Source organism: Ranitomeya variabilis, chromosome 2 (assembly GCF_051348905.1).
Source record: "Ranitomeya variabilis isolate aRanVar5 chromosome 2, aRanVar5.hap1, whole genome shotgun sequence".
In the NCBI taxonomy this organism is placed as follows: Eukaryota; Metazoa; Chordata; class Amphibia; order Anura; family Dendrobatidae; genus Ranitomeya; species Ranitomeya variabilis.
In genome coordinates, this window is record NC_135233.1 from 754026145 (window position 1) to 754149896 (window position 123752).

At 44.1% G+C, this 123752-nt stretch overlaps 1 protein-coding gene across 1 annotated transcript; it reads left to right on the forward strand.

Moving 5' to 3' along the window:
- Positions 1-36428: 36428 nt before the first annotated feature.
- Positions 36429-120559, forward strand: CCNC (cyclin C). Its single transcript, XM_077289667.1, has 12 exons — positions 36429-36681; positions 57608-57714; positions 62525-62609; positions 64116-64185; positions 64600-64651; positions 90800-90855; positions 97515-97550; positions 98975-99066; positions 116818-116885; positions 117473-117552; positions 117647-117765; positions 120186-120559. The coding sequence occupies exons 1-12, from the start codon at positions 36650-36652 to the stop codon at positions 120238-120240; spliced, it is 852 nt and encodes a 283-aa protein (XP_077145782.1). The 5' UTR covers positions 36429-36649; the 3' UTR covers positions 120241-120559.
- Positions 120560-123752: the final 3193 nt, after the last annotated feature.

The window sequence follows — 123752 nt, forward strand, 5'->3', positions numbered from 1 at the left end:
TGAAACACCTGAAGGGTTAATAAACTTCTTGAATGTGGTTTTGAGCACCTTGAGGGGTGCAGGTTTTAGAATGGTGTCACACTTGGGTATTTTCTATCATATAGACCCCTCAAAATGACTTCAAATGAGATGTGGTCCCTAAAAAAAAACGGTGTTGTAAAAATGAGAAATTGCTGGTCAACTTATAACCCTTATAACTCCCTAACAAAAAAAAATGTTGGTTCCAAAATCATGCTGATGTAAAGTAGACATGTGGGAAATGTTACTTATTAAGTATTTTGCGTGACATATTTCTGTGATTTAAGGGCATAAAAATTCAAAGTTGGAAAATTGCAAAAAAATTCTAAATTTTCGTCAAATTTCCGTTTTTTTCTCAAATAAACGCAAGTTATATCAAATAAATTTTACCACTATCATGAAGTACAATATGTCACGAGAAAACAGTGTCAGAATCGCCAAGATCCGTTGAAGCGTTCCAGAGTTATAACCTCATAAAGGGACAGTGGTCAGAATTGTAAAAATTGGCCTCGTCATTAACGTGCAAACCACCCTTGGGGGTTGTAGAGATTAGACTGAAAGAATCCATTGTATCTTTCTCCTGAAACATCTGGCTCATATCAAGAAACTTGAGCAAGTTGACATTTCCTTTTTATGCACGCATTCCTTCTGTTATTATAGCCTTTTACCTACATACTAGAGGTTGTAAATTTCACAGTATAGATAAGCTTTGTAAGAGAATGTGAAATAATAAGCGCTTGTACGCATGTCTGTAAATGTATGTTTTTTTCTTTATAAAGGAGGGGTAAAGCCCAGAGAGTCAGACGCGCTCCTGAGCTTCCCCTGTATATGATCACACAATACTTTGTTTGCGTGTCATTTACCTGGAAGCTTACCTCCAGTAAGCCAGGGACTGAGAAGGACTTAACATTTCTTTGGCGCATCGAACAGGGACCTGAGATAAGAGTATTTGCTCGAGATTTACCTGCGGATACGGACAACGGAGATCTGGGATAATGGACGGCAAATGAACTGAAAAACCTGGCCAGGTAAGAGACATTATTAGTTCTCTTTTATCTGCCCTGTATTATCCGAAAGATCTCTATGAGCCGTGTCACGCTGGGTTAGTCTAGTAGTGAGTAGATACCTATAAAACTCGGGTTACCATATTGTATAGACTTATGAGTTCTGTCCCTGGCAGTGTGTGAACAGTGTGAAGGTTGTGGTATGTTGTGAAAGAAGAGCAAAAGTGCATAGAAAAATAAGCCGAAATAGTTGGGGTATAAGCCTTATACACGGAAGTCAGCCTAACTGGGTCATGTGGTTGCGTCCTTCTGGGAGACCTCCGCCCATGCTTGACTATTCATTAAGTGCTTAACCTCCTTCATTTCTGGATAAGGTTTGATAGAATGAGCCCAGGACGCGGGTTTTCATGAGCCTGGGACAAGTATGCTAACTGACACAGAAAGTTTTGTGATCTGTATGGTGTTGCTGGGTCTGTTTGTGTGCATAATAGCACTTAAGTACGTCCTGCATATTAGAAGAAACGGAGCAGACGAGCCCTTCAATATTTTAGCTCCCTAGGAGAGAAGGCAACGAGACGCCACCAACAGAGGAAGTGGTTGTCCAAACGTCACCTAGGGTAGTCATAGCTAATATTGAAAAGAAAAATGGGAAATAAACAGACCAAAACTGTCTTAGGACAAGTGGAAGCAGCAGATATCATACAGGAAAGATGTGGAAAGACAGTCAGAAGGCAGATTAGAAGGGTAAGAGGAAAATTGGGAATTTCAGAAGCACTTATGTTCAGTACAGAATGGGAAAGACTGAGTAAAGAACGAGGTGGAATTATCAAAGACAATGGGTGGGAGGAAATCATACATTGTATGATAGAGGTCTCAAAAACAGCTAAAGAGGAGAATTGGAAGTACGATCCAGATACTTCCAAATGGATCATGGGGAAGGGAAAAATGAAAATGTCCCCCGGACTTTTTCAGGAATTATTGACACACCTACAGCCCAATAGACCAGTGGCAGAAGGGGGTGCCTTACAGACAGAAGCATCAGGTACCCAGTTCACAGAGGCATTAATAATTTTCATGAGAGGAAAACAGAGGGAAAGGGGGTCTACAGGTGTGATTATGCAGAAATTTGGGCAAAGTATTGAAGAATATAGTCAAGAACTAGAAAATAGCTTTAGGGATGAAGGATTGGATTTGACTGATGCTTCAGTAAGGAGACTTTTTACAAAACAATTAATAGAGGGGCTAGATCCGAAAATCAGAGAAAAATTTAAATCCTCTACTCCAGATTGGAGAACGATTGAACAACCAAATATTGTGAAACAACGATGTTTAGGAATAGCCATGGATATGAGAGAGAATCATAAGCCTGTTAGAATAGCACAAGCTAATACAGGAGGAAGAGTGAGACACAATTTTCTTTGCCACTACTGTAAAAAGCCAGGTCATTTCCAAAGAGAGTGCAGGAAGAAGTTGGCAGATATAAAGTCAGGCAAATTTGTTCCCAGAAATAACCCTCCCCAAACGGACAACCAGCAGAAATCTACCATCATAGATGGTCCCATACCAGATTCAGATTGACTCGATGTGTTACAAACTTCCCTACCAGCTAGAAGACCTATGATACAGGTGAATGTGGGGGGGAGAGAGATTCCATTTTTGATAGATACAGGTGCAACTTCCTCAATTTTGAATCAAAATTTTCTTCCGAATCCGGAAGATATTTCAGGACAAACAACTTTTGCTGAGGGTTATGATGGGGTAATTCGAACACTGCCATATACTGTGCCCCTAGAGGTCTCATTAGGACCTAAATGTTTTGCATCCAGATTTTTGTATGCCAGAGGTGCCCCAACATGTCTGTTAGGAACTGATGTACTAAAGAAATTAGAAGCTAACATCAAATTTAGGGACGATGGCACAGTTATGCTGACTATCCCTGATGATGCAGAAACATTAGAACAATATGTTAGAATTCAGGCTTTTGAGGATTATACTGAAGAAAAAGAGTGCACCACAGATCTAGACCTCTCAACGGTCCCAGAAACACTGTGGGCACAGGGTGACACTGATGTGGGATTATTGCATATTTCTCCTGTAAAATTATCTGTGCAACCAGGAACTGTTCTCCCACAGCTCAGACAATACCCTGTGAGTGCCCAGCAGGAATTAGCAATTACAAAACAGATAGAGGGATATAGAGAGAAAGGAGTTTTGGTAGAGATACAATCACCTGCTAACACTCCTCTGTATCCAGTCAAGAAGAGAACTCTTGATAAGGGTTCCATGCCCAAATATCGTATGGTACATGATCTAAGAGAAATAAACAAAGTTCTAGATCCAATCACCCCAGTTGTACCCAATCCTCATACGTTACTATCACAGATACCAGCCAGTTCTCAAGTGTTTACTGTAATAAATCTTTCAAATCCTTTACACCAAGATAGTTGGCATTTGTTTGCATTCACATTTAAGGGCAAACAGTTGGCGTGGACACGCCTTCCACAGGGAATGATACACTCCCCTACTCTTTATTCAAATGCCCTACAAACAGTTCTTCAAAGGTTTGAACCCGAACCACAGGTAGTAATTTTGCAGTATGTGGATGACCTACTACTTTGCTGCCCAGATCTAGAAACTGCAGAAAGGTCCACTGTGAGTTTATTATGTTTTCTAGAAAAAGAAGGGTGTAAAGTGAATAGACAAAAGCTACAAGTTTGTCAGATCAAAGTGGTCTTTCTAGGTCATTGCATTTCTCAAGGTAAAAAGCATCTTACACCTCAAAGAACTGAAGCAATAAGACAGATGAATGAGCCTAGAAATCATAAACAGCTACGAGCATTTTTAGGAATAGTGTCTCATTGTAGACAATGGATTATACATGCCAGTCAACTAATGCAACCACTGTATGACTGTGTAAAAAGTGAACCTTATTTGTTGACAAAAGAAGGTCAGATTTCGTTCCAACAATTAAAAGATGCCCTTGTTTCAGCTCCAGCGTTAGGGCTACCAGACTACACAAAACCATTTCAGCTTATGGCTGCAGAAGTTGATTCCCATGCTACAGGAGTTCTTACCCAGAAGCATGCAGGGAAACAAAGACCAATTGCATATCTTTCAGCAAGGTTAGATCCAGCCGCTAGGGCAGCGCCAACCTGTGTACGTGTAGTTGTTGCTGTCTCACTATTGTTGGACAAAGCATCAGAAATTGTCCTAGAGTATCCACTCACAGTTCAAACTACACATGATGTTTATGGGATATTAAACCAGGTCCAACCAAAACACATTTCCATGGCCAGACATTTGCGGCTACAGTGTTCTTTGCTGCTTCCCTCTACTATCACATTTGTAAGGCTTCAGACTCTCAATTTAGCTACACTGCTACCTCTCGAGTCTGAAGGGGGGAATAAGGACACTGATCCACACGCAAATTTTTTCCCTACAGACACACATGATTGTACAGAGCTCATTTTACAAGAAACGGTAGGCTTACCCAATGTATCCGAAACACCACTTCAAAATCCAGATTTAGAGCTGTTTATAGACGGTAGTAGGTTTGCAGATGACACAGGTAACTTCCATACAGGGTATGCAGTTGTGTCAGAATCTGAAACTCTCAAAGCAGAACCTCTTCCACCGAAACAGTCTGCACAAGAAGCAGAACTAACAGCATTGATTGAAGCGCTAAAAATAGCTGAGAATCAGACAGCTAATATATACACTGATTCTAGGTATGCACATGGTATTGTGTTTGACTTTGGAGTAATCTGGAGAGCTAGAGGTTACATGACAGCGTCAGGCCAACCTGTAAAACATGCTTCTCTGATCAAACAGATCTTAGAGGCTGCACAAGAAACAAAAGAAGTAGCAGTAATTAAGGTAGCTGCACATGTGAGACTCGACACTAGGGAATCTAGGGGAAATGATAGGGCTGATAAAGCAGCCAAGGCAGCAGCGGTCAAACCCTTACAGCAGGTTCATACTGTAAACCCCACAGAAAATACTGAAGATAGACTGAGACAAGCACAGGAAGATGCAGGAGAAGAGGAGAGGGACAGGTGGAAAAAGGAAGGGGCAGAAGAACAAGCAGGAATTTGGAAGAAAGATGGACTAATATGTCTACCTAGAGCCTGGTACCCGATTGTAGTTGGTGGACTACACCACCCTACTCATGTGTCTGCAAATGCAATGACACTACTGGCAAAGCAAGTCTGGTTGGCTCCAGGTTTTGGCAACTACGCAAGAGACTATTGTGCTGCATGCGTTATATGCCTGGCACATAATCCCGGACAGACGACAAAGACCCCTATGAAGCACCACGTCCGACCTCTCTATCCGTTTCAGCGATTACAAATAGACTTTATCCAGCTGCCAAAAAGTAATGGGTATGAGTATGTGTTGGTGTGTGTGGACATGTTCTCGGGGTGGCCAGAGGCCTATCCAGTTCGGAAGGCTTCAGCTAAAAACACTGCTGTAAAGCTAGTTGCCGAACTGATACCCCGTTACGGTCTCCCTGAAGTGATCGAGTCAGATAGGGGTACTCATTTCACTGGAGAAATATTTCAAAATGTACTGAAAATGTTGGGTGTTGAAAGTCAGTTACACACTCCATACCATCCTCAAAGTTCCGGTAAGGTGGAACGCATGAATGGAACTTTAAAATTAAAAATACAGAAAGCCATGGCTGAAACAGGAAAGCCTTGGACAGAATGCCTTCCACTGGCCCTTTACTCAATACGCAATACCCCAAGGGGTAAGACTAAACTGTCTCCATATGAAATTTTGTTTGGCAGGACTGCCAATTTAGGATGTTATTTTCCACAACAACTTGTGTTAAATATTGAGTCATTGACTTCTTATGTGCAAAACCTCCAGAAACAATTAACTAAGGTGCATGCACAAGTTTTTGCTTCCCTTCCAGATCCTGACAACATTGAAGGAAGTCACAAGTTGGAACCAGGTGATGAAGTCTATGTAAAAAGACACACCAGAAAGGCTCTTGAACCAAGATTTGACGGACCCTTCCAAGTCCTGTTGACAACACCTACATCAGTCAAGCTTGAAGGAAAGGCATCATGGATACATGCAAGCCACTGCAAAAAAGCAGTACAAAACTCATGATATTGATGTTAATAATGTTAACACAGATGTGGGATAAACTGGTTAGGGCCACAGACTATCTAGATGATCAAATTTGGGATATATTGGATATACTAAACACTAGTATAGCTGTACAGAATCAGCTTATAATAGTCATATACGTACTATTCCAGATTGTGCTCAAGGGTATCTCAGTATGCACAGATAAACTTTGTGTAATCGATGCAAGAGTATAAAGTTTTTTTTTTTTCTTCCTTCTTATGTTATCCTCTAGTGATTCTAATTAATATTACTGTACTAATTTTTGTTTTTATATTTTAGTATACTGCTAAAGAAGAAAATAATTTGCGATAGAAGAATTAATACTAGATTTGATTCTCTTATTAATAATATAAGTGTGTGCATGTGTAATACCAAAAATAAAGGCTTTGTCTTTGGCCCTATGGTAATAAATAAAAGGAATATGTCAAAGGGGGGAATTGTAGAGATTAGACTGAAAGAATCCATTGTATCTTTCTCCTGAAACATCTGGCTCATATCAAGAAACTTGAGCAAGTTGACATTTCCTTTTTATGCACGCATTCCTTCTGTTATTACCTACATACTAGAGGTTGTAAATTTCACAGTATAGATAAGCTTTGTAAGAGAATGTGAAATAATAAGCGCTTGTACGCATGTCTGTAAATGTATGTTTTTTTCTTTATAAAGGAGGGGTAAAGCCCAGAGAGTCAGACGCGCTCCTGAGCTTCCCCTGTATATGATCACACAATACTTTGTTTGCGTGTCATTTACCTGGAAGCTTACCTCCAGTAAGCCAGGGACTGAGAAGGACTTAACATTGTGAAGGGGTTAAGAAGCAAACCACTAACCAAACAACATCATGAAGACCAAGCAAGTCAGGGACAAACTTGTTGAGAAGTACAAGTCAGGGTTGGGTTATAAAAAAATACCCCAATTTCTGATGATTCCCCAGACCACCATCAAATACATTATCATAAAATAGAAAGAACATGGTAGCATAACAAACCTGCCAAGAGAGGGCCACCTATCAAAACTCTCAACCAGGGCAAAGACAGCATTAATCAGACAGACAGAACAGAGACCAAAGGTAACACTGAAGGAGCTGCAGAGTTCCTAAGCAGAGACTGGAATATTTGTCCATACAACCACAATAAGATGTACACTCCATAAAAATGACCTTTATGGAAGAGAGGGCAGAAAAAAGCCTTTACTTACACTCAAAAATTGTAAACCTTGTTTTGAGTTTGCCAAAAGACATGTGGGAGACTCCCCAAATGTATGGAGTAAGATGAGATCAAAATTGAACTTTTTGGCAACTAAGGTAATGTCATGTCGGACGCTGTTCAGACCAGGTCGTTCGACAGACAGCGGTAATTCCGCTTTTGACCATTATGTGCTCATTGGCATCGGCTAGATTTTATCTAGCTGGTCCGGGGTTAATTTACCTGATGCTCGGATTGCAAGCTGGGCCATGCCCATTGCCTTTAAATAGTTCTCCTGAACATTGGGCGTCGCTGATTATAGCTTCTGTCTTGTGCGTTATCTCGGTCTGGAGTGGTGAGCTAGTAGTTGGAGTATCGTTGCTGGTGGTGTATTTCCCTTTGTCTTATTTACTCCTTCCTATATTTGTATTTATTTTGCCCTGCGCATTTATAGTGTATTCCTGAGTGACTGCGGCGTGGTGTATATTTTCCGTTATCCTTGTCTGTTCTAACTGTGGGTATTGGTGTATGATCTTTTCACTGGGTGGTGGGCGGTGGTTTCAGCCTAGGGTTGAAACAGGAGACAGGGCGAGGGTCGAGGCCTAGACATGCACACCATCAGTGTAAACTCTAGGTAGAGGGTCAGTCAGGATTTCCCTAGTCTGAGGGAAATTGCAGGGGCCCGGGTTATTAGCTCTTACCCACCTAGTCTCCCCGTGACATTATAATCGGCCTTTAAAACAAAAAAAAGGGGTTTCCTTTTTTTTTGTTTTGTCATGGATCCCATGACTTCCATAACCTGCCAGTTGGAGGCGCTGTCCCTACAGGTCACTGAGTTGAGGGGGGCAGTGCAGCAACAGGGACTAGCAGTATCTAATGTGCAAGCTGGAGCGACAGGTAGAGTTGCTGAGCCTAAGTTTCCTTTGCCTGAAAAATTTGCTGGGGAACGCAGTAAATTTGTTTCTTTTCGTGAAGCTTGCAAACTATATTTCCGTATGCGCCCGATCTCCTCAGGTAATGAGGCTCAGCGTGTGGGCCTGGTGTTGTCATTGTTAAGCGGGGATCCCCAAGCATGGGCGTTTTCTTTGCCATCTGATTCTGCTGCATTTGACTCTGTGGAGAGTTTTTTTTCCTTTCTTGGAAATATTTACAATGAGCCTGACAGAATGGCTCTAGCAGAATCTAAGATACGCACTATTCGCCAGGGGGAGCGAGTAGCAGAGGATTACTGTTCTGAATTTCGTCGCTGGGCAATCGATACACAGTGGAATGATCCAGCGCTGCGGAGTCAACTTATTCATGGGGTTTCTGGAAGGGTTAAAAAAGCCCTTCTGATGTACGAGACTCCTACTTCTCTAGATTCCGCTATGAGTCTGGTTGTCCGCATTGATCGCCTTTTGCGTCAGGGGGAGCATGAGACACTGCCTATGGGAGAGGGTTTAGGTTCACGTGTGGTTGCTGCAGGTGAGCCCACGGAGCCTATGCAAATCGCAGGGGTGTCACATGTGAAGCGTCGAGCCCCTGAGCTCAGGAAGCAGGGAGCCTGTTTTTACTGCGGTCATTTTATTAACATCTGTCCTCTACTGTCTAAGAAAAACACAACGGCGGAAAACTTCTAAGCTCAGAGGGTGTGGAGGAGACCAATCTGAGCTTATGTATATCCTCCATGGTGGTTTCTCAATGCATGCTTCCTGCTAAGGTTATTATCGCTGGCAGTGAGCTGCCATTTACTGTGTTTGTGGATAGTGGTTCAGCCACAAATCTCATTGATGAGGAGTTTGCGCGCACAGCAGGTTTTAGGATTGAAAACTGCCTCATCCTATCCGCGTGGTCACCATCAATGCTGTTCCTCTCTCACAGGGGGAGATTACTGAATTTGTGGCTGAGGTGAAACTCCACATTGGGGTTCTACATTCCGAGCAGGTTACATGTAAGGTGCTCAGGAATCTTCCTGCTCAGGTGGTTTTGGGTTTTCCATGGTTGTCTATGCACAACCCGGTAATTGACTGGAAAACTCATAATTGACATAATTCAGTGGAGCGAATTCTGCCAGGAGAATTGCCTGGCCACATGTGTGTTTGCTGTGACTTCAAGCGTTCCGGAGTCACTTCTGGATTTTGTGGATGTGTTCTCTGAGAAGGGTTGTTCAGAGTTGCCGCCACTTCGCCCTTATGACTGTACTATCAGATTTAAACCAGGGGCCAAATTGCCTAAAGCAAGGATGTTTAACATCTCTGGTCCGGAGAGACAAGCTTTAAAGTCAAGCTGATGAGTGGAAGACGGCTTTTAATACCCCTGAGGGTCATTTTGAAAATTTGGTGATGCCATTTGGGTTGACTAATGCACCTGCAGTGTTCCAACATTTCATTAATGATGTGTTTTCGCATGTTTTGGGGAAATTCGTTATCGTGTACCTAGATGACATTCTCATATATTCTTGCGACCGTGATACTCATTGAGATCATGTCAGGCAGGTGTTACAGCTTCTCAGAGAGAATAAGCTGTATGCTAAACTTGAGAAATGTGTATTTTCTGTTCAAGAGTTGCCTTTCTTGGGTTATATTGTGTCTGCTTCTGGTTTTAAAGTGGACGCCGCTAAGGTGCAAGCGGTGCTGCATTAGGAACGGCCTGATAACCTGAAAGCACTTCAGCGGTTCCTTGGGTTTTCTAACTACTATAGGAAATTTATCAAGGATTTTTCCATCATTGCTAAACCGCTAACTGACATGACTAAAAAGGGTACCAATTTCTCTGTTTGGCCTGAGGCTGCTGTGCGCGCATTTGAATTTCTTAAGAACAGTTTTGTTTCAGCCCCCATTCTTGTGCAGCCAGACGTATCAAAACTTTTTGTTGTGGAAGTCGATGCGTCTGAGGTTGGTGTGGGGGCGGTACTATCACAAGGCTCATCTTTGAGTGATTTGCGTCCATGCGCCTATTTCTCCAAGAAACTGTCGTCCGCCGAACGTAACTACGATATCGGCAACAGGGAGTTGTTGGCAATCAAGTTGGCCTTTGAGGAATGGCGACACTTCTTGGAGGGGTCGGTACATCAGGTTACTGTTATTACCGATCATAAGAATCTGCTGTATTTGGAGTCAGCCAAGCATCTGTCCCCCAGGCAGGCTCGCTGGACATTGTTTTTCACGCGGTTCAATTTTGTTGTCACTTACAGACCGGGGTCTAAAAACACTAAGGCGGATGCTCTGTCCAGGTGTTTTCCAGGGGGAGAACCTCGGGAGGATCCAGTACCCATCCTCCAAAAGGGTGTTGTGGTTTCGGCTCTCACTACCGAGATTGAGGCTGAGATTGCCGAGGCTCAGGAGGAGGTACCATCTGAGCTTCCCATCAACAAATCTTTTGTACCGCTTCATCTCCGCTTAAAGGTTTTGGCGGAACATCATGATGCTGTCCTGGCTGGCCACCCAGGGGTTAGAGGTACCTTGGAGTTGGTGTCACGTCGGTTTTGGTGGCCCAAGATCCGACAGGACGTGGTCTCATACGTGTCAGCTTGTACCACGTGCGCTAGGGCTAAGACACCCCGCTCCCGTCCTGTTGGCACACTACTTCCTCTTGAGGTACCTAGTAAGCCATGGACGGAAATCTCCATGGATTTCATCACTGATTTGCCCTCCTCAGCTGGGAACACGGTCATCTTGGTGATTGTTGATCGGTTTTCAAAAATGTCGCACTTTGTGTCCTTGCCTTCGTTGCCTAGCGCTAAGACTCTGGCTCAGGTTTTTGTGCAGGAGGTTGTCAGACTTCATGGGGTTCCGTCTGACATCGTGTCAGATAGGGGTACTCAGTTTGTGGCAAAATTTTGGAAAGCATTTTGCTCACGGCTGGGGATCAAGTTGTCTCATTCTTCGGCGTTTCATCCTCAGTCAAATGGTCAGACTGAGCATATGAACCAAAATTTGGAACAGTACTTACGCTGCTTTGTCTCTGATAACCAGGAGGAGTGGTCTACGTTCCTTCCTTTGGCTGAGTTTGCCATCAATAATCACCGCCAGGAGTCGTCTGGGGAGTCTCCGTTTTTTTGTGTTTACGGGCTACATCCTCAATTTTGTACCTTGAGTCAGAGGGGCTCTTCCGGCGTTCCGGAGGAGGACCAGTTAGGAGCACAATTGTCATCAGTCTGGAGGAGAGTTAAACAGCGCCTGTTGAGTGTGGGTGCTAGGTACAAACGTGTGGCTGACAGTAGGCGTGTGCCAGGTCCGGACCTGAGTGTGGATGACTGGGTGTGGTTATCCACAAAAAACATAAGACTCAAAATACCATCCCTTAAATTGGGTCCACGGTTTATTGGTCCATTTAGGGTCACCGCCGTCATTAACCCAGTAGCGTACCGATTGGAGCTTCCTACGTTGTATAAGATACACAACGTGTTCCACAGGTCTCTTTTAAAGAAGGTGGTGGGTTCTGTGGACGCGGCACCTATGTCACCTCCAGTCTTGGTGGATGGTAATTTGGAATTTGAAGTCTCCAAGGTGGTTGACTCTCGTGTAGTGCGCCGCACTTTACAGTACTTGGTACACTGGAAGGGTTATGGGCCTGAGGAGAGGTCCTGGGTACCAGCCTCGGACATTCATGTGGATCGGCTGGTCAGGTTTTTTCACCGTCGCCATCCGGACAAGCCAGGTCCTATAAGCCGTGAGGGCCCTGGGGTCCCTCGTAGAAGGCGGGGTACTGTCATGTCGGACGCTGTTCAGACCAGGTCGTTCGACAGACAGCGGTAATTCCGCTTTTGACCACTATGTGCTCATTGGCGTCGGCTAGATTTTATCTAGCTGGTCCGGGGTTAATTTACCTGATGCTCGGATTGGAAGCTGGGCCATGCCCATTGCCTTAAAATAGTTCTCCTGAACATTGGGCGTTGCCGATTATAGCTTCTGTCTTGTGTGTTGTTATCTCGGTCTGGAGTGGTGAGTTAGTAGTTGGAGTATCGTTGCTGGTGGTGTATTTCCCTTTGTCTTATTTACTCCTTCCTATATTTGTATTTATTTTGCCCTGCGCATTTATAGTGTATTCCTGAGTGACTGCGGCGTGGTGTATATTTTCCGTTATCCTTGTCTGTTCTAACTGTGGGTATTGGTGTATTATCTTTTCACTGGGTGGTGGGCGATGGTTTCAGCCTAGGGTTGAAACAGGAGACAGGGCGAGGGTCGAGGCCTAGACATGCACACCATCAGTGTAAACTCTAGGTAGAGGGTCAGTCAGGATTTCCCTAGTCTGAGGGAAATTGCAGGGGCCCGGGTTATTAGCTCTTACCCACCTAGTCTCCCCGTGACAGGTAAACGCTATGTCTGGTGCAAAACTAACACAGCTCCTCACCCCAAGAACGCCATCCCCACAGTGAAATTTGGTGGCAGCATCATGCTGTGGGGCTGTTTTATGGCAGTAGAAACAGGGAAAATGGTCTAAATCAAATGGAAGATGGATGCATGAAGATGCAATGAAGAGCTTAACAGCACATTTTGGTCAACTGGGATATAAGATGATATACATGCAACATGTAAGACCATGTTCACACAGGCCATTAAACAGAACAGACAAAACCTAAGATAGAAACAAAATGAAAATTTACCCTGCTGTAATTAAAAAAACAATATTGCATATAAATAACAAAGGGTACTTAGGAAACACTGTTTTAATTTAAAAAAAGCCATCCCACCAGCGCTAAGGAGAACCCAACTGGGACTGTCCCAGCCTCTAGTACTAAAACTTTACCATGTGACATAAATGATCTCAATGTGAATCAGAGCCGAACAGGACCAAGGAGTAGGCAGGGAAGGCACCTGCCTTGGGCGCTACCTTCTGTCTACCTGAGGAAGGCGCATTTTGGAGAAAAATCCCCTGACATTGCTAAATGCCTGTGGTTGTCCGTCACCCTCATCCAGCAGCAAATATTCAGTGCAGTGATGGCCGGGATGCAGGCACACAGGTCAGCAGTGTCAATTGTTACAATAGGGGCTGGCTATGGGGACATTACAAGAAGGGCTGGTTATGGGATATAAGGATCTGGTTATGGGGAAATTACAAGAGGGGCTGGCTATAGGGACATAAGGGGCTGGACATGGGAACATTACAAGAGGCGCTGGCTGTGGGGACATTACAAGAGGGGATGGCTGTGGGTATATTACAAGAAAGAGATGGTTATGGGGACATTACAAGAAGGACGGTGGGAACATAACAAGAGAGTGACCATACTGTATTGGGTGCTGTTAGGGACTTTATATTTGGGGCTGTGGTGAACATACTGTATAGAGGGCTGTGCGGGACATTACACTGTATATTGGGGGTTGTGATGAATATCTTACTGTGTGTGGTGCTGTTGGGGACATTATACTGTATATAAGGGCCTGTGGGGCCATTATATTGAATTGGTGATTGGGAAGCCATAATACTATGGAGGGTGCTGTGGGGCCATCATACTATAAAACGGAGGCTGTGGTGGACCTCCTATTGCATGGGAGGCTGTGATTGACATCATAGTGTATTTTGGGGCTGTTGTGGTCAGCTCATCACCCCATGAACACCATCACCACAGTGAAACGTGGTGGCAGCATCATGCTGTGGGGGTGTTTTTCAGCAGTAGCAACAGGGAAAATGGTCTGTGTCAAATGGAAGATGAATAGTGTGAAATACAGGAATATTCTTGAGCAAAACCTGTTTCAGTCTGTCAGTGATTTGAGACTGGGACAGAGGTTCACCTTCCAACAAGACAATGACCCAAAGCATACTGCTAAAGCAATGCTCGAGTGATTTAAGGGGAAACGTGTAAATGTTTTGGAGTGGCCTAGTCAAAGCACAGACCTTAATACAAATGAGAATCTGAGGTCAGACTTGAAGATTACCGTTCACCAAAGGAAATTATCTAACTTGAAGGAGCTGGAGCAGTTTTGCCTTGAAGAATGAGCAAAAATCCCAATGGCAAAATGTGGAAAGCTCATAGAGACTTATTCAAACCAACTTGTAGCTGTAATTGCCGCTGAAGGAGGCTCTACAAAGTACTGACTTTAGGTAAATAGTTATGCACACTGAAGGTTTGAGTTATTTTGTCCTATATGTTGTTTGCTTCACAATAAAAATAAAATGAAATGTTCACAGTTGTATGTATGTTCTTTACATGAACTGATGCAAACCCTAAAAAACAGTGAAATTTCAGGTTGAAAGGTATTAAAACATGAAAAATGACAAGTGGGGGGAGGGGTGTGAGTGAATACTTTTGCAAGCCACTATATATTGGGGGCCGTGGTGGATATCATATACTATATAATATCCGACACCATATAACGGGCTGTGGAGTTATAAAACTGTATCGGTGACTGGGAGGCCATAATACTGTACGAGGTGCTGTGGGGATAATCTAATATATAAAGCTGAATGTGTGTGTGTGTGTATGTATGTATGTATGTATGTATGTCCGGGATTGGCATCTGAACCGTAGCAGCTACAGCCACAAAATTTTGCACAGTCACACGTCTGGACCCCGAGAGCGTCATAGGCTATGTTGTGAGGTGAAATTTTAACCCCGCGCTTTCCAATTCACCAAACAATTTTGCCCCTATCTACATAATGGGGAAAAAGTGAAAGGAAAAGTGTTGGAGGCGTCGCAGCTACAGGCACAAAATTTTGCACAGTCACACGTCTGGACCCTGAGAGCGTCAAAGCTATATTGTGAGGTGAAATTTTAACCCCGCGCTTTCCAATTCACCAAACAATTTTGCCCCTATCTACATAATGGGGAAAAAATGAAAGGAAAAGTGTTGGAGGCAAATTAACAGCTGCCAGATGTGAACAAGGGGGACTTAAAGAATGACAGCGATGGCACCAAAGAGTATATACTGTACAGTTGCTAAGGTGGGGCCCCAACATGGGATAATCACACCACCACGGGGATATGAACACACACACAAAATGCGCCACACACTACCACGTGCTCGAACACATATACCACTCTCAGTGCACATTTCACCACACATACACCAACCTCGCCACATAAAAGTAGAAACACAAAAGTCGCCGCTCAAAACTCGCCACGCGCAAAACTCTCCACATGCAAAACTCGCCACACGTGCAAAACTCGCCACACGCAAAACTTGCACACGCAGAAAAATTGCCACACGCAGAAAAATTGCCACATGCACAAAAGTTGCAACACATGCAAAAGTTGCCTCACACAAAACTTGCACATACTCAAAAGGCACCACACATAAAACTCGCCACGCGCAAAACTCGCCATGCGCAAAACTTGCTGCACACAACTTGCTACACTAACCTGTCACATGCAACTCGACACACAAAAAGTTGCTACACGCATGTCGCCACACAAAACTCATCTCACAAAAGTCCCTACATGCATGTCGCCACACGCAACTCAACACACACAACTTGACACACGAAACTCGCCCTAAAACACACACAAGTCTGGTATCCTTCAAAAATAAAAATCTGATTAATAAGCAGACAAACTACAAGAGCAACAAATGTACCATATAGGAATCCGGCAGCTGTCAGTCACATGACCAGTCTATTATGTGTATGTGTGAGCTAATATATACTGCCAGGGGGTGGGCTTACTGTTGGCTGGGGATTTATCAGGCTGCCATTTTAGCTTACAAATACTGAGGTAAAAATACTGACCAAATAACGTGTGAACGAGGGCTAATACAGGAGGAGATGACATACAGCTATATACTATATACAGGAGATGACACACAGGTATATACTATTTACAGGGGAGATGACACACAGGTATATACTATATACAGGAGGAGATGACACACAGATATATACTATATACAGGAGAGATGACACACAGGTATATACTATATAGAGGAGGAGATGACATACAGGTACATACTACATACAGGAGGAGATGACATACAGGTATATACTATATACAGGAGGAGATGACACACAGGTATATACTATATACAGGAGCAGATTACCTACAGGTATATAGTATATACAGGAGGAGATGACACAGGTATATGCTATGTATAGGAGGAGATGACATACAGGTATATACTATATACAGGAGATGACACACAGATATATACTATATATAGGTGAGATGACACACAGGTATATACTATATACAGGAGATTACATACAGGTATATCTAATATATAAAGCTGAATGTGTGTATGTATGTATGTGTGTATGTCCGGGATTGGCATCTGTACCGTCGCAGCTACAGCCACAAAATTTTGCACAGTCACACGTCTGGACCCCGAGAGCGTCATAGGCTATGTTGTGAGGTGAAATTTTAACCCCGCGCGTTCCAATTCACCAAACAATTTTGCTCCTATCTACATAATGGGGAAAAAGTGAAGGGAAAAGTGTTGGAGGAAAATTGACAGCTGCCAGATGTGAACAATGAGGACTTAAAGAATGAGAGCGATGGCGACAAAGAGTATATACCGTACAGTTGCTAAGGTGGGGCCCCGACATGGGATACTCACCACACACGGGGATATGAACACAAACACAAAATGCGCCACACACTACCACGTGCTTGAACACATATACCACCCTCAGCACACATTTCACCACACACACACACCAACCTCGCCACATAAAAGTCGAAACACAAAAGTCACCACTCAAAACTCGCTACATGCAAAACTCGCCATATGCAAAACTAGGCTCACGCAAAACTCGCCACACGTGCAAAACTCACCTCATGGAAAACTCACCTCATGCAAAACTTGCACACACAGAAAAATTGCCACATGTACAAAAGTTGCACCACATGCAAAAGTTGCCTCACACAAAACTTGCACATACTCAAAATGCACCACACATAAAACTCGCCACGCGCAAAACTCGCCATGCACAAATCTTGCTGCACACAACTTGCTACACTAACCTGTCACATGCAACTCAACACACAAAATGTTGCTACACGCATGTCGCCACACAAAACTCATCTCACAAAAGTCGCTACATGCATGTCGCCACACGCAACTCAACACACACAACTTGACACATAAAACTCGCCCTAAAACACACACAAGTCTGGTATTGTCCTTCAAAAATAAAAATCTGATTAATAAGCAAACTACAAGAGCAACAAATGTACCATATAGGAAATACGGCAGCTGTCAGTCACATGACCTGTCTATTATGTGTATGTGTGAGCTAATATATACTGCCAGGGGGGAGGGCTTCCTGTTGGCTGGGGATTTATCAGGCTGCCAATAGCAACCAATCACAGCTCAGCTTCTATTTTGCTACAGTTAATTAACCTGAGCTCTGATTGGTTAATATAGGCAACAAAGACATTCTCAGTATAACAAAGCTAATATATGTTGTGAAATGCTTCTATTTGCTTAGTTTTTGCCTTTTAATAATTACATTTCTATCTATTTGTTTTGTGGTTTTTGTGTGCAGAATAAATTTTTGTTAACACATTCTATTTTGCTAACAGCAGTCATTAACCCGGGCGAAGCCGGGTAGTACAGCTAGTTATATTATATAATGGGGGCTGTGGTGCACATCATACTGCATGGGGAGCTGTGATGGACATCATAGTGTATATAGGGCTGTTGTGAATATTATACTGTATGGACGGCTGTGCTAATCAGCATGCTGTGTAGGAGAACAGGACCAGAACAATCACCACTGAATGAAAATGTCACCACAACCACCATCAGTTCATGAATATATTATCAAAACCAATATCCATACAGGAATATGGCACCAGAACCATCATCAGTTTTGTTGCAAACTGTAGTTGTTGCATGTTGGATATAAAACCCATCATATGTAACCCTTTATAATGGGGTCTGTTTATCTCCCATTGGGGTATTCGGCCAAATGCTGCACACTTTAATTAAAACCAAAAGGTCCTCATTATAGTTAAGTAATATTAGTATCCATGACTGTCCTTGGGTCTTACATATAAAATATAGGCTGTCAGGGATGAATATTGCTAATTGACCCTGGTGTTGTGTAAATGGTCTGCAAGCAACGGATGATTCAACATGTAACTATGAAACACACTCCCTGTTGAGCCTATCCTCCAAAGTTCACATTTTGCTGGTATTTTTTGGTGAAACAGGTAACAATTCTAGTGGAAGTGTTCGTCAGAGCTTGTTAACTGACCCATGTGTTGGGGGTCCTGTTACCTTAATCTCTGATGTATTCCTTTACATGGGGGATGAGGGTTCACGTGGAGGGTGGTGGGGACTCCATCAGCTTCATCTGCCTAGGGAACCAAAATACCTTGCCCTGGGCATGGCCGGGATGCTGATGGAGTAGGCAGCAGAAGCCCAAGCTCCAGAGCTTCATTTTGAAAAGAGACGGATAACTCAACCTACAGAAGAGGGACAGCTTCCTGACCACTACCGAAAGACTCAGGAATACCTCCTGAACATGTTGTTACCTCATGTGTTAAGGTAGAGGAGGAAGGAAGCAATTTACAAAGGGTGTAAACCTGATAGAGCTTGGCAAACTCACATTTACCCTGAAGATTTAATCTGAGGTAAAGATTGCGTTTTCTCTCAGGGTATGTGCACACGTTGCGGATTTCTTGCAGAAATTTCCTGAAGAAAACCGGAAATTTTCTGCAAGAAATCCGCATTTTTTTTTTTGCGTTTTTTTTGCGTTTTTTTTCGCGTTTTTTTAGCATTCTGCAAGCGTAATTAGCTTGCAGAATGCTAAAGTTTTCCAAGCGATCTGTAGCATCGCTTGGAAAACTGACTGACAGGTTGGTCACACTTGTCAAACATACTGTTTGACAAGTGTGACCAACTTTTTACTATAGATGCAGCTTATGCAGCATCTATAGTAAAAGATAGAATGTTTAAAAATAATAAAAAAAATAAAAAAATGGTTATACTCACCCAGACATCTCCTCAGCGGCGTCCGTTCCTCTTCCTATAGCTGGTCTGTGCGCACAGGACCTTCCGTGACGTCACGGTCACATGACCGCTCACGACCAATCACAGGACAGTGACGTCATTGGCGAGGTCCTTCGCCGCACATTAGCTACAGGAACCGAAGCGACAGCATGCAGTGGAGGCGGGAAGACATCGAGGGTGAGTATAGGACTATTTTTTATTTTAATTCTTATTTTTTGACCACTTATATGGTGCCCAGTGCGTGGAGGAGAGTCTCCTCTCCTCCACCCTGGGTACCAACCGCACATAATCTGCTTACTTCCCGCATCGTGGGCACAGCCCCGTGCAGGAAGTAAGCAGATCAATGGACCCCTAGGTGTGCGGAATCCCCTGCAATTCCGCATTTTAATGAACATGTTGCTTTTTTTTCCGCTATGCGATTTTTTCGCGGAAAAAAAGGCTACATTTGCACAAAAAATGCGGAATACACTTAAAATAATGGGAGGCATATGTAAGCATTTTTTTCGCGTTTTTATCACGTTTTTATAGCGAAAAAACGCGAAAAATACTTAACGTGTGCACATGGCCTCACTGTTTGGGGAGTGACAACATCACAGACAAAGGGAAAGTGTTATCTTCGTGATGGCAATATACTCAGACTTTATTCCTTAAAACCCACTATTCCTGGTGTGATGCAGTGACCCATGTTACAGCAAGGGGGCACTGTATGTGCTCCTCAGGATATGCATGGAGGCATAACTGTATGAAACAGTGTCCGGAATGATTGTAAATTTCCGGTATGTGTTGCAGAGGTAGTCTGCGCTGTAAGCCTGTAGTATTGGTGTTCTGGGACCTGTAGTCCCACAAGTATTTGTATAGTTTGTAAAGGGAGGCTTGCAGGGTTAGCTGGAGAGCTGGGCGGGTCTGGCTAACCACGCACAGCACCCATCTATGGGGGTGGTTAAAGCTGCATAATGTGACCAGGGTTTGGTCATATGGTTCAGAGTGTATGGATCGGAATGGTCAGAGTGTGAGGTCCTGTATGGCCTGTGTGTTGGAATGTCCTGGAGTGGACTGGATTCCTGGAAGCACATGGTGAGGCTATGGACTGAGGGCCTGTGTGTTGGAAGTGAGTGGGACTGTACTTCCTAAATAGCGCATGGAAAGGCCATTTCTGCAGAGCCTGCGATGGCTTCGGTGTTGGGGAAGCTACAGTTCAGTCTGCGGGTCTGGACTATCTGAAGTGCCCTGGTCACAAGGATGGTGACTCTAGCTCGACAGCTTCCCTGGGAACCAGGACTGACAGGAGTCAGTGTGTGGAGCAGGAGCTCCTGTAAGATAACTCCAGATAAAGGGGGTTACGGACAGAGCAGTATCTGCCATTGGAACAGACTGTCATTGCATATGATGTTCTGTTGATGCAAATAATTAACTGATTATGGTGTGGTTTATGATGTTTAACACCTTAATGACCCCAGCTTTTTCGGTTTTGCGGTTTCGTTTTTTACTTCCCTTCTTCCCAGAGCCATAACTTTTTTTTCCGTGAATATGGCCATGTGAGGGCTTATTTTTTGTGGGACAAGTTGTACTTTTGAACGACATCATTGGTTTTAGCATGTCATGTACTAGAAAACGGGAAAAAAATTCCAAGTGCGGTGAAATTGCAAAAAAAAGTGCAATCCTACACTTGTTTTTTGTTTGGTTTTTTTGCTAGGTTCACTAAATGCTGAAACTGACCTGCCATTTTGATTCTCCAGTTCATTACGAGTTCATAGACACCAAAAATGTCTAGGTTCTTTTTTTATCTAAGTGGTAAAAAAAATTACGGTACAAACTTTGCTAAAAAAAAAAATTGCCCCATTTTCTGATACCCGTAGCGACTACATTTTTCGTAACCTGGGGTTGGGTGAGTGCTTATTTTTTGTGTGCCGAGCTGGCGTTTTTAGTGATACCATTTTGGTGCAGAAATGTTCTTTTGATCGCCCGTTACTGCATTTAAAAAAAACTAATTCTGGCGTTTCTAATTTTTTTTTGATAGATTGTGTGATTCTGAGCGTGGCGATACCAAATATGTGTAGGGTTTTTTTTTATTGTTCTATTTTGAATGGGGCGAAAGGGGGGTTGATTTAAACTTTTATTTTTTTTATTTTTTTCATATTTTTTAAAACATTTTTTTTTTTACTTTTGCCATGCTTCATTAGCCTCCATGGGAGGCTAGAAGCTGACACAACTCGATCGGCTCTGCTACATAGGAGCGATGCATAGATCGCTCCTATGTAGTAGATTTACTGCATTTCTATGAGCGCCGACCACAGGGTGGCGTTCACAGCAATCCGGCATCAACAACCATAGAGGTCTTCGATAGACCTCTGGTTGTCATGCCGACGCATCGCTAACCCCCGATCACGTGACGGGGGTCAGCGATGCGCTCATTTCCGGCCCGATGGCCGGAAGCGCTAGTTAATAGCGGCAGGTGGATTGCGAGTCCACCCACCGCTATTGCGGGCACATGTCAGCTGTTCAAAACAGCTGACATGTCCCAGCTTTGATGCAGGCTCACCGCACTCAGGTAGCTCTATCTCACACTGGGTATTATCTTTGTGAAGGAAACACCAAAATGCTTATTTTCACTGCGCCTTGTCACGGCGAGAGACGCGATGCTACGTATAGGGGAAATCCCCCAAATAGTCATAAGCAAAGACCTGACTTCAACCACGCGACAGGCTTCCACAGGTTGACGATAAATGAGGAGAAATATATTTCCTTACAAGTAATATATCCTGATCTACCTTCATAAATCCACAAAACTTCCGTGTTTACTCTGTTGGTAGAAAGTGACCTGCAGTACTGCTTAGGTTCTTGGGAAGACACGCAGCTCTGCCACTCAGGAGAATCCCCTTCCCCTTCACAGCTGTAATAAACAGAGTGTAGAGCTTTCCTAAAGGATCTGGGTCACTAAAAGGAGAAAGGCAAAACAAGAGACTACCTGTATTAATACTAATATCACATAGATTCTGTATATTATTCACCTGACTATCAATTTACCTGATTAGAAGTGCTGATTCAATAACTAAGATTATTAAGGTCCTGATTTCTGGTACAATTGTCATAATACAGGAATAGAAGGGCTGAGAGCTTGCTCTATAAATACTAAAACTTCAGCTTTTACTTGTCTTTCTGATCCTTCATTAAACATACAGCTATGGCATATAACACACAGTATAACAAGTGTGCTTCAACAGCAGATAATCAAAATATCTTTCAGAGAATCCTCCAGGTCTCATTTCCAATCTATCATAAGGACCTTGCAAAGCACTGGCGGCACCGTATACAAATAAATTTAAAGGCAAGTATTTTCAAATCCCTAATTAAGTCTTGAGAGGGGACTGCTATATCAGATTACAGTTTATAGTAAATATGGAAAAAAAATCAATCCAAAACTAAAGTTGGGACATCCTCCTCCAGCAAACTCCCAATGCCGAATACCACTGCAAAGAGAAAAATATTCTCATGTAACAACTAATAATCAAGAGGATTGTACCAAAGGTGCAAGTCCAACTAGAAATAAACCCTCAAGTTTAAAAGATGACAAGAAGACAGAAGATACAAAGCTAAAAAGCTTTATTCCTTATAGATCCATAGTTAAAGAAAATACTTTTGATAAAGAGTTCAAATTTGGATGCGATATGGACCCCTCTCTGATCATATCATTCGCAAAAAATACCAGTTCATCTAATCCGCTTAGATTCTTTCCACAACAAAGGGAATAGTTATCCTCTGAGGATATGGATACTTCCATCAAAATAAAACGCAAAAACACGGGCACATGGGGATTCAGAGATACAACTACACAACAAATTTACTTAAGTCCACTATCCCATCTGTAAGGGCTGTCCCACACGTCCAGATAATTCCGGTACCGGAAAAATTCGGTACCGGAGTTATCCGTGTCCGTGTGCTCACGTAGGCCATACGTGCGGCACACGTGTGCCGCCCATGTGCCGAATGGGTACCACACGGACCGTGCAGGAGACAGCGCTAAAGTTCAGCGCTGTCCCCTGCATCGTGCTGAAGCCGCGATTCATATCTTCTGTGCAGCAGCGTTTGCTGCATAGAAGATATGAATAATAGTGTTTAAAAGAAAGATCTATCTGTCCGCCGCCCCCCCACCCCCTGTGCGCCCCCCCGCTGTTCTGAAAATACTCACCCGCTCCCCTCGTTGGCTGTCGCTGCTTCATGGTCTGGCCCCATCTTCTCCTGTATGCGGTCACGTGGGGCCGCTCATTTACAGTCATGAATAGGTGGCTCCACCCCTATGGGAGGTGGAGCCACATATTCATGACTCTAATCGGCGGCCCCACGTGACCGCATACAGTAGAAGGGGCGGACAGACCAGGAAACATCGACAGCCAACGAGGGAAGCGGGTGAGTATTTTCAGAACAGCGGGGGGGGGGGCACACAGGGGGTGGGAGGGCGGCGGACAGATAGATCTTTCTTTTAAACACTATTATTCATATCTTCTATGCAGCAAACGCTGCTGCAGGGAAGATATGAATCGCGGCTTCAGCACCATGTGGGGGGACAGCGCTTACTGTAGCGCTGTCTCCTGCACGCCACACGGACTGCACACGGAGAAGGTCCGTGTGTGGTCCATATTTTACACGGACCCATTGACTTTAATGGGTCCGTGTAATACGTGCGCTCCCACGAACACTGACATGTCTCCGTGTTTGGCACACGGAGACACGGTCCGCAAAAAATCAATGACATCTGCACAGATGCATTGATTTTTATGGGTCTACGTGTGTCAGTGGCTCCGGTACGTGAGGAAACTGTCACCTCACGTACCGGAGCCACTGACGTGTGAAACCGGCCTAACACAGCTAGAGATGACAATTGACAGGATACACCTTCTTCCCCGTCCTACCACAATCTCACCAGATTTCCTGAGAGACACTATTCTCTTTCTGCATTTCTACAATACTAAAGAAAAATTGATAATTTTGATAAAAAAATAAATAAAAAGCAGCTACCAGACCCCTACAATCAGATTAATATATTTGCAGACTTACCAAAATATATATTAGCGAGAAATTATTTCCATGAAATAATTACTACCCTATGCCAAATGGGTATTACATACAGATGGGGTTTCCAACCAAACTGTTGATCGCATACATCCTCAGTCCCCAGGACAGGATCAGATCAGGACTCAAATGTGAAAAAATGAACCTGGAACTTTCCCTAAAGCTCCCTTTTGAATGAAGAACTGCCCTGTGGGTTATAAAACTTCACAAATATTGAAGTAACTTTATAAGGTCTGGTTCATCAAAGTACTGGTCCATTGTTGGAAACCTGTTGAATGGATACAAAACTATTTTTCCCTTTACTTAGTACAGAACTGTTCTTACTCTATAACAAGATGGCCTACTGGATCTTATCACAAACTTTCCCCCCAAAAGGAAGTGAACCCACCAGAAGTGGGCTCCTTCAGGAGAACTTTATTAGTATAAGTATTAGTACCTACTGTAATTAAGATTTCCTGCACAACCTGCTTACTAGGGGAAAAAAAATCAAGAATTGTTACTAAACAAACACCCCTTATCAGAAGTAATTGGCCAGCTCCTGGGTAACTTAAACAATAAATTTCTTTGGAAACTAGCAATATTTACTATACAAAGATATAACTATTACTCCTCAAATGGCACGTCTACCACTTGATATGGATACTCTTATCCCCATTCATAAACATATTTTAACTCACCTTTTCCTGGTGAACAAAAACTCCACTAGAAAACCAACAATAAATCCGAACAAAGGTCTATCAAAGCGGCAAAACCAAAGGAGCAAAAAAAAAAAAAAAAACCCTTATAAAAATAAACTTATATTTGTTTTTATTAACACAAATAAATCAATGGAAGAAAACAGAGAAACAAAAAGCTCAGGCCATAAAAAAATGTGTATTGTCAGGTTGGTATGAAAATACCTATGTACGGTATATACAAATAGGAAAAAAAGCTAGGGGAAAAGAAATGTCTTACCAACAGCTATCCCTGCCTGACAGCGGAGGTTGGCACCCTGGGATACGATATGACGCCCCCACTCCACATAGGCTATCCCTACTTGACCCTAAAAGGAGTCACTAAAAAAATGCAAAGCTACATTTTAAGCTCTCCATTTCCCCATTACATTACCTCACTTTTTTCCTAATCTACAGTACTTCATTTTTTTTCCTCTCACTACTATCTTTCCCACCCCTTTATCTATATTTGTAAGTAGTTAAAAATTAAATTAAAATTATTGAAACACAAAATACCTTGTCCTGGTCCTACCCAGTAATGGGAAACCATGCTTTTGCCTGCACTGAGCACAAGAACCTAAAGCAAAACCAGAAGGAAATGAACTAGAGTATAAGTTGGTATACATGCAACGTGTAGGAGCATGTCCACACTGGCTATTAAACACACAAAATGTAAGATAGAAACAAAATGAACATATACCCTGCTGTAAGGCCGGTTTCACAAGTCAGTGGCTCCGGTACGTGTGGTGACAGTTTCCTCACGTACCGGAGACACTGACTCACTTAGACACATTAAAATCAATGTGTCTCTGCACATGTCAGTGTGTTTTCACGGACCGTGTGTCCATTTGAAAAACACGGAGACATGTCAGTGTTCGTGGGAGCGCACGGATCACACGGACCCATTAAAGTCAATGAACATGCAAGAACAGTATACGGGCCCTGTAAAGGAACAGTATACAGGCCCCGTGCAAGAACAGTATACGGGCCCTGTACAGGAACAGTATACGGGCCTTGTAAAGGAACAGTATACAGGCCCCGTGCAAGAACAGTATATGGGCCTCGTGCAAGAACAGTATACGGACCCTGTACAGGAACAGTATACGGGCCCTGTACAGGAACAGTATACAGGCCCCGTGCAAGAACAGTATATGGGCCTCGTGCAAGAACAGTATACGGACCCTGTACAGGAACAGTATACGGGCCCTGTACAGGAACAGTATACAGGCCCCGTGCAAGAACAGTATATGGGCCTCGTGCAAGAACAGTATACGGGCCGTGTACAGGAACAGTATATGGGCCCTGTGCAGGAACAGTATATGGGCCCTGTGCAGGAACAGTATACGGGCCCTGTACAGGAACACCAAAGCAAGAGAAGTCTTCCAAGAAGATCATACAAAAATATAATTTTATTAAACCATGTTTAAAACACGTTGTGAAATTTATGCACGACGTGGGCAGCGGATGCAGTTTTTCAACGCATCCGCTGCCCAGTCTAAAGTCCGGGGATGAGGTGGCGGAGTTTCGACCGCGCATGCGTGGTAGAAAATGGCGGACGCGACGGACAAAAAAAGTTCACTTGAACGTCTTTTCGTGCCGACGGTCCGCCAAAACACGACGCATCCAGTGCACGACGGACGCGAAAGATGGCCATCCGTCGCGATCCGTCCCTAATACAAGTCTATGGGAAAAAAACGCATCCTGGGGGCACATTTGCAGGATCCATTTTTTCCCAAAACAACAGATTGCGATGGATTGCAAAAAACGCAAGTGTGAAAGTAGCCTAAGGTTCTCTAGCAACTTTGTTCATTATGTATTGCATCATCTCATGGAATTAGTTTACTCAGTCCTGTAGAATGTTTTGGGTCCATATGCACATGTATTTCTGCATGTTATTCACTATAAACATTGTGCTTTTTATTTAATCCACCTATAGTGGTGTATTATTGATATTATTTGCATATTTATTACTATTGCTGGACCTGTTTCACACTGCTGCCCGAGGTTTGCGTGTTCTTTCATTCTTTTTTGTATGATATCATCCCTTTTTTAATTATGTTTTAAACATGCTTTAATAAAATTATATTTTTATATGATCTAATTGGAGGACTTCTCCTGCTTTGGTTTTCCTGATTTTCAAGGTCCTCCGTGTTTATATTGTGCGGAATTCTTTTGTGCTTTCCTGTACAGGAACAGTATACGGGCCCCGTGTAAGGACGGTATATGGGCCCCGTGTAATAACGGTATACGGGCCCCGTGTAAGAACGGTATACGGGCCCCGTGTAAGAAAGGTATACGGGCCCCGTGTAAGAACGGTATACGGGCCCCGTGTAAGAACGGTATACGGGCCCCGTGTAAGAACGGTATACGGGCCCCGTGTAAGAACGGTATATGGCCCCGTGTAAGAACGGTATACGGGCTCCGTGTAAGAACGGTATACGGGCCCCGTGTAAGAACGGTATACGGGCCCCGTGTAAGAACGGTATACGCGCCCCGTGTAAGGACGGTATATGGGCCCCGTGTAATAACGGTATACGGGCCCCGTGTAAGAACGGTATACGGGCCCCGTGTAAGAAAGGTATACGGGCCCCGTGTAAGAACGGTATACGGGCCCCGTGTAAGAACGGTATACGGGCCCCGTGTAAGAACGGTATACGGGCCCCGTGTAAGAACGGTATACGGGCCCCGTGTAAGAACGGTATATGGGCCCCGTGTAAGAACGGTATATGGCCCCGTGTAAGAACGGTATACGGGCTCCGTGTAAGAACGGTATACGGGCCCCGTGTAAGAACGGTATACGGGCCCCGTGTAAGAACGGTATAAGGGCCCCGTGCAGGAACGGTATACGGGCCCCGTGTAAGAACGGTATACGGGCCCCGTGTAAGAACGGTATACGGGCCCCGTGTAAGAACGGTATACGGGCCCCGTGCAGAAATGGTATACAGGCCCCATGTAAGAACGGTATACGGGCCCTGTGTAAGAACGGTATACGGGCTCCGTGTAAGAACGGTATACGGGCCCCGTACAGGAACGGTATACGGGCCCTGTGTGAGAACGGTATACGGGCCCTGTGTAAGAACGGTATACGGCCCCGTGTAAGAACGGTATACGGGCCCCGTGTAAGAACGGTATACGGGCCCCGTGTAAGAACGGTATACGGGCCCCGTGCAGGAGCGGTATACGGCCCCGAGTAAGAACGGTATATGGCCCCGTGTAAGAACGGTATACGGCCCCGTGTAAGAACGGCATAGGCCCCGTGTAAGAAAGGTATACGGCCCTGTGTAAGAGCGGTATACGGCCCCGTGTAAGAACGGTATACGGCCCCGTGTAAGAACGGTATACGGCCCCGTGTAAGAACGGTATACGGGCCCCGTGCAGGAGCGGTATACGGTCCCGTGTAAGAACGGTATACGGCCCCGTGTAATAACGGTATACGGCCCCGTGTAAGAACGGTATAGGCCCCGTGTAAGAACGGTATACGGCTGTTGTGACCTGGTGGTTAAGAGGCCACACTGATATGACCTGGTGGCTAAAACGCAACATGGGACGAGCTCAGAGGAGGTGGTATCTCTACTGACCGCAATCCCTAATCCTAACAACAACACTAGTAATAGCCGTGGGATGTTCCTGACTCTCCCTAGACACCTCTTCACAGCCTAAGAATTAACTACCCCTAAAGAAGGAAATAGAAAGCTATCTTGCCTCAGAGAAAACCCCCAAAGGAAAGATAGCCCCCCACAAATATTGACTGTGAGTGAAGAGGGAAATGACATACACAGAAATGAAATCAGTTTTCAGCAAAGGAGGCCAATACTAAACTTGATAGACAGAGAGAAAAGGATACTATGCGGTCAGTATTAAAAACTACAAAAATCCACGCAGAGTTTACAAAAATGAACTCCACACCGACTCACGGCGTGGAGGGGCAAATCTGCTTCCCAGAGCTTCCAGCTAGCCTGAATATGACATAGTGACAAGCTGGACAAAATGAGACATATTTGCAAAGCAATAAGTCCAAAGCAAATGGACAAACAAGAACTAGCAGAAACTTATCTTTTGCTGACAAGGACAGGCCATATGAGAAATCCAAGGAGAGAACAAAATCCAACCTAAGACATTGACAGCTGGCATGAACTAAAGCCCAGAGCAGGTTTAAATAACAAACCCAGGCAAGGCGATCAGTGATGGCAGCTGCTACAGCTACCTAAAGGAGCAGCAGTTCCACTCGAAACCACCAGAGGGAGCCCAAGGGCAGAACTCACAAAAATACCATTAGCAACCACAGGAGGGAGCTCCAGAATGGAATTCACAACAGTACCCCCCCCTTGAGGAGGGGTCACCGAACCCTCACCAGAGCTCCCAGGCCGAGCCAAATGGAAAGCACGAACCAAATCGGCAGCATGAACATCGGAGGCAACAACCCAAGAATTATCCTCCTGGCCATAACCCTTCCACTTGACCAGATACTGAAGCTTCCGTCTCGAAAAACGAGAATCCAAAATCTTCTCCACCACATATTCCAATTCCCCCTCAACCAACACCGGAGCAGGAGGATCAACGGAGGAACCATAGGTACCACATATCTCCGCAACAAGGATCTATGGAACACATTATGAATGGAAAAAGAAGCTGGAAGGGCCAAACGAAAAGACACCGGATTGATAATTTCAGAAATCTTATAAGGCCCAATAAAGCGAGGCTTGAACTTAGGGGAAGAAACCTTCATAGGAACATGACGAGAAGACAACCAGACCAAATCCCCCACACGAAGCCGGGGACCAACACACCGACGACGGTTAGCAAAACGTTGAGCCTTTTCCTGAGACAACGTCAAATTGTCCACCACATGAGTCCAAATTTGCTGCAACCTGTCCACCACAGAATCCACACCAGGACAGTCAGAAGGCTCAAGCTGCCCTGAAGAAAAACGAGGATGAAAACCAAAGTTACAAAAGAAAGGCGAAACCAAGGTAGCAGAACTAGCCCGGCCCGATTATTAAGGGCAAACTCGGCCAACGGCAAAAAGGTCACCCAATCATCCTGATCAGCAGACACGAAGCATCTCAAATAGGTTTCCAAGGTCTGATTGGTTCGCTCCGTTTGGCCATTTGTCTGAGGATGGAATGCTGAAGAAAAAGACAAATCAATGCCCATTCTAGCACAAAAGGACCGCCAAAACCTAGAAACGAACTGGGAACCTCTGTCAGACACAATATTCTCCGGAATACCATGCAAACGAACCACATGCTGAAAAAATAATGGAACCAAATCAGAGGAGGAAGGCAACTTTGGCAACGGTACCAAATGGACCATCTTAGAAAACCGGTCACAAACCACCCAGATGACAGACATCTTCTGAGAAACAGGAAGATCAGAAATAAAATCCATGGAAATATGCGTCCAGGGCCTCTCAGGAATAGGCAAAGGCAAAAGCAACCCACTGGCACGGGAACAGCAAGGCTTAGCCCGAGCACAGGTCCCACAGGACTGCACAAACGAACGCACATCCCGCGACAAGGAAGGCCACCAAAAGGACCTAGCCACCAAATCTCTGGTACCGAAAATCCCAGGGTGACCAGCCAACACCGAACAATGAACCTCAGAAATTACCCTGCTAGTCCATCTATCAGGAACAAACAGTTTCCCCACTGGACAGCGGTCAGGTTTATCAGCCTGAAACTCCTGAAGTACCCGCCGCAAATCAGGGGAGATGGCAGAAAGAATCACCCCCTCCTTGAGAATCCCAGCCGGCTCAAGAACTCCCGGAGAATCAGGCAAAAAACTCCTAGAAAGGGCATCAGCCTTCACATTCTTAGATCCCGGAATATACGAGACCACAAAATCAAAACGGGAGAAAAATAGAGACCACCGAGCTTGTCTAGGATTCAACCGCTTAGCAGACTCGAGGTAAATCAAATTTTTATGATCAGTCAAGCCCACCACGCGATGCTTGGCTCCCTCAAGCCAATGTCGCCACTCCTCAAATGCCCACTTCATAGCCAACAACTCCCGATTGCCGACATCATAATTACGCTCAGCAGGCGAAAACTTTCTGGAGAAGAAAGCACATGGTTTCATCAAAGAGCCATCAGAATTTCTCTGAGACAAAACGGCCCCTGCCCCAATCTCAGAAGCATCAACCTCAACCTGAAAAGGGAGAGAAACATCTGGCTGACGCAACACAGGGGCAGAAGTAAAATCACGTTTAAGCTCCTGAAAGGCCTCAACAGCCGCAGAGGACCAATTCATCACATCAGCGCCTTTCTTCGTCAAATCGGTCAGAGGCTTCACCACACTAGAAAAATTAGCAATAAAGCGGCGATAAAAATTAGCAAAGCCCAAAAATTTTTGAAGGCTCTTTACAGATGTGGGTTGAGTCCAATCATGAATGGCCTGGACTTTAACAGGGTCCATTTCAATAGCCGAGGGAGAAAAAATGAAACCCATAAAAGAAACTTTCTGAACTCCAAAGAGGCACTTGGACCCTTTCACAAACAACGCATTAGCAGGAAGGACCTGAAATACCATCCTAACCTGCTTCACATGAGACTCCCAATCATCGGAAAAAAACAAAATATCATCCAAATACACAATCATGAATTTATCCAGATAATTCCGGAAGATATCATGCATAAAGGACTGAAATACCGATGGAGCATTAGAGAGCCCGAATGGCATCACAAGATATTCAAAATGGCCTTCGGGCGTATTAAATGCTGTTTTCCATTCATCACCTTGTTTAATACGCACGAGATTATACGCCCCTCGAAGGTCGATTTTAGTAAACCAACTGGCACCCTTAATCCGAGCAAACAAATCAGAAAGCAAAGGTAAAGGATACTGGAATTTGACCGTGATCTTATTGAGAAGGCGATAATCTATACAGGGTCTCAAGGAACCATCCTTCTTGGCAACAAAAAAAAATCCCGCTCCCAACGTGACGAAGACGGGCGAATATGCCCCTTCTCCAAGGACTCCTTTACATAACTCCGCATAGCGGCATGCTCTGGCACAGACAGATTGAAAAGTCAGCCCTTAGGGAACTTACAGCCAGGAATCAAATTAATGGCACAATCGCAGTCCCTATGAGGAGGCAGGGAACTGGACTTGGGCTCATCAAATATATCCTGGAAATCCGACAAAAACTCAGGAACTTCAGAAGAAGGGGACGAGGAAATGGACATCAAAGGAATATCACTATGTATCCCCTGACAACCCCAACCAGTTACAGACATAGATCTCCAATCCAGCACTGGATTATGTACCTGTAACCATGGAAAACCCAGCAAAACAACATCATGCAAATTATGCAACACCAAAAAGCGAATATTTTCCTGATGTGCTGGAGCCATGTACATGGTCAACTGTGTCCAGTACTGGGGTTTATTCTTGGCCAATGGCGCAGCATCAATCCCCCTTAAGGGAATAGGGCTCCGCAAAGGCTCCAAGGAAAAACCACAGCACTTGGCAAATTCTAAGTCCATTAAGTTCAGGGCAGCGCCAGAATCCACAAATGCCATAACAGAAAAGGACGACAATGAGCAAATCAGGGTAACAGACAAAAGAAATTTAGGCTGTGCAGTACTAATGGTAACAGACCTAGGGACCCTCTTAGTACGCTTAGGGCAATCAGAAATAGCATGAGCAGAATCACCACAGTAAAAACACAGGCCATTCTGACGTCTGAATTTCTGCCTTTCTGTCTGCTCTAGTCAAAATCCTATCACATTGCATAGGCTCAGGACTCTGCTCAGAGGGCACTGCCATATGGTGCACAACCTTGCGCTCGCGTAGGCGCCGATCAATCTGAATGGCCAAAGACATTGACTCATTCAGACCAGCAGGCGTGGGAAACCCCACCATAACATCTTTAAGGGCTTCAGAAAGACCCTTTCTGAAAATCGCTGCCAGGGCATACTCATTCCATTTTGTGAGCACAGACCACTTTCTAAATTTCTGGCAGTATACTTCTGCTGCTTCCTGACTCTGACACAGAGCCAGCAAAGTTTTTTCTGCCTGATCCATAGAATTAGGCTCGTCATACAGCAATCCGAGCGCTTGAAAAAATGCGTCAATATTGAGCAATGCAGGATTTCCTGGCTCAAGGGAGAATGCCCAGTCCTGCGGGTCGCCACGCAGCAAAGAAATAACAATCTTCACCTGCTGAATGGGGTCACCAGAGGAACGGGGTCTCAGAGCAAAAAACAATCTGCAATTATTTTTAAAGTTCAAGAATTTAGATCTATCCCCAGAAAATAAATCAGGAATAGGAATTCTAGGCTCTAATACCGGAGTCTGGACAACATAATCTTGGATACTCTGTACCCTTGCAGCGAGTTGATCCACGCGCAAGGACAGACCCTGAACCTCCATATCAGCACCAAAATCCTGAACCACCCAGAGATTAAGGGGAAAAAAAAGACAAAACAAGCTACAAAGGAAAAAAAAATGACTCAGAACTTTCTTTTCCCTCTTTTGAGATGCATTTAACACATTGTGGGCCAGCTGTACTGTTGTGACCTGGTGGTTAAGAGGCCACACTGATATGACCTGGTGGCTAAAACGCAACATGGGACGAGCTCAGAGGAGGTGGTATCTCTACTGACCGCAATCCCTAATCCTAACAACAACACTAGTAATAGCCGTGGGATGTTCCTGACTCTCCCTAGACACCTCTTCACAGCCTAAGAATTAACTACCCCTAAAGAAGGAAATAGAAAGCTATCTTGCCTCAGAGAAAACCCCCAAAGGAAAGATAGCCCCCCACAAATATTGACTGTGAGTGAAGAGGGAAATGACATACACAGAAATGAAATCAGTTTGCAGCAAAGGAGGCCAATACTAAACTTGATAGAGAGAAAAGGATACTGTGCGGTCAGTATTAAAAACTACAAAAATCCACGCAGAGTTTACAAAAATGAACTCCACACCGACTCACGGTGTGGAGGGGCAAATCTGCTTCCCAGAGCTTCCAGCTAGCCTGAATATGACATAGTGACAAGCTGGACAAAATGAGACATATTTGCAAAGCAATAAGTCCAAAGCAAATGGACAAACAAGAACTAGCAGAAACTTATCTTTTGCTGACAAGGACAGGCCATATGAGAAATCCAAGGAGAGAACAAAATCCAACCTAAGACATTGACAGCTGGCATGAACTAAAGCCCAGAGCAGGTTTAAATAACAAACCCAGGCAAGGCGATCAGTGATGGCAGCTGCTACAGCTACCTAAAGGAGCAGCAGTTCCACTCGAAACCACCAGAGGGAGCCCAAAGGCAGAACTCACAAAAATACCATTAGCAACCACAGGAGGGAGCTCCAGAACGGAATTCACAACATACGGCCCCGTGTAAGAACGGTATACAGGCCCCGTGCAGGAACGGCATACGGTCCCGTGTAAGAACGGTATACGGGCCCCGTGTAAGAACGGTATACGGCCCCGTGTAAGAACGGTATACGGGCCCTGTGTAAGAACGGTATACGTGCTCCGTGTAAGAACGGCATACGGTCCCGTGTAAGAACGGTATACGGCCCCGTGAAAGAACGGTATAAGGGCCCCGTGAAAGAACGGTATAAGGGCCCCGTGAAAGAACGGTATAAGAACCCCGTGCAGGAACGGTATACGGGCCCCGTGTAAGAACGGTATACGGGCCCGTGTAAGAACGGTATACGGGCCCCGTGTAAGAACGGTATACGGGCCCCGTGTAAGAACGGTATACGGGCCCCGTGCAGGAGCGGTATACGGCCCCGTGTAAGAACGGTATACGGCCCCGTGTAAGAACGGTATACGGCCCAGTGTAAGAACGGTATAGGCCCCGTGTAAGAACGGTATACGGCCCCGTGTAAGAACGGTATACGGCCCCGTGTAAGAACGGTATACGGCCCCGTGTAAGAACGGTATACGGCCCCGTGTAAGAACGGTATACGGCCCCGTGTAAGAACGGTATACGGCCCCGTGTAAGAACGGTATACGGGCTCCGTGCAGGAACGGCATACGGGCCCCGTGTAAGAACGGTATACGGCCCCGTGTAAGAACGGTATACGGGCCCAGTATAGGAACGGTATACGGGCCCAGTGTAAGAACGGTATACGGGCTCCGTGTAAGAACGGCATACGGTCCCGTGTAAGAACGGTATACGGTCCCGTGTAAGAACGGTATAAGGGCCCCGTGAAAGAACGGTATAAGGGCCCCGTGCAGGAACGGTATACGCGCCCCGTGTAAGAACGGTATAGGGGCCCTGTGTAAGAACGGTATACGGGCCCGTGTAAGAACGGTATACGGGCCCCGTGTAAGAACGGTATACGGGCCCCGTGTAAGAACGGTATACGGGCCCCGTGTAAGAACGGTATACGGGCTCCGTGTAAGAACGGTATACGGGTCTCGTGTAAGAACGGTATACGGCCCCGTGTAAGAACGTTATACGGGCCCCGTGTAAGAACGGTATACGGGCCCCGTGTAAGAATGGTATACGGGCCCCGTGCAGGAATGGTATACGGGCCCTGTGTAAGAACGGTATACGGCCCCGTGTAAGAACGGTATACGGCCCCGTGTAAGAACGGTATAGGCCCCGTGTAAGAACGGTATATGGGCCCCGTGTAAGAACGGCATACGGCCCCGTGTAAGAACGGTATACGGGCTCCGTGTAAGAACGGCATACGGTCCCCTGTAAGAAAGGTATACGGGCCCCGTGTAAGAACGGTATACGGCCCCGTGCAGGAACGGTATACGGGCCCCGTGTAAGAACGGTATACGGGCCCTGTGTAAGAACGGTATACGGTCCCTTGTAAGAACGGCATATGGGCCCCGTGTAAGAACGGCATACGGCCCCGTGTAAGAACGGTATACGGCCCCGTGCAGGAACGGTATACGGGCCCCGTGTAAGAACGGTATACGGCCCCGTGTAAGAACGGTATACGGGCCCCGTGTAAGAACGGCATATGGGCCCCGTGTAAGAACGGCATACGGCCCCGTGTAAGAACGGTATACGGGCCCTGTGTAAGAACGGTATACGGGCTCCGTGTAAGAACGGTATACAGGCCCGTGTAAGAACGGTATACGGCCCCGTGTAAGAACGGTATACGGGCTCCGTGTAAGAGCGGTATACGGGCCCCGTGTAAGAACAGTATAAGGGCCCCGTGCAGTCCAATAGCTCATTATAACGTACAGCTCCACATATTTTACAGGTAGAAATGGGCCCTCCACATCCTGGGCCCCTGGACGGCTACCCAGGCTGCACTACGCTATGTCCGCCCCGTGACATTAGTAAATTTATCTGGAATTATAATGTCATCACTTGTTATTAAAAGTTTCACAGAATTTTAGTTGCAGGATTTTAAAAGTTTGAAAAAAAAACCTAATAACGGATTGGAAACAACAGAAGTGCTCCGTCCCCACAGAGGCTGAAGCTGGTGAGCACCGCGGCAGGAGAGCACAGTGCCGCTACCCCAGCAGCTTTAGCATAGGCCAGAGGAGTGGCAGGGAGCTGCTTCCATCGGTTCCAGGCGCCGCTGTTTCCGGACGGACGTGTTTGCAGGTTGCGCGCCGGCTCTCTTCCTGGAGTCATTGCCGCAGCTCGGCGCACATAGCGGCGGGTCCCAGCTCGCGGTGACGTCACTCTGCGCTCAGTGTTATTATTGCTCCCGGGGCGGCGGCGCTCATGGCGGGGAACTTCTGGCAGAGCTCTCACTAGTAAGTGGCCGGCGGGGAGCCCGGGCCTCCGGGAGAGCAGGGCTGGGGTTGTCCTTCTCTCCAGACCTGTTAGTGTCCGGGCTGTGGAGTGTGCGGGGGTCTCGTCCTCGGGGTGAGGGGCGGGCTGTGGTTTTCTTGGCCATTTCACTTTCAGAGCCTTTATTCCATTTTCGGGCAGGTGACCTGATGGTACTCAGCGCTTCCGCCATTTGTTTACACCGAGAGGAGGAGGAATACTGAGCTGTCAGAGTTGTGTTCTCAGCCCCGATCTCTTGTGTGCTTCACATACCCTATGGGAGACTTGGCACAGTTTCCATCTGAGCTAGTATTTCCCTACATGGGCTCCATAATACAAACAGAAGTCTGAAAATAATGGCAGTCAAGGACTTGTTGCATGTCAGATACCAGCAGTCGCTTACTGACCCCATTGACTATATTGGGGTCTTTAGGTCTCCCGTCATGATGTACTGCATTTTACTGGAACAGGTGGAGCTGATTGCTGCATTAGGGTTTGTTCCGGTAAGTTACAGAATCTGAAAAGAAGCCTCCAATGCAGATGAGAATAACGGCTTATTAGAGAGGCTCACGTATAGATCCCTGATACGTTCTTTAACCCCTTCATGACCCAGCCTATTTTGGCCTTAATGACCTTGCCATTTTTTGCAATTCTGACCAGTGTCCCTTTATGAGGTAATAACTCAGGAACGCTTCAACGGATCCTAGCGGTTCTGAGATTGTTTTTTCGTGACATATTGGGCTTCATGTTAGTGGTAAATTTAGGTCGATAATTTCTGAGTTTATTTGTGAAAAAAACGGAAATTTAGCGAAAATTTTGAAAATTTCGCAATTTTCACATTTTGAATTTTTATTCTGTTAAACCAGAGAGTTATGTGACACAAAATAGTTAATAAATAACATTTCCCACATGTCTACTTTACATCAGCACAATTTTGGAAATAATTTTTTTTTTTGCTAGGAAGTTATAAGGGTTAAAATTTGACCAGTGATTTCTCATTTTTACAACAAAATTTACAAAACCATTTTTTTTAGGGACCACCTCACATTTGAAGTCAGTTTCAGGGTTCTATATGGCCGAAAATACCCAAAAGTGACACCATTCTAAAAACTGCACCCCTCAAGGTGCTCAAAACCACATTCAAGAAGTTTATTAACCCTTCAGGTGTTTCACAACAGCAGAAGCAACATGGAAGGAAAAAGTGAACATTTAACTTTTTAGTCACAAAAATGATCTTTTAGCAACAATTTTTTTATTTTCCCAAGGGTAAAAGGAGAAACTGGACCACAAAAGTTGTTGTCCAATTTGTCCTGAGTACGTTGATACCTCATATGTGGGGGTAAACCACTGTTTGTGGGCACGGCAGGGCTCGGAAGCGAAGGAGCGCCATTTGAATTTTTCAATGAAAAATTGGCTCCAATCTTTAGCGGACACCATGTCGCGTTTGGAGAGCCCCCGTGTGCCTAAACATTGGAGCTCCCCCACAAGTGACCCCATTTTGGAAACTAGACGCCCCAAGGAACTTATCTAGATGCATAGTGAGCACTTTAATCCCCCAGGTGCTTCACAAATTGATCCGTAAAAATGAAAAAGTACTTTTTTTTCAAAAAAAAATTTTTTTGCCTCAATTTTTTCATTTTCACATGGGCAACAGGATAAAATGGATCCTAAAATCTGTTGGGCAATTTCTCCTGAGTACGCCGATACCTCATATGTGGGGGTAAACCACTGTTTGGGTGCACGGCAAGGCTCGGAAGGGAAGGCGCGCCATTTGACTTTTTGAATGAAAAATTATCTCCATAGTTAGCGGACACCATGTCGCGTTTGGAGAGACCCTGTGTGCCTAAACATTGAAGCTCCCCCACATGTGACCCCATTTTGGAAACTAGACCCCCCAAGGAACTTATCTAGATGCATAGTGAGCACTTTAAACTCTCAGGTGCTTCACAAATTGATCCGTAAAAAATGAAAAAGTACTTTTTTTTCACAAAAATTTTTTTAGCCTCAATTTTTTCATTTTCACATGGGCAACAGGATAAAATGGATCCTAAAATTTGTTGGGCAATTTCTCTTGAGTACGCCAATACCTCATATGTGGGGGTAAACCACTGTTTGGGTGCAAGGCTTGGAAGGGAAGGCGCGCCATTTGACTTTTTCAATGGAAAATTAGCTCCAATCGATAGTGGACACCATGTTGCGTTCGGAGAGCCCCTGTGTGCCTAAACATTAGAGCTCCCCTACAAGTGACCCCATTTTGGAAACTAGACCCCCCAAGGAACTAATCTAGATGTATAGTGAGCACGATCAACCCCCAAGTGCTTCACAGAAGTTTACAACGCAGAGCCGTGAAAATAAAAAAATATTTTTTCTTTCCTCAAAAAAGATGTTTTAGCAAGCAATTGTTTATTTTCACAAGGGTAACAGGAGAAATTGGACCCCAAATGTTGTTGCCCAGTTTGTTGTGAGTACGCTGGTACCCCATATGTGGGGGTAAACCACTGTTTGGGCGCACGTCAGGGCTCGGAAGGGAAGTAGTGACATTTGAAATGCAGACTTTGATGGAATGGTCTGCGGGCGTCACGTTGCATTTGCAGAGCCCCTGATGTGCCTAAACAGTAGAAACACCCCACAAGTGACCCCATTTTGGAAACTAGACCCCAAAAGGATCTTATCTAGATGTGTGGTGAGCACTTTCAACCCCCAAGTGTTTCACATAAGTTTATAACGTAGAGCCGTGAAAATAAAAAATAATTGTTCTTTCCTCAAAAATTATGTTTTAGCAAGTAATTTTTTATTTTTGCAAGGGTAACAGGAGAAAATGGACCCCAATAGTTGTTGCCCAGTTTGTCCTGAGTACGCTGGTATCCCATATGTGGGGGTAAACCACTGTTTGGGCGCACGTCGGGGCTTGGAAGGGAGGGCGCACCATTTGACTTTTTGAACGCAAGATTGGCTGGAATCATTGGTGGCGCCATGTTGCGTTTGGAGACCCCTGATGTGCCTAAACAGTGGAAACCCCTCAATTCTAACTTTAACACTAACCCCAACACACCCCTAACCCTAATCCCAACTGTAGCCATAACCCTAATCACAACCCTAACCCCAACACACCTGTTAAGTCCTTCTCAGTCCCTGGCTTACTAGAGGTAGGGATCCGAGTAAAATGACACGCAGCACAAAAGGTTGTGTGATCATATACAGGGGAAGCCCAGGAGCACGTCTGACTCACTGGGCTCTACCCCTCCTTTATATAGAAAAGAGTTATACATTTACAGACATGCGCACAAGCGCTCATATTTCACATCCTTTTACAAAAACAGTCTATACTAGAGATAAGGTACAGCTTCTGGTATGTAGGTAAAAGGTTACAATATCAAGAAGGAATGCGTCCATAAAAGGAAATGTCAACTTTGCTTAAGTTTCCTGATATAAGCCAGATGTCTCAGGAGAAAGACACAATGGATTCTTTCAGTCTGATCTCCACAATTCCCCCCTTTGACATATTCTTTTTTTATTACCACAGGGCCAAAGACAAAGCCTTTATTTTTGGTATTACACATGCACACACTTATATTATTAACCCCTTAACGACCGCCGATACGCCTTTTAACGGCGGCCGCTAAGGGTACTTAAACCACAGCGCCGTTAATTAACGGCGCTGTGGAAAAAGTGAATAGCGCCCCCCAGAGTCGGATTTTCTCTGGGGTCTCGGTTGCCGAGGGTAGCCGAGACCCCAGAGAACATGATTCGGGGGGTTTTTACCGACCCCCGAGTTGCGATCGCCGGTAATTAACCGTTTACCGGCGGTCGCAACAAAAAAAAAAAAAACGCGATTTGCCGTTTAATTTCTCTGTCCTCCGATGTGATCGCACATCGGAGGACAGAGAAATGTGGTCCCCGATGGCCCCCAATAGCCCCCCAATACTTACCTACCTCCCCCGGTGCTCCTCGTGTCTCCCCATGGGCGCCGCCATCTTTTTTCCGGGAAAAAATGGCGGGCGCACGCGCAGTGCGCCCGCCGCCCGGCACCCGGATGTTCTTTGGGGTCTCGGCTGCCGGGGGTAGCCGAGACCCCAAAGAACATGATCGGGGTCGATTTGCACCGACCCCTGCTTTGCGATCGCCGGTAATTAACAGTTTACCGGCGACCGCAAAAAAAAAAAAAAAAAAAAAAAGCGATCAGTTATTTCTCTGTCCTCTGATGTGATCGCACATCAGAGGACAGAGAAATAGGGTCCCCGAATCCCCCTATCATACTCACCCGGGGTCCCTGGGTCCTCTTCTGTCTTCTCCTGCCAGCCGGCTTTTTCATCATGGCGGGCGCATGCGCAGTGCGCCCGCCATCTGCTGCCATCTGCCGGCCGGCAGGAGAAGACAAGTTGGGGCTAAAATTAGGGTTAGGGTTAGGGTTAGGGTTAGGGTTAGGGTTGGGGCTAAATTTAGGGTTAGGGCTAGGGTTAGGGTTAGGCTACTTTCACACTAGCGTTTTTTGGCTTCCGTCGCAATGCGTCGTTGGAGAAAAAACGCATCCTGCAAAAGTGCTTGCAGGATGCGTTTTTTCTCCATTGGCTTGCATTAGCGACGCATTGCGACGGATTGCCACATGTCGCATCCGTCGTGCGACGGATGCGTCGTGCTTCGGCGGACCGTCGACACAAAAAAAACTACATGTAACTTTTTTGTGCGACGTGTCCCACATATTTCAGTGCCACCTGCCACGTATTTAAGTGACACGTGCCACGTATCAAAGTGCCACGTGCCACATATTTCAGTGCCACGTATCAAAGTGCCACGTGCCACGTATCAAAGTGCCACGTGCCACGTATCAAAGTGCCACGTGCCACGTATCAAAGTGCCACGTGCCACGTATCAAAGTGCCACGTGCCACGTATCAAAGTGCCACGTGCCACGTATCAAAGTGCCACGTGCCACGTATCAAAGTGCCACGTGCCACGTATCAAAGTGCCACGTGCCACATATTTCAGTGCCACGTGCCACGTATCAAAGTGCCACGTGCCACGTATCAAAGTGCCACGTGCCACATCTTTCAGTGCCACGTGCCACGTATTTAAGTGACACGTGCCACGTATCAAAGTGCCACGTGCCACATATTTCAGTGCCACGTATCAAAGTGCCACGTGCCACAGTGCCACGTGCCACGTATCAAAGTGCCACGTGCCACGTATCAAAGTGCCACGTATTTCAGTGCCACGTATTTAAGTGACACGTATCACGTATAAGTGCCACGTGTCACGTATTTAATTTCCACATATTTAAGTGCCACGTATCAAGATTTTCCATGGAGAACAGACACATCCAGAGATATGTCTGCTCTCCACGGCTGCAGCAACACACTGACAGGAGCCATAGTTCCTGTCGGTGTGTCACTGCGCATGCGCGAGCGAGTTTACCGGCGGTCATTGACCCCGGCACTCTCGCTTAACGGCAGTGCTGCGTGGGAAAGTTCAACGCAGCTGTACTGCTGTTAACCGAGACGCCGGAGTCATTGAACTCCGGAACAGTACGCGATACACTGCTAGGAGCTTCGCTCCTGGCAGTGTATCGCCGGAGAGCAGCCGATCGGCGTGGGACACTCGTTTTATGGATTCTGCGGACAGGGAGTATGAATTTGGTTTATTATTTTTGCATTTTTTCCTGGAGGATCGAGGGCTTCGCCTACAAGTGTGCTGTTGGTGAGTATATACTCTGTGTTATATGTTGTATGTACTGTGTGTCATGTATGTGTATTGTGTGTAGGTGTTTTGTGTAACTTTACAATTGTGCTAAGTCGCCGGACACAGGGACAACTCTCCCATCCTAATACCGGATGGGAGTAGTAGTCCCATACGGCGACTTAGCACAATGGTGGCACTAGCGTCGCATGGGGATGCACACACACGCACACACACGCACACACACACACACAGAAGGACTCCATGCTGCTTCACTGGGGGGCGGGGGCTTCCCTCTTCCTGTCCGACGTCACGTCCGGTCCTGGGTGTCAACCCCTCCGTACAAAGACGCCGACACCCAGGACAAAGGCGCTGTGTGTGGAAGGTAATATGGGGCCCTAGGGGGATACGCAGACACGCCGCTGCGTAAAGAATTGACATGTCAATTCTTTTTACGCCGGCGTGTTTGCAGACAAAAGCGCCGCGTTTTTTTGCGGTGTGTCTGAACGGCAAAGTGAATTTCTCATTCACTTTGCCGGCAGACGAAAATGACATTGCGCATTTTTGAAAAGCGCCCGCAAAATAGCGCTCAAAAATGCGCTATGTCTGAAAGTAGCCTAAGGCTTCTTTCACACTTGCGTCGGTACGGGGCGGTCGCAATGCGTCGGCCCGATGTACCGACGCACGTTGTGAAAATTGTGCACAACGTGGGCAGCGGATGCAGTTTTTCAACGCATCCGCTGCCCAGTCTATGTCCTGGGGAGGAGGGGGCAGAGTTACGGCCACGCATCCGCGGAAATGGCGGACGCGACGTACAAAAAAAAGGTTACATTGAACTTTTTTTGTGACGACGGGGGCTAAAGTTATGGTTAGGGTTGGGGCTAAAGTTAGGGTTGGGGCTAAAGTTAGGGTTAGAGTTGGGATTAGGGTTAGGGTTTGGATTAGGGTTGGGATTAGTGTTACGTTTGGGATTAGGGTTGGGATTAGGGTTAGGATTAGGGTTAGGGGTGTGTTGGATTTAGGGTTTTGATTAGGGTTATGGTTAGGGTTGAGATTAGGGCTGTTTTGGGGTTAGGGTTGTGATTATCGTTAGGGTTGTGATTAGGATTATGGATCGGGTTGAGATTAGGGTTAGGGCTGTGTTGGGGTTAGGGTTGGAGTTAGAATTGGGGGGTTTCCACTGTTTAGGTACATCAGGGGGTCTCCAAACACGACAGCCAATTTTGCGCTAAAAAAGTCAAATGGTACTCCCTCCCTTCTGAGCTCTGCCGTGCGCCCAAACAGTGGTTTACCCCCACATATGGGGCATCAGCGTACTCGGGATAAATTGGACAACAACTTTTGGGGTCCAATTTCTCCTGTTACCCTTGTGAAAATAAAAACTTGGGGGCTAAAAATCTTTTTTGTTGGAAAAAAATATATTTTTTTATTTTCACTACTCTGCATTATAAATTTCTGTGAAGCACTTGAGCTTTCAAAGTTCTCACCACATATCTAGATAAGTTCCTTAGGGGGTCTAGTTTCCAAAATTTGGTCACTTGTTGGGGGTTTCTACTGTTTAGGTACATTAGGGGTCTGCAAAGGCAACATAACGCCCGCAGACAATTCTATCAAAGTCTGCATTCCAAAATGGCACTCCTTCCCTTCCGAGCTCTGCCATGCGCCCAAACAGTGGTTTACCCCCACATATGGGGTACCAGCATACTCAGGACAAATTGGACAACAACTTTTGGGGTCCAATTTCTCTTGTTACCCTTGTGAAAATAAAAACTTGGGGGCTAAAAAATCTTTATTGTTAAAAAATATATATTTTTTATTTTCACGACTCTGCATTATAAACTTCTGTGATGCACTTGGGCATTCAAAGTTCTCACTACACATCTAGATAAGTTCCATGGGGGGTCTAGTTTCCAAAATGGGGTCACTTTTGGGGGGTTTCTGCTGTTTAGGCACATCAGGGGCTCTCCAAACGCGACATGGCGTCCGATCTCAATTCCAGTCAATTTTGCATTGAAAAGTCAAATGGCGCTCCTTTGCTTCCGAGCTCAGCCATGCGCCCAAACAGTGGTTTACCCCCACATATGGGGTGTCGGCGTACTCAAGACAAATTGTACAACAGCTTCTGGGGTCCATTTTCTCCTGTTACCCTTGGTAAAATAAAAATTTGGAGGCAAAAAGATCATTTTTGTAGAAAAAATGCGATTTTTTTATTTTCACGGCTCTACGTTATAAACTTCTGTGAAGCACCTGGGGGTTTAAAGTGCTCACCACACATCTAGATAAGTTCCTTAAGGGGTCTAGTTTCCAAAATGGTGTCATATGTGGGGGGTCTCTACTGTTTAGGCACATCAGCGGCTCTCCAAACGTGACATGGCGTCCGATCTCAATTCCAGCCAATTCTACATTGAAAAAGTAAAACGACACTCCTTCTCTTCCAAGCTCTGCGGTGCGCCCAAACAGTGGTTTACCCCCATATATGGGGTATCGACGTACTCAGGAGAAATTGCACAACAACTTTTGTGGTCTAATTTCTCCTGTTACCCTTGTGAAAATAAAAATTTGGGGGCAAAAAGATCATTTTTGTAGATAAAATGAGATTTTTTATTTTCACGGCTCTACGTTATAAACTTCTGTGAAGCACTTGGGGGTTCAAAGTGCTCACCACACATCTAGATAAGTTCCTTGGGGGGTCTAGTTTCCAAAATGGTATCACTTGTGGGGGGTTTCCACTGTTTAGGCCAGGGTGGAATGATTTAAATCACGCCGATTTAAATCATGATTTAAATCACGATTTAAATCAAAAGATTTTTTTCTATTTAAATCGGATCGATTTAAATCATGATTTTAATCATGATTTAAATCACTGATTTAAATCAAAAGGTTTTTTTAATATAAATCACGATTAAAATGAGAAGTGAGAGCAGTGCGCATGTGCGCCCATAGTTACACGGACGAAACTAGGGGCAACGATCTAACGCCAGGGTGAGGGGGGGACCCCAAAGTAAGTAAAAATCTTTTTTGTTTTACTATATGGCAATAGGTAGGTGTTTAAAAGCAGCATGTCTTAATTGTATAAACTATTAATAGCCTCCACATTTTGTTCATACTGCCCCTTTAATTCCACACTTCTAGCTTGGTTTCACTTTTGGTTTAGTTTCTTTTTCCATTCAGTTGACATGCCCAAACTTGTTGGATAGTCAGCATCCTACAGAAACCTCTGGAAGAGCATGGCATTGTGAATGTTACACATATACAGCCTTTATTCTACTGAGTTAAACAACTCAGCTTTATCTCATGATGGAAGAACCTTTGGATGGTAAAATATTTTCCTCAAAAAGCAGTTTATTGAAAAAAATCCGATTTAAATCAAAAAAATCCGATTTAAATCAAAAAAATCCGATTTTTTTGATTTTTTTAAAAAAACATTGATTTTTATCCACCCTGGTTTAGGCACATCAGGGACTCTCCAAACGCGACATGGCATCCGATCTCAATTCCAGCCAATTCTGCATTGAAAAAGTCAAACGGTGCTCCTTCACTTCCAAGCTCTGCGGTGCGCCCAAACAGTGGTTTACCTCCACATATGGGGTATCGACGTACTCAGGAGAAATTGCACAACAACTTTTGTGGTCTAATTTCTCCTGTTACCCTTGTGAAAATAAGAATTTGTGGGCGAAAAAATCATTTTTGTGAAAACAAATGCGATTTTTTATTTTCACGGCTCTACGTTATAAACTTCTGTGAAGCACTTGGGGGTTCAAAGTGCTCACCACACATCTAGATAAGTTCCTTGGGGGGTCTAGTTTCCAAAATGGTGTCATTTGTGGGGGGTTTCCACTGTTTAGGCACATTAGGGGCTCTCCAAACGCGACATGGCGTCCGATCTCAATTCCAGCCAATTCTGCATTGAAACAGTCAAACGGTGCTCCTTCACTTCCAAGCTCTGCGGTGCGCCCAAACAGTGGTTTACCTCCACATATGGGGTATTGGCGTACTCAGGAAAAATTGCACAACAAAATTTGTGGTTAAATTTCTGTTTTTACACTTGTGAAAATTAAAAAAAATGGTTCTGAAGTAAAATGTTTGCAAAAAAAAGTAAAATGTTAATTTTTTTCTTCCACATTGTTTTAGTTCCTGTGAAGTACGTAAAGGGTTAATAAACTTCTTGAATGTGGTTTTGAGCAGCTTGAGGGGTGCAGTTTTTAGAATGGTGTCACACTTGGTTATTTTCTATCATATAGACCCCTCAAAATCACTTCAAAGGTGATGTGGTCCCTAAAAAAAAACATGGTGTTGTAAAAATGAGAAATTGCTGGTCAACTTTTAACCCTTATAACTCCCTAACAAAAAAAAAATTGTTTCCAAAATTGTGCTGATGTAAAGTAGACATGTGAGAAATGTTATTTATTAACTATTTTTTGTGACATATCTCTCTGATTTAAGGGCATAAAAATACAAAGTTTGAAAATTGCAAAATTTTAAAAATTTTCGCCATATTTCCATTTTTTTCATAAATAATCGCAAGTAATATCGAAGAAATGTTACCACTAACTTGAAGTACAACATGTCACGAAAAAACAATCTCAGAATCAGCGGGATCCGATAAAGCGTTCCAGAGTTATAACCTCATAAAGTGACACTGGTCAGAATTGTAAAAATTGGCTCGGTCATTAAGTACCAAATTGGCTCTGTCACTAAGGGGTTAATAAGAGAATAAAATCTAGTATTAATTCTTCTATCGCAAATTATTTTCTTCTTTAGCAGTATACTAAAATATAAAAACAAAAATTAGTACGGTAATATTAATTAGAATCACTAGAGGATAATAAAAGAAAAAAATTTATACTCTTGCATCTATTACACAAAGTTTATCTGTGCATACTGAGATACCCTTGAGCACAATCTGGAATAGTACGTATATGACTACAATAATCATAACTATATGTATTATGCTCTGCATAATCCCAGCAACCCACCCACCGATTCCTCTGAACCAGTTGGCTGGGTTAAGAAAAGAAAAGGTATCTGACCACCAGCTATCCTTATTCTGGTCATTATCTTTGTCATACTGATCTCTGAGTCGTTGTACGTCCTTTAATTTAAATGTCATACTCATAGTACTATTCGGGTCTATATAATGACAGCAGGTGGGTCCGATGATTTGACACATACCCCCTTGTGAGGCAGTTAGGTAATCCAATACCAGGGTATGTTGGTTGACGACTATTATAAGCTGATTCTGTACAGCTATACTAGTGTTTAGTATATCCAATATATCCCAGATCTGATCATCTAAATAATCCGTGGCTCTAACTAATTTATCCCACATTTGTGTTAACATAGGATAAATAAAAATGGTACTAGCAATTTTGTTAGGAATTCCCATTTGTACTATATGTGGCCTCCCCGAGGGACGTGGTGAGTTATCTGCAGCTCTTTTATATAGTGTGTGCTTGGGCACGGCTTGCATATTCACTTGTTTATTTGAAATTATGAATGTAGCTGGGGTTAGGCGTCCTAATGTACAAGTACCCTTTATACCTACGGGAAGCCATTTATATGCTCCTTCTCCGCATATCCAAAATGTACCTTCAGGCAGATCCCATAGAGCTGAGTGCTGCAATACCAATCTGTGAGCCAAATCCACAAATCTAGATACATCCTGAAGCATACACCAAGAGGGTTTTTGTCCCAAGGGGCTACAGTACCCGGCTGCGGGATTTCCACATACAGGCATTCCATTGACATACTCATCAGATTCATTACAAACCAGGTTCCCCGGTTTGCTTGTACAATCGCTTGCATTACCTTGAGGGAACAACTCAGAATGTTCCCAATTTCTATTGTGTATGTATCTTTCCAATACTACAGGTTTGAAAGCATCAGAGGGATCGGCGGTTGTACTGAAACTGAGCTGTAGATTTTCTGTGGGGACCTGTCCTAAATTAGTTAATCCAGTCTTATTCCTAGGTACCCAGGCCCCACCCTTATAGGCCAAATATTGTAGATGTGTACCAGTCCCTGAGAGATTACCCTGCCACCAAGGAAATTCTACCCATCCCACAATTGGTATGGCGATTGTAGTATTCCACAGCCTAGCATTACCAGTTTGGTTGTTGGCCAGGTTGTCTGAACAATTAGGCCAAGCGAATATTTCTTCTGCTGATACGGGAACTGCTAGAAAAGGTATACTTGTGGCTGATACCGGTGAATGGGTACAGATCCAACAATCTGTCAGGGTTTGTGTATTGTTTAACAAGTCATGCACTAATTTTTTATGATGTTGTACGAATCTATTGTTCAAAGGGGCTAGAGAATTCAGTCTATCCCATGCCTCCGTTGAGGTTATCATTATTAACATCAATATCATGAGTTTATACTGTTTTTTTTGCAATGGCTTGCATGTATCCATGATGCCTTTCCTTCAAGCTTGACTGATGTAGGTGTTGTCAACAGGACTTGGAAGGGTCCGTCAAACCTTGGTTCTAGAGCCTTTCTGGTGTGTCTTTTTACATAGACTTGATCACCTGGTTCCAACTTGTGACTTCCTTCTGTGTTGTCAGGATCTGGAAGGGAAGCAAAAACTTGTGCATTCACCTTAGTTAATTGTTTCTGAAGATTTTGCACATAAGAAGTCAATGACTCAATATTTAACACAAGTTGCTGTGGAAAATAACATCCTAAATTGGCAGTCCTGCCAAACAAAATTTCATATGGAGACAGTTTAGTCTTACCCCTTGGGGTATTGCGTATTGAGTAAAGGGCCAGTGGAAGGCATTCTGTCCAAGGCTTTCCTGTTTCAGCCATGGCTTTCTGTATTTTTAATTTTAAAGTTCCATTCATGCGTTCCACCTTACCAGAACTTTGAGGATGGTACGGAGTGTGTAACTGACTTTCAACACCCAACATTTTCAGTACATTTTGAAATATTTCTCCAGTGAAATGAGTACCCCTATCTGACTCGATCACTTCAGGGAGACCGTAACGGGGTATCAGTTCGGCAACTAGCTTTACAGCAGTGTTTTTAGCTGAAGCCTTCCGAACTGGATAGGCCTCTGGCCACCCTGAGAACATGTCCACACACACCAACACATACTCATACCCATTACTTTTTGGCAGCTGGATAAAGTCTATTTGTAATCGCTGAAACGGATAGAGAGGTCGGACGTGGTGCTTCATAGGGGTCTTTGTTGTCTGTCCGGGATTATGTGCCAGGCATATAACGCATGCAGCACAATAGTCTCTTGCGTAGTTGCCAAAACCTGGAGCCAACCAGACTTGCTTTGCCAGTAGTGTCATTGCATTTGCAGACACATGAGTAGGGTGGTGTAGTCCACCAACTACAATCGGGTACCAGGCTCTAGGTAGACATATTAGTCCATCTTTCTTCCAAATTCCCGCTTGTTCTTCTGCCCCTTCCTTTTTCCACCTGTCCCTCTCCTCTTCTCCTGCATCTTCCTGTGCTTGTCTCAGTCTATCTTCAGTATTTTCTGTGAGGTTTACAGTATGAACCTGTTGTAAGGGTTTGACTGCTGCTGCTTTATCAGCCCTATCATTTCCCCTAGATTCCCTAGTGTCGAGTCTCACATGTGCAGCTACCTTAATTACTGCTACTTCTTTTGTTTCTTGTGCAGCCTCTAAGATCTGTTTGATCAAAGAAGCATGTTTTACAGGTTGTCCTGACGCTGTCATGTAACCTCTAGCTCTCCAGATTACTCCAAAGTCAAACACAATACCATGTGCATACCTAGAATCAGTGTATATATTAGCTGTCTGATTCTCAGCTATTTTTAGCGCTTCGATCAATGCTGTTAGTTCTGCTTCTTGTGCAGACTGTTTTGGTGGAAGTGGTTCTGCTTTGAGAGTTTCAGATTCTGACACAACTGCATACCCTGTATGGAAGTTACCTGTGTCATCTGCAAACCTACTACCGTCTATAAACAGCTCTAAATCTGGATTTTGAAGTGGTGTTTCGGATACATTGGGTAAGCCTGCCGTTTCTTGTAAAATGAGCTCTGTACAATCATGTGTGTCTGTAGGGAAAAAATTTGCGTGTGGATCAGTGTCCTTATTCCCCCCTTCAGACTCGAGAGGTAGCAGTGTAGCTAAATTAAGAGTCTGAAGCCTTGCAAATGTGATAGTAGAGGGGAGCAGCAAAGAACACTGTAGCCGCAAATGTCTGGCCATGGAAATGTGTTTTGGTTGGACCTGGTTTAATATCCCATAAACATCATGCGTAGTTTGAACTGTGAGTGGATACTCTAGGACAATTTCTGATGCTTTGTCTAACAATAGTGAGACAGCAACAACTACACGTACACAGGTTGGCGCTGCTCTAGCTACGGGATCTAACCTTGCTGAAAGATATGCAATTGGTCTTTGTTTCCCTGCATGCTTCTGGGTAAGAACTCCTGTAGCATGGGAATCAACTTCTGCAGCCATAAGCTGAAATGGTTTTGTGTAGTCTGGTAGCCCTAACGCTGGAGCTGAAACAAGGGCATCTTTTAATTGTTGGAACGAAATCTGACCTTCTTTTGTCAACAAATAAGGTTCACTTTTTACACAGTCATACAGTGGTTGCATTAGTTGACTGGCATGTATAATCCATTGTCTACAATGAGACACTATTCCTAAAAATGCTCGTAGCTGTTTATGATTTCTAGGCTCATTCATCTGTTTTATTGCTTCAGTTCTTTGAGGTGTAAGATGCTTTTTACCTTGAGAAATGCAATGACCTAGAAAGACCACTTTGGTCTGACAAACTTGTAGCTTTTGTCTATTCACTTTACACCCTTCTTTTTCTAGAAAACATAGTAAACTTACAGTGGACCTTTCTGCGGTTTCTAGATCTGGGCAGCAAAGTAGTATGTCATCCACATACTGTAAAATTACTACCTGTGGTTCGGGTTCAAACCTTTGAAGAACTGTTTGTAGGGCATTTGAATAAAGAGTAGGGGAGTGTATCATTCCCTGTGGAAGGCGTGTCCACGCCAACTGTTTGCCCTTAAATGTAAATGCAAACAAATGCCAACTATCTTGGTGTAAAGGAACCGAGAAAAATGCATTTGAAAGATCTATTACAGTAAACACTTGAGAACTGGCTGGTATCTGTGATAGTAACGTATGAGGATTGGGTACAACTGGGGTGATTGGATCTAGAACTTTGTTTATTTCTCTTAGATCATGTACCATACGATATTTGGGCATAGAACCCTTATCAAGAGTTCTCTTCTTGACTGGATACAGAGGAGTGTTAGCAGGTGATTGTATCTCTACCAAAACTCCTTTCTCTCTATATCCCTCTATCTGTTTTGTAATCGCTAGTTCCTGCTGGGCACTCACAGGGTATTGTCTGAGCTGTGGGAGAACAGTTCCTGGTTGCACAGATAATTTTACAGGAGAAATATGCAATAATCCCACATCAGTGTCACCCTGTGCCCACAGTGTTTCTGGGATCATTGAGAGGTCTAGATCTGTAGTGTACTCTTTTTCTTCAGTATAATCCTCAAAAGCCTGAATTCTGACATATTGTTCTAATGATTCTGCATCATCAGGGATAGTCAGCATAACTGTGCCATCTTCCCTAAAATTGATGTTAGCTTCTAATTTCTTTAGTACATCAGTTCCTAACAGACATGTTGGGGCACCTCTGGCATACAAAAATCTGGATGCAAAACATTTAGGTCCTAATGAGACCTCTAGGGGCACAGTATATGGCAGTGTTCGAATTACCCCATCATAACCCTCAGCAAAAGTTGTTTGTTCTGAAATATCTTCCGGATTCGGAAGAAAATCTTGATTCAAAATTGAGGAAGTTGCACCTGTATCTATCAAAAATGGAATCTCTCTCCCCCCCACATTCACCTGTATCATAGGTCTTCTAGCTGGTAGGGAAGTTTGTAACACATCGAGTCAATCTGAATCTGGTATGGGACCATCTATGATGGTAGATTTCTGCTGGTTGTCCGTTTGGGGAGGGTTATTTCTGGGAACAAATTTGCCTGACTTTATATCTGCCAACTTCTTCCTGCACTCTCTTTGAAAATGACCTGGCTTTTTACAGTAGTGGCAAGGAAAATTGTGTCTCACTCTTCCTCCTGTATTAGCTTGTGCTATTCTAACAGGCTTACGATTCTCTCTCATATCCATGGCTATTCCTAAACATCGTTGTTTCACAATATTTGGTTGTTCAATTGTTCTCCAATCTGGAGTAGAGGATTTAAATTTTTCTCTGATTTTCGGATCTAGCCCCTCTATTAATTGTTTTGTAAAAAGTCTCCTTACTGAAGCATCAGTCAAATCCAATCCTTCATCCCTAAAGCTATTTTCTAGTTCTTGACTATATTCTTCAATACTTTGCCCAAATTTCTGCATAATCACACCTGTAGACCCCCTTTCCCTCTGTTTTCCTCTCATGAAAATTATTAATGCCTCTGTGAACTGGGTACCTGATGCTTCTGTCTGTAAGGCACCCCCTTCTGCCACTGGTCTATTGGGCTGTAGGTGTGTTAATAATTCCTGAAAAAGTCCGGGGGACATTTTCATTCTACATAATTCTTCCCCGTCCGCCCAGACCCCGGCATGAGTCTGCATGATTTGTTGTATGTATTGTGCAAATCGGATAGGATATTGAGTGGGATCAGGCGCATTATGCAGGAGGGACATACCCTCGGCTGGAGACCATGGAAAATACTGTCGGGTCTGATGATATCTAGTTCCCATTACCCCGTCAGCACCAGGTTCCCTAAAGGGTCTTGGTACTACCCTAACAGGGGCAAGTACAGCGCCATATCTAGGTGTACCACAGGCTAGGCAATCATTTCTCCAATCTGGATTTTGTTGTCCACAGTGTGAACATTCCCATCCTCCTACCCCACCAAGATTGGGATACAAGGCTGGAAATTGTTTTCCTCCTTCTGCTCTTCCAGATGGTACAAATGATTGGGCTTTTGGATCTAGGTAAGGTGGCGGGATTATGTCACAACTTTTTCCCTTCCCCATGATCCATTTGGAAGTGTCTGGATCGTACTTCCAATTCTCCTCTTTAGCTGTTTTTGAGACCTCTATCATACAATGTATGATTTCTTCCCACCCATTGTCTTTGATAATTCCACCTCGTTCTTTACTCAGTTTTTCCCATTCTGTACTGAACATAAGTGCTTCTGAAATTCCCAATTTTTCTCTTACCCTTCTAATCTGACTTCTGACTGTCTTTCCACATCTTTCCTGTATGATATCTGCTGCTTCCACTTGTCCTAAGACGGTTTTTGTCTGTTTATTTCCCATTTTTCTTTTTCAATATTAGCTATTTCTACCCCAGGTGACGTTTGGACAATCACTTACTCTATGGTGATGTCTCGTTGCCTTCTCTCCTAGGGAGCTAAAATATTGAAAGGCTTGTCTGCTCCGTTCTTCCTAACGTGCAGAACGTACTTAAGTGCTATTATACACGCAAACAGACCCAGCAACACCATACAGATCACAAAACTTTCTGTGTCAGTTAGCATACTTGTCCCAGGCTCATGAAACCGCGTTCTGGGCTCATTCTATCAAACCTTATCCAGAAATGAAGGAGGTTAAGCACTTAATGAGAGTCAAGCATGGGCGGAGGTCTCCCAGAAGGACGCAACCACATGACCCAGTTAGGCTGACTTCCGTGTATAAGGCTTATACCCCAACTATTTCGGCTTATTTTTCTACGCACTTTTGCTCTTCTTTCACAACATACCACAACCTTCACACTGTTCACACACTGCCAGGGACAGGACTCATAAATCTATACAATATGGTAACCCGAGTTTTATAGGTATCTACTCACTACTAGACTAACCCAGCGTGACATGGCTCATAGAGATCTTTCGGATAATACAGGGCAGATAAAAGAGAACTAATAATGTCTCTTACCTGGCCAGGTTTTTCAGTTCATTTGCCGTCCATTATCCCAGATCTCCGTTGTCCGTATCCGCAGGTAAATCTCGAGCAAATACTCTCACCTCGGGTCCCTGTTCGGGCGCCAAAGAAATGTTAAGTCCTTCTCAGTCCCTGGCTTACTAGAGGTAGGGATCCGAGTAAAATGACACGCAGCACAAAAGGTTGTGTGATCATATACAGGGGAAGCCCAGGAGCACGTCTGACTCACTGGGCTCTACCCCTCCTTTATATAGAAAAGAGTTATACATTTACAGACATGCGCACAAGCGCTCATATTTCACATCCTTTTACAAAAACAGTCTATACTAGAGATAAGGTACAGCTTCTGGTATGTAGGTAAAAGGTTACAATATCAAGAAGGAATGCGTCCATAAAAGGAAATGTCAACTTTGCTTAAGTTTCCTGATATAAGCCAGATGTCTCAGGAGAAAGACACAATGGATTCTTTCAGTCTGATCTCCACACACCCCTAACCACAACCCTAACCCCAACACACCCGTAACCCTAAATCCAACCCTAATCCTAACCCTAATCCCAACCCTACCCACAACTGTAACCCCAACACAACCCTAACCCTATCCTTAACCCTAACCACAAGCCTAATCTTAATCCTATTTCCAACCCTAGCCCTAATTCCAACCCTAAGGGTACCGTCTCACATAACGATTTACCAACGATCACGACCAGCGATACGACCTGGCCGTGATCGTTGGAAAGTCATTGTGTGGTCGCTGGGGAGCTGTCACACAGACCGCTCTCCAGCGACCAACGATGCCAAGGTCCCGGGTAACCAGGGTAAACATCGGGTTACTAAGCGCAGGGCCGCGCTTAGTAACCCGATGTTTACCGTGGTTACCAGCGTAAAAGTAAAAAAAAAAAACGTACATACTCACATTTTGGTGTCCTTCAGGTCCCTTGCCGTCTGCTTCCCGCTCTGACTGAGCGCCGCCGCACAGTGAGAGCACAGCACAGCGGTGACGTCACCGCTGCGCTCTGCTCTCACTTTCCGGCCGGCAGACAGTCAGAGCGGGAAGCAGACGGCAAGGGACCTGAAGGACACCGAAATGTGAGTATGTACGTTTTTTGGTTTTTTTTACTTTTACGCTGGTAACCACGGTAAACATCGAGTTACTAAGCGCGGCCCTGCGCTTAGTAACCCGATGTTTACCCTTGTTACAAGTGAACGCATCGCTGGATAGCTGTCACACACAACGATCCAGCGATGACAGCGGGAGATCCAGCGACGAAAGAAAGTTCCAAACGATCTGCTACGACGTACGATTCTCAGCAGGGTCCCTGATCGCTGCTGCGTGTCAGACACAGCGATATCGTATGGATATCCCTGGAACGTCACAGATCGTACCGTCGTAGCGATCAAAGTGCCACTGTGAGACGGTACCCTAACTCTAATTCCAACCCTAACCCTAAGGCTATGTGCCCACTTTGCGGATTCGTGTGAGATTTTTCCGCACCATTTTTGAAAAATCCGCAGGTAAAAGGCACTGCGTTTTACCTACGGATTTACAGCGGATTTCCAGTGTTTTTTTTGTGCGGATTTCACCTGCGGATTCCTATTGAGGAACAGGTGTAAAACGCTGCGGAATCCGCACAAAATTGACATGCTGCGGAAAATACACAGCGTTTCCGCACGGTATTTTCCGCACCATGGGCACAGCAGATTTGGTTTTCCATAGGTGTACATGGTACTGTAAACCTGATGGAAAACTGTTACGAATTCGCAGCGGCCAATCCGCTGCGGATCCGCTGCGGATCCGCGGCCGATCCGCTGCGGATCCGCGGCAATCCGTTGCGGATTCGCAGCCAAATCCGCACTGTGTGCACATGCCCTAACCCTACCCCTAACCCTAACCCTACCCCTAATTCTAACCCTAATTCTAACCCTAGTTCTAACCCTAACCCTAGCAGAAAAAAAAAATATATATTTTATTTATTTTTATTATTGTCCCTATGGGGGTGATAAATGGGGGTCATTTACTTTTTTTTATTTTGATCACTGTGATAGGCTATATCGCAGTGATCAAAATACTTCTGAAATGAATCTGCCAGCCGGCAGACTCTGCGGGCGCAGTGCGCATGCGCCCGCCATATTGGAAGATGGCGGCGCCCATGGAGAAGCCGGACGGACATCGGGAGGCCCGGTAAGTATGAAGGGGGGGTGATCGGATCACGGGGGGGGACCGGAGCACAGGGGGGGGGACCGGAGCACAGGGAGGGGGCACCGGAGCACGGGGGGAGCGGACAGGAGAACGGAGGAGCGGACAGAACGAATTAGGGGGGCGGACCGCGCACCGGAGCACTGGGGGGGCGATCGGTGGGGTGGGGTGGGGGCAGATTAGGTTTTCCAGCCATGGCCGATGATATTGCAGCATCGGCCATGGCTGGATTGTAATATTTCACCGTTTTTTGGGGTGAAATATTACAAATCGCTCTGATTGGCAGTTTCACTTTCAACAGCCAATCAGAGCGATCGTAGCCACGGGGGGGTGAAGCCACCCCCCCTGGGCTGAAGCACCACTCCCCCTGTTCCTGGAGATCGGGTGAAATTGGAGTTAACCCTTTCACCCGATCTGCAGGAGCGCGATCCCTCCATGACGCATACGCTGCGTCACAGGTCGTGAAGGCACAGACTTTCATGACGCAGCGTATGCGTCAAAGGTCGTTAAGGGGTTAAAGGGGAACCTGTCAGCAGGATTGTGCTCAGTAACCTACACACAGTGTCAGGTCGGCGCCGTTATACTGATTACAATGACACCTGGGTGATGAAATCCGTCTTGTGGTTGTTGTGTAACCTATATTTGTAGTTTTCAGTTAATGAGATCCTCGTGCTCCGGGCGGCCTGTGGGCGGGTCTTCGTGCTGCGGGGTGGCCTGTGGTGCGGGGGTCTTCATGTGGTGCTCTGCTTACATATTTATACTTAGGACAGGTCACTGATCCCTCACTGACCTACCTCCTATTTTACATAATGCATATAATAGTGTTGGCTTAGAAAAATTGTAACTTCAGCAAAATGGCTTTGGCGCAGTAGTATTGATCGCTTGCTGATAGACGCTACTGTGCAAGCGCTGCCGCCATTTTGCTGCAGACACAGTTTTACAATACAAGCACAGGATTGACGGGAAAACTTTAGTCCAGCTACACAACTCCCCTGTGGAAACCAGGTAGGGACTTCTTGTCTATATAGTTCTTCCTATCCAAGTCGTTTTGGTTACCGTAGGGCATCTTCACACCTGGCCGTCTTCGGGGAATACACTTATATTCAGCCATACTTGGGCTTTTGTTTTCCCAGCTTGCAATGGATACTGGATAAACAAGATTTATTAAAGGAACGACAAAAAGACTTAAAATTCTTAAGTGAGGAAGAGTATTGGAAGCTGCAGATTTTTTTTACAAACGGTAAGCAGTTTAATGTTTGTTTTTTTTTCTTTTGCAGGAGCATGAAGGTAATCTCCTGCTATCTTTTAGGAGTCTCATTATTGATTATGACTTCTTTTGTGATGGATCTGGTTGACTTTAAGGGTATGTGTCCACGATCCACGCTTTGGACGCAGCAGATACCCCACTCCGCCCATAGCACTGCCCCCTTTTGTACGCGCATGATTCTGCCTGTGTCCGTTGAACACATGTGGAATCATCGCGTCATATACATAGACTTTGTTATTTATCTAGCGGAGACTGAGCGTCTCCGCTAGATAAATAGATATGCTGCGGTCTGGAAAGACGCGCCGCATGTCCAGTTACGCAGGTCTGCCATCTGCGTTTTTGTACGTAAGCATAGCTTCATGTGGTGCGCGGCTTACATTATCATACTGATGGCTTATGACAGGTCACTGATCCATTTTTTACATGCTGTATTATATTTGCTCATGCCAGTGTCGGCCCCTGTGCAGTAGCATAATTCAGAATGTGATAGTTGCTACTGCGCAGGCGCCATTTTGCTAGAGGGGGGGAAAAAACTTTTGTCTACACCAAGATGGCGCCGGATCAATATCGGACATTTCTCAGTGATTTTGCATGGATCACTTGATTCACAAGAAAATCACGGAAATGTGAACCGCTCCATAGACTGTCATAAACACAAGTGCTATGTGTGAAATAAAGGGATAGCTCTCGTGCTTGAAAAACTGATGAATGGGGCCTTAGTCTTTGTCTACCTACAGTGGGTTTGGAAAGTATTCAGACCCCTTTACATTTTTCACTTTGCTTCATTGCAGCCATTTGGTAAATTCAAAAAAGTTCATTTTTTTTCTCATTAATGTATACTTTGCACCCCTTCTTGACTGAAAAAGAACAAATGTAGAAATTTTTGCATATTTATTAAAAAAGAAAAACTGAAATATCACATGGTCATAAGTATTCATACCCTTTGCTCAGTATTGCGTAGATGCACCCTTTTGAGCTAGTACAGCCATGAGTCTTCTTGGGAATGATGCAACAAGTTTTCACACCTGGATTTGGGGATCCTCTGCCATTCTTCCTTGCAGATCCTCCCCAGTTCCCTCAGGTTGGATGGTGAACGTTGGTGGACAGCCATTTTCAGTAGGGTTGAGCGAAACGGGTCGTGCATTTTCATAAGTCGCCGACTTTTGGCAAAGTCGGCGTCTCATGAAACCCGACCCGATCCCTGTGCGGGGTCGGCCATGCGGTACGCGATCTTGGTGGGAAAGTCGTGTTTCGTATGACGCGTTTAGCGCCATTTTTTCAGCCAATGAATGAGTGTTGGCAGAGTGATGACATAGGTCTTAGGGGAGTGAACGCCTATCGTCATGTTATCGCTTGTGCGCAGTAGGGATTTGGAATGTGCAATACGAAATTTTCTGTGGAGAGAGAGAGAGAGATTGATTTCCTTCATTGGGTTTCGTGTTTCGGCCGAAACCCGACTTTTCACGGTGGTCGGCCGATTTCACTCGACTCGACTTTTAAGACAGTCGGGTTTCACAAAACCCGACTAGACCCTAAAAAACTAAAGGTCGCTCAACCCTAATTTTCAGGTCTCCCAGAGATGCTCAATTGGGTTTAGGTCAGGGATCTGGCTGGGCCAGTCAAGAATGGTCACAGAGTTGTTCCGAAGCCACTCCTTTGTTATTTTAGCTGTGTGCTTAGGGTTATTGTCTTGTTGGAAGGTGAACCTTCGGCCAAGTCTGAGGGAGGTCCAGAGCACTCTGGAAGATGTTTTCATCCAGGATATCTCTGTACTTGGCCGCATTCATGTTTCCTTCAATGGCAACCAGTCGTTCTGTCCCTGCAGCTGAAAAACACCCCCATAGCATGATGCTGCCACCACCATGTTTCACTGTTGGGATTGTATTGGGCAGGCGATGAGCAGTGCCTGGTGTTCTTCACGCATACTGCTTAGAATTATCGCCAAAAAGGTCTATCCTCATCTCATCAGACCAGAGAATCTTATTTTTCATAATCTGGGAGTTCTTCAAGTGTTTGTTTGGTTTTTTTGTTTGTTTTTTAGCAAACTCTATGAGGGATTTCATATGTCTTGCACTTCTGTCAGGCCACTCTGCTATAAAGGCCCGACTGGTGGAAGGCTGCAGTGATAGCTGACTTTGTGGAACTTTCTCCCATCTCCCTACTGCATCTCTGGAGCTCAGCCACAGTGATCTTGGGGTTCTTCTTTACCTTTCTCACCAAGGCTCTTCTCCCGCAATTGCTCAGTTTTTCTGGATGGCCAGGTCTAGGAAGACTTCTGGTGGTCCCAAACTTCTTCCATTTAAGGATTATGAAGGCCACTGTGCTCTTACTAACCTTGAGTACTGAAGCAATTCTTTTGTAGCCTTGGCCAGATCTGTGCCTTGCCACAATTCTGTCTCTGAGCTCCTTGGTCAGTTCCTTTGACCTCATGATTCTTATTTGGTCTGACATGCACTGTGAGCTGGGAGGTCTTAGGGTACCGTCACACAGTGCAATTTTGATCGCTACGACGGTACGATTCGTGACGTTCTAGCGATATCGTTACGATATCGCAGTGTCTGACACGCAGCAGCGATCAGGGATCCTGCTGAGAATCGTACGTCGTAGCAGATCGTATGGAACTTTCTTTCGTCGCTTGATCACCCGCTGACATCGCTGGATCGTTGTGTGTGACAGCGATCCAGCGATGCGTTCGCTGGTAACCAGGGTAAACATCGGGTAACTAAGCGCAGGGCCGCGCTTAGTAACCCGATGTTTACCGTGGTTACCAGCGTAAAAGTAAAAAAAAACAAACCGTACATGCTCACCATCTGATGTCCGTCAGGTCTCTTGCCGTCCGCTTCCCGCTCTGACTGTCTGCCGGCCGGAAAGTGAGAGCAGATCATAGCGGTGACGTCGCCGCTGCTCTCTGCTCTCACTGTACGGCCGGATCTGTCAGAGCAGGAAGCGGACGGCAAGGGACCGGACGGACATCAGATGGTGAGCATGTACGGTTTGTTTTTTTTTACTTTTACGCTGGTAACCACGGTAAACATCGGGTTACTAAGCGCGGCCCTGCGCTTAGTAACCCGATGTTTACCCTGGTTACCCGGGGACTTCGGCATCGCTCCAGCGCCGTGATTGCAACGTGTGACCGCAGTCTACGACGCTGGAGCGATAATCATACGATCGCTGCGACGTCACGGATCGTGCCGTCGTAGCGATCAAAATTGCACTGTGTGACGGTACCCTTATATAGACAGGTGTGTGCCTTTCCAAATCAAGTCCTATCAGTTTAATTAAACACAGCTGGACTCCAATGAAGGAGTAGAAGCATCTCAAGGAGGATCACAAGGAAATGGACAGCATGTGATTTAAATATGAGTGTCTGAGCAAAGGGTCTGAATACTTACGACCATGTGAAATTTGTTTTTCTGTATTTGCAAAAATTTCTACATTTCTGGGGTTTCTTTCGGTCAAGATGGGGTGCAGAGTATACATTAATGTGAAAAAAATGAACTTTTTTGAATTTTTCAAATGGCTGCAATGAAAGAGTGAAAATTTTTAAAGGGGTGTGAATACTTTTCATACCCACTGTATATATTGCCTAGCATGTGTTGCGCTTACTTCCACTTGATATAGATACAGATCACCAGCCTCTGATGAATCACGGCAGTGACTGTAAATGGGGAGTGTGTCGGGTTAGGCTTCTTTCACACTTCAGTTTTTTGGCGTCAGTCACTTCCGACATAATGACGGATCGACGGATCCGTCACAATAGTTGAAAAAACGGATGTAACGGATCCGTTTTTTTGACGGATCCGTTACTCGGGGGTTGTATATACTTTTTGGAGCATGCGCAATTGAAAAAAATTGAAAAAACGGATTGGGGCGACGGATCCGCCGAAATGACGGTCGCGACGGATCCGTCGCCCATAGGTGGCCATTCTATGAAATGACGGACGCGACGGATCCGTCGCGATCCGCCATTTCAACGCAGACAAAAAACGTTGCAATGACCGTCAATGTCTAGATGACGTCCGCCAAATTTTGACGGATCCGTCGCATGACGGATGGAACGGACGACCATCCGTCACAATCCGTCGCTAATGCAAGTCTATGGGGAAAATAACGGATCCGTCACAAAAAAAACGGATCCGTTATTTGAGGAAAATGGCGGATTTAGACTGACGCCAAACAACTGAAGTGTGAAAGAGGCCTAAGATATAAAAACGTGTTTTAATTTTACTTATTTTTTCTTTAGTAAACGTTTGACTTTATTTTTTTTTTTATTTACTCTCACTACTTCACAATTGGATCTTCAGTATGCCAAAGCTAAGTAACCTCTTACTAGCAACCTTGAACAGCAGGTTTATAGCGGCAGCAGGCCTGGAGGACTTTATTGAGCCTTTGGCTGTCATGGCAACATAACGGTGCCCTGAAGTTGCTTTGTGGGGTGACAGACATGTGTCAATAGCCCTAGGACTCCCATGGTGATCGCACTATCTCACCTTTGAGCCATGCAATCATCCTGAATTAACAATACATCTAGGTTTGCAAAAAACACTTTTAGAATATATTTATATGAAGTTGATTTGTGGGATAAAGAAGTATTCCGGCTCTGCATTTGGGGTACAAGAGTTGCATTCTGTAGATGTGTGAGCAGCCCCCCTTATATCCTGAAAGCAGGAGTGAGCGGAGTTGAAATAACTCTTTAAATCACACATTGTAATGTCCTTATAGCATGCAGTGTTTTCTTTGTTGTGTGACATTCTGTTTTATTCTTATGGTACTTTTATTTTAGTCATCCAAGCTTTAGGGGAACATCTTAAATTAAGACAGCAAGTCATCGCTACCGCTACTGTTTACTTTAAAAGGTTCTATGCTCGGTAAGTTTATCATCTTCATATTCCTTGTGTCTTGGTGTGTTATTCATTACTTTGACTATGGTCAGCTGAAGAATTTTAATTGCAGTCACAACAAGGATGGGTGGGGTGCTCATCTGTCAGTTGGCACCATACAAGAGACGTCTGTATTCTCACAGCAGTGTCGGTGCTCCTACCAGCCTGCCTATAAACCTTTCTGCAAGGGGTTACAAAATGTGATTTTGTGCTCGTCTCAGTTACCTGACTGTGCAGGCGGTGCACTAGAGCAGGAGTGGGGAACCTCAGGCCCACGGGCCATTTACGGCACTCGATAACATTTTCTCCGGCCCCGGGTAGATTTCCGGGGACCACAGTTCTTGGGCAGGCAGTTGTGTTTGATAGCCACCAGCCCTTTAATTTCTTTTTGCTTTTTGAGCACGTGTATGCAGCGTTCATTACTGAATGCAGTGAGGATTATGTCCTGACACCAGTGTCAGGACGTTCCTTATGGGAGGAGTTAGAACACTATTTGTACAGCCCCCTAAGGAAGGTATAAAAATCCAGATGGCCCTTGGCAGACAACAGGTTCCCCACCCCTGCACTAGAGGATGCATGGAGAAATAAGTGGTACTTCTACAGAGTTTGTCCAGTGGTTATTGTACTGAAAGCGGTGGCTCTTAAATTGTTACAATAGGAACAAAAATACTGTCATAGATAATCAAAGGAATAAAGTTACCGGTAATTAAAAACAGCATAAAGTCTTCAATATAAAATAAGGAAATATTTTATTCTCGTCCATTTTGTCCCTGTCATTTCATCTTTTCCTAATTTATAACTTTATTCCTGTTGGTCTTCTGCTTACTAGTGATGAGCGAATATACTCATTACTCTAGATTTCCCGAGCACACTCGGGTGTCCGAGTATTTTTTAGTGCTCAGAGATTTAGTTTTTTTCGCTGCAGCTGAATGATTTACATCTGTTACACTGCTTGATTACATGTGGGGATTCCCTAGCAACCAGGCAACCCCCACATGTACTTATGCTGGTTAACAGATGTAAATCATTTCGCTGCGGCAAGAAAAACTAAATCTCCGAGCACTAAAAAATACTCGGAGGACACCCGAGCATGCTCGAGAAATCTCGAGTAACCAGTATATTCGCTCATCACTACTGTTTTTACCTTTTTCTGAAGCATTCACATCCTGGATACCCCCCATGTAACTGCTCTTCATCACTACCAGTCACGCTCTGCAACCCCATTCCTCCCTGCTGATCCTTTTGGGTCAGGGGTAACGTCCCATATACACCAAGTGATGAATGCACACCGGATAAGGTATTAAAATGTCTCCTGAAATGTAACTACACCACTTACCTGGGCAAGCTTTCATGGTTGAGCTGGATGGAAGTAAGCTGTACTGAAAAATAAAAATCATTAATGCAATATGTGGATACTCAGTAACAAATTGCTTGCCTTTATATCATTTTAGTAAGTGTATCCTTTTTTTTTTTTTTTTTTTTTTTCTTCCTCAGGTATTCTTTAAAAAGTATAGACCCTGTATTAATGGCACCTACCTGTGTCTTTTTAGCATCCAAAGTAGAGGTAAGGTAAAAAATATGAATGCACGTAACACATGTGCATCCGCAGTATGGCCCTGATTCATCAAGATCGCTATTGTTCACACCAGTCTTGTTGAGGGTGCCCGATTCATTAAGAGGCACAAAAACTGGAGTAAGATCTGTGATATTGGATGTTCCATGATATGTCATGAATTAGATGACCCCCGTCCTGCTCCAGCTCTGTCCATTTTGATGCACAAACGACAAAAGTCGCAACATTTTTTTTTGCGCAACCTCGCATTGTGCAAAAATATTGCTACTTTTCAAAATCTTTTACACCAGAAAAGTGTAAACATTATGATGAATTGGGGCCTCAATGCTCTTTAGTTCCTATCAACATATTGTGATGTAGCTTTTATGGGGCTTGTTTAGAATAATGCTTTTCTTTCCATTTCAGGAATTTGGTGTTGTTTCAAACACAAGGTTAATCTCTGCTGCTACGTCTGTATGTAAGTACTAGCTGTTTCCAGCCAGCTAACGCTCGGCATACTCATTGCTATCTAATTAACGGTGCTAGTGATTAAAGTAAATAATGCCAACATTCAATAGTGCTTACACAGGTGGTAAATTAACTTAAAATGAAGTTAATAGCAATAATAATCATTAAAAATCTGAATAATACTAATACATTTTATTCACAGTGTAAAATCAAAAACAAACTGGATAGTAAGATGTACGTTTTTTATTCATTCCAGCATCTAAACAAATTTCATAACGAAACATAAATTATGTTAAAATTTCTGTGTAATCACAATTAAATTGTGGGGATGGAGCCTCGTGTGGTAATGTGGTGGGGGGCGGGATTATGTGTGGTGATGTGGTGGGGGGCGGAGCTACTGTGCAGAGGGCGGGATTAGTGAGTGTGATGTGGTGGGGGGCGGGATTGTGTGTGGTGATGTGGGGGGGTGGGATTGTGTGGTAATGGGGTGGGAGGCGTTATTATGTGTGGTGATGTGGTGGGAGTGGGATTGTGTGTGGTGATGTGGGGGCGGAGCTGCTGTGCAGGGGGGCGGGATTAGCGAGTAATCACGATGATAGAGATATATATATATATATATATATATATATATATATATATATATATATATATATACATACATACATACATACATACATACATACATACATACATACATACATACATACATACATACATACATACATACATACATACATACACACACATACATACACTCACCGGCCACTTTATTAGGTACACCATGCTAGTAACGGGTTGGACCCCTTTTGCCTTCAGAACTGCCTCAATTCTTCGTGGCATAGATTCAACAAGGTGCTGGAAGCATTCCTCAGAGATTTTGGTCCATATTGACATGATGGCATCACACAGTTGCCGCAGATTTGTCGGCTGCACATCCCAAAGATGCTCCATACAAGGCAGGATGGATCCATGCTTTCATGTTGTTTACGCCAAATTCTGACCCTACCATCCGAATGTCGCAGCAGAAATCGAGACTCATCAGACCAAGCAACGTTTTTCCAATCTTCTACTGTCCAATTTCGATGAGCTTGTGCAAATTGTAGCCTCAGTTTCCTGTTCTTAGCTGAAAGGAGTGGTACCCGGTGTGGTCTTCTGCTGCTGTAGCCCATCTGCCTCAAAGTTCGACGCACTGTGCGTTCAGAGATGCTCTTAGGCCTACCTTGGTTGTAACGGGTGGCGATTTGAGTCACTGTTGCCTTTCTATCAGCTCGAACCAGTCTGCCCATTCTCCTCTGACCTCTGGCATCAACAAGGCATTTCCGCCCACAGAACTGCCGCTCACTGGATTTTTTTTCTTTTTCGGGCCATTCTCTGTAAACCCTAGAGATGGTTGTGCGTGAAAATCCCAGTAGATCTGCAGTTTCTGAAATACTCAGACCAGCCCTTCTGGCACCAACAACCATGCATATATATAATTTTATATTATAGATAGATTCATTGGCGACCATTACAGGGGTGGAGAGTAATCAGAGGTCCTGAAAACTGCTACAAATAGGGATCCCAGTGCATCTGTACATTACACAATGACATCTATTTCAGTGTAAGCATGTAATGCTTTAGTATGAGGTCTAATCACAGGGTTCCCAGTAGAAAGTCTCTTTTGTGACTAGCTTATGTGGGCACCCTTATGTAAAAAGCTGTTGTCCCATTGCAAGATGAAATGATATCTGTGGAGCATACAGCAGTATAAGTTAAAAATGGTTATCTGGGACTTTTATGTATGGGACTAAGAGCAAACTACCTGCCTGTTCTGCCCAGCACCAATCTCTGCTGGCTCAGAGTGGTCATGCCGGAGATTTCTCCTGCTTCCAGTGTCATCACTTCAACAGCAGCGTCTTCTCTTCCGCTGTGCTCTGTTGATGGGGTGATTCTGATTGACAGCTATCTGGTCGCTGCCTAAGGCCTTTCACACGTCCTGGTGATTCCTGTATAGGAAAAATAAGTACTGGTGAGATCTGTGGTCCTTGTCCGTGTGACATCCGTGTATCTGTTTTCTGTACGTGTGTCACATCTGTGTGTCTGTGTAACACGTACAAGGGCCTTGGAAAAGCAGTACAGTTCGCACTGATTCAAGACGCTGGTTGCTGAAGGCAGCTGTATTCATTGTCGCCTGGTCTCCCTGAGATTAGGCAACCAGGCGACAATGGTGAGGTTGTATTAAGCAGCAGCTGTGTAAGGCTACGTTCACATTTGCATACCGGGGCTTTGCGGACTGCTACGTACTTACTCCCTGAAGCTCAGCCCACTTCCGCACTGCTTCTGTTTAGGTCTGCCTACTTCTGCATGCATCCTGCGTACCTATCTTTAACATTATGTACGCAGTACATGAGGATGTATGTGGATGCGTCGTTTTGACGTGCCCGCTGACTGCACGGGAACACAACTTGTTGCGTCCCCGTGCAGTGGGCAGGCGCGTCAAAATGACACATCCGCATGTCCTGCGTACCCAATGTTAAAGACCGGTACGCAGGACGCATGCAGAAGTAGGCGGACCTAAACAGAAGCAGTGCGGAAGTGGGCGGAGCTTCAGGGAGGAAGTAATCAGCCGTCCGCAAAGCCCCGGTACGCAAGTGTGCTCGTAGCGTAACTCCTGTGTAAAATAAAGAATTTAAATTATGGGCCCCTGCATAATTTTCATAACCAGCAGAGGGAAAGCCCATGGCTGGGGGCTGATGTTAATAATATGGGAAAAGGGACAATATCCAAAAGGTTCCCAGGCTATTAATAACAGCTCACAACTGTGTGCGTATCCTTTACTGGTGAATTTATGGGGGACCCCAGAAAAAGACGTAGGGTCCCCCTATAATTCATACCAGCAAAGGCTAAACAGACAGCTGTGGGTTGATATAAATAGCCTGGGAAAGGGCCAGAAATATTGCCACTCCGCTCCTCAGACTACCAACAGCCCTCAAGCCGTCCCAGAAGTGGTGCATCCATAAGGTGCACCAAATCTGGTGCTTAGCCTTTCTCTTCCCACGTTACATGTCGTGGTGGCAAGTGGGATAATAGAGTTGGGGTTGATGTCGGCTTTGTATGGATAGCTGACATCAAGCTCAGGGGTTAGTAATGGAGAGGCAGCTATAGGAAGCCCCCATTACTAACCACATAGTAAGTTTTGAAATCAACACTGCAAGAATAAAAATGCTTATTTTTAATTAAAACAAAACACATTTATTTTAAAAATAATAAACAAAGTTGTGCTCGCCTTTTATGCCTAAAATCCATTGAAGCCCACGTCTCCTGTAAAAGGAAAAAAAAAAAAAAAACAATCAAAAAATAATACATAACCAAATCCCTCACCGGTCCAACATGAAGATAATCCATACTGTCCCATGCCGTAATCCATCTCTGCGACATCTGGTTTATAAACTGAATGATGGCATGAGGTCACCATTCAGGCTGAAAACCAGGGGACAATGAGCTTATCACCGGTCACTGAATCTGCTTTCCCACGGGCGGTTCACTGTGAGCTGGGACGATGAACTGCAGTGACGTCAATAACATCACTGCTAGCACTGTGTTATCAATGTGCAAGTGTTTGGCATGCATTTTGAAGCATCCATAAGTGGGAAGAGCAAGGCTAACCTCATCTTGCCGTGTTGTGGTGACAAGTGGGGTAATTGCTGCCTGAGTTGGCACAACTCATCCTTGTGCAACAGGCAGATATTTAGCAACTACCTGCCTGTTAGTCCTTGGCTCCAAACACAAAAATAAGTATTGGCTAGCCCCTTTTACTGCAACTATAGCCTTAAAAAAAAAATGACAATTTGCCTTCATGCTGAGTCTGGTTGGTGGTGAGAGATATCTAACGTATCATTTCTATTTGATATTCTGTTTCATATGATGGCCATTACTTGTTATAGTTTGGCATGTATATCTATATATAATTTAACCACCTTTCTTGGGTTCATCTTTATACGGCTTTGATTGTATCTTGACCTTCTACAGTCATGGCTGAAAGTTGTTGGCATCTTTGAAATTGTTCCAGAAAATGAAGTGTTTATCCTAGAAAATTATTGCAATTACAGTGCTGACCACCATTATTGACACCCCTTCATTTTTTTCATAGACTGTACAGTATCTTCAGAAATAAATGAGAATGTACCATAGTTATATCCTCAGGATTTTTTAATTAATGGTCCTAAGTAATAAAACAATAAAACATTGTTTTTCAACTTAACGTATTTTTCGGACTATAAGACACACCGGACTATAAGACGCACCCAGGTTTTAGAGGTGGAAAATAAGGAAAAAAAATATTTGAAGCAAAATATGTGGTAAAATATTTAATAACGTAAATAACATACTATTATATGTGGTGGTGTTATATACAAAAGTATGTTACGTTGGAAGCTATGGGTAGAAGATTGTGCTACGGGACCTGTATGGTATCTGTAAAGTACTGTATGAAGACGCTGGAGGGTGGGTATAAGAATGGAGGCACAGGGCTTATAATTAAAGCGTTCATATGGAGTGAAAGAAAAATGCGGCACTCACCCTGTAGTTGCTGTGCTTACGTGTTCTTTATTGGATAAGAAAAAATTAATATCAAACGTCCATTAGGACTGCAGATGAGCGAGAGGGTGCGGGAGTGTGGACGACGGCCGTTTCGCACCAAATGTGCTTCGACGGGTCCAGGTGATCAATTACTATACGTCATTTCCTTATAAAGGTTTTCGGACGAAAGTGGAAAAGTGCAGATTACAACATACATAAAATGCTAAAAAATTAGTAGAAAAGTGATACACTGCTATGGTGACAATATAATACACTGTTCGGTGAAAATTTACAATATAATAGTAATAGATACTCATTTTTCCTATACAGACTGTTATACCTATGTATTTTTATATCTTTATATCTTTATATAATATATTTAATATCAAATAACTGGACCTTGTTATGCATTATAATATTGTCTAGAAGCTAGCACAAAATATAGCTGCTATTTTTATAAGAAGACTGACATATCTAGTCTGTCGTTTAGTCCAATAGGACCCTGCGCATTGGTATTCAAGATCCATCTAGCTTCTTTCTGTAAAAGCAGTCTATTCTGGTCCCCTCCCTGTGGAGGCATTTTCACAATCTCTAAACCAGCAAATTTTAATAGATTCGGATTTGAATTATGCATCTCTTTCATGTGATTAATTAACCTTAAACAGCCTTTCTCAGTTGTTACGGAGTTGTAATGTTCTTTGAAACGTGTTACCATCGGTCTGATTGTTTTTCCTATATAAAAATATGAACATGGACAAAACAAAACATAAATTACAAATCTACTTTTGCAGTAAATAAAATCTCGGACTCTATGTGTGACAGAACCAACTTTGATCGGATTATCTGTGATGTGAAGATGACAGAATCTGTAATTACCGCATCGGTAATTTCCCACAGAGGAACTACTTGTTAGCCAGTTTTTCTTTCTGGATGACAACATTCTATTGTGTACCAAGAGATCTGACAGATTATGCGATCTTCTGTAAGCAAATTTGGGCATATTTTTATGTATATGAGATAGATCTCTATCTGACTGTAATATGTGCCAGTTTTTACGTATAGCAGCATATATTGTATTGTCCAAGTTGCTATGTTTAAAACAGAACGAAAATCTTTCCTCATTTGTATTTTCAGATATAGTTTTTCTTTTTCTCTTGGATAAAAGATCTGTTTGTGAGAGATTACCGATGCGGTTTTCAGCCTCCTTCAGAATTTGTGTGGGATAGCCTCTCTGCATAAAACGTGATTTTAATTCATTAATTTGTTCCTTAAAAGTATGATTATCATTATTAATTTTTCGTAGTCTAGCCATTTGGCTAAAAGGGAGTCCTCTTTTTGTGTGAACTGGATGTGCACTATCAAAGTGTAGCAAACTATTAGTTGCTGAAGGTTTTTTAAAAACTTTAGTTTTTATTTCTCCCTCTATGATATCTATTTTCACGTCTAGGAACTCTAGGCTGTTGGCTCCATAACAAGATGTAAATTGCATGTTATCTGTATTACAGGAATTTAGATATGAGACAAAGTTATTGAATTCCGCCTCTCCCCCGTCCCAAATTATGAAGATGTCATCCACGAATCTTAGAAATAAACGGATGTGTCCAAGAAAAGGGTTATTAATATTGTTAATATATGTATCTTCAAAAACTGCTAGAAAGAGGTTAGCGTATGTACATGCGGTGGGCGTACCCATTGCAGTCCCGACTAGTTGTTTGTACCATTGGTCCATGAATTTAAATGAATTGTGAGATAGAATAAATTCTAAGCTTTCTAAAATGAAGGCACTTATTAATGGATCAGTATCCCCATTGTGAAGAATTTTTTCAATAGCTGCAATACCTTTGTTTTGAGGTATCCGTGTATATAGGCTTACGACATCTATTGATGTCAATGCAAAAGTACATTGCCAGTCTATGTCCTTTAACGCGAGGATAAACTCCCCTGAATCTTTAATATATGAAGGGATTGTTGGTAATAACGGTTTTAAAACCCAATCTATATAATGAGATAGTGATTCTGTTATTGAATTAATCCCGGATATTATTGGACGTCCCGGCGGTTCTTTCATGGACTTATGTACTTTTGGTAAACTGTACCAATGGGGATATTGCGGGGATTCAGGCAATAAGCTTTCAGCACGTTTTTTAGATAACACCCCCTTTTCTACATGTTTTCTTAACAAAGATCTTAGTTTCGTTAAATATTTCTGGGTTGGGTTATTGGGCAGTGGGCAATAAGTAACTGGATCATTTAATTGTGTCAGGGCTTCTTTAATGTAATAATCTTTATCTAACACAACAATGTTGCCTCCTTTATCTGCCCTTCTGATAACAATATCTTCCCATTAATGGGTACATAAGTCCATGAAAGAACCGCCGGGACGTCCAATAATATCCGGGATTAATTCAATAACAGAATCACTATCTCATTATATAGATTGGGTTTTAAAACCGTTATTACCAACAATCCCTTCATATATTAAAGATTCAGGGGAGTTTATCCTCGCGTTAAAGGACATAGACTGGCAATGTACTTTTGCATTGACATCAATAGATGTCGTAAGCCTATATACACGGATACCTCAAAACAAAGGTATTGCAGCTATTGAAAAAATTCTTCACAATGGGGATACTGATCCATTAATAAGTGCCTTCATTTTAGAAAGCTTAGAATTTATTCTATCTCACAATTCATTTAAATTCATGGACCAATGGTACAAACAACTAGTCGGGACTGCAATGGGTACGCCCACCGCATGTACATACGCTAACCTCTTTCTAGCAGTTTTTGAAGATACATATATTAACAATATTAATAACCCTTTTCTTGGACACATCCGTTTATTTCTAAGATTCGTGGATGACATCTTCATAATTTGGGACGGGGGAGAGGCGGAATTCAATAACTTTGTCTCATATCTAAATTCCTGTAATACAGATAACATGCAATTTACATCTTGTTATGGAGCCAACAGCCTAGAGTTCCTAGACGTGAAAATAGATATCATAGAGGGAGAAATAAAAACTAAAGTTTTTAAAAAACCTTCAGCAACTAATAGTTTGCTACACTTTGATAGTGCACATCCAGTTCACACAAAAAGAGGACTCCCTTTTAGCCAAATGGCTAGACTACGAAAAATTAATAATGATAATCATACTTTTAAGGAACAAATTAATGAATTAAAATCACGTTTTATGCAGAGAGGCTATCCCACACAAATTCTGAAGGAGGCTGAAAACCGCATCGGTAATCTCTCACAAACAGATCTTTTATCCAAGAGAAAAAGAAAAACTATATCTGAAAATACAAATGAGGAAAGATTTTCGTTCTGTTTTAAACATAGCAACTTGGACAATACAATATATGCTGCTATACGTAAAAACTGGCACATATTACAGTCAGATAGAGATCTATCTCATATACATAAAAATATGCCCAAATTTGCTTACAGAAGATCGCATAATCTGTCAGATCTCTTGGTACACAATAGAATGTTGTCATCCAGAAAGAAAAACTGGCTAACAAGTAGTTCCTCTGTGGGAAATTACCGATGCGGTAATTGCAGATTCTGTCATCTTCACATCACAGATAATCCGATCAAAGTTGGTTCTGTCACACATAGAGTCCGAGATTTTATTTACTGCAAAAGTAGATTTGTAATTTATGTTTTGTTTTGTCCATGTTCATATTTTTATATAGGAAAAACAATCAGACCGATGGTAACACGTTTCAAAGAACATTACAACTCCGTAACAACTGAGAAAGGCTGTTTAAGGTTAATTAATCACATGAAAGAGATGCATAATTCAAATCCGAATCTATTAAAATTTGCTGGTTTAGAGATTGTGAAAATGCCTCCACAGGGAGGGGACCAGAATAGACTGCTTTTACAGAAAGAAGCTAGATGGATCTTGAATACCAATGCGCAGGGTCCTATTGGACTAAACGACAGACTAGATATGTCAGTCTTCTTATAAAAATAGCAGCTATATTTTGTGCTAGCTTCTAGACAATATTATAATGCATAACAAGGTCCAGTTATTTGATATTAAATATATTATATAAAGATATAAAGATATAAAAATACATAGGTATAACAGTCTGTATAGGAAAAATGAGTATCTATTACTATTATATTGTAAATTTTCACCGAACAGTGTATTATATTGTCACCATAGCAGTGTATCACTTTTCTACTAATTTTTTAGCATTTTATGTATGTTGTAATCTGCACTTTTCCACTTTCGTCCGAAAACCTTTATAAGGAAATGACGTATAGTAATTGATCACCTGGACCCGTCGAAGCACATTTGGTGCGAAACGGCCGTCGTCCACACTCCCGCACCCTCTCGCTCATCTGCAGTCCTAATGGACGTTTGATATTAATTTTTTCTTATCCAATAAAGAACACGTAAGCACAGCAACTACAGGGTGAGTGCCGCATTTTTCTTTCACTCCATATGAATATCTAGTCTATTATTCTATGCTGAGCACCATATACCCTATCAGCTTGTGTTCCCTGCACAACAGTGGTTAATTTACTCAAGACTGAGAAATTTCACACACCTCTAGTGCCGTCTGACTTTTGTCTCATGGACTTATAATTAAAGCACCACTCCAGCACTGAAAAACAACACTGGAGTGCTGCTTTAATATCCCATGGGAGAACTATAACTCCCAGCATGTCCTGCAGATCCTATGGCATACTGGGAGTTATACGGTATCAAAAAATCTTTATTAAATATTTTATACATATATAGTACAAAAAAATCTCAAAGAAAGGAAAAATGACCCTAGCAAAACGCTTGGGTCCAGGTTATCAATGCATGTACCTAGTGAATATCATCATGGTAATAAAAAAGGCACTTTAAATCATAAAGGTATCAGTGCACCTTATCAGACGTAATAATTACAGAAAAAAATCTTTAAAGCCAATGTATATCAATAATTATGCTGACTCAAATGCACATATTACCACAAGAAATGAAAGTCAGATTTGTCAAAGATGCCTATCATGACAAAAAGGTCCCTGGTGCTGCCATAGTGACATTGCACACAAAACTGAGAGACAATACCTTTAATGCTTACCCATGATGTGAGAAGAAAGATGCCCAGGAGCCAAGCACACCCCCTCTGACGCGCGGTGTCTGCAGGACCTGTGATAATGTCATGAAGAGGGAGGGCTCTGTGCTGTTATATGATGCTCCAGCCCGCACTCTTCATGACCTCACACAGGTCCTGTACGGGAGCACTCAGCATCAGTAGGATCCCGGCTGTGCTGTCAGGTATGCGGCGATCCCTCCTGTGGCACCCTGCTCCTGCCCCATCCTCCACCGGACACACGATCTCCCCAGCTGCTGCAGGAATCCGGCGCTGGGAAAACCATGTGTGTCCGCTGTTTAAGTGAAGGAATATTCATTTGCTGCTCCACGCTCACTGCTCGGTGCTGACAGGTGTGCGGGGAAGCGGCTAATGAATGTTCCTTCACTTTAAACCTCAGGACCACGTGGCTTCCCCAGCGCCGGAATCCTGCAGGGGAGACATTTTCCTGCCTCCTGGGAGTGCGATCCCACTCCGCCGCTGCCCCCTCCCCACATGTTACATTTGGACCATAAGACGCATCCCACACTTTTCTCCCAAATTTGGAGGAAAAAAAGTGCGTCTCATGGTCCGAAAATAGCACATGTTGCAATTTCAAGGAAGAAACAGAATAAACAGCATGTGCAGCAATAAAGGCACCCCCTAATTAATACTTGGTTGCACACCCTTTGGCATTGATTTACAGCCGCCAAATATTTCTTGTAGCCATCTTTAGGCTATGTGCACACGTTGTGGATCTTGATGCGTTTTTGGACACGCGGAATTGCATAAAATCCGCAGTGTAGTGCACAACCAATGTTTAGTCAATGGGAATTTGAGAATTTGTGTGTACGTGCTGCAGAAAAATACGCGCGGATTTGCAGCCTTTTATTTTCCGCAGCATGTAAATTATTTTTGCGGATCTGCAGTGTTTCTGCACCCATTGACTACCATTGAGTCAGGCAAGCCTGCAGCAAAACTGCAGGTTTAAAATATCTGCGGTTTTGCTGCGGAGTTGCGTGCGAGAAACGCAGATTGGGAGGAGGAAGAGTGTGTGGGCAGAGATGATGTGCGGGGCTGTTTGTGTGTGAGCGGGTCTGTATGTAGGCAGGCATTGTCCGATGGGACTGCTAGTCACATCTGGCTATGCCTGCTACAGTGACAGCTAGCAGATGGTGGGACAGTAGTAGTCCCATCATCTGGCTGCTGTGTTCCAAGTGTAAAAAAAACCAAAACAAAAAACAACAACACATATTCAGTACATACTCACCAAACAGCTAATCCCCGACGCCCTCGATCATCTGTAAAAAAAATAAATAAAATAAATAAATAAAAATAATAATAATAAACCAAAGGTATACTCCCTCTTCCGATGTAATTCATTTAATAATGAAGGGGCCTCTGGTGATGCAATGATGGCAGGTATCCTCCCGCACTGTATCACTCCGCCGTAAGAGGTCACTGGAGTTCATGCAGTCACTTGCGGCACCGCTGCATTGGAAAATTCTCATGCAGCTGTGCCGTAAAGTGCGGGCATGAACTCCAGTGAATCCTCAGTGATAACACTGCAGGAGCTGTCAGTGTGTCACTGGAGGCCGATGTGACAGCGCTACACGGGAGATCGTCATGGGATACTCGTTATTAAATGGATTACGCCGAAACCGGGAGTATACTGTTGGATTATTTTATTTATTTTTTTACAGGTGATCAAGGGCGTCTAATTGATTAGCTGTATAATAAAAATGGGAAACTGTATTTAGTGTGTGTTTTTTTTTTTTTCATTAAAAGACTTTATTCTGGCTGTTTATTTAACCCCTTAAAAACTATAGGATTAGTAATGGATAGGTGTCTTATTGACACATCTCCATTACTAAGCCGGCTTGATGTCACCTTACCATACAAAGGTGACATCAACCCCACAAATATTACCCCATATGCCACCACTACAGGGCAGTGGGAAGAGAGAGCATAAGTGCCGGAATTGGCGCATCTTAGAGATGTGCCATTTCTGGGGCGACTGTGAGCTGGTATCTGTAGCCGAGGGGGCAATATCCATGGCCCTTCCTAGGCTATTAATATCAGCCCGCAGCTGTTTGCATAGCCTTTTCTGGCTATTATAGGGGGACCCCATGTAAATTTTTTTTTTTTTTTTTTTTTTTTTTGGGGGGGGAAGGGGTTAATACCCATGGATCTTCCCAGGCTATGAATATGAGCCCGCAGCTAAATATACAGCTGCGGGCTCATATTCATAGCCTGGGAAGATCCATGGGTATTAACCCCTTCCCTGGCTATAAACATAGGGCCCCCAGTTGCTGACTTTCCCTCTCTGGCGCAGAAAATTGCGCGGGAGCCCACGCCATATTATTATTATTATTATTATATTTTTTTTAAAATAAACCGCTGTTGTGTTTAAGGCCGGGGTCACACTTGTGAGAAACTTGCACGAGTCTCGCACCTCTACCTGGCACTGCCGCTGGCACTCGTGCAGCTGCATGTAGTTCTATGCAGCTGAACGCTCCAGTCCGAATACCGAGTGCTGTGGTGCGACACTTGTGCTAGTTTCTCGCAGGTGTCACCCCGGCCTAACACAGATTTTGTGTGTCTTTATCTCTTTATGTACCATTTTATTATGTTTATTACTAAATATCGGGCTTGGTATGTATCTATCTATAGATCGCTAGTAGTGATGAGCGAATATACTCGAGATTTCCCGAGCACGCTCGGGTGTCCTCCGAGCATTTTTTCTTTAGTGCTCGGAGACTTAGTTTTCATCTCCGCAGCTGAATGATTTACATCTGTTAGGCTACTTTCACACAATTGTCTATTGTGTCACCTGCAAAAAACCCAAAAACCTCCTCTCTCTCTCTCTCTCTCTCTCTCTCTCTCTCTCTCTCTCTCTCTCTCTCTCTCTCTCTCTCTCTCTCTCTCTCTCTCTCTCTCTCTCTCTCTCTCTCTCTCTCGTATATTCGCTCATCACTAATAGTTAGATATATGCATCGATAGATCTATCATTAGATATATCTAATCTGTGTGTAAACATTATTCTTCAATGGAATATGTAAAAGAAGAGGTTGGACAAGGAAATAACATCACAATTCTTTTTTTTTTTTTTTTTTAAATATATCTTTATTTAGCTTACAAAAACGCATACAAATCCGCATCAAAAACGCATGGATTTTTAACTGTGTTTTCTGCCAAGAAATGGAGAATCTGCGCAGAAAATTCCAAAAGCAAATCCGCAACGTGTGCACATACCCTTAAGCTTCTTGCATTTCTCAGTTGGTATTTACTCCCACTCTTCCTTTGCAGTTTGTTCATGCTCTTGAATGTTTGCAGGGTTCATTTTCCCAATTGGAGATTTCAGCTCACCCCAAATATTTTCAATGGGATTGAGGTCAGAATTAATTACTGTCATTTTTAAAACTCCATTTTTTTTCTTTTTCAACCATTCCTGTGTACTTTTAGATGTGTGCTTGGGTCATTGTCTTTCTGATCTTCGACTCAAACCAAGTTTTCTTACACTGGGTAGGACATTTTGCCCTAAAATCTCTTGATAATTCTCTGATTTTATGACTGTTGTGATACGGTTAAGGCTTCCAGTACCAGCAACCCCACAGCATTATGGATCCTCCACCATGCTTAGTTGTTGGTAGGGTGTTCTTTTCCTTCATAATCTTCATTGTGCCGTCTGTAAACAAACTGTTGCTTTGCATTGCCAAAAGCTCTATTTTTGTTTCATCTGTCCAAAGAACATTTTCCCAGAAGGATTGTGGTGTCAAGTTACTCTTTGGCAAAGATCAGTCGTTCCTTTTTGTCTTTTATTCAGCTATGGTTTCTTCCTTGGCCTTCGCCCATAAAGCTCTGCTTGGATTAGTGTGCGACGTATAGTACTTGTTGAAACCTTGACCCCCAGACTGTTCCACGTTGGTCTTCAGGTCTTTGGATATTTGAAGTGGTGTTTTTTGCACCATTCGCACCAGCCTTCGAAGACCTCTTGTCAATTTTTCCTTTTTCCCCCACTTCCAGGGAGGTTCTTGACTGTTTCATGCATGGCAAACATCTTAGGCTACTTTCACACTAGCGACGTACCAACGCAAAGACGCTAGCGTTGTATTGCGGGGAGGAGGGGGCGGAGTTCCGGCCGCGCATGCGCGGTCGGAAAAGACGTTCTTGACGGTTGCGACGTGTGGCAAAACGTCGCTAATGATAGTCTATGGAGAAAAAACGTATCCTGCAAGCACTTTTGCAGGATGTGTTTTTTTCTGCAAAACGACGGATAGCGACGTGCAGTGCACGACGCTAGTGTGAAAGTAGCCTAAATAACATTGTGCACTGTTGAAAGTGGGATACCAAGATCTTTGGAGATGGCTTTATACCCTTTGGAAATCTTGTGTTTGCTAATAATAGCAGTTCTGATGTCCTCAGACATCTCCTTTTGTCTTCACCATTGTGACAAAGGAGCAGGGCCTGTTATGTGGCTTTTTAAAACACAAGTCGTCTTTCATTGGCTAATTCGTGTTACATGGGCACGACAATTAATCAAAAGTGATTCTCATCTGTGATTTGCCACAGGCGAGTCATTGTGTTTCCATACTAATTTAAGGGTGCCAATATCCGTGTCACCTCAAGCTTTAAGTTTTTCTATTTTTCCCTCCTGTTGTTAGTTTTTGTTTTATCATTTGCTCTTTTGTATTTAACACAAGTACACTATACAAAAAAACTGCAATTTTAAGATCTCTTCAGAGGTGTTCATTAGTATTTAGATCTGGATTCGTTGCTGGCCACTTCAAAACTCTCCAGCACTTTGTTTCTATCCATTTCTGGGTGCTTCTTGAAGTATGTTTTGGGGTCATTGTCCTGCTGGAAGACCCATGACATAGGAAGCAAACCGAGCTTTCTGACACTGGGCGCTACATTGCGACCAAAGTCTTTTTGGTAACCTTCAGATTTGATTATGGCTTGCACACAGACAAGGGACCCAGTTCCAGTGGCACAAAACAGACCCCAAAACATCTTTGAACGTTTGTCATATTTGATTGTGGTCACTGTGTTCTTTTCTTAGTAAGCCTCATTTCGTTTTGGTAAACGGTAGAATGATGATGTGCTTTCCCCCAAAGGATTTTTGCTTACTCATGTACATTTTGGCAAACTGCAGTCTAGTGGTGTCCTCCTGGGCCTCCTGCCATATTTACTTTGATTTCATTCAAATGTTGATGTATAGTTTCTGCGCTGACACGGATGCACCCTGAGCCTGCATGATAGTTTGAATTTCTTTGGAATTTGATTGGGGCTGCTTATCCACTATCCGGACTATCCTGCGTTTGCAACCTTTCATCAATTTTTTTTTTTTTTTCGGTCATCCAGGGAGATTAGCTATAGTGCTATGGGTTACGATACGATTTATTTAATTTATTGATCCCGAGGTAAATTATGGTATTACGGCAGCGTTACAAACAGCATTTCAAACATTACAAATAGCATTGCATAAAGTAATTACTAGACAGATCTTGCAAATGACTAACCACATTACGTAACAAACAAATTTAGGTGAATGTAGGTACTTAAATCTCTGATCATTGCCATTAGTGCACCAGCCATAGGTCATTGACGTCTTTCACCCTTAGGAAATTGTTATATATCCCCATAGCAGTAGGCACAATCGATTTCCTGAATTTCTCCTTCTTGCACCCAAGTAGGATTAGATGACTGCTGAATGTGCTCTTCTTCTTCAAAAACAGCTCGTATAGTGGGTGTGTATTATTGTTCATTATAGCCCTACACTTCATCTGAATCCTATCTTCCACTACCTCCTCAAGAGTCAAGATGAGGCCAACAGCTGCGCTTGCCTTCATGATAAGGGTTGTAAACTTCTTGATTATAACAAAACATATTTTGATTATGTTGCACACTGTGGATAAAGGAATATCAAGATCTCTGCAGATGGACTTATAACCTTAAAGGGAAGGTGCCATCAAAAAAATTTTTTTTCCAGCGATTGAAAAAATGTAAAGAATTAATGTTTACATTTTCTTAAAAAATATTATCATTTGTTTTTAATTTAGTAAAATATGAAAAATAATTTTAAAAGGTTTGGCATTTCCACTTTTAAACACTAGGGGGAGCAGCTAATGAAATTTGACAAAAACCTAGTGTACAACTAGCTCACATTACTGCACTGCAGTAATTATGGGCTGAGTCTGCTGACATGGGTGTGATGTCACTCCTCTCCTTCCCCTCCTGGGTGTTTGCTAGGGGATGAGAGGATTCAGGAACCCAGTGAGAAGCCATTTTGTTGGTGACTGCAAAGTTATACTGACAAGTAGACAGTCACCGAAGATGGCAGGCAGCAAGGATTCTGGGAGATATATGGTGGAGGGAGCAGGGTGACAGCAGCACAGAGTATTTCAGGAGAGCAGTGTGCTGGTCTATGGGGGGCACCCTGTTTGGTGCGCAGAGCAGCCAGGGATTGTACATAGAGCGCTGTCTTTTATACACATGGATAGACCGTCTACTCAGAAATCCAGGAAACAATTCTGCTGATTGATGGCCTGTTCTGATCCAGGCTTTGCATGCAAAGACCCCATTCCCCTCCTCAGATCCTGTCCTGGCGATGTGTGAAAGCGAGGTGACAGGCGCAGTCCGGGGTGATGCTGGGAAGGAAATGTAGCCATATAGTAACGATAAGCATGAGACCCCTCTCTTCAGCTGCCTTACCAGCCCTCCCCTGAAGGCACCTAACTGGAGGTCATGCTGCCCCCTCTATTATCCCAGACCCGCGTGCAGCTGCTCAACCGGAACCACCCTAGATTTGGTCCCCTTTCTGCAGATAATACTTCCATAGTGTTCTCACATAATACCGCCATATAGATCACTCATAATACCGCCGTATAGAGCACACATAATACTGTCCTATAGTTCTCACATAATACCATCGCAAATAACGACGCCAGTGTTCTCACATAATACCGCCATATAGAGCACACATAATACCGCCATATAGAGCACACATAATACCGCCATATAGAGCATACCGCCATATAGATCTCACATAATACCGCCATATAGAGCACACATAATACAGAGCACACAATACCACAATATACTTCACACAATATCACCAGTGTTCTCACATATCGCCATATATATCAAACATAATACCGCCATATACATCACACATAACGACGCCATATAGATCTCACATAATACTGCCATATAGAGCACACATAATACTGCCATATAGAGCACACATAATACCGCCATATAGAGCACACATAATACAGCCATATAGAGGATACCGCCATATAGATCTCACATAATACCGCCATATAGATCACACATAATACCGCCATATATATCAAACATAATACCGCCATATACATCACACATAACGACGCCATATAGATCTCACATAATACTGCCATATAGAGCACACATAATACTGCCATATAGAGCACACATAATACCGCCATATAGAGCACACATAATACAGCCATATAGAGCATACCGCCATATAGATCTCACATAATACCGCCATATAGATCACACATAATACCGCCATATATATCAAACATAATACCGCCATATACATCACATAGTACCGCCATATACTTCTCACAGAACGCCGCCATATAGATCACACATAACGGGGGAGAGGACTGCATAGGAGAGGATTAGATACACAGCTCAGTCAGTATCACATAGGATAGGATTAGATACACAGCTCAGCACAGTATCACACAGGGTAGGATTAGATACAAGGCTCAGCACAGTATCACACAGGATAGGATTAGATGCATGGCTCAGCAGTCAGTATCACACGATAGGATTAGATACATGGCTCAGCAGACTATCACACAGGAGAGGATTAGATACACAGCTCAGCAGACAGTATCACACAGGATAGGATTAGATGCATGGCTCAGCAGACAGTATCACACAGGAGAGGATTAGGTACACAGCTCAGCACAGTATCACACAGGAAAGGATTAGATACATGGCTCAGCAGTCAGTATCACACAGGATAGGATTAGATACATGGCTCAGCAGACTATCACACAGGAGAGGATTAGATACACAGCTCAGACAGTATCACACAGGAGAGGATTAGATACACAGCTCAGACAGTATCACACAGGAGAGGATTAGGTACACAGCTCAGCACAGTATCACACAGGAAAGGATTAGATACATGGCTCAGCAGTCAGTATCACACAGGATAGGATTAGATACATGGCTCAGCAGACTATCACACAGGAGAGGATTAGATACACAGCTCAGACAGTATCACACAGGATAGGATTAGATACACAGCTCAGACAGTATCACACAGGAGAGGATTAGATACACAGCTCAGTCAGTATCACACAGGAGAGGATTAGATACACAGCTCAGTCAGTATCACACAGGAGAGGATTAGATACACAGCTCAGTCAGTATTACACAGGAGAGGATTAGATACACAGCTCAGTCAGTATCACACAGGAGAGGATTAGATACACAGCTCAGTCAGTATCACACAGGAGAGGATTAGATACACAGCTCAGTCAGTATCACACAGGAGAGGATTAGATACACAGCTCAGTCAGTATCACACAGGAGAGGATTAGATACACTGTTCAGAGTCAGCACCACAAGGGATAGGAATAGATTCCCTCTCCCCCTCCCCACTGATACTTACGGCTCCCTGCTGAGTCCTTTCTTCTCCCTCCCCTCCTTGGTCTTCTCCTCCTCCTCCTACAGCTGCAGGGCTCCTGCGATTATCCTGGGAGCTGGGACTCACAGCTGCAGTGTGAGCTCCAGGAAGATGGCGCTGGTCTCCTGCCTCTGCCGTGCTGTGGACGGCTCAGGGGGCGTGGCCAGACACAGCAGAAAGCGGCTTATAATGCAAGCTATAGAGTCGGCTCCCGACCGCAGATCTCTATGCCCTGGGCTGCCGTAAATGCAGAGTGTAAGTGACGTGCAGCTTCACTTACACTCCTGCAAAGCAAAATGGCGGCGCCCAGTGGCTTAAAAAAAATTAATAATAAAAAAAAAGTTAAAGTAAAAAAAAGGAAGTTTGTATGAAAAATAATTGTTTATATAAACAATTATTTTTAATACAAAAAATAAAATGCGGCACCTTTCCTTTAAGCTTGCTGATATTTTAACACCTTTTTCTCCAGTCCCCTTCCACGACAGTCACCTTGGAGGATGTCTCCTCGCCCTAATGGGGGATAGGAAGCCCAAAGAGGTTAAATAACCCTCCCCTTCCTGCTATCTCCAGTGTTTTTCCTGTCCCCCAGTGGGGCATGAAGAGGTTTGTCTCAGGTGCTGCCGCGGCCGTCGAGCGGAGCTCTTGGAAAAGTCTTACCATGCTGGGCAGCTGAGGTCAGGTGGTTCTCCTCTCCTCCTCCTCCATGTAGCTGCTCCCATCTCCATGGCCCATGCGACTCTGGACCTCCTTCCTGCCCCTCTCGCGCCTCTCCGGGGGGTAAAGCGGGGCGGTGATGTGCTGCCGAGGTCCTCCTGAAGCTCCCCGGCGTCCTCCTCCCAGCGTGCTGCTGAAGTTCCGGAATCCGCGCGCATCGGAAGTGACGTCGTCGGAGCACTTCCGGTTCGCGTCCTGAGGCCTCTATGCTGGAACGCATGCGCCGCCTCTTGCGGTCCAGGGACTTCGGTGCCTTGGCCGCTGCTAGGGTCGTTCCCGGGATCCTCCCTACGGACCAAGGGGAGGAGGAGCACACAATTAACGCTGGACCTCGATGTCTTCATATCCTGGTCAGGAGCCTCCAGGTAAGACGCAGTGTCTCTGTCTCTATGTGACTGGTGACAGTTCTGACCATGGACGGCAACAAACCTACAGCTGCGTCTGCAGAACCCAGCGTTCACCCTCCTACCGTGAGTAGCTGGGCTGGTTCTTCTCTGTCCAGGCATTGATAGTTACGGGTCATTTAGTATACCTTCTCTCTCTTTTTAGGGAGAAAAGGTCTCTGCCCCAAAGGGCAAACTTAGCCGCAAGTGTGGTGTTCGTTGTTCCAGGCTTCCTTCTGCTTACAAAAAGACTCTATGCCAACCCTGCACGTATGACATATTACGTGCCAAGCAGCTCTCCCTCCTGGACAGCATTAAAACACTGATTAAGCAGAAGGTGCCAACCTCCATGGCAGGCCTTTCCCACCCCCAGTGCCGCATCCCCCTCCCCCTAAAAAGAGGAAAATGGAACCGGCTGAATATGACTCGGGTGAAATTCATACCTCAGGGTCAGAGGATATTTGGGAGAATAAGGGCTCCACATCCACCCCTAAACCTGATAGTAAAAAATACTACTTCTCCTCTGAGGACATGGAAGAGCTTGTTTCCATAGTGAGAAACACTATGGGGGTTGAGGAAGTGGAAGTAAAGCACTCAGTCCAAAATGAGATGTTTGGGAGCTGAAATCCAAAGGTAAAAAAAGCTTTCCTATTCATGAAAATGTCCAAAACCTTATTTTCCAGGAGTGGGCTTCTCCAGAGAAGGGACTTGGCATACCCTCATAATTAAGGAATCGCTTTCCCCTTGAAGGTGACAATTCTATTTGGGAAGTCCCTAGGGTAGACGTCCAGGTCTCTAAAGTAACCAAGAAGACGTCTTTCCCATTCGAGGATTCTTTCCAATTAAAAGATCCTATGGATCAGAAGATAGAAAGCCACCTAAAAAAGTCCTGGGAATCCTCTACAAATTTGCTTAAAACAAATATAGCTTGTACATGCGTCGCCAGAGCCCTTTTGTTCTGGCTTCGCAAGTTGGAAGAAAACCTTTCCCAGGGGACCTCCAGAGAGGATATCCTGGACTCCCTACCCCTTCTCAAAAAGGCGACAGGCTTTTTAGCTGATGCTTCAGGAGAATCTGTTAGTCCTCTCTAATTCAGCTAGGAGAGCCCTTTGGCTGAAATCGTGGGGGGGGTGTGACATCACCTCTAAGACCAAACTTTGCGCTATCCCCTTTCAGGGACACCACGTATTTGGGCCAGTCTTGGACGATATCCTTGAAAAAGCTTCAGATAGGAAAAAATCGCTTCCTGAACAAGAAATTGCTAGGAAGCGTTTTTTTCGTCCCCCTCGTGAACAGTCCTCCCAGAAGGAGTTCAGGGGAAAAGGTAAATCTGGACGGTCGAGCTACCCGAAATGGGGTTGAGGCAGGAACATCCTTGTCCCTCGGCAACAGCAGACCCCTGACAAACAGTGACTCTCTGGTGGGGGGTCGACTCGCATTTTCTCCCCCAATGGCAGTCCATATCCACAAACCAGTGGATCCTCCACACCATACAATTTGGGCTGAGTCCCCTCCCCAGTATCTGAGAATTACCCCGTTAGTCTCCAGATATCCAGAATTCCTTATTCCTACAAGTACAGGATCTCTTGCGAGAAAAAGTGATTTCACAAGTACCTCAGCGGGAGATAGGCAGAGGCCATTATTCTTGCCTATTCCTCATAAGGAAGCCCTCCGGAAAATGCAGAGTTATCATAAATTTAAAACCTCTGAATCAGTTCATCAAATACCGGAGGTTCAAGATGGAGTCAATCAGGACAGCAATCCCTCTTATCGGACAGAACTGGGTAACGGCTACGTTATACCTGAGGGACGCTTACTACCGTTTTCCGATCCATCCGGATCACAGGAAGTTCCTCAGGTTCACAGCTTCTCACAACCAGGGGATCACCCATTTCCAGTTCAACGCGCTCCCGTTCGGCGTATCCTCAGCACCCAGGGTGTTCTCAAAGGTCATGAGGGAAGCAGTCATCTTCATCCGTCTTCAGGGAATCTGTGTCGTTCCATATTTAGACGACTTTCTCATCATTGCTCCATCAATATCTCGGCTGAATCGGGATGTGTTAAAAACACTGGAGATACTCGAATCCCTAGGCTGGATCCCGAATCTTCGGAAATCAGACCTCCACCCTTCCCCAAGGAAGAAATTCCTGGGGATTCTCTTAGACTCGGAAAAGAGGATGTCCTTCCTTCGTGAGAGAATCTCCAGATTCAGACAACAAAGGTCACCGACCTTAAGAGAATCCATGTCCATTCTGAGGTCCCTTACTTTGTGTATTCAGGCAGTGTTCTTGGCTCAGGCACTTTATACTCGAACCGTCCAATCCCACATCCTTCTATACTCACGGAAGTATCAGAACGTCCTGTCCAGGAAAATTCCGCTTCCCGGACATGTGAAGTCGGCCCTCTCATGGTGGCTGAATTGCTGAAACCTGCAGCAGGGGGTGATCTGGGATCCGCTCCCCCTGAAAGTACTTTGTACAGATGCCAGCCAAAGAGGTTGGGGAGCCGTGGTGGAAGAAGCATATTTTCAAGTACTGTGGTCCCTGGACATAAAATCCAGATCTTCAAACCTGCGAGAAATGAAGGCAGTGGAGGAAGAACTGATAGCCGCTTCATCTCTCATCCAAAACCATCATGTTCTTATCTACTCTGACAACGTAACGATGGTGGCCTACCTCCGACACCAAGGGGGCACGAAATATGCCAGGTTAAAAATAATTGCAGCAAGGATATTTTCTCTGGGCAGAGAAACACCTGTTGTCCATCCCAGCAGTACACCTGAAGGGCTCAGACAATATCCAGGTGGACTTCCTCAGCAGGAAGGACGTCCATCCAGGAGAATGGTGCCTGAACCAAGCGGTCTTCCTATCCCTGCCTTCGAGATGGGGGAATCCAGAGGTCGACTTATTTGCTCAACTGCTCAAAATGCAAAATCAAAAACATATTTCACCCTCAATCCTGCGTACGGAGCTCGGGGGATAGATGCTTTCGCCCATCCATGGGTTTTCAACCTGGCGTACGCCTTCCCACAAATCCCCATGCTGGCAAAGATGTTGCAGAAGATCCAGTTGGACCAGGTCACGACTATCTGAATTGCTCCAATTTGGCCAGGGCGAAGCTGGTACAGCATCTTGATGGACATGGCGCAGGAAGGTCCATTACTTCTGCCCCAAAGGAACGACCTTCTTTTTCAGGGTCCCCTACTCTACACAAACCTCAACAAATTGAACCTCGAGACTTGGCTACTGAAGCTAGCATTCTAAAGGCCAGGGGTCTCTCGGACATGGTAATCCAGACTCTCCAAAGGAGCAGGAAACCAGTGACCAATGCCATCTATGGCAAAGTATGGAAGAATTTCTCTTTCTGGTGTCTTCCCAATGTCCCTGATCCCTTCCACCCCAACATTGCTCAGGTCCTAGATTTCCTCTGGAAGGGGTTAGAGCTAGGGCTTACCCCAAGCACTCTGAGGGTTCAGGTTTCGGCCCTTAGTTCCTTTTTTGACCAGGACCTGGCCGGCCATCACTGGATCAAACAGTTTATGACCTCTGCAAGCGGAATACGTCCTAGACTCCCTAGCAGGGGTCCCCCCTGGGATCTAAATTTAGTGCTCAACAGTCTAACTCAGGTCCCATTTCAACCCTTTTCTTCATTATCTTTAAAAATCCTAACTGTAAAGACTTTTCCTTGTGGCAGTTGCCACGGCTAGGCGCATAGGAGAATTGCAGGCCCTGTCGGTAGAAGAGCCCTACCTATCTCTGTACTCTGATAGTATAGTTTTGCGTTTAGACCCCTCCTTTATGCCCAAAGTTGTCTCGGACTTTCATAGGGGTCAGGATATTGTGTTGCCCTCATTTTGCCCAAATCCTTCCAATGCGAAAGAAGAAAGTTTCCACACTCTGGACGTCCACAGGGTGGTCCTCCATTACCTGAAACAGTCCAAGGCCTGGAGGATTGATCAGAATCTTTTTATTCAGTTTTCAGGCCAAAATAAAGGAAAGAAAGCAGCTAAAAAGTACAATTGCAAACTGGAGCAAACAGGGCATCTGCCTTGAGTATTCGGTAAAAGATCTCTCTCCTCCTGGCTCGCTAAAAGGTCACTCCACTCGGTCAGTCTCTAAGGGTACCGTCACACAGTACCATTTTAATCGCTACGACGGCACGATCCGTGACGTCGCAGCGATCGTATGAATATCGCTCCAGCGTCGTAGACTGCGGTCACACGTTGCAATCACGGCGCTGGAGCGATGCCGAAGTCCCCGGTAACCAGGGTAAACATCGGGTAACTAAGCGCAGGGCCGCGCTTAGTAACCCGATGTTTACCCTGGTTACCAGCGTAAACGTAAAAAAAACAAACAGTACATACTTACATTCTGGTGTCTGTCCCCGGCGTTCTGCTTCTCTCCACTGTGTAAGCGCCATAGCCGGAAAGCACAGCGGTGACGTCAGACGTCACCGCTGTGCTCGCTTTCCGGCCGGCGCTCACACTGCAGAGAAGCTGAGACGCCGGGGACAGACACCGGAATGTGAGTATGTACTGTTTGTTTTTTTTACGTTTACGCTGGTAACCACGGTAAACATCGGGTTACTAAGCGCGGCCCTGCGCTTAGTTACCCGATGTTTACCCTGGTTACAAGCGAACACATCGCTGGATCGCTGTCACACACAACGATCCAGCGATGTCAGCGGGTGATCAAGCGACGAAAGAAAGTTCCATACGATCTGCTACGACGTACGATTCTCAGCAGAATCCCTGATCGCTGCTACGTGTCAGACACTGCGATATCGTAACGATATCGCTAGAACGTCACGAATCGTACCGTCGTAGCGATCAAAATGGTACTGTGTGACGGTACCCTAAGTCATGGGCAGCAAGAGCTAATGCTTCATCTGAGCAGATATACAGAGCCACCACCTGGTCTTGTGTACATACCTTCACCAGACACTATAGACTAAATTTTGATAGGGATCTAACATTTGGCAGACGAGTTCTGCAAGCTGTGGTCCCTCCCTAAAGAAATCAGCGTTTGTATAACTCCAAGGCGACTGTCGTGGAAGGTGACTGGAGAAAATAGAATGAGTCTTACCAGTAATTCGGTTTCTAGGAACCTTCCATGACAGCACTAATTTCCCTCCCTATCTGATATTCCTATTGGATGATTCCTGCACTTTGGTGGTAACTAGTGTTGAGCGATACCTTCCGATACTTGAAAGTATCGGTATCGGATAGTATCGGCCGATACACGAAAAATATCGGATATCGCCGATACCGATACCCGATACCAATACAAGTCAATGGGTCACAAGTATCGGAAGCTATCCTGGATGGTTCCCAGGGTCTGAAGGAGAGGAAACTCTCCTTCAGGCCCTGGGATCCATATTCATGTAAAAAATAAAGAATTCAAATAAAAAATATGGATATACTCACCCGTCCGGCGGCCCCTGGACCTCCGGCAGCCTCTGTTCCTAAGAATGAGGAGTTTAGGACCCTCGATGACGTCGCGGCTTGTGATTGGTCGCGTGCCGCTCATGTGACCGCTCACGCAACCAATCACAAGCCACGACGTCATTGAGGGTCCTAAACTCCTCATTCTTAGGAACGGAGGCTGCCGGTTACAATCGGTAAGGTCCAGGGGCCGCCGGACGGGTGAGTATATCCATATTTTTTATTTTAATTCTTTATTTTTACATGAATATGGTTCCCAGGGCCTGAGTCTCCTTTCCTGCAGACCCTGGGAGCCATACACTGGGAACTTCCGATTCCGATTTCCGATACCACAAAAATATCGGAACTCGGTATCGGAATTCCGATACCGCAAGTATCGGTCGATACCCGATACTTGCGGTATCGGAATGCTCAACACTAGTGGTAACTATACATGCTAGTGTGTCCAGAAAAAACACTGGAAATAGCAGGAAGGGGAGGGTTATTTAACCTCTTTGTGTTTCCTGTCCCCCATTAGGGCGGGGAGACATCCTCCAAGGTGACTGTCGTGAAAAGTTCCTAGAAATCGAATTACTGGTAAGACTAATTCTATTTTTTTTTTCTTTTTCTCAATTCCTCATCAGACAGTTCTCTTCTTCTTTCTCCATGTGTAGTGTGGCACACACCGTGCAAAGATTCAGTCAACTTCTCCCCTTTATCTGGTTTCAGGTGTTATTTTCATATTGCCCACACCTGTTGCTTGCCACAGGTGACTTTGAATGAGCCTCACATGCTTGAAACAAAGTTGTTTACCCACAAATTTGGAAAGGTGCCAACAATTTTGTCTGGCCCATTTTTGGGGTTCAATGTGAAATTATGTTCAATTTGCTGGTTTTTTTTTGTTTTTTTTCTTCCAATACACAAAGGAAATAAGCGTGTATAACAAATCTTGTGTAATTGCAATAATTTTCTGGGAGAAACACTTCATTTTCTGAAACAATTTCAAGGGTGCCATCACATTCACCAATGACTGCATTAGCTAAACCTGGTACATATATAGACTTTTCAGTAGTCCCACTTCCATTTTTTTTTATCCTGGGTATTTTCAATAACATTTGACATTTTACATCATACTTTCATTATTTGGTTGGTTTTATGTTTCCTATATGGGTTCACTAGAATGTTGACTCACAAAATACTATAGTTTGTGAATACCTTTTTTGTTTTCGAGGTTCTTAATATTTTACACTAAATAGGTAATTTAAAAAAATGATTTTACGATTACTAAACTATTTTTTGCTCTTTTTACAGTAAAAACTAGATTTTCATATGCATTTCCTAAAGAATTTCCCTACAGGATGAATCATGTAAGTAGGAAATGGCCTAGCTTTATATTGTACTATAGACATATCATTTACCTGATGTTTGTTGTGGCCCTTTACTTCATATCCGGATATAAGAATCGGGTAAAACAAGTAGAAATACACTGGCGCTCTGCTGAGATAAGTGTGTGGGGGGGGGGGAGATAAAGGAACCAAGTACAGCTGCTGGTAATACAGGGTCTGTGCAGCACCCTGTGTATGGGAATGATAGTAAATCGATAGTAGGTGATCACCTGCGCTGTTTGTTGCACCTAAAGTTGAGCTCTAGAGTTGGGTATGGGGGCAACACGGCCACTAAAAACCTGAAAGAATGTAATTGCACACTTACTGAATGCTGCAGTAAACGTAGTCTCCGGGTGCAGATGCGTGGGTCCTCCCAAAATGGTGTGACCGGCTCCGTGCTGTAGAAGAAGCCGGGGGATAGCGGTAGCGCTCATATCCCCACACAGCGGCTCAGGCAATCGGAAGCCGGGGACAGGTAGAAACCCCTAGCGTGCCCCGGCCGGAAGCAACGGCGAAGCAGTGGCGGAGTGTGAGGGGGGCGTGGCGGAGTGTGACGTCACACGGCTAGTGGGCAGGCGCGTATAGGGTTTGTCCAATCCAACGCGTTTCGAAGGATGCGATCCTTCGTCAGGGCTGGAGTTCCCCATGTAACCCTCCCCTTACATAGCGGTTACCCGCCCGGCCCCTTCAAGGGAAAGCTAACTATGCCTGATTGGTGGGAGTACTGGTTGGGGGATGAATGTAGAGTAATCAGTGCACCTGTGAACAGGCTAATTTTGCGGCATATAGACCGATAATGAGTTAGAGAATTGGGAGCATACATAGATTAAGAGCTGTGTAAATCAGATGGAAAATACGGTGTTTAAAATCAGGGCTACGCAGTACATAATGTAGTGCCCCAAAAATTAATAGGACCTACATAAAGTGAAATGGTAAGAAAATATGAAATAAATAGCATTAACACTAAGCTTTACCAATAGTCATGCAATTCCATTCAGGGCACATCAAGTTTATGAATATAGTGAAGAAACATTGGCCTATTTTGCAAGGTGACAAAAACATTGGAGATTTTAAACACCGTATTTTCCATCTGATTTACACAGCTCTTAATCCATGTATGCTCCCAATTCTCTAACTTATTATCGGTCTGTATGTGTCACGGGAGACCTAGGTATGAAAGAGCTAATAACCCGGGCCCCTGCGATTTCCCTCAGACTAGGGAAACCTTGACTGTCCCTCTCCCAGAGTTTACACTGATGGTGTGCATGTCTGGGCCTCCACCCTCGCCTTATCTCCTGTTTCAACCCTAGGCTGATACCACCGCCCACCACCCAGTGAGGAGACCACACCAATACCCACAGTTAGCACAGACAAGGATAACGGAAAAATAAGCACCACGCCGCAGTCACTCAGGAATACACTATAAATGCAAAGGGCAAAACAAATACAAATATGGGAAGGAGCAAATAAGACAAAGGGAAATACACCACCAGCAACGATACTCCAACTACTAGCTCACCACTCCAGACCGAGATAACCACGCACAAGACAGAAGCTATAATCGGCGACGCCCAATGTTCAGGAGAACTATTTAAAGGCAGTGGGCATGGCCCAGCTTCCAATCCGAGCACCTAGTAAATTAACCCCGGACCAGCTAGATAAAATGTAGCCGACGCCAATGAGCGCATAGTGGACAAAAGCGGAATTACCGCTGTCTGTCGGACGACCTGGTCTGAACAGCGTCCGACATGACAATATGCCGCAAAATTAGCCTGTGCACTGATTACTCTACATTCATCCCCCAACCAGTACTCTCACCAATCAGGCATACAGTTAGCTTTCCCTTGAAGGGGCCGGGCGGGTAACCGCTATGTAAGGGGAGGGTTACATGGGGAACTCCAGCCCTGACGAAGAAGGATCGCATCCTTCGAAACGCTTTGGATTGGACAAACCCTTTACGCGCCCGCCCACTAGCCGTGTGACGTCACACTCCGCCACGCCCCCCTCACACTCCGCCACTGCTTCGGTGTTGCTTCCGGCCCGGGCATGCTAGAAGTTGGCAGTTTCTACCTGTCCCTGGCTTCCGATTGCCTGAGTCACTGTGTGGGGATCTGAGCGCTACCGCTATCCCCCGGCTTCTTCTACAGCACGGAGCCGGTCACACCATTTTGGGAGGACCCACGCATCTGCACCTGGAGACTACGTTCACTGCAGCATTCAGTAAGTGTGCAATTACATTCTTTCAGGTTTTTAGTGGCCGTGTTGCCCCCATACACAACTCTAGAGCTCAACTTTAGGTGCACCATACAGCGCAGGTGATCACCTACTATCGATTTACTAGGATATAAGAATCATTTGGTTGAAGGAGTAGATCCCATTGCTGATCATTAAATAAATTTGTAGATAAACCAGATAAGTAGTCCCCTATTCATAGCTTATAATGAGGGACACGCTGTTTTTTTTTTTTTTTTTACTTGAGCATTTAGTCGCTCTGATAACCTTTCCTGTTTGATTTTCAAATATTTCTTGCCTTTATTTGCAATACATGTGACAAAAATTTTAATTTCCATTTTTTTTGTCACACTATGAAAATGTTTAAAATTCTCCCAAAGATCTTTCTTTTTTTTTGTGTGTGTGTGGGGGGGCGGCATTTTAACATATTAATACATTCTTTTACTTTTTTCTCTCTCCCCTGTAATAGGGCTCGCATATTAGTCACAGATATGAGTGAAATTCAGGCTCTTGGTTGCATAGCTGAGTTATGATTCAACAAGGTCCCAAATAGGGGGGTGGGCACTTCAAACAAAGTATAACACCCAGCCCATAAATGTATAAATATGGGGAAACTAAAGAGATCCACCAATTAAGTTAAGTTAAAATATTTAAATTTTATTACAATTATAAAAAAACGTAAGGTATAAAAAATCACATGATATAGATGGCAATAATACCTTAGGGGATGCAGGGCATACAAAGAAGGGCAGAAAAATGTCAAAGAATATAAAAATACTAGATGTTTCCAGCCAGCTAACGCTCGGCACGCTCATTCATATCTAATTAACGCAGCTGGTGATTAAACTAAAGTAAACAATGACAACATTCAATAGTGCTTACGCAGGTGGTAAATTAACATAAAATGAAGTTAATAACAATAGTGTGGTGATGTGTTGGGGGCGGGATTATGTGTGGTGATGGGGTGGGGGGCGGGATTATGTGTGGTGATGGGGTGGGGGGCAGGATTGTGTGTGGTGATGGGGTGGGGGGCGGGATTATGTGTGGTGATGGGGTGGGGGGCGGGATTGTGTGTGGTGATGGGGTGGGGGGCGGGATTGTGTGTGGTGATGGGGTGGGGGGCGGGATTGTGTGTGGTGATGGGGTGGGGGGCGGGATTGTGTGTGGTGATGGGGTGGGGGGGCGGGAGGGCGGGATTATGTGTGGTGATGTGTTGAAGGGGGGATTGTGTGTGGTGATGTGGTTGGGGGCGGGATTGTGTGTGGATGTGGTGCAGATTGTGTGTGTGGTAATGTGGTGGGGGGGCAGGATTATGTGTGGTGATGTGGTGGGGGCGGAGCTACTGTGCAGGGGGCGGGATTAGCGAGTAATCACGATGCCTCTTATACATATAGATATAGTACATGAGGATAATGGAAGGATTCAATAAATCAAAAGATTAATGCAGGTAGGTGGCTTCCTTTCTTATAAACTAACCTCAATACCCAAATTACCATTCAATAATGGTAAGGAGGCAGCATTTGTTGAAATATAATATAGCAAGATAAATATCCAAACTGCATGTGTATATATATAGGTGAATGTGGGAATGGTATAATCCTATAATATTATATTTCAACCTCTGCTTCAACCTATTTAATCAGGAGAACATAGTCTAAAATACCAAAATGTGCTTTTTATTGAAAATCCATACATAGGTAATAAATATTAGACAAAACATAACATGGGTTTCATGTACATAATTCAGTGAACAAATCCATAGGTGTAAGAAACGGCCTTGAATGAGACAGGGAAACAGGAAAAGGGGATGGCAAGATCATTTGCGCGCGAAACGTGCCTCGGGGTATATGGCCGAGGATTAGACGAGATCTAGCAACACCAATGGGTAATTATTCCCTTTGTTTACTCTAGTTACTACAACATAGGAATGACAGGCATATAGAGCTACTTAACAATCAATGGAGTGATGGTGCTGTGACCTGGGGAAAAATACTTTGCACTTTTGCTAGCTATATACGTTCGGCACTAGTACAAGTCACAAGGCTATTATTAGCAGCTTTACCACCTATGCTTGCCATCCCCTTTTCCTGTATCCCTGTCTTATTCAAGACCGTTTCTTACACCTATGGATTTGTTCACTGAATTATGTACATGAAACCCATGTTATGTTTAGTCTAATATTTATTACCTATGTATGGATTTTTAATAAAAAGCACATTTTGATATTTTAGACTCTTATGTTCTCTTGATTAAGTAGCAGTTTGAGTCACCAGTTATATGGGTATACATGAGTACTAATTGTCACTGGTACCTTTTTTGATCTATGCTTCAACCTATGTTGCCTCCTTACCATCATTGAATACTAAGTTGGCATTGAGGTTAGTTTATAAGGAAGGAATCCATCTACTTGCATTTATCTATCTATCTATCTATCTATCTATCTATCTATCTATCTATCTATCTATCTATCTATCTATCTATCTATCTATCTATCTATCTATCCTTTGACATTTTTTTGCCCTTCTTTGTATGCACAGCTTCCCCTACGGTATTATTGCTATTTATATCGTGTGCCTTTTTTAATACCTTATGTTTTTATAATTAATTGTAATAAAATTAATGTCATGTGCCTCACGTAGCCTCCTATATACAGCATGTGCCTCAAGTAGCCTCCTACATACAGCATGTGCCCCAGGTAGCCTCTTAGTGTCAGTCCCCCTATATACAGTATGATTCCTACACACCCGTATATACGAGGGACGTTCAATAAAGATTTCCCCTGAACCACTTCCTGTGCAGTGAGGGCAATGAACTTGGCACAGTTATTAGTCTTTCTCTACATAGGTGCCACCTAGGGACACACACTTCTCCCATCTCTTTAAGCAACTATAAACACCTCGCTTGTAGAAGTCGACAGGTTCCTCCAAAAGCCACGTTCTGACTTCAGAAATCTCATCATCTAAAAAATGCTAGCCCTTGAAAAATAACTTCATTGTTGGAAAGAGTTGGACGTCCAATGGTGTGAGATTGGGTGAATAAGCAGGATGTGGTAGAATTTCAAAGCCACAGGAGCAAGCTTCCATTTGGGCAACATGTGAGTTGTGAACTGATGCATTGTCTTGCAGAAGGTGGACACCTTTGCTGAGGATGCCACGTCTCTTCGTTTTGATGGCCTCCTGCAATTTCTGCAGCAGTGAAGCATAGTATGCCCCAGTGATAATGGTACCCTTTGCTAGGAAATCCATCAATACAACTCCGTGCTGGTCCCAAAATACTGTGAGCATGACCTTGCCTGCCGAGGGTTGGGCACATGCCTTCTGTGGAGGCGGTGAGTCATGATGCTTCCATTTCATCAACTGGACTTCTAGTCTAAGGATCATCGTGATGGCCCCAGCTTTCATCCTGAGTGATCAGTCTGTTAAAAAAGTCCTAACTGGTGTCCATGGCACATCGTCAATGGAGCCTGAGATCATTCGACTCGTTCCTGCTTCTGGAAAGGTGTGAGCAGCCGGGGAACCCAGCGAGCGGATACCTTATGCATGTGAAGATAGTTTTGGATGATTGTTTCCATGGACCCCACACTAATCCTGACATTTTTGGCTAGGTGGCGAATGGTTCCGCTGTGATTTTTCAAAATGGTGACCTCCACTTGCTGGATGGTGTGTTCATCAATAGCAGAGTGGGGTCGCCCTGGAATTGGAGCTGTTTCCACCGAAGCCCGACCACATTTGAATTGACAATACGAGTTCTTGATTACATCATATGATGGGGAATCATCATCATAATCCTCTTTCATCTCATCGAATGTCTCCTTTGGTGTGTGGCCTTTAAAGTAAAGAAACCTGATGACCGCTCTGTATTCCATTGGGTCCATTATCAAACCTTACATCACTTCAGCACCTGTAAAATCAAGACCGATATCAGTTCTGAGTTGCAAATTGGCACGTAACCTATAGAAACATATCATTACACATGTGCCGTTTCAGCATCCTGTGATAAATAGAAGTGGGCCAGGGAAATCTTTAACGAACGCCCCTCGTACATACAAATATCCAATACACATGAAGAAAAAAAAACCAGTGCAGTTGAAAGGAGATATTGCAGACTAAGCCAGCAGTGTAATTACTATAGACTTCAATGGCGAAATTGTTTGTAACATGAGAGCTGCTGGTGATGGTTGCACACTTCCAGCAGGCGGAAGTATGACGGCTGCAATTCGGCAGCCACTGATAGGCTGCAGTGCTCATGTGAAAAACCACTTAAAAGATCTCCAGGAGACACAGCGCTCAAAGCGGTGCCTGTCCAGGAAGGATGCTCTTGTTGTTTATTTTACTAGTCACATTAGGGACATTGTCGTCAGGTAGTGTACAACCCCTTTTAATAAGCACTCTTTTCATATTCATTTTTAGATACTTGAATGTGAATTTTATCTACTAGAGCTAATGGTAAGTGGTTGTATAGTTGATGTGCCTCTCCATGTTCACCCCTGTATGAAAAGTTTTGTCAGGTTCTAGTATTAAACCTGCTGCATGAAATCCCTGAAACAAAGTATTAAATGCTCTTAGAAAAAAAAACAGGCAAGTTTGTGTGATGTATGTGAAAGTTCTTATTTCTGCACACTTTGGGTGATTTTCCAGACTAAATATATTGCTGCTACCCAGAACCAATCAAGGAACAAGGAGTGTATATATAAAATCAATAAAGTTTATTTGTAACAAATACATAAAATCATTCAAGTATATACTGGATGCCTCAAGCCAAACTAGAGGGCCAGCAGGTAATAACACACCACAAAGTATTCCATATTACTCAATTAAAATATATTGCATGGCAGGGTTATATATTCCCTCTGGAAAAGCAACCATACTTCATGGATAGACCTAAATTTACCATGTATATTTGTATCATACAACCGCTCATATCTCCATAAAGATTGCTTCCCTAAGTTCCCATATGAAGATCAAATAGAAAAGACTGGCTTTGTGCCTAGTAAATAACCACTGTCTAAAGTGCATAAAGTAGCAAAGATTACCTGAGTGGCGTGTGTTCCCTGCTGCGTCTAACCCCGACGTGCGTTTCACCTATCCTTCTTCTGGGGAAGAATAGGTCATCAATATAAGATCGGTGGGCAGATCGACACCTGCCACACCTACCAATCATCCCCCCCCTTTTTTAAAAAAAATCTGGCAGAGCTTGTATTGAAATGGTTCCTGGAGCCAGAGCAGCCCAGCCCTGTTCCTGTGTACTGCCAATAAGCTCACTTCACTAGGTCCTGAGCTGGATGATCTGCCAATGGCCACTACACAATGTAAATTGCTGTGCTATTTCTGCTCTGTTCACCGTTTTGTTTGCATCTTGCTTCTTCTGGAGTTCAAACAGCTGATCAGTGGAGGTGCTGGGTTGTTGGACCTCCACTGACCTGATCTAGATGACCTCAATAGTGTAAGTCTTATTTCCTATTAGTCCCCTGCCTAGCTCGATGATGTCCTCTGCAATAGATGGGGTGTTTTGTATTTCACGGTATGGTCCATTGATTTTTTATTTTTTTTTAAGTCAAACTCCAATTTCTCAGTAACGGAGTAACAGACTGGCCATATAAAGGTATTGCTGGGCTTGTCTTCGAAAGAGCTACATGCACATACAAATAGTTTTTGACTGAAATTCTGCTGGCTGGTTTATTCTTTTTCTTCTTCAACTCCATTAAGTTGTATTTACATTTGCAACTTTACAAAAAATAGTTAGATTTGTAGATTGGGTGAATTATTAGCGCCCACATTTGGAATACAGGCTATGCAATGGTATGTAACTACAGAATATAATGGCAGCAGTTATTTATTCCCTTATCGTTTTGTCGCCCTTTTGTATACAGGATTGTTGCTTGATAGTTTATCATCCGTATAGACCCTTGTTACAATATGTGCAAGATATGGGACAAGAAGACATGTTGCTTCCACTGGCATGGTAAACGCTACATTCTAGTGACTCTCTGTGTATTTCATGCTGTATCTCGGTTGTATACATAGTGGTGTTGTCCAGTACGTTTAATCCACCCCTAATACATTAATTACTCAGATGATGGCAACACTTCAAATGTCTCCTGGGCCTCCTGGCACCTAATACTAATAAATGAAACGGACAAGCCTTATTTCCATGTGTTATATGCTTGGACCCCATTTGGGGACTGTCATTAGCTTAACCCTGCTGTTCTATTCATTTCCACTATACACTTGTACTGCTTCGGTCGTTTTTGACCAGACCTATTAAAATGCTGTTTTAGCTACTTTAAATTTTTTTGGGGAATACCTGTTGCATTATTATACTGTATGTGAACATGGTTGGTCATTACAAAAAAAAAAAAAAAAAAAAATACGTAAAAAAATAATTTTTTTTAATTTATTTTGTGTTTATAAAGGTTACAAGGGCTTATTGAATTCTGCACAGAAGTTACAAATTTGAGCTTAACTAACTATAACTACTACTACTTCTACTATAACAACTATAGCTAACTGTAACTGTAACTAAAATGAACCATAGTATAAAATTTAACTGCGTGCAAACATTTTGAAAAAAATAGTAATAGTAAATAGTAAAAATAATTAAAAAAAACACTGTTGTGTCTTGAGTGAAATAAAACATGGAACTATGTACACCACCCCTTTTGCTGAGAATACCTTGTTGAAGCTCAGGCTTGTTTTTTCAACAAAGGAGTCTGATATTCCCTGGACCTCTATATGCCTCCCTTCCCCACCCCCGTGTTTTTACCATATGCTTTGTGTACTTAAGGTACCGTTACACTAAACGACTTACCAACGATCACGACCAGCGATGCGATCGTTGGTAAGTTGTTGTGTGGTCGCTGTGGAGCTGTCACACAGACAGCTCTCTCCAGCAACCAACGATCAGGGGAACGACTTTGGCATCGTTGAAACTGTCTTCAACGATGCCGAAGTCCCCCTGCAGCACCCGGGTAACCAGGGTAAACATCGGGTTACTAAGTGCAGGGCCGCGCTTAGTAACCCGATATTTACCCTGGTTACCATTGTAAAAGTAAAAAAAAAACACTACATACTCACCTTCTGATGTCTGTCACGTCCCCCGGCGTCCACAGGGTTACGCGCTGCTGCTCAGAGCTTCCTGCACTGACTGAATGTGTCAGCGCCGGCAGCAGCGGTGACGTCACCGCTGTGCTCTGCTTTACGGCCGGCCGGCGCTGACACATTCAGTGCAGGGAAGCTGCCGGTGGGTGACGTGACAGACATCAGAAGGTGACTATGTAGTGTTTTTTTTTTTTACTTTTACAATGGTAACCAGGGTAAATATCGGGTTACTAAGCGCGGCCCTGCACTTAGTAACCCGATATTTACCCTGGTTACAAGTGAACACATCGCTGGATCGGTGTCACACACACCGATCCAGCGATGACAGCGGGTGATCAGCGACGAAATAAAGTTCTGGACTTCTAGCTCCGACCAGCGATATCACAGCGGGATCCAGATCGCTGCTGCGTGTCAAACACAACGAGATCGCTATCCAGGACGCTGCAACGTCACGGATCGTCGTCGTTCTCGCTGCAAAGTCGCTTAGTGTGAAGGTACCTTAACCCCTTCCTGACATCCGACGTACTATCCCGTCGAGGTGGGGTGGGCCCGTATGACCGCCGACGGGATAGTACGTCATAGCCGATCAGCCGCGCTCACGGGGGGAGCGCGGCCGATCGCGGCCGGGTGTCGGCTGCATATCGCAGCTGACATCCGGCACTATGTGCCAGGAGCGGTCACGGACCGCTCCCGGCACATTAACCCCCGGCACACCGCGATCAAACATGATCGCGATGTGCCGGCGGTGCAGGGAAGCATCGCGCAGGGAGGGGGCTCCCTGCGGGCTTCCCTGAGCCCCCCGCAGCAACGCGATGTGATCGCGTTGCTGCGAGGGTCTTACCTCCCTCCCTGCCTGCTCCAGACCCGGATCCAAGATGGCCGCGGATCCGGGTCCTGCAGGGAGGGAGGTGGCTTCACAGACGCCTGCTCAGAGCAGGCACTGTGAAGCAGCCTGTACTTCTCGCAGATCAGTGATCTGTCAGAGTGCTATGCAAACTGGCAGATCACCGATCTGTATTGTCCCCCCCTGGGGCAAAGTAAAAAAGTAAAAAAAAAAAATTTCCAAATGTGTAAAAAAAAAAATAAAAAAAAATATTCCAAAATAATGAAAAAAAAAAAAATATATTATTCCCATAAATACATTTCTTTATCTAAATAAAAAAAAACAACAATAAAAGTACACATATTTAGTATCGCCGCGTCCGTAACGACCCCACCTATAAAACTGCCCCACTAGTTAACCCCTTCAGTAAACACCGTAAGAAAAAAAAAAAAACGAGGCAAAAAACAACGCTTTATTACCATACCGCCGAACAAAAAGTGGAATAACACGCGATCAAAAAGACTGATATAAATATCCATGGTACCGCTGAAAACGTCATCTTGTCCCGCAAAAAACAAGCCGCCATACAGCATCATCAGCAAAAAAATAAAAAATAGTCCTGAGAAAAAAGCGATACCAAAATAATTATTTTTTCTATAAAATAGTTTTTATCGTATAAAAGCGCCAAAACATAAAAAAATGATATAAATGAGATATCGCTGTAATCGTACTGACCCGAAGAATAAAACTGCTTTATCAATTTTACCAAACGCGGAACGGTATAAACGCCTCTCCCAAAAGAAATTCAGGAATTGCTGGTTTTTGGTCATTCTGCCTCACAAAAATCGGAATAAAAAGCGATCAAAAACGGTCACGTGTCCGAAAATGTTACCAATAAAAACGTCAACTCGTCCCGCAAAAAACAAGACCTCACATGACTCTGTGGAGCAAAATGTGGAAAAATTATAGCTCTCAAAATGTGGAGACGCAAAAACTTTTTTGCTATAAAAAGCGTCGCTGGTTTCACACTTGCGTTTTTGTCTGCAGCGTTTTTTGCACAAAAACACGCATGCGTTTTTTCCCTATATTTAACATTGAAAACGCATGCGTTTTTTTGTACACGTTTGGTCGCGTTTTCAAACGCATGCGGTTTTTTTCTGCATGCGTTAATTTTCAGAAATACAACCTGCAGTATTTTCTTGGTGTTTTTAAGCACATGCGTTTGTTTGCGTTAAAAACGCATGCATTTTTATCGAAAAAAAACAGAAAACACACTGAAAAGCCACCCACCACCATCAAGGTGATAAAGGGATCCAAACCCTAACCCTAACTCTACCCCTAACCTCACCCCTAACCGTTTAATGAACATTTTCTGACAGTCATAGTGCCACGTATTTCAGTGCCACGTATTTCAGTGCCACGTGTTTCAGTGCCACGTATTTCAGTGCCACGTATCACGTATTTCAGTGCCACGTATCACGTATTTCAGTGCCACATATTTTAGTACCACGTATTTCAGTTGCACGTGTTTCAGTGCCACGTATTTCAGTGCCACGTATTTCAGTGCCACGTATTTCAGTGCCACGTATTTCAGTGCCACGTATTTCAGTGCCACGTATTTCAGTGCCACGTATTTCAGTGCCACGTATCACGTATTTCAGTGCCACGTGTTTCAGTGCCACGTATTTAAGTGCCACGTATCACATATTTAAGTGCCACGTATTTAAGTGCCACGTATTTCAGTGCCACGTATTTCAGTGCCACGTATTTCAGTGCCACATATCACATATTTAAGTGCCACGTATTTCAGTGCCACGTATTTCAGTGCCACGTATTTCAGTGCCACGTATTTCAGTGCCACGTATTTCAGTGCCACGTATTTCAGTGCCACGTATTTCAGTGCCACATATCACATATTTAAGTGCCACGTATTTCAGTGCCACGTATTTCAGTGCCACGTATTTCAGTGCCACGTATCACGTATTTCAGTGCCACGTGTTTCAGTGCCACGTATTTAAGTGCCACGTATCACATATTTCAGTGCCACGTATTTCAGTGCCACGTATTTCAGTGCCACGTATTTCAGTGCCACGTATTTCAGTGCCACGTATTTCAGTGCCACGTATTTCAGTGCCACGTATTTCAGTGCCACGTATCACGTATTTCAGTGCCACGTGTTTCAGTGCCACGTATTTCAGTGCCACGTATCACATATTTAAGTGCCACGTATTTCAGTGCCACGTATTTCAGTGCCACGTATTTCAGTGCCACGTATTTCAGTGCCACGTATTTCAGTGCCACGTATTTCAGTGCCACGTATTTCAGTGCCACGTATTTCAGTCACGTTTAGGGTTAGGGTTAGGGGTAGGGTTAGGGCTAGGGTTGGAGGTAAAGTTAGGGTTGGGGCTAAAGTTAGGGTTGGGGCTAAAGTTAGGGTTGGGGCTAAAGTTAGGGTTAGGGTTTGGATTACATTTACGTTTGGATTAGGGTTGGGATTAGAATTATGGGTGTGTCAGGGCTAGGGGTGTGGTTAGGGTTACCGTTGGGATTAGGGTTAGGGGTGTGTTTGGGTTAGGGTTTCAGGTAGAATTGGGGAGTTTCCACTGTCCAGGCACATCAGGGGCTCTCCAAGCGCGACATGGCGTCCAATCTCAATTCCAGCCAATTCTGCGTTGAAAAAGTAAAACAGTGCTCCTTCCCTTCCGAGCTCTCCCGTGCGCCCAAAAAGGGGTTTACCCCAACATATGTGTTATCAGCGTACTCGGGACAAATTGAACAACAACTTCTGGGGTCCAAGCTCTCTTGTTATCCTTAGGAAAATAAAAATTTGGGGGGCTAAAAATCATTTTTGTGGGAAAAAAAAGATGTTTTATTTTCACGGCTCTGCGTTATAAACTGTAGTGAAACACTTGGGGGTTCAAAGTTCTCAAAACACATCTAGATAAGTTCCTTGGGAGGTCTAGTTTCCAATATGGGGTCACTTGTGGGGGGTTTGTACTGTTTGGGTACATCAGGGGCTCTGCAAATGCAACGTGACGGCTGCTGACCAATCCATTTAAGTCTGCATTCCAAATGGCGCTCCTTCCCTTCCGAGCTCTGTCATGCGCCCAAACAGTGGTTCCCCCCCACATATGGGGTATCAGCGTACTCAGGACAAATTGGACAACAAATTTTGGGGTCCAATTTATTCTGTTACCCTTGTAAAAATACAAAGCTGGGGGCTAAAAAATCATTTTTGAGAAAAAAAAAAATATATTTTCACGGCTCTGCGTTATAATCTGTAGTGAAACACTTGGGGGTTCAAAGCTCTCAAAACACATCTAGATAAGTTCCTTAGGGGGTCTACTTTCCAAAATGGTGTCACTTGTAGGGAGTTTCAATGTTTAGGCACATCAGGGGCTCTCCAAACGCAACATGGCGTCCCATCTCAATTCCAGTCAATTTTGCATTGAAAAGTCAAATGGCGCTCCTTCCCTTCCAAGCTCTGCCATGCGCCCAAACAATGGTTTACACCCACATATGGGGTATCAGCGTACTCAGGACAAATTGCACAACATTTTTTGGGGTCCAATTTCTTCTCTTACCCTTGGGAAAATAAAAAATTGGGGGCAAAAAGATCATTTTTATGAAAAAATATGATTTTTTATTTTTACGGCTCTGCATTATAAACTTCTGTGAAGCACTTGGTGGGTCAAAGTGCTCACCACACATCTAGATAAGTTCCTTAGGGGGTCTACTTTCCAAAATGGTGTCACTTGTAGGGAGTTTCAATGTTTAGGCACATCAGGGGCTCTCCAAACGCAACATGGCGTCCCATCTCAATTCCAGTCAATTTTGCATTGAAAAGTCAAATGGCGCTCCTTCCCTTCCAAGCTCTGCCATGCGCCCAAACAATGGTTTACACCCACATATGGGGTATCAGCGTACTCAGGACAAATTGCACAACATTTTTTGGGGTCCAATTTCTTCTCTTACCCTTGGGAAAATAAAAAATTGGGGGCGAAAAGATCACTTTTGTGAAAAAATATGATTTTTTATTTTTACGGCTCTGCATTATAAACTTCTGTGAAGCACTTGGTGGGTCAAAGTGCTCACCACACATCTAGATAAGTTCCTTAGGGGGTCTACTTTCCAAAATGGTGTCACTTGTAGGGAGTTTCAATGTTTAGGCACATCAGGAGCTCTCCAAACGCAACATGGCGTCCCATCTCAATTCCAGTCAATTTTGCATTGAAAAGTCAAATGGCGCTCCTTCCCTTCCAAGCTCTGCCATGCGCCCAAACAATGGTTTACACCCACATATGGGGTATCAGCGTACTCAGGACAAATTGCACAACATTTTTTGGGGTCCAATTTCTTCTCTTACCCTTGGGAAAATAAAAAATTGGGGGCGAAAAGATCATTTTTGTGAAAAAATATGATTTTTTATTTTTACGGCTCTGCATTATAAACTTCTGTGAAGCACTTGGTGGGTCAAAGTGCTCACCACACATCAAGATAAGTTCCTTAGGGGGTCTACTTTCCAAAATGGTGTCACTTGTAGGGGGTTTCAGTGTTTAGGCACATCAGGGGCTCTCCAAACGCAACATGGCGTCCCATCTCAATTCCAGTCAATTTTGCATTGAAAAGTCAAATGGCGCTCCTTTCCTTCCGAGCTCTGCCATACGCCCAAACAGTGGTTTACCCCCACATATGGGGTATCAGCATACTCAGGACAAATTGTACAACAACTTTGGGGGTCCATTTTCTCCTGTTACCCTTGGTAAAATAAAACAAATTGGAGCTGAAATAAATTTTGTGTGAAAAAAAGTTAAATGTTCATTTTTATTTAAACATTCCAAAAATTCCTGTGAAACACCTGAAGGGTTAATAAACTTCTTGAATGTGGTTTTGAGCACCTTGAGGGGTGCAGTTTTTAGAATGGTGTCACACTTGGGTATTTTCTATCATATAGACCCCTCAAAATGACTTCAAATGAGATGTGGTCCCTAAAAAAAAATGGTGTTGTAAAAATGAGAAATTGCTGGTCAACTTTTAACCCTTATAACTCCGTCACAAAAAAAAATTTTGGTTCCAAAATTGTACTGATGTAAAGTAGACATGTGGGAAATGTTACTTATTAAGTATTTTGCGTGACATATGTCTGTGATTTAAGGGCATAAAAATTCAAAGTTGGAAAATTGCAAAATTTTCAAAATTTTCGCCAAATTTCCATTTTTTTCACAAATAAACGCAAGTTATATCAAAGAAATTTTACCACTAACATGAAGTACAATATGTCACGAGAAAACAATGTCAGAATCGCCAAGATCCGTCAAAGCGTTCCAGAGTTATAGCCTCATAAAGGGACAGTGGTCAGAATTGTAAAAATTGGCCCGGTCATTAACGTGCAAACCACCCTTGGGGGTGAAGGGGTTAAAGGTACCGTCACATTTAGCGACGCTGCAGCGATCTAGACAACGATCCCGATCGCTGCAGCGTCGCTGTTTGGTCGCTGGAGAGCTGTCACACAGACAGCTCTCCAGCGACCAGCGATGCCGAGGTCCCCGGGTAACCAGGGTAAACATCGGGTTACTAAGCGCAGGGCCGCGCTTAGTAACCCGATATTTACCTTGGTTACCAGCGTAAAAGTAAAAAAACCAAACACTACATACTTACATTCCGCTGTCTGTCCCCCGGCGTTCTGCTTCTCTGCACTGTGTAATCACAGCGGCCGGAAAGCACAGCGGTGACGTCACCGCTGTAATCTGCTTTCCGGCTGGCACTTACAGTGCAGAGAAGCAGAACGCCGGGGGACAGACAGCAGAATGTAAGTATGTAGTGTTTGTTTTTTTTTTACTTTTACGCTGGTAACCAAGGTAAATATCGGGTTACTAAGCGTGGCCCTGCACTTAGTAACCCGATGTTTACCCTGGTTACCAGTGAAGACATCGCTGGATCGGTGTCACACACACCGATCCAGCTATGTCTGCGGGAGATCCAGCGATGAAATAAGGTGCTGGCCTCCTAGCTCCGACCAACGACATCACAGCAGGATCCAGATCGCTGCTGCGTGTCAAACACAACGATATCGCTATCCAGGACGCTGCAACGTCACGGATCGCTAGTGATATCGTTGTTAAGTTGTTCAGTGTGAAGGTACCTTTAGTCCTGTCAATAAAGCTCATTTGAATTTGAAATGGCTGGCTGAACTGCTTACTTACTGATAAGATAAGAGACACCAGACACCACCCACTGGGCTCCAACACCACAAGGGCTGCTTTGCACAGAGAACCAGCACAAGAAAATAAAAAAAAAAAGCAGGGTAAATAACATACAGAGAAAAAAAATTGCACAGAACTGTACTGAAAGCCAATGCGTATGGTTTGTACTGAAAGCATGTGTAAATCTGCACCTAAAGCAACTGTTTACTTCATAAACAATAGTAGATGCAATAAGTAGTCTCAAAAGAAATTATAACTCATTTGTTTTACTCTAAAAATGGCTGAAATAGCATAAAATGCTATTCGGTCATTTTTGACCGGGAACAGTACAAGTGTAAAAAAAAAAAAAATGTGGCGCAAAAACTAAACACCCCCCCCCCCCCCCCCCCAAAAAAAAAAAGGTACCCTTAGAAAGAACCCCTCTAATTAGGAAAATAGAAGTAACCATAAGTTTCAGAACCGCATAATGAATTAAAAAAAAATATATCAAAGTTCAAAAACGGTCATTTTTGACTGAACAGAACAGCAGGGTTAAATAGCAGAAAGCCAGAGTAAGTGGACTTCAAGTGCGCTGCTGATTGATGATTTTCACATCTGGTTGTCCTGAGGAAGGAGTCGGATTTGACTCTGAAAAGCTTTGACAAATAAACCACCTTCAACTACCGTAATTTGTTTTATGATTGGTTCTTGAATCAGCAGCGTACTTTGTCTACTTACTCTCTTTGTATTCTATCCAAATCTGTGAGCACTGCAGTGGCTGACAACTAGGCTGTGATGGTGGTTGTCACACACAACCCTTACAGGTGAGCAGCTTTTAACGAAATCTCTAACCTTAATACTCAGATGAGACCCAATTGTGATGTCTTTTTTTTCCAATTTGGCTTAGAGTTAAAGTCTTGTTGCCACCTCCTTTTAAAGGATTTTGTATGACATACCGTATTTTCCGCTTTGTAAGACGCACTTTATTTCCCCCAAATTTGGGGGGGAAATGGGGGTGCGTCTTACAAAGCAGATATACCGCTTACCGTTACAGGCTGGGATGAGGGGGTGTCCGCTGCCGCCCGCTGCTGCTGCCGCCCGCCACCGCTGCTGCTGCCGCCCGCCACCGCGGTTGTCCGCTGCTACTCCGGTGCTGCGGGGCCTCTGGCGACATTTTGTGAAAGACCAGAGCCCCCCGGCAGTTCGTCCATGCGTTCCTTCCTGTATGACTGACTCCGGGAAAATGGCCGCCGAAATCTCGGGAGATGAGATTTCAGCGCTGAGATCTCATCTCTCGAGATTCCGGCGGCCATTTTCCCGGAGTCAGTCATACAGGAATACATGGACGAACTGCCAGGGGGCTCTGGCCTTTCACAATATGTCGGCAGAGCCCCCGCAACACCGGAAACAGCCCTGCAGCCCCGAAGCCCCCCTGCAGCACAGGAGCCCCCCCTCAGACCTCCTCATCCCAGCCTGCAGCACAGGAGCCCCCCTGCTGCATAGGAGCCCCCCTGCAGACCTCCTCATCCCAGCCTGCAGCACAGGAGCCCCCCTGCTGCATAGGAGCCCCCCTGCAGACCTCCTCATCCCAGCCTGCAGCACAGGAGCCCCCCTGCTGCATAGGAGCCCCCCTGCAGACCTCCTCATCCCAGCCTGCAGCACAGGAGCCCCCCTGCTGCATAGGAGCCCCCCTGCAGACCTCCTCATCCCAGCCTGCAGCAATGATCCACTCCTGCCTCCAGCAACGACCCTGGGACCCTGATCCACCGCAGCCACAACCCCTGGTAAGTAATAAGACGCATGGATTATAAGACGCCCCACCAATTTATTAAAAAAAGTTTTTTCCTATTTTTCTCCTCAAAATTTGGGGTGCGTCTTATAATCCGGAGCGTCTTACAAAGCGAAAAATACGGTATGTCCCTCTCTCCTGAGAATGGGGCTCTGCAGAGATCTCTGAAAGGAGTAGAGATCGAGTATGAATAGCTCCAGACAATTCATTCTATGGGGAACTGTCAAAAATTGCTGACTACAACCTTTTTGTTATATCTGACAATAAAATTATTGCCCATTGCATGTATCTTATGAACCAGGGCTTGTGACGCTGCATTCATAGTGACACACTGTCGTGTGATATCTTAGCCAGTGGCTCCCTAGATGTTTTGTTAGAATGGAGTAGACCTAACTTTGTTTTAGAGAGAACTATGGCAAAGCTGTCCACTTCCCAGACATATCAGACTGTCAGCCAAACCCGCTGTTCTTAACGGATTCACACAACAGTCTAATTTGTATTGTGGTCCTGGACAATTTGTCAGAGAGCTAAGCATACCCCCATGTCCAAATTTGGATTGACAATCTTTTTGTTATCCCTAAAATAAGCTGCTCTCTCATGGTGAACACAATAGTGCTGGGCCGATCAGGCATTCCGTTGTTTGGGAGCGATAACAGAGATGGTTGTATGTATGTATGTATGTATGTATGTATGTATGTATATTATTTTTTTTTTATTCTGCGCTAAAGATAAATGTGGTATTTCAGTAATATTAAACCCTTCCTGTAATAGGACATAATCGTACGTCTTATGGTTGGGTTCACAAGTTTTGGAGTTGGCTCAGGAACTGAGCCTGGCAGATGGAGGCTATTCAGGGGTATGTGCACACAGTTCTTTGGAGGATTTTTTTTTGGAGTGGGATTGCTCCAAGAAATGCATGAAAAATAGGTAAAAAATGTTTGGAAGACTTTTCTATAACTACCACATTGCTGTTTCTTTAGTTTTTCAGGCATTTATTTCCCATTTAGGTCCTGAAAAAGGCCAGTATGAGGATAAAAGTGCATATCGCTTCTTTGAAGTGGTTCCTGATTGGATCCACTTTAAATTAGGCACTGTCCAATCAGAAGGCTGCAAAAAAAATGCTCTAGGAAAAAACTCATCAAAACCACTTCCTGCAGGAAAAGAAACTCCTTAAAGAAGATGTGGGCGGGCTTCATAGGATAATGTAATTTTCTTTATTTACCGCAATATTGTAGTATGTAAATCAAGTGCTCAAAGATTTCAAGTAGTGATGAGTGAACGTGCTCTGATAACGTCTTGCAATGCGTCGTTTTGGAGAAAAAACGCATCCTGCAAAGTTGCCCGCAGGATGATTTTTTTTCTCCATAGACTTGCATTAGCGACGCATTGCGACTTATGGCCACACGTCGCATCCGTCGTGCGACGGATGCGTCGTGTTTTGGCGGACTGTCGGCACAAAAAAAGTTCCATGTAACTTTTTCTGTGCGTCGCGTCTGCCATTTTCGACCGCGCATGCGCGGCTGAAGCGCCGCCCCCTGCTCCCCGGACATTACAATGGGGCAGCGGATGCGTTGAAAAACTGCATCCACTTCCCCGTTGTGCATTTATTTCACAATGTGTGTCGGTACGTCGGGCCGACGCATGGCGATGGCCCCGTACCGATGCTAGTGTGAAAGTAGCCTTATCCAAGTATCTGGGAGTGCTCGTATATTATGTTCGGGTTTCTGCACAGCTACATGTTTTGCAGATGTTAGATGACCACAAGACATGCGTCAGTCCCCAAATGCTGAGGCTGTATAACACGAGACATGCAGCCGCAGAGACTAGAACATAATATACGAGCACTCCCTGATACTCAGATGAGACGTTATCAGAGCTCGATCGCTCATCACTACTTGCGATCTGTGATCACTTGTTTTACATACGTTCGCTCATCACAAATTGCAAGTTCTAGTAGTTCAAGTTCCCGACTAAAAAAAATAAAAAAATAAAAAATCATTTTTTGAATGGACTCCACCATATTACCATGCTTTCAGATTTAAAAATAAAAGAATACAAAATAAGCATATTTGGTATAAGTAAAAGCTTAATTTACTAAAACATTAAATTGTAAAGAGGGAGAAAAGGGTAAACTGTTGCTTTTGCAGTTTTTGTCATCGCTCCTCCTTAAAAATTCTATACAAAGGGATAAAAATGTTTTGTGTACTCAGAATGGTATCCATAAAAACGTCGGCTTACACACAGAAAAAACTCACCCAGTTCTTTGGATAGAAAATGAGCTATTTTTTAAATCAGATTTGTGTTGAATTTTTTTTTTTAACTTTTTTTTTCTTATTTGCTTTCAGACTAGATAAAAATTAAAAAGCTTGCAATTTTTATACTTGCAGATAAAAAAAAAACACTCCCTATCCATATTACGTTATTTGCTTTTTTTTTTCACATCGTTTTTGATGCTACGTTTTTTTTTTTTTTTTTTTTTTGGTATGACGCGTTTAAAAAAAAAAAAAAAAACAGCTTTGTTACTTCCTGGCATTTGGGTTGGCAAAACATTTATAGTCCTTTGAGGATTATATGCTTATTTATGTGTTTCCAAAGTGGAAACCCACAAAAAATGCATGGTTTTTTTTTTCCTTTAATTTTCTGCTGATTTTCTGCATTTAATACATATTGTGGATTTTAAGCACATCCCTTAAGTCCGTTTATGCTGAGTAAAAATAAAAAAACCAAGCAGTGGGCCTGAGACTTCTATAAATCCTATACACTTTGCTGGAATTGTAAGATGCTGCATTTTGGATGCAGCGAAAATACGCAGAGTCAAAAACTCATTGTGGGCACACAGCCCAACACTGCTGTACGTACAACTAATAACTTGGGACCCACCATTCACAATGGGTAATGTCACAGTTGACCCTGCTTCCCCTCCTGACCTTTGCAACGGCCCATTAGATGCATCAATACAAAAGAGAGGATCAGTTTAGAATAGCCCCAGTGACCAATGTGACTATTGCAAGATTTCTCACTTTTATTTTTCATAAAGATTGTGACATGGGGCAAAAAAGCATTTTCCAAAACTAAAAATGCATATAACTTTAAATGCCTGGTTTAAATACCGTATATACTCGAGTATAAGCCGACCCGAGTATAAGCCGGCCCCCCTAATTTTGCCACAAAAAACTGGGAAAACGTATTGACTCGAGTATAAGCCTAGGGTGGAAAATGCAGCAGCTACCGGTGAATTTCAAAAATAAAAATAGATGCTCCATACCATTCATTATGGCCCCATAGATGCTGCATATAAAGCTGTGCCACATATAAAGCTGTGCCACATATAATGCTCTGCACCGTTCATTATGGCCCCATAGATGCTCCACATAAAGCTGTGCCATATATAATGCTCTGCCCCGTTCATTATGGCCCCATAGATGCTCCACATAAAGCTGTGCCTTATATAATGCTCTGCACCGGTCATTATGGTCCCATAGATGCTCCACATAAAGCTCTGCGATATATAATGCTCTGCACCGGTCATTATGGTCCCATAGATGCTCCACATAAAGCTGTGCCATATATAATGCTCTGCACCGTTCATTATGGCCCCATAGATGCTCCACATAAAGCTGTGCCATATATAATGCTCTGCACCATTCATTATGGCCCCATAGATGCTCCACAGAAAGCTGTGCCATATATAATGCTCTGCACCGTTCATTATGGCCCCATAGATGCTCCACAGAAAGCTGTGCCATATAGAATGCTCTGCACCGTTCAGTATGGCCCCATAGATGCTCCATAGAAAGCTGTGCCATATATAATGCTCTGCACCGTTCAGTATGGCTCCATAGAAAGCGGTGCCATATATAATGCTCTGCACAGTTCATTATGGCCCCATAGATGCTCCATAGAAATCTGTGAAATATATAATGCTGCTGCTGCTGCAATAAAAAAAAAAAAAAGACATACTCACCTCTCTTGCTGCCCGCAGCTCCTCAGCGTCCCGTCTCGGCGCCTCTCCACACTGACTGTTCAGGCAGAGGGCGGCGCGCACACTAGTACGTCATCGCGCCCTCTGACCTGAACAGTCAGAGCAAGAGGACGGGAAGACGGAGTGGCGCTTGGCGTGTGGAACGTGGACAGGTAACTATGACATACTTACCTGCTCCCGGCGTCCCTGGCTCCTTATCCCGGACAGCTGGTCTCCGGGTGCCGCAGCCTCTTCCTCTGTCAGCTGTCACCGTTACCGCTGATTAGAGGAATGAATATGCGGCTCCGCCCCTATGGGAGTGGAGTCCATATTCATAACTTTAATGAGCGGTCCCACGTGACCGCTAAACAGGGGACGAGCTGCGGCACTGAAGACCGTGGGACGGGCAGGGGGAGCGCCGGGACTAGGTGAGTATGCGACAGTCGTCTCTCCCCCTCACCCACCGACCCCACCGCCGATCATGACTCGAGTATAAGCTGAGGGGCACTTTCAGCCCAAAAATTTGGGCTGAAAATCTCGGCTTATACTCGAGTATATATGGTAGTTGTTCATTTTCTGATGTCATACTCCCTTTATGACATTTGACGTACTGATAAGGGTTCCTGCCCAATGACGTTAAGGTATGACATGGCAATTGTGTGCGTCACACGAGCTGTGTAGTGCGATCGCCGTTGGGAGCTCTGCTTACGTGACAGCCAAGCCCCGGCTGTCATTGCCAGGAGCGGTGCCCCTGACTGTTTAACTACCTAAATACCCCAGCAAGATCGATCGCAACATTTAGGAGGCTAGGAGAGGGAGGGGGCTCCCTTACGATCGGCACACAATCGATGTCATCGCAAGGGTTTGATGAATCGTCATTGCAACCCAAGGTTGTCATGAAGACCTCCAGGTCTGCTAGCGACAGTGGCCTGCGTAGACCATGCCAGGAGCATGGCCTTAAGGGTATGTTTCCACTGTCCGTAAACGCTGCGGGTTGGACGCCGCATACAGCCGCAGTGTCCAACCTGCTGCGGCCAGATGTTAAAGCATAGTGGAGGGGATTTCAAGAAATCCCATCTCCACTATGTGTGCAGGGACACCTCCGGCTTCCCTGCGTAAACGTGCATGCGACACGTCTTTCCCCACTGCAGCATGTCTATTTAACTTGTGGAGACGCTCCGTCTCCGCAAGATAAATATCACTGGCGTTCAAAAGCCAGCAGCGCTTTGGACTGAGCAGACATGTGCTGCGTCCAAAGTGCTGCCAGTTTCTGCCAGTGGAAACATACCCTAAGAGGCTTCTGTCAGTGCAGCTCTGACAGGTATAGTGCAATGCATTATACCAGAAATCAAAGTAACAAAAGTTATAAAGTCTCATAAAGAGACCAAGTGGGGGTAAAATATTTAAAATTCACAAATTAATCGAAAAATATTCCAATAAATACAGTGAAGGAAATAATTATTTGATCCCTTGCTGATTTTGATGTGCGCCCACTGACAAAGACATGAACAGTCTGTAATTTTTAAGGGTAGATTAATTTTAACATTGAGAGTAGGAATATCTAACATAAAATTCAGAAAATCTCTTATAAATTATATAAATTTATTTGCATTTTGCAGTGAGAAATAAGAATTTGATCCCCTACCAACCATTAAGAATTCTGGCTTCTACAGACCAGTTAAACGCTCCTAATCAACTCGTTACCTGCATTAAAGACGGCTGTCATGCATAGTTACCTTTAAAAGACCCCTGTCCACAGACTCAATTAATCAGTCAGACTCTAACCTCTACAACATGGGCAAGACCAAAGAGCTTTTTCAGGATGTCAGGGACAAGATCATAGAGCTGCACAAAGCTGTAATGGGCTACAAAACCATAAGTAAGACGCTGGGTGAGAAGGTGACAACTGTTCGTGCAATAGTAAGAAAATGGAAGAAATACACAATGACTGTCAATCGTCATCGATCTGGGGGCACTATGCAAAATCTCACCTCGTGGGGTATCCTTGATCATGAAGAAGGTGAGAGATCAGCCTAAAACTACATTGGGGGGGGGGGGGGGGGAGACTTGTTAATGATCCCAAGGCAGCTGGGACCACAGTCACCAAGAAAACCACTGGTAACACATTACGCCGTAAGGCTATGTGCACATGTCAGGATTTTATGCGGAAATTTCCTGAGCAAAACCGGAGGTTTTCCGCATAAAATCCGCACACATTTTTCTCACGTTTTACTTGCGGTTTTGTCACGTTTTTTGTGCGGATTTTTCGCGTTTTTTCCAGAGTGCTTCCCAATTCAATAACATAGTGGGAAATCCGCAAAATTAATAAACATGCTGCGTATTTCTCCGCATGCGTTTTTTATTTTTGCGGAAAAATCCGCAACAGGAGCATAAAAATTGCGGAATGCATTGGAAATGATGGGATGCATAATGTATGCGTTTTTCATGTGTTTTTGCCGCGGAATACCGCCGAAAAACGCTAAAAATACGTGAAAAATCCAGATCCTGCAGTGCCCGTAAGGTCCCCCTGCTCAAGAAGGCACATGTGCAGGCCCATCTGAAGTTCGCCAATGAATATCTGGATGATTCTGTGAGTGACTGGGAGAAGGTGCTGTGGTCAGATGAGACAAAAATTGAGGTCTTTGGCATTAACTCAACTCGCTGTGTTTTGGAGGACGAGAAATGCTGACTATGACACCAAGTTCCCACTGTCAAGCATGGAGGTGGAAACATTATGTTTTGAGGGTGTTTCTCTCCTAAGGGCAGATGACTAATGCACTGCATCAATGGGAGTATGGATAGAACCATGTACTGTAAAATCCTGAGTGACAACCTCCTTCCCCCTTCCAGGATATTAAAAATGGGTTGTGGCTGGGTCTTCTAGCAAGACAATGACCCGAAACATACAGACAAAGCAACAAAGGAGTGGCTCGAAAAGAAGCACATTAAGGTCATGGAGTGGCCTAGCCAGTCAACAGACCTTAATCCCATAGAAAACTTATGGAGGGAGTTGAAGTTCCGAGTTGCCAAGCGACAGCCTCAAAATCTTAACGATTTAGAGGTGATCTGCAAAGAGGAGTGGACCAAAATTCCTCCTGACATGTGCGCAAACCTTGTCATCAACTACAAAAAACATCTGACTGCTGTGCTTGCCAACAAGGGTTTTGCCACAAAGTATTAAGTCTTGTTTGCCAGATGGATCAAATACTTATTTCTCACTGCAAAATGCAAATAAATTTATGTAATTTATACAATGTGATTTTCTGGATTTTATTTTAGATATTCACTCAATGTTAAAATTAACCTACCCTTAAAATTATAGACTGTTCATGTCTTTGTCAGTGGGCAAACGTACAAAATCAGCAAGGAATCAAATACTTATTTCCCCCATTATAACTATCTGGTTTAAGGGCACAAAAATGAAAAGTTTGAAAATGTAAACATTTTTTGCCAAAATAGTAATATTTTCACTAACGCAAAAAAATCGACCTAAATTTACCACTAACAAAGTACAATGTGTCACAAAAAAAAATCAATCTCAGAATCCGTGGAATATGTTGAAATGTTCCAGAGTTATTTCCTTCATAAAGTGACACTCGTGAGGATTGTAAAATTTGGCTTGTTCAGGAAGGTGAAAACCGGCTCGGACATGAAGGGGTTAAAGGTCTCAGTAAAAAGTAACAATTCCCCCAAATGCCAAGCCCTCATACAGCTGTTTTAAACACAAAATGTTGACTCTTGAAAGAAGGGGAGGAGAAAACTGACAATGGGAGATGGTTTAATACTGAGGCTATAACCAGCTGTGTATTTCCTTTCTGTGGGTAGCGTGTGACTGATACTGGTTTATTCTCTTCCTCCAGGAGAATAGTAAATGACACATACAGGACAGATCTGTGCATGCTGTACCCTCCTTTCATGATTGCCCTTGGTAAGTGTAAAGGCATTTATCGCAAAATAAAAATCTCTATCTCTTGTTATCTCTAAATTTTATTTAAGGGAAATCTGTGACTGGAAGCAGACTCCCAATTCCACAAAACTATTGGCTGCTTCTATAGCCACCTACCAAACAGACCTTTCATTTGAGGGCTGACTGTTAAACCCATATTTTTCCTAAATGATTAGGGGCTTTATTCTGCATTGCCATAAAAACACACAATATGCAAATTGCCTCTTCAGAGGGGATGAAGACTTGATCTCTGATGCCCCATTTTGTAATTAGCAGTCCTAAAAGTCAATATCGACCCTTTAACTAGCTTTGCTACATGACTTTGGAAATGGAGCTTTTGGTTTGGCTTCTTATCCTGACACTTGTTTCTGGGTGTTGCCCCTCCTCATTGCAAAGCAGGAGATCTGATAGAACCACAGTCAAAGGCCCCTTACCTAAGAGAGGACGTTTCTCCTCGCAGAGCGCGCCAAGACTCCTTTCTATTGAGGTTTTTTTAGCATATTTTATCTAGAAGGGGATCTAGAAATCTAAACTGATATGTATTATAAAAATGTGTACTTCTCTTTCAGCCTGCTTGCACGTGGCATGTGTTGTTCAGCAGAAGGATGCACGCCAATGGTTTGCAGAACTTTCCGTAGACATGGAAAAGGTGTCTATCCTGTCATTTTTCTTTATTATATTCTGTTTTTACTGTTTGCCATCTTAGACTTACGGTGTCTTCTGGTGTTTTTTATTATTGACAGATCTTAGAAATCATTAGAGTTATTCTGAAGCTTTATGAACAGTGGAAAAATTTTGATGAGCGGAAAGAAATGGCTGCCATTCTTGGTAAAATGCCAAAACCAAAGCCGCCACCCAACAGGTAACTGGAAATCAGACTATGCTTTCGTCTGAAATTCACTACATGAATATGTTGTCTTTTGGGGAGTCTATACATTACAGCTAGAGTTCAAACTGAAGTTCTTTGTTGCTTTTTTGGGGGGACACCTTGGTTGCAGAGGAAGATAAAAGATAGAGGGGGTGGATGTGTTTTTTTTTTTTTAAATTTATTTATTTATTTATTTATTTATTTATTTATTTTTTATATTATGCTGATCTAGATTCTGCCAGTACTACATCTTGTGGTAGGACATTCCACAATCTGGATTTTTTTTTTTTACCAATAATCTCATTGCCTGACAGCAGTAGAACATTAAATAAATAAATAAATAAATATATAAATATTGGGTACCATCATAATCTTTGACAGTCAGAAAAACATGTCGGTTATACTGTACAGTGAGCGTCTTTTGTTCATGTTGCATACAAAACAACTACTTGATGTAAATGTTTGGCCCCAATAAAGTAAAAGAGCCTATACTTTCCTCCCGTGCTGGCGCCGCTCCAGCGGTGTCTACACTTGCGGTCCCGGGGCTCCCGTGCGGCTGTTGTGACACTTGAGCCGGCGCCCAATCAGCACTGGCGTCACTGTCCCCGCCTTCATACGAATTGAACATGAAGAGGAAATCTGAGCTCAGCCACAATCTAGACTTTCTCTTCATGTTCAATTTGATCGTAGGCGGAGACAGTGATGCCAGCTGTGATTGGACACGGGGCTCGGGTGTCACAACAAACGCATGAGAGCCTCAGGACCGCGAGGGCAGACACCGCTGCAATAGTGTTGGCATGGCAGCTGAGTATAGACTTTTATTTCATCGAGGCCAGATATTTAGATCAAAAAGGGGTTATCCTAGTAGTGGACAACCCCTTTAATTAAAAAGTGATCAAAAACTCTTATGTATCCAAAAGTAATAGTAATAATTCAAGTTTGTCTTGCAAAAAAAAAAAAGCTCTCATAACTGTGTATAGAAAAATGATAAAAAGTGGAGTATCAGAGTATGGTGATTAAAAATAAAATATATTTTTGTTGAAAGTACTAAGGCATAAAATTATACAAAACTTGGTATTGTAGTGATTGTACTTACCTACATAATAACTGTGGTGACTTTGATTTTTGAGTACCTCTAAATGGTGCTAAAATTTATTTTTAGAATTTTGCCTCCCAATGAGTGAAATGCAAAGTGATCCAAATGTTGCATTTACCACAAAATGGTGCCATTGAAAACTACAGTTTGTCATGCAAAAAAAAAAAAAAAAAAAAAAAGGCCATTGCACTGATGGAAAGTTGTGAAACTTCGGCATCTCAATATAGGGTGATAAAGAAAACAAGATTAGATTATTTTTGTGTATTGTACAAGATCACAGGACCTAAATATAACTATATAAATTTGATGCACAAAAAACCTGACAGTCTTGGAGGGTTTCTCCCAAACTATATTTCAGGAGTGCACAGCTCCCCATCTTCCTGAGAGATGATGCCCTCCTGCTTTGACCGTTTGTACCAGCTGCATCCTCGCACGACTGAGCAGAACAGTGCACTTCTGCTTTGCCAGCTGCAGTGCCACTGCATTCCTCCAATGCTGCTAGGAGTCTGCTTTGCCAGCTGCAGTGCCACTGCATTCCTCCAATGCTGCTAGGAGTCTGCTTTGCCAGCTGCAGTGCCACTGCATTCCTCCAATGCTGCTAGGAGTCTGCTTTGCCAGCTGCAGTGCCACAGCGCTCCTCCGCTGTAGCTAGGAGTCTGCTTTGCCAGCTGCAGTGCCACTGTGCTCCTATGATGCTACTAAAAGTGTCTTTGCCTTTTGCCAGCTGCAGTGCCACTGCGCTCCTCCGATGTGGCTAGGAATCGGCTTTGCCAGCTGCAGTGCCAGTGTGCTCCGATGTGGCTAGGGGTGTCTTTGCCTTTTGCCAGCTGCAGTGCCACTGCAGTTCTCCGATGTGGCTAAGGAGTCGGCTTTGCCTTTGCCAGCTGCAGTGCCACTGTGCTCCTCTGATGTGGCTAGGAGTCGGCTTTGCCTTTGCCAGCTGCAGTGCCACTGTAGTTCTCCGATGTGGCTAGGAGTCTGCTTTGCCAGCTGCAGATGCGGCAAAGATGTTGCTAACGGCGAGCTTCAGTGACCCTGGCCAAATTCAGAGTAGTGCTTACAAGTTCTATTTGAAAGCAAGCTTGTAAGCTCTGCTCATGTTTAGCGATCGTTACAGCAGTGGCTGGCTACAAAGGCAAACAAGCCATGAGCAAAATAAAAAATAACTCCTTGAACAGAGGAATTTTGCTTGTTTTCAGAAGCGCTCTGTAATTTTACCCTTTATTAAGACAGTCTTTAGTTTGGTAAATGTGTAATCTAAGATGCTAATATTTCAACCTTTTTTTATTTTTTATTTATTTTTTTTTTGTTTAACTAGTGAAGGGGATCAAGGACCAAATGGAAGCCAAAGCTCCAATTACAGCCAGTCGTGAAAATCTGTAATTAGCTAGTACTGGACCAAACTGGATCAAGATTTTGCCATAGTGATCACCCACCATCTTTACTGAAGTAGTATTCTTGACCAGTCGGCTACACAGTCTGCCTTCTCAATCAGAGGAAAAACTAGTTGAACTTTATGAGAAAGGATTTACAAATGTGAGCACACTGCTTGCTGAACCCTGATTTCAGCGCTCAAATAATTGCACATTATTTTTTTTATTTTTTTTGCCAGCAGCTACGTGACCAGTTTTAATATCCAGATCTTGCCCATCTGAACTGCAATCTTCTAAACAATTAAATGATATTGTGGTATGCTGGTCTTTGTTTCTCATTATTTTATTAAGTTTTTCTTACAAATGTAATCTCACATTAGGATTGGCAACGTTTATCCAAGCCAAAAAGAATGGAGGAGTGCAGGAATACACAATGATGTATAATGAATACCAAATGAGGTGAGAAGCACTGAATGCTTGGTGCTCAATCTGCTCTCCAAAAGAACAGTGGTATTTGACTCTGACATGGACCCGGTATATGGCCATCTAATTGTAGCCTTGGATTGGTTGTATTTCCCTCTTGTCCCATATGCTAGAATATGTACATATTGTGTGTGAATAAAAATGGACCTTCTAAATATAGCCTAAAGCTGGACATGTATACAGTGCCTTGCGAAAGTATTTGACCCCTGGAACTTTTCAACCTTTTTGCACATTTTTGTTTTTTAAGGAAGCCTGCAAGTTGTACTTCAAGCTCGTTCATCAGGGAGTGAGGAACAATGGGTGGGGATTATAGTCTCCCTTATCAATGGTGATCCCCAATACTGGGCCTTCTCCCTGCTGGTGTTCACCATCCTTACGGTCGGTGGACGAGTTTTTCACGGCATTGGCGCTGGTGTATGGTGATCCTGATGAGGTGTCTCTGGCAGAATCCTGACTCTGTAAGATCAAGCAGGGGGGCGGCCGGCTGAGGAGTACTGCTCAGAGTTCAGGAGGTGGGCCACTGACACACAGTGGAATAACCCTACCCTAAGGAGCCATTTTATGCAGGGTCTGTCCCCAAGGTTGCAGGATTCTTTGGTGCAGTACGCCGCCCCGAGGTCGTTGGAGGCTACCTTGTCCCTTGCCATCCGGGTGGATAGACGCTTGAGGGAGAGGCATACACCTAATGTGCCACCTGTTGTCCTTGCTAGAGGACACCCGGTGCAGGCAGACGAACCATTGCAGGTGGCAGGAGTTGGTTCCCAAACGGGGGGGCATGTTTTTTCTGTGGGCAGACTGGTCATTTCATTAATGTCTCCCAAGCTAATGCCAAAATACCTTCATCCACTCAGAAGCGAGGAGTGTATATTTCCTCCATCTTCTTGTCTCAGTGCACCATTCCTGCTGAAGTGGTGGTTGGAGGGGTGACTGAGACAATGCCGGTGCTTGTGGACAGTGGAGCAGGTGTCAGTCTAGTGGACGCTCACTTTGTCCAAACCCATGGCCTGAGGTGTAGGATGCTAGCAAAACACCTAAGCTTCCAGGCCATTGACTCTGTCCCACTCAGCCAGGGGAGGGTGATTCAAGTCGTAGATGATATACACCGTCGTATAGGGACTCGTCATGAAGAGTCCCTGTTGTGCTACGTCTTGAGGGGAATGCCAACACCCATCGTTTTAGGCCTCCCTTGGTTGAAAAGACACAACCCGCTCATAGATTGGCGGTCCAGGAAAGTAGTCAGCTGGGGTCAGTTGTGTGAGGGCTGCTGCCCAGGGGGGTACTGTCTCTGTATTCTTTATTCAACCATCCCCTTCTCCGGTAGGGACAGCAGAAGTCCTGCCAGGGAGTAGGGGCAGGACTCAACCCTCACCACATGCTAACCCTGAGTGTTGGAGTCCTCCTCTTAGGAGGAGGGGTCAGGGGAGGGTGGTGGTTCCCTCTGAGCATAGTGGGGGGGTGAATGTGGTGACACAGGGGGACGTCTATGTTGTCGATTTGTCAAAGAGTTCAGTCTTGTGGCAAACGTATGCGTGGCAATAAACGTTGAGGTCCAGACCTGTTTGTGAATGAGTAAGTATGGAGGTCCACCAAAAACATCAGGTGGAAGTGTGCAACTGGGATCTAGAGTTCCAGGGTGATCGAGCCATATCAGGTGTCAGCCATTCTCAGCCGGGGACTTTCCAGTTGGAGTTATCCTCAGTTATGTATGTACATAACTCATTCCCCAGGTCGGCACGCTGGAGATTTGTGGTGCATCCAGAGCCTACGTTATTGTCACTTCATCAGGCTGCGTTTGCTGTAAACCTAAGAGTCAGGTGACAGCCGAGGTGAGCTCCGGTGGATTGAGGTGTCCCCACCGTAGGTTGATGACTGGTGAGGTCCAGTGCTGAGGGTCCAGAGGCCCCTCATTGAAAGGGGAGGGGTACTTTCATGATCCATTTTTGGATTTGTGGCAGATCTGGTTTCATCAACTTAAAACCTTTTTCCTTTCAGGCCATCATGGGTTAATGCAGTTTTTCCCCGGTGGCCTGCTGGTGTAATTTCGTTGCTGCTGGGTCAGCTGATGTGGGTGGTGACCACTCCCACCATCCTTCAAGAGGTCACCTGAAGCATCAGATGACTGTCGGTGTTAGGGCTCTTTTCCACTTGCAAGATAAATGTCCGTGTCTCGCATGTGGAAACCAAGCTGTGGCGCCGGCACTTTGGAGCGGAGCGTGCAGCTCCATGTGTTCCTATGCGGCCGCATGCTCCGCTCTGGAGTGCCGGCGCCACAACTTGGTTTCCAAATGCGAGACACGGACATGTTTCTCGCAAATGGAAAAGAGCCCTTAGAGCAATCTTCAGTGACCAAGCCTGAGTGAGGCGCTCTCTGAGTGCAGTGGTGCTTCAGCTGAATAGTTTATCTGGTGTCTTTATCCTGCTGTGCGGTGCTTTGCAGCAGAAAGCTAAGTGTTGCATTTTTTACCTTGTCCCTTTTGGTGTCTGTCTATCCTTTCATTGTATTAGTGCAGCGGTGGAACCAGTGCTTTCACCTGCCAGTTCACTGCTTAGGGATGAGAGCAGGGCAAGTGAGGGATTAGGTGTCCAGCTCGGCGACGGGGTGAAAACATCCATATAGGGATAATGGTGAGATCAGGGCACATCCTCAGGTGAGTGCAGGAGGTGTCCATTCCCCCGTTCCCTTTCGACAGGGCCCACTGTTGTTAATGTTTCTCTTGTTTTTTGTGCCGTTCGTTGACCGACCATCTGTTGGGTCATGTCACACCACTTAAGTCACATTGTGACAGAGGCTGCGTGGGGCTCATGACTCATATAAAGGGCTGTTGGGGGGTCTCATATGATGTACAGAAGGGGCTATACTCGAGTTCAAACGATATATAGTTGGATGTCAGCATATTGAATTCTGCTCAATATTAAGTGATACAATTAATATTAATAAAATGATCAATAATATAATCGTATCTATATTAATATTGAGCAGAATGAATTTCAGCCTATTAGTTCAGCCCTCCACAACAGTTACGGGGTCT

Coding starts and splice junctions, on each gene's coding strand:
- CCNC (XM_077289667.1), top strand. CDS start 36,650: ATGGCGGGGAACTTCTGGCAGAGCTCTCACTA. Junction 36,682..57,607: donor TTCTGGCAGAGCTCTCACTA/GTAAGTGGCCGG, acceptor TTGTTTTCCCAG/CTTGCAATGGATACTGGATA. Junction 57,715..62,524: donor GCAGATTTTTTTTACAAACG/GTAAGCAGTTTA, acceptor CTTTTATTTTAG/TCATCCAAGCTTTAGGGGAA.